Genomic DNA, 103,491 nt, shown 5'->3' on the forward strand with positions numbered 1-103,491 from the left:
ATGTCAAATCATCTTCTGTAAACCTCCCCTGCCTCACACAGTGGGCAGTCTTTCCCAAGAGCCCTGCTCTTCCCCAGGTGTCTCTTCTCTTACTCAGGTGGACTTTCCCAGGAAAACCCTGCCACCAGCCAAACACAGACAGCTCTGTGAGGGCACCGTGCAGCCAGGCAGGTGGCTCTTCATCTTCAGCATGTGTCTGTTCTGTTTATGCTTCAGGTCAGGAGAACCTAGTTCCTCATGCTTACTCACCCAGCCTTGAAGTCAGACCCTCCCGGTTTGGCCAGAGGGGTTCAATCACCACAGGTCAGTAGGTGGTGAAGTTAGAGGTTGTGCTTGTGTGTCTTTGAGGGTGTAGGAAGCTTGGGCTGCTTCTGGCAGAGTCAGCCCTCAGGACTGGGGGCCTTCCAGGGTGTCGTGCCCCTGAAAGATAGCGGGAGGTAGACTTAGAGGCAGCAGGGCTACACTCAGCTCCAGGCCAGCCAGCAGAAGCACATGGCTGGAGCCACAGTCAAGTCACACAGGGTAAGCTTGGAGACACCATAGAAACCATCTTGTCACCCACTGTCATTTCGTGACAGAAGAAACCAGAGCTTGGGAAGGTCAATTGAACGTCTTGTCCAAGGTTGGAAACAAAAGCCTGACTAAAGCCAGGTCCCTTGACTCTCACCGGGGACCATCCCCACCTACCCAACCCAACCCAACCACACCTTGCCATCTCTGGCTACTGGCTCTCTCTACCTACCCAACCCCAACTAAAACCCAGAAGGCCAGTGGTGTCTCTCTGAAGCATCTCATGTTATGGCGAAGCTTAAAGCCACATTGGTGGAGTTGACCACCATCATCAGACTAATTCCAAGGACCCCAAATAGAACTTGGTTAATCTGGTGTCTCACGGATTCAAGTCTAGATTCTCTCATCGTGGACCTCAGGAAGACGGGATCAGATACGGCCCCGTTGGGTCAACTAGCGTCTACTGAAGCAAAAGAGAACAGTGTGCATGTGACTGACATAAAAAATACACCTCAAAAGAGAAGAGATTATTGACCCTGGTGTCTTCAGGAGGCTCCAGTCCCAAACTGGGTGCCACCCTACACTTGATCTGCTTCCATCCTTAAAGTACTTGGCCTTTTGTCTTTGCAATGGCAACAGATTGAGTCTTTGAGAGACGAAACAAATAGTAAGGCGCTCTCCAGGTTGTGTGCAGCTGTGTCTCGCCTTTGACAACCCCGCGCCGATCTGACAGCCTGCTGTCACTAATCCATATGCATAGAAGGTGTGTGTTACCCCCGTGCGTACCGGAGTCTCACTTAGCCCACGACATCTGTCTTTGAACTGTCATGAAATGCTGGAATAATTATTTTTTCTTTTGTGGTGTCAATTCCTCTTTCTGTCATCATTAACCTTGTTAAATACCCTCTTCCCTCCCCGTATGAAAGGCAGGAACTGAGTGCTAAGTTTCAAACGCACCCTTTACACATGCAGATGGGGAGAGAAACCTCATCCAGCTCCCCGCTCCATCAGACACCTCCCTTTACCCCCCAACGGGGAGTAGACCCTTTTCTACACTTAACGAATTCGAGCAATTTAGCAACTCCGTTAAAGTCTATGTAAAGTGCTTCAACAGCAAGGAGAATGAGACACTGGCCCTCTGTCTCAGAGTTGGTTAATGGAAGACATGAAGTCTCAAATCGCGCATCACGGCGGGTTCGCACCGAGCTCCTAATGCACTGCTGGGAAAACCTTGAGAAGTTTTCCATCACAGTGGGGGGCGGGGGGCTGACAGGTGCTGCTGGCGCTGACAGTTGCACTGTGGGAGGCTCCTAAATTTACAATACCTTGGAAACGATTCCCGAGCAAACCTGTCCTGGAAGAAGCCAAGGAGCACGGCGGGGTGGTCTTCCACGTGCGTCTTCCATGGTTCCTCCAAGGCCACGAGGCTGAGTCTTGGCAGCTCCCCGTGGACAAGTTTCTGTCTGACCCGATCAGGGGGTCAGAGTAAGGAGTGGGTCCTGTTGACCTGTCGATATCCATCAGCTTGCCAAGCCTTAGCTAAACAAACAAACGAACAAGTAAACGAATACATTCGGAGAGCAAAGTAGAATCCCCATGGCTGAGTGGCACCATTGCCCAAGGTGGGAGGGTCTCCATGGAACCCCTCACAGCTGAGTGAACAGACACTGAATATCAGCAGTTAGAAGGCCAGATGGCAAACAAAACTTGAGGGCATTAAGAAGCAGCTTTCTTTCTTTCTGTTCCATTTGCTCACACTTCCCTCAGTTTCCTCATCCAAAAAAAAAAAAAAAACCAACCCATAGCGTGATCCAACTTCCTGGGGAGGGGAAGACGGATGAGCGCTTTTTGCTGACCAACTCAACTGCTGCCCAAACAGTCACGGAGCCCCGAGCGCCGCCGCACCCTTTCGCCAGGTGCCCAGAGCCCCACCGAGGCCCACGGCAGCTGGCCTGGGAATGTCCAAGAAAGGCGTGCTGGGGGAGCTGGGCCAGCAGGTCTTGGGCTGCTGGCTGGCACCCCACTGAGTGGTTGACTATCGACTGCTGCATCCGGGCTGGCGCTGAGAGCTCTGCTGGGCCCAGAGTCCAGCTCCCAGGGCATCCATCACTGCCTGCGTGCTCACTGTCTTACCGGCTTAATGGCCTTGGCCTCCCCACAGCCAAATGCTGCCCGGGGAAGTGCACGCGGGGCTCTTCTCTGGCTGGAGGAGCTCAGGGCACTGACTGTCGCTTCACAGGTAATGACCCCATCCTGAAGGGTCACTAAACCCGCAGCCAGGTTTGGTGACCTACACATAATACTGGTGAGGTACCCTCCAAACACACCCACACTCTACAGCTCCGCCCACCAAGCCCACCCCTCTGTTCTGCCCCGAAGTTAGCACCTTGGCCTGTGGTCCTTTGATGGCTGTGGGGCAGGGCCGTGCTGTAGCCAAAATGTGAGCAAACCCCCCACCTCCACTCCCTCCCAGGGGTGGGAAATGCATTCTGTACACCCTCCTTTGCTCTCGGCTATAAATCACGATGGCATTATCCCCTCCCCCAAGAAGCAGGCCCATTCGATGCAGCGCCCTCGAAACATGGCGTCCGGCAGAAAATGTTGATGAGACATAATCATAGAAAATAAAGGGACATTATAATGAGAAGACAACCCTCCAGTTTAATTGCAGAACACTGTCGAAGCTAAAGGAAATTGTGTATTTGAGCTCTGAAGTGGAAATAAAGTTGCTATTTCCTGAGATGCATAGCATAGAAAATTAGTTATTTTTCTTCCTTAGAAAAAGATACCTGCAAGGACGAAGAATATTATGAGTAAATATTAAAAGAATGCATAGTCACTGGCCTGTGAGCAGTTACAGAATATGTTATATCTTTAAATAGTCTCTAACTCACCAATTTAGAGAAGAACTGACTCCTGGCCTCACTAAATCGTAGCCTGTTTCTCATCCGACAGAAATAGAGAGGTATCAGCTCACTTAGCATAATTGCCCTGAACAACCAGAGCAGGGTTAGCAGGTTCCTTATGATTCTGAAGTGCTGCATTTGTAAATTCTTCTCTGCTTTCCTTCTTGGAAAATAGCTTGAAAATGGGAATAATGAGTTCACCCCTATGGGTAGGGGTGAACTCAGCTGCCAACTTCTCTGCGTCCCCAAGAAGGAGAGAAATGTGGAACATTCTGGACTGAAGCCCTCCTTGCTGAGAGAGCAGTAACAGGGGAGGGGGGAACATAGTGACCCCCACGGTCTCACAGGTGCCGGGGGATGGAAGGATGGAGAGGAAGGGGCCTCCTTCTGATGCAGAGCTCTGGAAAACCTTGTCATCCAGCTGCAGTGTTAGAAAAGTCAGACACAACCCAACACAGGGAAACGCCTGTGCTCCAGGCACCAAGGACAGAGAGCGCGCGCACACACATACAACCTGCATCTTCCTAGACGCTAACAAAATAATGCCCATTATACACCCAAGAGACGGTGAGCACTGTGGGGAAATGTTAAAGACGTGAGGAGTGGAGAGGACGCTGGGGTTGGGGGAAGGCTTGCTGCACTTTATGGAGGACGGGTAGCGACCAACGCAGAGCCCAGAGGACTGTTGAGCAGACTGGAAGCAGGCAGGGGGCAGGCAGGTGACAGTGCACTGTGAGCTGTCCTGGGTGCTTGGAAACCAGTGAGGCAGAGCATACTGGCTGGACACCCTGAGCAAAGGCATGGGCGCTGGGCGGGGTCCTGGGGGAGAGAGGTGGGGACTTGGGCTGCTGCTGGCTGAGCCAGCCCACCCTCCAGCAGAGAGGTGCATGGTCCCTCCCAACCTTTTCTCAGACTCTCCAGTGCTTTGAAGGGCAGGGGCAGAAGTTTGGCAGATGAAAGGGGCCTGTTGTTGGGAACAGAGGAGGCAGAGCCACGGGAGGACGTCTGGGCAGACTGGACAGTACAACGTGGAGAGTCATGAAGACCACCCTCAGGGGCTTTGGTCTCAGAGACCCACCCCGCTTGCTTGCGCAGGAGACCAGGGAGGCCACAGTGAAGCAGGACAGAGGGAAAGCTCTGGGCTTCAGTTTGGGGGCTGCGGCAAACAGGAAATGCCAGCTAGACCCTCAGGGAGAGGCGTTGGGGGCCTGTGAGATGCATGGACTTCAGACAGAGGTCCAGACAGAGGTTCTTGTCAGGACATAGGGAGGACATGGAAAGCTGTCCAGGGCCTCATCGGGGCACACCCAGTGTTTTGGGAAGGACACTGAGAAGGGGCAGTCAGGGCCACTGAGGGAAAAACCAGGCCACGGAGGTCTCTGGAACATCTACCTACTGGCATCCTCTGATTTGAATGCATGTTTGTGGATGTTTTTGTAAACTTGAAAGCCCTAGAGAAATGTTCCTGTGACCACAGGGCCTTTGCACCCACCACCCGGAGGTTATTCTTCCCAGCTCTCCACAGGCAAAGAAGCAATCTGCATAGGACCCTTGCACAGCGTGGGTTGGAACTGCACAGGTCCCCCCTCACACCAATTTTTTTCATCTTATAAACAAATGGGATAGATTTGTGACAGCACTATAAATTGCTCTCTTCTTTCCAGTCTTCTAAATAACACTTTCTCCCCTCTGGCTTACTTTATTATACGAGTACAGCCTATGATACACATGACATGAAACATGTGTTCATTCACTGTGATGTCCTCATCAACTGCAGCCTGTTTGTGGTTAAGTTGTGGGGAGTCAAAGGTTTACATGCAAGTTTTCAACTGCAAGCTGGTCGGTGCCTCTGACCCCTGCACCGTTCAAGGGTCAACTGTACTTGCAACTAGGTCTAGGTTCGCCCCAGCCTGGCATGCACTCTGCCATCTTCCTCACCTGCCTGCTGCTGGGTGTTGCCTTCTAATAATCTTTGTGGGGAAGGAAGGGTCCAACCCTGATCCAGCACCAGGTATTCCCAGCGAGGGTGGACATCCATGCTCTCATGTAATCTTTCCACCGGCACCACCCAGCTGGGCACACAGCAAGACCCACTTCCCCTCCACCTGCAGTAGTAGGTGCAGAGGAGAATGTGAGGCTTAGAGAGGGGAAGTGACTCAGCCAAGTTCCTTCAGGGAGCCCGTGTGGGGCTGGGACAGATGCCCAGTGGTCGGGACACTTCCCACTGCAGAGCCCCAGGGCTCAGATGTGCCCTGGAGCCACCCACTCCCTTCCAGCCTGGACAGGTGGGAGGGTCATGACGGGTGCCACAGACAAGGGAGAGGTGCTGTAACAGCACAAAACTGCCTGGGCTGGTGGTCTCTGTGCTTCCCCAAAGGCAAGCCCCTCCCCTACCCCGATCCTCCCCAACATACTGTGTGAGGACCCTCCCTCTGTGGAGACCAGAGTATGCTTCGGGCATTGGCTGCCAGCTGGAGAAAGATATGTTTGGGAAGGGACCCCCCCGGGGCCAGGCTTAGTTCTCTGCAGGATAAAGGGCATAGGCAGCGGACATCCCACCCACCTGGAAACTGAGTGCCTCCAAATACCCATCACCTATTCACAGGGAGTGCCTGCTCCCGGTGCACCTAAGCCGACACTGACTCCTTCAGACAGACTGGGCCAGGGTGATGGGGGGATCACCACTGTTATCATTGTGACTGTAGTGCCAGTGCCATGTGTCAGCTCTGGTTTTCCAGTGGTGAGAACCGGGGTGCAGAGAAACCTAGGAACTGGCCACGCCACCAAACCCAAATTCTTGGTCTCCAGCATGGCGCTTGACCTTTGCCCCAGGCGGGCTGCCCCAGAGTGCTACTGTCCCTGCATGAAGTCGGGCCACAGTGCTGACCCAGCCGCTTCCCCAGACACTGGTCGTGTCTGGAAATACCCCTCACAGAGCCAGCTCCTCGGCGGTGGCCTCAAGAAAATGCTTGGTGGTCTTTGGTCAGTGCTCTCTGTTGAGAAAGAGCTTTTGGCCGCTGCCTCGCCCCACGTGGAAAAGAAAGCCATTTCCTTATTTCCCTTCCCTCCGAGTGTTCCCAAAACCCTCCCCCCGCTCCCAGCGCCCCACCCCCGTGCCTTCCTGCTCTGCACCCCACAGGCTGCGTGTCTGAACTCACCATGCCATGACGCACACTTGTATCATGATGCAATCGTTCCCACTTCAGCAGACTGCATGCCCCTCGAGGGGTAAGTGTCCACCTTGGGACAGCCTGTCTCCCAAACTCCCCTGCCGTGGTGGACACTCACAGACAAGATGAAGGGACGTGGGCCCCCAGGGGTTGTCACACCTCCAGAAGTACTGCTCAGACCTCGTCCCCACACAGTGCACTCAGCTGGACGGGTGGGGACAGCTGACCCCCACTCTTCCGACTCTGGTCCTTTCATGTCGGATCAGTATCTGCCGGTCCTTCACTTGCCCCAAACCCGTTCAAGACCTTCGCATTGGCAACGTCCCCTTCCCAAGTCCAGGTATCCAACTCTGTTTATCAGCCCCTTCCCACCACATGGTATTGACAACACGTCACTGCTCTGAGAATCTAAGTGTATTCCTCTCACACACAGCAAAGGGAAGAAAGCGACAGAATTGTCAGAGATGGCGAAGGGTTTGGTGGTCAGCTGCCACACATTCCTGACTCAACATCCAGAGGCGGAGCAGTGAGTGACGGGTGCTCCACCAGCTTCCCAGGCCGGAGCCAGTGAGGTTCCTCAAGGTGGGGAGGGTCTCCATCAGGGTTCACGCCTTCCCTGCGTCCTGCTCCTTTATTTCCAGAGCAGGTGGGAGCTCGTGGTCCGTGCTCAGAGCCAAACCCACGGAGCAGGGTCCCGGGAAAAGGGTTACCGACCCTGCCTGGACTGGAAACTATTAGGTTTTGAAAGCAGAAGCAGCTGGGAACTGTGAAAACTGGGAAAAGAAACCAAAGAAGCAGAGTACTTGTTGCAAAGGTTTCCTCAAAGTCCTGGGCTTTTTCCCAAGGGCCCTGTTCCTGTTCAGACGAAACTAATAAGCTCTGTATTAGTTTAACACTGGAGGAAGAAAATAGCACTTTTTAAACCAAAACTCCCAAGTTTCTTGTTATTTAAAAATATATTTGCTGTTTTCCAACTCCTGGGGAAGAAAACGGATGCTCATTTTCTTGCTGTTTTACGGATTTTTTTAATTGGAAAAAATACAACGCTAATGACGATAACTACTTACACACATCACCTCATTTACTTTCCCCAGTCCTGTCTTCGCTGGAGCAGGGAGGCCCCGCAGGTGGCAAACCAAAGCTCAGAGACCTGAACCTACCAGGGCTCAACACTGTGAGTGACAAACAAACCAGGGATCATATCACACCCTACCCGCTCAAGCCTCGTTGTCCTCTATGAAACTCCCTTTTCCCCTTTTCCTTAGACACCACCGCCCCACCTGCCCCAGTCTCCTCCAGAACAGAAGTGCCAGCAGCTCATCCAGAAAGCTCTGAGGTGATGATGTGACCAATCTTTATTCTTTTGGTCACAGCATCTCAAAAGAAGATGGGAAGTTTAACAATTATTGCATCGATAAACTTAGCTACACTTCTTCAACTCTCTAACAGTGTGAAAGTAGCAACATATAATATATACATGTTCCTAAGGGAACAAAATTACTTTAGACCTATAGTCTTTTTAAAGTAGCACTTATGTTTCAATTTCTGCTTCCCCTACAATGTGCCTTTACTGTTGTCTTTTACTGTAGGCCCTCTCTGGTCCCTCTGTGTCCACGCACAAACCCCAGGCTGCAACCTGAGTCCTTCTGTTCCACCTGTCTGCAGGTGGAGGGAGCAGGCTGCCCATCTCAGCGGGACACTGGCCATTGGCAGGTTGGTAACCAATAGCAGTTACTACTCACAGAGTCCTCCATGTATGGCCTCCCTAACCCACACACAGTAATGTGAGGCAGCTGATACCAGTGCCACCACTTTATAGATGGGAAACTGAGGCTCAGAGAGGTGAAGGGCCTCGCTGAGGATCACACAGCCCAAGCTGAGCTCTCATCTCATGCTCTTCTGCTTCAGGGGGATTTGTCTTGGCCAGACCGCAAGGCCTGAGTCCTGGATTCCCACTCCTGGCCTGGGGACACACACACATTTAAAGAGACACTCCAGGTGGAAGGTGCTTTGACATCCAAGACCAGAGAAGCCCCAAACCCCTTAGGGCCTTGCACCTTATGCTTACTGCCTCATTTAATCCTAACAAGAACTCTTACGATAAGGTGGCGTTTATTTATTTTGCAGGTAAGAGTGGTGAACCTCAGGGCGTTCAATAACTTGCCCAAGGTCATACAGGAGCAGGGAGGCCCAGGAATGAAAGTTCTGGGCCTGTCTCTAGCCCTGCCTTCTCTGGGCCCTGGACAGTGTGCTGGCTGGCTGCACCAGGCCCAACAAAACATCTGTCAGGGGGAGTAAGCAGTGGGTGATGGGCAGGTGGTCCAGGAACAATTGGGCCAGACACTGTTCACAGTCATGGAGGGTGGAAGAGACTGCTAGGTGGCCCCAGGCAAAGCTGGTGAGTGGGGTGCCTGAGCCCTGCCACCAGCAGCCTCCTGGGCCAGGCACAGCCTTCCCTGACCACAGGCGTTCTGCCACACTCAGATGCCCAGAAGGGACCTTTTTGGCATGGTACCCTCAATTGCTGTTCTCTCCAAGTGGAAGACCTGAAGGGCTGGCCTGCGACCCTGGGGGTCTGGGTGCCCTGCCTCACTCTCCAAGGGGAAGTCTGTCTGCCATGCTACATCTACCCCGAGGACCAGGTCTCTCCTGGCCACAGGTGCTCTCCAGCTGCTTCTTGACCACCGCAGGTCCTGAAGGACATTCATCTCAGGATTATTCCTCTTCCCCTCCTGCCCAGGCTGCGCTGGCTCCTCACACTGATGGGCTCCTCGCACTGCGAGGAAGCGCGTTGTCAGAGCGCATCCCTGCTCTGAGACCCACCGCGCCCTGCGCGCGCTAGGCTCAGGGAGGGGAGTCTGCAGGGCACAGAGCCGCGCGGCGGGATCGCCTTCGCTGCCACCGCCTCCGCTACAGCCCTTTCACACCTGCGTGTGCACACGGGCCAAGATGGAAGGCGCGATCCTAACTTCTGCCGCGAGCAGGTGGGAGGGAAGAGAGCCAAGAGGTATTCCATTGGTTGTCTGGGAAAATGAACTGCACCTTCCCTCGCTTGCGGAGGATCAACTTTTCCCTCCCCCTTGGGTGGGCACTCATAACTTAGGGTCGCAACCAGAACCTGGGAGCCAAGCGCCCCTATTCCCAGGGAAGTGGAGCTGGGCGGGCAGGGGACGCCTCAGACACTGGGGAAAGTGCTTCCTGGGGTTCCGAGTCCCGCGAGTCCCCTGAGCTTGGCGAGCATGCGGGGCCTGAGACAAGCGGTGCTGGGCAAGAAGTGGCGAGGCCCGAAGGCGTGGGTTGCCTCCTCCTGCGGGCCCGCCAGCATCGTCCGCGCCGGGTCCCCAAGGGTTAAGTGCAGGTCCTTTCGCGCTGCGGCCGATCCCGCCGCCTGGTCCTGGGCTCACAGCACCGGCCACTGCCAGCCGCGCGGGCCGCGGGACGATGCGGCGCTGGAACGAGGAAGCGCCGAGGCGAGGGGCGGGCCGGGGCGCGCTGCGCGCGGGGGTGGCGGAGGCGCGCCGGGCGAGGCGGGCAAGACGGGCGAGCGGGCTGCAGCCGGCGGCGGCGCTAGCAGGTACGGCCCGCGCCGCCGCCGCCCGGGGCCCTGTGGGGCTGTGGACAGCCCCGCGCCGCGACAAAGTTTCTGCGCGCGGCCCCGGAGTTGCGGTCGGGACGGTGCCGCGCTCGCCCGCGACCGGGCGGCAGGGTGGGAGCAGTGCACTGGGCTCTGTGCGGCGCTGAGAGTCTGGGTCCGCACCACGCTCCGCACCCGAAGCCATGTCCCGCTGCTCGTTCCGATCCTTGTTCCGCTCCTTGTCCGGCTCCTCGCACCGCTTTGTGCCTCCCGCGGGATACGCTCCGTGCTCCCGAGCGGCGAGCCAGGAGAGCGCCGGGGCGTGCGCGCGGGGCGGACGGGGGCGGCTGCAGGGCAGGTCCAGCCTGGACCCCAGTGCGCGCAGCCCCGAAGTTTGCGGGGTACAGGCCTTCGGCCGCAGGTGGCGAAGCGCTGCCCGCAAGGGCGCGGCCCGTGGGCGGCGCTGTGAGCGCGGGGCAGCTGCGGGCGGGCAAAGAGAGAGCCCGGTCGGGCCCAGAGGGGGGTGGGGAGTGCGGCAGAGAAATGGGGAACAGTGCGAGTGAGCAACTCCAGGAAGTCGTTGTGAAAGAAAGCCGGGAAGAGCGAGGCTGCCGATTTGGCCCGGCGCTCTAACAAGTGCCTTCGGGGCCCCGTGCCGGGCGGCGACTGCCGGACGGTCCCTGGGTCTCGGCGGAGCGCAGCCGAGCCGAAGGGACGCTCGGCCGCTCCGAGGCGGCTGACCCAGGAGAGCCCGGCGGGGCGGACGGCGCCCTGGCTCCGAGGTCGCTCTTCGAGCCCGAGGATCAGTCTTGGCCCCCAAAGTGCGACGCTCAGATCCACGTGAGTGTTTTCAGTTGCATTTCAGAAGGAAAACCGGGGATAGCCGCTGGGTTTGAGAAACAGAGAGGGAGGGAGAGACCCCCAGCCCCTGGTCCGCCTGGTCTTTCTGGGCACAGCCAGAGCGCAGGTGCGGGGCCTGGCCCTCGGTGGGGCAGCTCTGAATCGCCGCTGTCGCCAGGAGGAACGCCTAGCGCCGGTCACGTCTAAATTGATACCTACTCACACAGCGAGATCAGGAGGCCAGCCTTGATGAAATCACTCACAAAGGCCTTTTTTCTTATTTTGGGGTGAGGGGGGTTGCGTTTACTGCACAGTAAATCATACCAGACTCGAAACTGGCTTTCTGCAAAGTAGGGTTCTCCCTGCTTGAAAAGTTCGTGGTGCTTTTGCTGAGGGCAATGTTGGCTCTCAGGTTAGAAAACACCTGGGTCATCAGGCGTCGGGTTACTTGTGACTACATTTGAAGAGTTTTAAAACCTTGTCAGGGACCCCTGGTGTTCTTAGGGAATCTCCCAAGGGTGTGATTTGTTCGATGTTCTCACTCAGAGGAGCAGAGCATGGTGTGCAGAGGGGGTCTCTTTAGGGTCTGACAGGCACAGCTTTCCAGCACAAGCCCCATCCTCTCCAGGTGCAGCCAGCCCAGGGTGAGCCCTAGGCAGCCCACGCTCCCCGGGCGCCATCCAGTCCCCCAGCTCGCTCCCGGTGGGAGTGTCTCAGCTCCCCGTGGGGTGTCTCAGCTTCCAGGTGCCTTGTTTTGGACTTGAAGAGAGAAAACTGCTGTTGAAGAAATATCTCCTTTCAAAGAGAAAAAAAAGTATAAAAGTTGAAAATATTTAATATTTATGATATTGAAACATAGGTGAAAATGGAAGTGGTTGTAAGGAGCTGGGAGGAGAGAGGGACCTGCGGGAATGGTTGGAGCCTCTTGAATTTATGTCTTTGTTTCAAAACGTTTCGTGTGATGAGGTTAATGGGACTGCTCTTTGACCAGGGATTTTGAAAGTAACAATTTAACTATTATTTATATTGAATGTGTCAGAATTGTTTCCATGACAAATCAGATTATTTGGTTTGTGGCTTAAAATTTAGACAGTGACAAATATCCATGACGGGAGGATTACCTGCCTATGATGTTGAATATGCAGAACGTGTTAAAAAAATAACTTGTAGACACAAATAGAAATAATGATGTCACAGTTTAAAATCCTGTGCTATTCTGGCTTGATATAATGTATCTGATTTCAAAATCTCTCACAAACATATAAGTTTATCCCCTTTTTATATGGCGGGCGGGGAGTGCTTCCTGGTCTAAAAGTCTACCAGCGCTGGTGCCTAAAATGCCTTATTGAGTTAAAGTGGTCGTGTTTTCTTCCATTTCTGTTTTCTGGGCACGCGGTGGGAGGCAGGCGTTTCAGCAACTCTGCCTGGTCATGTGTGGTGAGGTTCGTCTGCGTTTCAATGAAAGCACTGCACGCTGAAAAACTACACACCCCGCAGAATGCCGGGGGGGCCCCGCAAATCCCAGCCCCCCCTAGGGCTGAGCCTGGGAGGTCTGTAAGTAAGTGTCATGGGGCACGTCTGGTCCTTTGTGAAAGGTGCTCCCCCCCGCCATCTCTGAGAAGGTAAACTGGAGCCATCCTTGCAGCCATTTCTCTGGTTGAAAAATCAAGATCACAGTGACTTGCTGGGCCGGAGGCCTGATGCCCACACGTGTGGGGCCCGCCGCCTTGTCCTCACTTCACTGGCACTTCACTGGAGACGTAGAATTTCAAAACAGTGGCTCTCTGGTTCGGAGTTGTTTTGTTTTGCTTTTTTTTTTTTTCTCTTTCCACACTTGACTTGGATTTGTGTATTTTGTGTTTGGCTGGTGTAGTAGCCTGTTGTCAATCCAAACGAGAGACTTTTGAAATTTAGGAGAGCACTACGTATATGCTGTCTACTGTGTACCAGAACCCCCCAACCCCCACGCACATGTATTATGTGTGTCCTTCAAGGCTGTGCGTGCGTGAATGGGTGCAGGAAATAGACACACACGTGCAGTGCACACGCAGCATGTGGAGAGAGACACCAGACCACCTGGCCTGAGCAATGCAGCCCTGTCTCTTTGGGTTTTGTTTGGTTGGTAGTTTTTTACCTGTTACTAGGACAGGGTGGGTTTTTGTGTGTGTGGTGGTGAGTTTAGGCATGAACAAGGTGAGTACCTTGGGTGTCTGCCTACCACTGCATGCTCACATAGGCTAGTGTGGCCAGCCCAGGGTCTGTCGAGCTGGCACCGGTCAGTGGCCTCTTTGGTTCTCCTCTCCTGTAGTCTTGCAACAATGAGACAAGCATGGGCTTTGCAGCCTCTTTCTAAGGCAGGGGCATGGCCGTGAGTGCAGCTTACAGAGCACAAGCCCTGTGCTGTTTCTCAGACTGATGGGAATTCGGGGGCCTGTGTCTCCTGCTTCCCACCCCCCACCCCGCCCTGGCCCTTAGCATCGCTCCCTGTCTGCTGTCCCTCCACTTCTGTTCCCAGAGCCCCCAGGCATGTGTGCAGTGGTCCATTCTTTGGGGGGAAACACAAAATGTAGAAGCCACAAGTGACCCATGCTTACAGACCCAGAGCCACTGGTCCAGGTCCCACCTGGAGTCAGCATGTCCTGCTTTGCTCCAAACAGGTGCCTGACCCATGGGATGCAGGCCTCCATGGGGCTGAGTCCCAGGTATCAGCTCTGTGCACACTTCCAAAACTCGGGCGAGGAGGGAGATAGCGCCTGCACCGGCCAGGGACGCTGGGCTGCCCGCACCAGCGGTTTTTATCATGGTGTCAGCTTGCCGCGCCCACGGCTCCTTCCTGGGGACCCATGGTGTGACTGCCGCTTCTTGCAGCTTAATAAATGACTTCCCACCTGAGCTTAGTCTCCTGTAACATGGGTTCACGTCCTTCACGTTCCCGTGCTGTGCCTTTAATGGCTTATGTTTGCCGTAGTGTTTAAATGTTTGATGATATCCTGACAAATATTTTTAAGATATTATGAATTTTTGAGAGTGAAGGGAAGCAGCAAACAGAAGAAACTCTACAGACATTTCTGAGTGGAGAGCTGGGCTGGCCCTCCCTGTGGTGGGGTGGAGTCCCTGCCCCTGTCCCTGCCCCTGTCCCTGCCCCTGTCCCTGTCCCTGTCCCCCATGCCTGAAGGGAGCAGCCAAGGCCTGGTCTGTCAGCACAGCCCGAGGTGTTCAGCTGCCTCCTTCCCTTCTCACATTTGACTGTAAGGAATGGCTGCGCCCTCAGTGAGCCGGCTGGTGGGAAGCTGTTAAACCCAGTGAAAACCTGGAGTCCTAGGTGTGGGGGCCACTTGTCTTCCTGCTAAAGGCCTGGCCCCATGTCTCTTCTCCTGTGGCCATTTATGTCTTTGGGGAACTCGCGATTCCTGTTGACTGAAAGAGGCCCTCACTCCACCGCAACCTGTCACATCGGAGCAGCCAATAATCTCTGAACCCACTTTGGTCAGAGCAGGAAGCTCAGGCTCCCTTCCTGCCTCTGTTTTCCTGACAGAAAACTTTCTTCCCTCCTTTTTTGCATATTTGGCAAATGGTTCCACCTTTCTCTCCGCCCCAGTGGAGTGTGAGGGTGGCAGAGAGGAGCAGGCGGCTGGCAGGACACAGGGTCCCTCCCAGGAGGCCGAGTTGAGGGGCCTGCGCAGTCCAAGGACCCAAATTGTCCGCATCGGGACTTGTGTGGGAGGCACAGGCTCACTGGTGAGTGCCCCCCGCCCTGGGTTCTATGCTGCACCCCCCTGGACAGGGGGCCCTGCACCCCGAATCTGTTGCATGGACAGCCGGGAGGGGATGGAGAGAGTCAGGAAGGCCCACCACTCTCTCTGCTTCTGGGTGGCCCCAGGAGCCACCTCCTGACAGCCTTCCGAGTGGGGCCACCACTTAACGGGTAGTTTAAAAAGGTCTCTGATTAGCAGGAAAGTGCCTTCTCCGTCCTCTCTTCTCTTACTCACATGGGCTGGGGACCCCTCTCCCCGCAGCAATCACTCAGTGCTGAAGGAAATCTGACTTTCTTCCTGCCATGTTCGCGCCAAAAATGCGCTGTGACGGACAGGCAGTGGGCGCCGAGCTTCTGGGGGGGGTGATGGAGGGCACCAGGGGGGCCACGCCACCCCTCAGTTCTTTCCTTTTCTTCCTCCCCCCCCCACCCCGGCTTCCTTTTGCGTGTGATGTTTTGCAGAGACCATTAAAAAAACTGAAAAGGGCACAAAGTATTTCTAAATGGCCTTATACATATTGAAATAGATTTTTATGCTTCATTTCTGAGATCGCATACTAAACTCGACACTCTAAAGCACTCTGGGTTAGTCTGAAACTGCTTAAAAATGACCAGCATCGCGTGGGTGAGAGCCCCTGCCTGAAGCCAGGAGCTCCACACTGAGTATTGATTCATCGGTTTTGGGTCAATTTGTGTGGTTAAATCAGATTTTTACTGGCAACCTTGGAGCAAGTAAAACAGCACATGAGATCCCTCCCTAGAACTGATGGGAAAATGTTTAATATAGGATCTTTAGGAGAAATGAAAATGAGGGATTGATCTTTCCTGAGTTTACTTGGAAGCCTTCTAAAACCCTCTCTGGAGCGTCTGATGGAACCAGAGAGAGGCAGTGACCCCCAGGCCAGCCCGAGAAGGTGACCTCCTCCACTCCCCTCACACTGAGTTCTGTACGGGCAGAAAATTAAAGTGCTGTTCAAAGAGATCCACAGTGAAACATATTGATACACTGTGTATCCCACTCCATTAAATTAAAATCATACGGCTAATTATCTCAGGTTGTTAGAGATAAGGCAACTAATTAACATTTTAAAAAGATTAGGATATGTCTAGCGCTTCTCTGTGAGTGTTTTCCTGCTCCTGCCTGGGGTTGTATATGTTTCCCTGAATTTAAAGAATTTTCAGATTAATTCAGAGCAGACAAGGCTTTTGTAAAAGAATGTAATTTGCTAAAAAAAAGAAATCTTAAAGTAAAACATTGAAAACAAATAATTTAAATGTATCTAAGGGCTGTGAGAAAATCAGACTGTAATGTCTAACCTGAGCTTTCCTATATTTTGCTCTCTGAAGGCCATGAGCATTTTCTGCCAGATTATAAAGACCTGCCGGCGGATATTTGTAGCTGACGAATGAGGAAGTTGTAGCTGCTGTGAGGTTCTGCTGATGCCCCCCGCCCCCCGCCCCGGGTGTGCATGGGAACACTGTAGGCTAAAGGCTGCGGATTAGGGACTGGGCTCCCCGCAGTCCTGGTGGGGCTGGGACCCCCTGGGGCCCATGTTCTCCCAAGGCTTGGAGGTTTGGCCTAGAGCTGAGTTGTCCTCTCAGAGTAAGATGGGACTCAGGAACTTCTCTCGCTGATTTAATACAATAAAAGGACCAATCAGAACATCAACAGGTATTCTCTTCTGTAATTATTGGGTGTCTTGCCCATAGCAACTCTTGTTGCCAAATAATTGATCAGTGTATCAATTGACAATACATTGAATCAATTGAGATAACATTGACTCTTCCCATTACCCTCTTGGAAACAGTGATGTGACTTTCACTAAACCTGTTTGAAACTGGGAGAAGGAGAAGGACCACACTGCAAAAGCTACCAAAAGGCTGAGCTAGACTTAAGGAATCTAATTTTTGGATTTTCATTCTGTCTGCTGTGAACATAATTTAAAGTGTGAACACAGACCCTTCCTTAAATAACTTTTATGAAAATGTACTGCGTTTTAATTGATTACAGGTGATAATTTTGTGGGTGGATGCTGTCAAAGAACTGAGCCCCGAAAGAAAGTTCTTCAAGAAGAACTTTCCATTGGTTTGGACACAATGTGGCCTTAGCAGTTTGGAGAGGGCCCCGGGGAGGCTGCACCCACCCCTCTCTGGAGCCTCCCCACATCAGAGGCTGGGCCAGACAGGCTTTCCCACAGCAAGGGGTGACAGTGAACACTGAGATGTGTAAGTTCTGGGGCACACACTCTTGCCGAGTTTGTCTCTAGTCACATAGGTCTTGTGCCACCACCCGCCTGGCAGTAGAGACTTATCACAATGCAGTGAGGACAGGCTCGCAGTTCCTCAGGCAGTGTTCTGGGCACACAAAACGTACTGGCTTCCCAGTGGCTGTCAATAAACACATGGTTATGGATTTGTAAGCAACCGAACATTCCCATGAGGATTTGCATAATTTTACTTCCTTGGGTCTAAATAAAATGGCGCTTTCGCCAAAGAAACTTCTGCACACACGTCTTTGGACAGCAGTCAGACGGTCTGGGGGAGCTCGAGCGCACAGGTGGTGCATCTTGGGAACCTCACGGCCAGGCTAGCAGAGCTCCCCGACACCTTCGGTTTCCATTTCGAGTTTTAACTTGCCCACGTGAGCTGACCCACTGGCGGGGTAAGAGAACTTCCCGGTGAAGAGGGCCCATGAGGTACTGTGCCCTCTGTGACAGCATATTGCCTCCTGAGGAAAAAACAGGGTTAAATATGGAGACTCGGTGTTTATCCATTTTTAAAGTGGGAGAGAAAAAACACTTGGAAAATAATGGAACAGAAAGTTGCTCCGAAGCCACTCTGCCTGTTCACTTTGTAACAACCATGAGTGAAAAGGTGTCAGCCCTTCGGGGTGTGTTGTGTCAGTCATTATCCGGGGCAGCGTTTGTATGTTTTTAGGATGTAGGTCTCCTTTTGTTGCGCTGTTGCTGGCCATGCATGAAGGTCCTCTAAAATCAGGAAGAAGCTAGAAGAAAATGAGTCTAAACTTAGATTTTTTTTTTACTTCAGTGATGAAGTGTAAATGCCATTTATATTTGAGGAAGCTACTTAGGAAGTGGCCTTACTATGGGGGTCAGACTCAGGCAAGGCCCTGTAACAGTAGCTTATGTAAATTCGGAGCATGGTTGCTGAGTAAACAGCAGGGGCTGGGAGCAGTGTGAGAGCCCAGGACACGCAGGTCCTCACCAGGAACCGCTTCCTCCTCAGAAGGGGCGCAGCCGGGACAGGGGACAGACACAGAGCTGTGCCAGGCCCAGCCAGGGCACCCCTGGGCCAGTGGCTCCCAGCTCCTGGCGGCTGCAACTCAACTTTCTCTTTCTGAAATTCTGACACGATAGCTTGTATCTTTCCTCCGACAGCCCTTTGAGACAAGCAGCTCCATGGCAGCATTTAAAAATATCCTCGTGGTTCCTTTTCTTCTGTCTGAAGGGCCTCTAGCTAAGAGCATTTCCAAACAGCTGGTCGCTGGTTTGAAAAGACTCCCTGGTCCCCGCTCCCCCACCCCGACCCTTCCTGGTCTGTGTACCAGCCCTACCCTTGGGAAAACGGGCGCAGCCTGGCTGGCCTGGGCTCACGCGCCTCTAATCGCACATCCCCTGTCCCCCGCACTTTCTGTGGCTCAGTTAAACACGGGGGCGGGGACGCCCAATTGGATCCCCTGCTGTCCTGTTTGAATCTTGTTTTCCATTGTCATTTGAGCCAGCCATCCTCTGGGGAATAATCATGAACGTGTGTGATTGGCAGCTAATTTTTGAAAAATGAATCCGGAATGAAGTGAGTGCGCGGAAGTTTTTGTGTCCCCGACCTGTTTTGTCGGGTTGTCAGCATAGCCTATCAGGTCCCGGGGACGCGGCACAAAGGCCCTCGGATTGCCTCGGCTTTCTCTTGGAAATGCTCTTTTTCTCCGATACAGTGTAATTCGCAGTGATATGATAGACGGGCGAAAATAAAATCTGCTGGTGGGAAATGAAAGGCCGTTCTCCGGGGCTGGAGTAATGGCTTTTCTTAAAGGGCGCCGTGACCCGAGGCATTTGAAATGGATTACAGGCTTGGCCCGGTTCCTCCCCTGGCAAACCCGCCCCCTTCAAAACCCGAGTCATGCGAGCATCAGGAAGTCACCCCAAATGCTAGTGCAACGTCACTTGTCACAGAGGAATGTCAGTAGGGTACAAAGGACCGAGTAACCAGGATTTAAACGAGTTGTAGAGGTTTGTGGGGGGAGTTTGTGTTAATTGCAGAATATTGCGAAGTATGTGTCTGTTCTCTGTTAAGGGCCAGGGGATGTTATACATTTGGGCTCTGGGATGTGTGTGCCGGGCTCGGAAGGTCTGACCCTCAGGAGCAGGACAGTGAAAAGGTGTCACCTTCACGTGGTCGTGGGTTCAAATCTCAGCTCTGCTGTCTACTGGGTGCATGCCCTCGGGCTGGCTACTTATGTCTGAGCCTCACTTTTCTAGTCTGAAAAATGGAAATGATAATGTGGACCATGTGCAATAACAATAATACTACGGTTTTAGATTAAACACACACACTGAACGAATGGGTGGTGGATAATGGACCTACGTCGGCCACCATGTCAGACGCTCAGAGAAAACAGTGGGTGAGGAGGACAATGTTCTAGGCTCGGGGCCTCAGCAGTTTCCCTGGGAGATGCCAGGCATGTAGTAGGTAGTTTAAATAAAACTACCTACGACCAGTATCCTTTCCTTTACCAGGTTTTCTGGCACGTAGAAGGTACCCAAGAAATGTTGTCAGACATCATTGGGCAGTGCTGGGGAGGGGAAGCACCTATAAGTGTGTGTGCATGTTCATGCATGTATGTGTACATGTGTGTGTGCACACATGCCTTTTTTGTCTTTTATGGGGTATAGTTGACATGCAGTATTGTATGTACTAGTGTCAGGGCTACAACGTAATCATTTGATATTTACATGTTTTTTACGTGTTGCAAAGTGATCACTGCAATCAGTCTACTTACCACCTGTCACCCGGCAAACCAACAAAAACCATTTTTCCTGTGACGAGACTGTTCAGTTCACTCTTGCAGGGACCTCTCCATGAGCTGTACATGGCTGTTGGCTGTGGTCACCGTGCTGTACATGACATTTGTTTTTTTGGGGAAAAGTGTAGTTGTTCGAACCTCTGGGAACTGAGGTCACAGGGCCGGCAGCCGGACCGCGTGCCCATAGATGGGCGGGCTTCCGTGCCCGCCGGCCGTCCACGCCCCGTGCCCAGTGCTCGAGCGGCGTGGATCAGGGTGGCTTTGAAAGGACTCGGGTTGTGGCTTTTGACAGACGTCTTTTACTTCGGCTTCACGGCTGCAGACTCACGGTTTCAGAGTCCTGGAAGGGCCCATGTGTCAGAGCTGTTTGTCATGGGGACTAGAGGGGCACAGAGGGCACTCGGGGTGTCTGAGGGGCACCCCCGGCTCTGCCCCTGACTGTGGCCTCTGGGCTCCCTGGCTCTTGGGCTGTTCCTGGGGCCACTTGGTCACTTGTAGGCAGCAAGGAGGACGCTCCTCCTAGAGGCTTTCGTGACAGGCAAGGTCAGGGAGGGTGTTTGCAAAACGTCTCCCTGTCCCCAAAGGAAGCTCCTCAGAAGGGTCAACCTGGGCCCAGGTCCAAGTGTCCCTGGTCTGGCCACTGGGGGGCCAGAGGGGCTGGGAGCCTGTTGGCTCCTGTCTTTCAGGCCTTTGCTTTGCCCTCCACTTTCCCTGTTCCCTGGAGTCACCCAGATGCCAGCTCTGTGGGACAGAAGCTAGGGAAGTCCCACTGGGTCCCCTTCGGGCAGAAGGACCAAACAGAGACGCTGAGATGGGAAGACAGAGAGGGAGAGAGACGGGCAGACACCAAGAGAGACATCCAGATCAGCGACCGCCCTGGGTGTGGAGGAGAGGGGTGGGCAGTGGCAGCAGGCGGTGCCTCCTTGGGGGACGGCCACTCAGGGCCTCCGCCCACTCACCTCCGCCCCTCGGCCCCACTAGCCCCGCAGAAGCAGTGGCGCAGACATGGCGCTAGCGCAGCTCAGCAGATCACCCGCCCTGCGGAGCTGGCCCTCCGGCCTGCCATGGTTCCGGTTTCCATGCGGAGGACAAAACCGCAGCGTGATTCCCTCTGGCACCCCCTTCACAGGCCTGCTCGTCCTGGTTTTCGTTCAGGGGAAGGTTGGCGGACATAAGGTGTCGACTCGTTTTGGGGGGTGGGCTCCCCTTTTGGAGTGTGCCCTCCTTCACAGCCGAGAGCATAAGGAGCGGGGGCCCTGATGTCTCTGTGAGGCCGGCCCTGCCTCCATGCGGAGCAGGGACTCAGGAAGTGCAGAGGGGGGCGGTGCCCGAGTTCTCGGGGGTGCTGGGGTCTCACTGCTCCCCCTCTGAGAGCACAGGGACTCCCCTCGGTCACAGAGGGGGTGAATGCCCTCTCCCTCAAACAGCTCCCCACTCTGGGATCAGCCCTTTGCTCTTTGCCTGTAAGCAAAGTCAATGTCACCAAAAGCCACTCTTTGCCTCTTCCCAAGAGATGCAATCAGGAGTCTGGGGAAGTCTGAGGGGTCTGTCCAGTCACCCACCGTGTGACATCAGACGGGACAGACCCTGGGCCCCGCAGGGCCCAGTGCAGATGGGACCCTGTGCGCTGTCTTCTGGTCACTCCAGACATTTGGGCCATGGGTGAGGCCAGCATGAGTCCAAGCAAGGAGGTTGTCTCTTTGAGGCCCCAGGCCCACCTGGCCACTTACCTGGGGGCCGCAGGGTACCAGAGTAGGGCTGGCGGAGAGCAGGCGGACACGTGTGTGAGTCCTGTGTGTGTGTGCGTGTTCAGTGAACATGGGAATGGCCTGCTGCATGTGGTCCACTCATGACACCCCCAAGTCCCGGTGCACAGACAGTGATGAAGCGGGGCCCTTCCAGGAGGGTACCCTGGGTGCACTTGGGACACCAGAGCAGAGGACAGCCTGGCGGTAGGGCTCCTGCAAAGCAGAGCCTGGCCGGACGTTGGCCACGGGCACAGGGCTTCAGTTTTCTCTCTCAGGGTGCACTCTCCCGTCCATCCGCCTGGAGGGATGGGCTTGCGAGGGGGACCTCAGTGTGGAACTCAGTATGGGTGGGTTCCGCCCCTGCCAGCAAACTCAGAGGGACCCCCAAAGACAGGCAGGCTGGGCGCATGCTCTGGCCACAGGCGTAGGTGGGGAGCTGCCTGCCAGGCCTTAGGAAACGTTTTTTCTCTTAATTGGAAATAAGGAGCCTACAGTGGGGTATTGGTCACATCACTTCTGACACCTGAGCAGCGCAGGGCCACAAGGGTGAAGGTGCTGATGTGCATTTGCAAGCAGAGTGGACAGTTCGGATGCCAGTGTTCTGGCCAGGCTGTGTGCCAGCTCTGGCCAGGCTGTTGTACCGAGACTGGGCCCACCGTGCATCCCACCTGGCGGTTCAGGGACATTCAGAGCTGGGCTGTGATGCACTGCACTGGTCCCAGAAAGCCGAACCCCGTGTCTGTGCTGCACAGTAACAACCAAGCCTTTTCCTTCTTCAAGTCTTGTCTGGTTTCTTTATAATTGTTTTGGCAGTTTCGAAAGAAGCACCGAGTTTTGCTCTTTCACAGCCAGTGTGTGTGACTTTGGAAGGCTGCTCTGGTAGCTCCGGGGCTGCTTCCTGTTTGCGCCTGGGGCTGGTGGGTCTGCTCGTGGTTGCTCCCGGCCCCTCCACCCTGGGCTGCAGTGCTTGGGAGCCATGGGGCCTTTGCACTTTGTGGTCTCCAGCTGTGCCCCCAGCCAGCCAGCAGCCTTGGAAACTGGTGCAGTACCTCAGACACCCTTGGGGGTGCTCATAATTAGGTGAAACCCCCCCCCATCCTGGAAAACTGACGGGCATTCTTGGCTTCATGACTGGTGTTGGCATGTCTGCAGCCAAATATGTATTCCATGTGCTCCATAAATACATGTACGTGACCTCAGTCTGCCAGTCTTCAGCCCAGCTGGAGAGGGTGAGGCGCTCTGAACCCTCTACCTATGTCCAGGTCTCTCCTGGGAAAGGCCACACAGCACAGACCACAGATCTGACCAAAGACACAGAGCCCCACCACACCCCCAGAAAACAGTGACATGATGTAGATTCAGCAGACAGCCCTGGCGGGCTGGGTAGAGAGAGGCCTCTCCCATCGGTTGTCCAGTGGAGCAGAAAGGAGCAGTGTTGCTGAGGTTCCCTTCAGCCACCGTCGACCGGGGAGGGCCACCTGAGACCTGACAGGGGCAGGCCGAGACCCTGAGCGTGGAACACAGCAAGCACTGCCCTTCGGCCCACAGACGCCAGCCCCTGCCTGGTGTGCCCCAGTGCCGGGGTGGCTGGCAGGGCAAGGGCAGCTCTTCCTAGTCGCTTTTCTCTTTTTAAACCAGCCAGATGTCAGCAAAACAGGAAGGCTCAGGCCCTCTCCCAGCCTTGTTTTGCTGCTGTGCTGGCTTCACTTCTCCCTGCGTCAGAGCGTGGCGGGGTCTGAGGCGAGGGCCCAGCGAGCGTGGGGACAGAGACAGAAGTGTCCGCGTGGCCCATCTGCCAGGCGGGAGGTGCATTCATTATTGACGGGCAGAGTGTGCCGGCTGCTCAGATATGCCTGGGCAAATGAGACATTCTTCAGCAAATTGCTTCGTTTTTTCTGATTGCTGATTGTGCGCGTGTCACCAAGCTGACTCAAGGTTCATCGATGCGTGCTCAGTAAATCAGAAAGAACATAACTACGGATCAGCCGAGAGAATGAGTTCTGTGCCTACAATGACCCAGGGCCATTTAATTTTCTGCTTAATTTTGTTGCAGTCAGTTTGCATTTTGGGTTATTATGCAGTAGGAAATTAACAATAAATAACAAATTTGGTCTTCCTGAGCCGGTAATGATATTTTTATAAATCTTTGTAATGCCGTTTTCGCGGGGATCGGGGTCTGTGCCAGTCAGATACCCCAGCGCGTGCGTGAAGGAGAAAACGCATTCTTCTGGGTAGATAATCTTGTTGTTAAATACACTGTGCTCCTTCATCTGGAGCTCGCACTCTGGTATCTCACTAGAACTCAGCTCTGAACTAAAGTGTCTTCCTCTCTTTCTCAGATAACCTGAGGACCATGGACGGTGATGAGAGCCAAGACATGTCCCAAGTCTCAGGTGAGACCCTTGTGAGATCCTGTCCACGGCTCCGTGAGGACCGCCCCCCCTGCGACCCTGCACTGGGTGCCACAGGTCATGGTCATGTTCCGGGGGAGGGAGAGGGGCCGCTGTGCAAAAGGAAATGCCCAGGTGGCATTTGTGTCGATGTTTAATGTCAACTCTTAGAGGCTGCCTCAGCTGGAGAAGCAGGAACATGCCGGAGTCACACTTAGTTTTACTGTGACGTCTGAGGCAGCTTGGGAAGGACTTACTGTATTCTGGGGGCAGGGTGGTTGCTGATCAATCTTCTCTAGACCCTTACCACGTGCCAATGACCTTGTTTAGGAGAGAGGAAATGGGAGATGGGAGAGGGAGGGAAGGAGAGAGAGAAAGGGAGGGGGAGGAGTGAGTAGCTTGGAAACCAGTTTGAGGGCACAACCCGGAGTCTTTGTTGAGTGTGGACACATCCCGGCCCCCTCCCCTTCCCCGTGTGCGTGTTTCAAGCCATAGTGGACCTAGTCCTCTCATCACCGGGGCCCAGGAAGCAGGGCAGTAAGCCCTGGGAAGTGAGGCCTGAGGGTGGGTCGCAGACTCTGCTACCCACTGGGTGACGCCCGCCCAACCCTCGTTCCTAGGTAAAAAAACCCACCTCTGTCTGCGCCAGACCAGGGGGCCGCAGCAAAGGCAGCCTCTGCAGTTTTCAGTATTTCGTGTGTTATAGCCCCTCGGACTCACGGTCCACCCAGGTCAGGTTCTACGGGACAGCGGCCTGTCATTGTCCTCTGGGCTTCACTGGCCTGCCCCCACTGGTTTCCAAGTTTCCATGGAATTCTACCTCTCAGTCTAAGTCAGCCTCATGATGGAGCCCATGCCCGAGGGGGGCCGCTGCTGCCCGCCTGGTGGCCGCGCTCAGACATGCAGGCCAGGAGACTCAAGTCCCGCCCACCTGCTACGGACCACAGAGGGCCCCTCCTCCTCCACGTGGCTGTTCCTGCCACACACAGCGTTTAGGTGTCAACTCTCTGTGCTGCAAAGCACGAGACAAAAGCTGCCTTTGCCACCGTGGCCTTTAGGCCCCAGAAATGCGGCTGGTGGGAGTGAAAACTGGTCGGCATGTGTGGCCCGATCGTGGCAAACAAGAGCTGGTGAAGGGCTTCACCGAAGAGGTACACTTCCCCGAGGGCACAGAGTGTTTGCACAGACACGCATCACTGTGACTGGCGTGAGGGTGACCGGAAAGCGTCCCCAGGGAAAGGCTGCCGGGCACGTGCAGACGTGAAAGAGCGTGCCTACCTGACCCCCTTCCTTGACAGGAAAACAAGTCATGCACACACGCATACCTGTATGTGTGAACATGACCAATTGTACACGCACACAACATGCACACACTTAGGAAAATGCTGAGGATGTTCATTGGTTTTGGGCTTCCTCTTGGAAGTCTGGTGACAGAAGGCAGGACTGGGTAGTGGAGGAAACGTGGGGGACTTCTCATCTTCCCCTGTTCAGCGCCATTCAAATGTATTTCTCTAAAGCTCGAACTTAGTTTTGGGAACAGAACCAGAACCACTATAGCCAGCTCTCCTCGATGAAGACCAAAGTTTTGGCTGGGAAGCCTCGGGGAAGGCTTGGGGGCCCTTCCCCCAGCAGGGTCCCTCCTTCAGCATGGGCTGGGGCAGGGGCGATGAGAATGCCAAAGAAACAGCGTGTTAGAAAAAAAAAATCCCAGGGAGAAAGAGACTCTTCCTTTGTGCTGCTCCCCTGCTTCCAGTGCTCCCCTAACCTCCAACTGTCTCTGCACCGGAGGGTGGGACCGGTGATGCTTCTGAAGAGCAGGAGACCCCACTTCCCGCAGGGCCCCCCGAGTGCAGGCTGGAGCCCCATGCATTCTGATCTCATCTTGGTAACAAAAACAGCAAAAGCCTTGTTTTCTTCTTGCCCTGAATGTTATGCTTACACTCCATTTGTCCCGGGCTCTCACTGCTTAAAGGGGAGGGTCTCCAGGAGGGGAGACCTCCTGACATGAGACCGACCCGGAAGGGGAGGAAAGGGTTTCTTGGGGGAAAGGGTTAGAGGTGGGTCCTGGAATCTAGCTGGTGTACACTCAGCAGAGGAAACACTTCTCACCAAACACTCACAGCACTTTTGGCTTTTGTTACCTTGGAGCATTCTGGATGGCACTTGCCAAGTGGTAGCCTTTTTACTAAGGATCTGAAGGGTGATTCTTCTACTTCTTGCTGCTTCTCCAATTAAACCTGACAACATCCCTTTTTCTTTATTTCTGAAGTCGAGGGAAGTGGAAGGTAGTTAGGGAACAAGGATGTGCATTTGGCCAAATAGGAGCAGACATCTTGATATGAAATCTGAGGAATATGTTACAGGACTATCATCTCTTCCCATAAAATTATTTCATGTTATGTTCTGTCCACAGGAGAAAAAAACATAGATTTTTCTAAGTTGCACTGTATAAAACTTCCACTTTCATAGGTGACACGATATTCTGATATCAGCAGTTTCTTAGGCAGCAACCTAGTATTTGTAAAATACTCACATGAAAAATGGAGAAAGACTTAGTATCTGAGTCTTTTCAAACCACCTGGCTCTTTCTTCCTCGGGGTGCACCCTGGCTGTGGACAGTGCGTGCTCAGTTTGCGTCCCCACCTCACCCCCAAGTCTGAAGCAAGGCTGTTGAACACACCCGGAGGAAAGCCCACCCGATGCACAGCCCCTTCTTTGGGGAACACCTCATTCGCTCCCTCTGGAAGGCCCATCTTCCTCTCCTCTGCGGCTGCCCTACCGCTGGACTGTTTGAGGCACATCATTTTGTTTTGGTTTCTGGGGGTAGGCATCCACAGACCTCTCTGAGCCTCTCCTCTCTGCCCCCGACTTCGGGGCCTGAAACAGTCGTCCCTGCCTCTTGGGGCACTGTCCTGTCTTCACAAACTGGGAGACGTGAGCCAGGCCCTCTGTCCTGCCCCCTCTGGCTCCTGCAGCCCTGGAGGGAGGTGTACTGGGTGTTTTCTTGGCGGCATTTGTAACGTTTGCCGGGACGTGGAGGCAAGAAGTCGGCTCCGTGCACATAGACAACCTGCTCTGGGAAACGAGGCTCGGCCCTCCTGAGGCGACAACAGGAATGTCAGTCTCAGGGAGTCATGCCAACTGGGTGTTAACCAGATGCGGCCCAGAGGCTATTCCCGATTCACCCCCACAAGAGCCCAGCTAGGGGGGCCAGGCTTCATGGTCAGCGTGTGGGAGCAGAGGCTCGGAGATCTCGGGGCGTACCTAAGGACGCCCCGCCAGGAGCCAGCCCCACACCAGGTGTGAGCAGAATTCTCCCTGCTCCTGTAGACCTGAGAGTCCCTTTTCTGAGTTTCTCTGACTCCCGGGAACTCTGTGCAGCAGGGCAGTGGCACACAATAAAAACTCATGCATTTGGTAGACCAGGAGTCATAAAACTCTGTGGGGTGAAGCATGGTCCGCTTGAGAAATTATCTGCTTGCTGCTGATGCACTAATTATACAGTGTTCTCGTTTAATTTGCCCCCAAACACTTCTTACAGGTAATGCTTTATCTGAAACCTGGCAGCAGGTAAATGAAATATAAACTGGTAAGAAGTGTTTCTCATTTTTCTAAATAAGTGAAATTACACCGCACCTCCTCCATCCTGCCCCTTCAAGGCTTGACTCCCGGCTGCCCACAGGTGTGTGTGAGTGTCTGCATGTCACACATCAGTCAGAGGACGTGTGGGGCTTGGTGCCACACATGTCTCATGTTTCCATGGTTACAGTTTAGGAAACAACCCCCCATGCTTAGTTGGCACCTTAGCATTCACTGACATGATTGTTATTTTATCCCCACAACAATCCTGTGAGCTAAGCCAAAATCGTGGAGGCTTCTTTTTTCTGCCTCATTTCACTCTTGGTAGAGTGTTGGAAACATGACTTGTTCCAGGTTGCCATCAGTCTCAGAACTAATCAGACCCGAATGAACTCTATCCGGGTCGGGTCACGTCCGGTTGCACTGTGCCAGTACCTGGGATGTGTGGACTCGATTTAATGACTTCATCTCTGTGTCTTTTATATTGCTTTTGTTGTTTCTGATTTTACTTGGTAAACTGGGCATGTGTGTTGGGAACCCACCATGCACCATCACGAAGGTTTGCAGGATGGGACCCCAGGCCCTGGCTGCCGGGCGTGACCCAAGTCTCAGCAGCCGCCACTCAAACTCTAGGGGCCTGGAGGCAGATCAGCTGAGCCCTTAACAGCGGTCACAGAGTGAAGGCGAGGCCAGGCTGACCCCCAACAGAGGTCGGCCTGCGCAGGAAGCTCTCCAGTGTTGCTCCCCTTGGTCTTGCCGGGTGGAGGAGGCCCCTGGGCCCGCAAAGGCTCAGGTTTCCTTCCCCTGCTCTGGGTGGGTGCTCCCACGCTCGGGGGGCCTCCTATTGACCTGCCCAGCCATGGTGTTTTAGAGTTGCCATCCCCACTGTATTTGTTCGTCCTTTCCTCCCCGACGCTGATCACGAGCGAGTGGTGCTGGCCAGGTCTTCCCTGCCGGAGCCAACCCAGCCTCCTCAGTGAGTTGGGGCTGGCCTTGTTCCCTCATAAACTGGTCGGCTACGTTTTTTTAAAGCAATCGGGAGTTACTTGGACATATATTAGTCAGCACGCGTTGAGCAGAGGCAAAGTGCCTTCCCTGGGTTAATCCCAATTCCTTGTAGTCCTCCCCTGACCCAGGCCCTGGGGTCGAACGGGTCTCGGGGCTTCACAAGATGCTCCCCAATTACCACGGTGAAGACCATACTGAGAAAATGGGGTCCTCAAGTTTAGTTTCTCAACCCCCCCACCCCGGCCCCATGATCTGAGAACGACAGCTGGTCAGTCACAGCTGACCGTGCACAGCCTGTGCATAGCCCCAAAGATGCCCGTGCACAGCCCCTATTCGGCGACCCGTGTTTGACCACCGGGCAGTTTGCTGGACCAGGGGCCTCTACTCCCAGCTCTGTTGGGGGTGGGGAGTCCACAGGGTGTCTTTGAGGAAGCAGGTAGCCTGGGGCTCTGGTCTTCCAGCCTCCCCGCCCTCCGGGGTCCCCACTTGCCATGAAAGACTGGCTTTACCTCCTGCCATTCTGTGAAAGATTACTTTTTATTTTTTCCAAACTATCAGAGAAAGTTTACATGTGTAAGGTTATTCTTACCAATTAAGTACAATACAGTATTTCTCTGAGCAGCTCAATAAAGCCCTCAGCGTTTCAAAACCATGACTCTGGAGGGTCTTAGGAAAAGTGGTCGGATGGTTTGTCCACCATCTGCGTTCTCACATGCGGAGTTGGTCCCCATTGTGAAGTGAGTGAAAACAGCACAGGCATTTAGCACTTGATACTCTTAACGTCTGCTGTTCCGGGCAGGGAAGACCTCAGTGCGGCGACGCACATCCACGCGGCTGGAGTGTTCCGCCAGCCCTTTGGGTCCCTGGCCCTGGCCCTCTGTCTCTTCTGGGGCAATCCTTGTTACCTGTGCCCACTTTACCCATTCCACTCGTCCTGGGTCTCCATATGTACCTGTGATGCCCCATTGGAAAACAGGCCCGTCCCGGAAACCCAGCCAAGCTGGGCACGAAACGCCATGCCTGCTTCCTGGAAAGTGCACCACGCGGTGCCGGGCGGCCTTCTCACTGCTGGGCACTTGTTCCAGTCTTGCCCAACCTCTGAAGTATCGGACAAACAAAAAAACTGCACACTTTCTGTAGCTGAGTGTCCTGGGCGTGTTGGCACGTCCCTCCTGCCCTGCCCTGCCCGGGGAGCCACATCGTCACCCCCATCTGCCGCTTTTCCATGTACCTTCAGGGCAAAGGGCAACCCCGTTCTCCCCTGACCTTCTCCCTGGAGGTCATTTCGAGTCAGCTCAGGGCCTTACACTGTCACTGGCCTGTGGTGTGCATCTCCTGACTCAGTGTTCAGTTATTTTTGGACAGCGAGAGGACCCAGGGGTTTGCATTTCGAAGGAGGAAGAGCGTTTCCTACCAGCCAGGGTCTCCCCTGGCTGGGCCTGGGAGTGGGTGAGCCCCAGGCCGGAGCCTCTGGGAGAACCTCACTGTAATTCGGAGTCCATGTGGGCACCTAGCCAAGCCTCCTCCTCTGGTGCACCCTGCTGTGTGTGGACCGCACTGAGCACTCGGTTTCAAAGGTGAGGATTCCACCCGCAGAGTCCTGTGCCCACCACCAGCAGGGACTCCCAGATGCCACGTGGGGCCCCTCCCTCTTCTCTTCCCCGACTTCCCTCCCCCACCAGGTTGAGTCAGATCAGGGAGCCCAGGAAACATTCCCCAACCAGAAAGCGGACAGACCCAGGGTCTGTAGCTCTGAGCCGGGAGCCCTGTCTGGCGACCTTGGAACCAAACCCAGGTGAGCAACGACGGTGACGCCAGCTTGCAGGCGGGTCCGCCAGAAGAGCCTGAGGCTTCAAGGGCCGCACAGGCTGCTGCCACTGGACCTGGCCTCGGGCTCCGGCGGGGTCAGGCTCCGATTTCTGGAGTCGTGTGAAGAGGATGTTCACTCTGGTGTCGTGTTATAAAAAAGTCAAAAACAGCCTTCTAAGTTCACAAACAGGAGAAGGATGTAGATCGGCCCTTCTGCACCGTTTGGTGCAGACGTCGAGCTCGAGTTGTGGGCGCGTGGGGCTGGCCCCGAAAGTCTGGGAAACATGTGTCACCCCATGTCATCTGTAATATATAAACATGTGGGTGTGTGCACACGCATGCACACACACGCACACACACTGCACCGCTACAACAGTGGCCATCTCTGGCACTGCCGGTGATTTATATATTTTTGCTCCGCATCCTCCTCTGAAGACAAGGTGAGGCCCAGGCTCACCCCGGTGGGGACCACGCCCCCCAGAAACTCATGCTCCCGCCTTTCTCCCCAGGGAAGGAAAGCCCTCCCGTAAGTGATGCTCCAGATGATGGTGACGAGCCCATGCCTGTCCCCGAAGACCTGTCTACCACGTCTGGAGGCCAGCAGAGCACTCGGACTGAGAGAGGAGTGGGTGAGTAGGCCGCCCGCTGGCCGGCACTCCATGGTTCCCGAGAACCCTGTGTCTCTCCGACCTTTCGAAAGCAGTGAAGTGGGGACGGGAGGCGTTCTCTCTGCCGTGTGCCCTCGGCCACCACACTAAAGAAACAGAATGGAGCTGGGTGGGCCCTCTTGTCCGAGGGAGGAGAGAAGCTCAGAGTCACCATGGCCATGAGAGTTGGGAGCAGCCCACGTGGTGAAGGGCACGTCACCGGCAGTGTCTTCTGTCCCCCATGCACTGTTCAAATGTCCAGTTTCCTGTGCGTGCAGTGCGGGTGATGTGTCCCCTGTGCCTGGCACCAGGGCTATTTATTTTCGGGGCTCTGGGTTCTAAAAAAACCAAACTGGCCATTTTCATGCTGTCCCTCTCATCTCTGTTTCTTCAAAGTTCAGTTTGACTGGAAAAAGAAAATTTGGTGCATAGAGATTTTTGAATGATAAAAATAAACCTAGCCGATCGTGGTTGGCATGGATTCACATAGCCCCCATACAGGGCGGGACCCCCGGTCTTTCCCTGGTGAGCTGGCATGCCGTGCGGCTCAGGTTCAGAAAGCCCTGTCCACCCTCTTGATTATAGGAAAAGCAACCCGGCGGTCCAGTGAACTCACTGACCCCGAGCCCCAAGTAGCAGCCTCAAATTGGGTTCGGTTTCTAAGTCAAAATCTGTTTTTTGCTCATGAGCTGCGTTTTCATGAGCGCGTGAGTCCACAGTTCTTGGAATGCCTGTGTTTTACCTTTTTAAAGGAAAAAACTGTGATATGGGGGGCCACTCATTTGCACAAAAGAAGGTCATGAAGGGTCCCCAGGGAACGCCGAGGCAGAATGGACCTGTGGGCACGTGGGCAGGTCTGAGGCCTGAGCCCCGCAGCAGCCAGGGTGGCAACCTCCGTCCGTCATCTGGTTTATGGAGACAGCACAGCGATCTTCTTGCGGGGGGTCCTGACTGAAGAGCTAGTAACGGGGCGCACATCTTCCTGTGTCATAGAAACTGAGAGTACTCGGGCCACAGTCGTCCTTTCTTTACCCCGTCGAACAACTAATAAGGGCAGTGAGTGAAGTCACTGGGTGTAGATGCACTGAGAAGTTTTTCTGTGCACCCCCTGTCCCTGTTAGTAAGGCCTGCCTGGGGTGCGAGAGAAGCAGCGTTTGGGGACCTTCTGCTCGGGGCCACATGCCCCATTTCAGGGTGTCCAAAGTGGGGAGGCCGAGGAGCGTGCTGTGTTATGAGGGACACATTTATTTTTAAGAGCATCAGCTGTGAATTCCAATCTGATGCTGGTTGATCATACACAGTATTGCTGCAAAGGTTCCTTTCAAGACACAAATTTAAGTAACGATACGCCGTAGATACGGTGCAGACTTGCACAGGTGATGTGTGAGTAGCTGGTGTTGGGGCGGCCTGTCCTTGTCTCGTCTGTTGGGAGTCTGGAGCGAGCCAGGGGGTGGGTCCGGCTCCCTGCCCTCTTCACGTCGGCAAACATAACGTGCTCACAACCCACCCAGGCTGTGGAAAGAGGGATGCCAGGGCCTAGGGCAGGAGGAACTGTGTGGATACATGTCCACTAACCATCGCAAGGAGCTGCGCACCCAGATATCAGAGTTGGGACTCTGGGGGTCCGTACAGAGAAACCAGGGAGCTGTCCCTGAAGTCCCCTGTAGCCAGGAAATCGGAGTCGCTGTGATACCCCCAAGGGAGCTGAAGGCCAGGCTGACTCCCAGGAGTGGAGAACAGCGCCCAGCTGTCCTGGTACAGGTGACCAAGCCTGTTAGAAGTGCCTCTATGGTACTCTGAATGACTCGCATGTGTGGGCATCCAAAGGCGGGTGATTTGCCCCTGGCAGGAGGCCACCAAGCCCCGGGTGAGTGCTCCTGCTGGCTCCCAGACTGCGTCCTCTGGGTGGGGGTTTGAGCGGCAGGGGCCCATGCCCCCGAGTGGTTGTGGCTGTGGGGTGGGAGCTGGTCTGTGATTGCCCACAGTCTCCTCCCAGGCACCTGGGCCACGGGCAATGTGATGCTCTTCTTTCTCCTTCTTTCACCATAAGTTTGGAAAAAGGGAACCTCAGACTGTAAAACTCAAAGTGCCTAGAAAACCTCTGTTGGCTCCTGTCACATGGATGCTGGAGCACTGCTCCTGGGCAGAGGCCTGGATGGGGGTCGGGGGACGGCCACACACAGAAGCACAGGCAGCACCTGGCCACTCGCAAGGGGACAGGTTTCAGGACAGGCGTCAGTGAGTGCAAGGCCCTGCCAACCAGATCGAGACTTTCCAACCACTGAGTTTTAGAAACCATCACTCAGGAGTTTGGATGGGAGTCGGCCTGGGTGTGTGTCTGTTCACTGTGCATTTAGTGTGTGCTTTAGAGTGAGAAGGAAACTGAGTGTGTAAGGAGCATTCGAGACAGTTCAAAACGATGGGGGCTGTTGGCACGGGAAAGGAGGAAGCTGCACGTTGGAAGCCGCCTTTCCTCAGCTCCTGGGAAGAAGGCGGAGGGCCCAGGAGCATCAGGGGACAGGCCCCAGGAAGTGAGGGCGCCCCGTCCTGCACTCTCAGGAGCCATGGGGCTCAGAGAGGATGTGCACGGGGCCTGGCAAAGCCTGGGGGCCAAGCCCCAGCCCCTCTCTGGCTGTTCTTCTCTGAGCCTCGGTTTCCTCACTTTAAAGTGGCAAAGCAACAAGACATGCCCTGTAGCATGGCTTCAGGGTTAAAGAGAAGAAAAGACCAGCTCCAGTGAGGGCAGGGTAACACAGACACAGCCCAAGAAGGGCAGAGACAGGGCAGGAGAGGGAGCAGCTCATGAAAAGCAGACCGTGGAGGGGAAGGGTGAGGAACCGGAGTGGCCTGGAGGGACAGAGGTGAGAGGCCAGGCCATGTGGGCAGCACCAAGGGTGGAGTGGGGTTGCATGAATTTTTTAAAAGCGATCCATAGAATCAGCAAACTGAAAACACAAGGAAGGAGTTCCTTAGATCAAGGCCAGAATGAGAGAGAGCCAAGGAGCTGGCTCCACCGACCCATGTGGAAGTCCAGGGGGCCCTCCCGTTCTGCTGAAACACCAGGAGAAATGGTGCCGGGCCAGCAGGTGGGGAAAGGATAGAATCGACCACCGGGCATCCGTTTGAGAAAGAGACCGGGCTGCTTTTGAAAGGCTCCAGGCGAGAGATGAAGCTAATCTCCACCAGAACAGCCTGTGGTTAGGAACGAATCGGTGGGAAAGGGTGGAAATCAGCCCAGTTAGAAGGGGGAGGTGGCAGTCACACTGGAGGGCGGGCACCCATCCTCAGGAGGGGAAAATACTGGTTTCTCACCGCCTTGCTTCAACCAGTGTTGAAGGCCCACCGATAGGACTGCAAAATAGGGTCACCTGTATTAAGGGGACAAAAAGAAAATCACATGGGGACACGAGTGTGGAGACATAAGGCCCGGTCCCGCCTGCAGCCCTTCTCTCGCTCCCTTTCCTCCCAGGTCGGAATAGGAGGAAGCGAAGCCCTGCGGGGCAGGGCCAGCCCCTGGGGCCAGCCTTGGGGATGGTCTGGGTTTGAGATGGAAGCTTGCTCTTCTGAAGTGGTCTCTTTAAAAATGAGAGAATCTCACCTCTCAGAAGTGGTTGTGTACGAAACTGCCTGGAGCCGGGGGTGTACTCGGTGACCTCTCAGACAGGCAACCCCACACCGGCGCAGCCCTCGCCAACGCAGCCCTGCCCGCCTGTGCGCTGAGGGGACGTGGCTGGGATCTGCCCAGGACACTCTTGGGCTCTGACTGGCGGCCTGTGGAGGGATGATGTCGGGATGGGCATGTGAAAAACTGATGAGCGTGATGTTCTGCCTTTATTCGCTAATCCGTACACTTCTCCTTCTGGACAAAGTGAAGTTTGCCCGTTTCCACCTTGCCAGCCCTTGGCTGTGAGGGTTCGAGTCCTGACACTGAGTGAGGACCCTGGAGCTCTCGAATACTACGGGGGACACCCAGGCCTGGGGGAGCGTGTCCCAATTCGAGAGGAGGGGCTGTGGCTATAGCTGGAGGTGGCCCCTGCCAGTGGGTCCTGAGGGCTGAAGCTGAGGCAGGCACGGGTATAGCAGAGAAAAGGAGGAACAGAAGCAGGATGCCAAGCTGGCCGCCCTGAGAACTGTGAGTGAACAACAGGCATTTAGAGCAGACGCGAAGGGAGGACCCAGGGCTGAAGCCCAGCGAGGCTTCAGGATTGAGCTGGGAGGATGCACCTGAGCAAAGACCTGAGACCCAAGTGGGCTTGACCAAGGCTCACCGAACAGTGTGGTTACCTGAGCGGGCGGCCTGGACCCGGCACAGTGGTTGTTCTTATGCACAGGCCAGCGTGAGAGTGGGTGTGGGTGTAGATGGGGGGTGATGACGTATTTGTACACACCCAGTGCTTCTAGAATGTGCTTCTTTGCCTCTGCTCACTCAGGCGGCCTCCTCCCCGGGTTGGTCACTGCAGGTCATGTGAGGACTGCGTCACCGCAGCTGCAGCCCACAGCTGAGTTAGCTCTTTGGGGGTCCTTCCCTTTGAGTGGTTTGACCAGGGTTTGAGTGGCAAAGATGGAAAAAGGAAAAGAAAAATAGGAGAAAAAAAAACAAAAACTTTTCCCCCTCCTTGGAATTCAGAAAACTGATAAAGTGTGGAAAAACAAATTTTCTTTTTTGGTCCATTCCCTAGAAGTAAACATTCCTTCACTTAGTCTGAGTTCAAGGACTGACATGGGAATTTTAAGAGGATTCTTGTACTTTTAATTGCTTTGTGGCTTTTTTCTTTTTGGTGTCAAATCTCACCTTGGTTGTAAAGTTTCCGACAGGATACATTCACCTCGCAGCGGCGAGTGGAGGCAGGGCTGTGGGCCCCTCCCCAGTCTGGGAGGGGTGCGGGCACACGTTTCCTGGTGGAAGGAGAAACTACTGGGCTCTGGTCGGCTGGGAGTCAGGGCAGTAACCTGCTTATCTCATCAGCAGTTAGAGGAAGTCGCTTTTATCTGTGCCGTGCATCACTGCTGAACGATAACCCTGCAAGCTCCGGAGCACATTATCTAGCAACATCTGAGCTGGAGCTGCAGCCAGCTGCGCGTGCAGACAGGTTGGCTGAAAGCCGCCTGGGCGCAGAGCGGTCTGCTGGACCCTGGGGTGCAAGTCCCGCCACCTTGCTTCCCTGTGAGGAGCGGCCGCCGACTTGCCCCCCTCTCTGCTGCAGCCCTGTCCTCCTGGTGGCGGACGGATGCTGTGATGGCTGAGGTTGGGCACAATCTAAAAAGATTGTCCTCAGTCGTCCCCTTGCCATGAGCAGTCTGTCCCCAGGAAAGCCTGGTGAGGACAGCAGAAGCCGTCAAACCAGCTCACGTTGGCCGGAGAGACTCATTTTCCTGAGTGTCTAAACACCCGAAACATGGCGTTCAACATTTGAAAACAGAGGCTGTGATGTAACGGGGTTGTCGCTTCCCCTGCAGAAGGATGAGTTGAGTTTTTTGATGCCTCTCCTTTGTCAGTCCGTGCAGGATCTTTGGAAGTCACAACCTTCACGGGACATCGTGATTTGTTGGTCCACTAACATCACACAAGTGGTTGTATGTGTGTCAGGGACCTTGCGGGATGAGTGTGCGGAATGCTGCAGAAGAGAAAGAAAGGGAGGAGGTGGGGGACGAGGTGTCAGACTCGGGGGGAAATGTCTGGAGAGGAGCCTGGCGGGGAAGCCACTGGGTGCGAGGGGGAGGCAAGTGCCCGATGATGAGCCGGCTGGTGCTGGTGCTGGAGACAGGCCCTCAGAGCTCCGTGGGGGTTCCCTGGAGCCTCTTCCTGGGGTGGAGATGCAGGTCAAAGGTAGAGGTGATGGCACAGATCACAGATGGCAGCAAGCGCTGGGGCTTGCTAGAGAAGTCGGGTGGAGGAAGGGGACAAGGGGCCATTGTCAGGGAGAATGCCCAGTTTATCTTTGTAAAAGGAAACTGTTTAAGTGCCCCTGAAGGCCAACAAAAGGCTGCTGGCACAGACAACAGATTCAAATATAACATCCCAAGTGGAGTCCCTGGGGAGGCAGGACCTGCCCTCCAGGAGCCAGGCTGGGGCTCTGCCTGGCCGTGTCCTGCCCCAGAACATGTCCCCCTGGTGTCCTCATGGCCCTGTCCCTCCCTGCACTCAGTGTCCACTGAGAAGTCCCACAGACAGCAGGCAGAGGTGGTCCTTGACCCCTGTGGCCTCATTCCTCACCCTGTGTCTTTCTCCTCACTGCAGCGCCTGTCACCATGAACCGGGGGAGCACTCCTCTGGGGTGGCTTCCCAGCATCCAGAGATGCCCAAGGTGTGCAGGCCACATGAGTGAGTACGTGAGTGAGTGAATGAGTGAGTGAATGTGTGAGTGAGTAAATAAGTGAGTGAATGAACAAATGAGTGAGTGAATGAATGAGCAAATGAGTGAGCAAACGAGTGAGTCAGTGAGTGAATGAATGAGCAAATGAGTGAGTGAATGAGTGAATGAGTGAGTGCATAAATGAATGAGTACATGAGTGATGGAATGAGTCAATGAGTGAGTGAATAATGAATAAGTGAATGAATGATGAGACACTGAGTAAATGAATGAGCGAATGAAAATGAGTGAGAGGTGGATGAATGAATAAGTGCATTACTGAGCCAATGAGTGAGTGAATGAATGACATGTGAATGAATGAATGAAGGAATGAATGAGTGAGTGAGTGAGCAGCCTCCTTTCTTGGGTGAAGAGCTGTAGGACAGCGGGGACAACCTCAGGTTCAGGGACAGGGACTTAGGGCTCAACATGCAGGTACCTTAGGTCACTGCTTCTCGGTGGGCACAGGTGGGGTTTGGGGCTGCGCCTAGCCCTCCCTTGGCAAGATATCTTAGCCACCACATCCCACCTCACCCTGGTCATCCTGCACCCCAAGTGTCCCCATATTTCCCAGTGAGAACCCAACGAAGGCCCCACCATTGAACCCCAGCAGCGCCGTTGGTCACATGGGCCTCACGCATGAACACTCTGCACACGCAAGGGCAACCTGGAGCTGCTCATGCAAGATGTCTTAGCACAGACAGTGCTTTCCAACACCTGGCCTATGAATTTTCTAAAAACAGGAGTTTCTGTAGAAACACTGGACCAGAAAAAGTTTGTCAAAACTTGGATCCTAGCATGTCTAACCCTACTTCCAGTCTTAACTTCCTGCCTCTGCTGTTAACTGAAAAGCTGTTTATTTTTACAAACAGAAACCAATGTTCATCCTCTCTGCATTCTGTGCTGACGACTTCCACGCAGGTCCACCTTGCCCCCCATTGATTTACAAAGGGAAGCACAGATTCCCACCCACCGAAGGAGGCAGAGAGGCGGTCTGGCCCCGATTTTCTTTGTTGCCTCGGTGTTGAAAGACTGTTCCACGGCTGCATGTACAGAGCAACCAACCGACATTTCGTCGTTAACTTTCCTTCTACATGGGGTTTCAGAAAGGAATGGAAAAAAAAAGTTCTGAGCTGTGGTTGCCAGTTGCCACCTGTCCTATCTGGTTAGGACATTTTCTGATTTGGGAAGTGTAAATATAACCCAGGAAAAAAAAAGCTTCCCCTCCTTTTATGCAAAAGCAGAAAGGTGGAGGCCGGGCAGAACCCCAGCAGGAACTGCAGCTCCTACCAACCCAGCTCTGTGGGGTGGGGACTCCGGTCCCGGGGAGCCTCCCCAGGGAGCAGCCTGCTGGCCCCGCACCCTGTGCCCTGCGTGCCTGGGGCCAGGACTGTGTCCTCCAGATAAGCCCTGCAGAAACTGCTGCTCACATGTTACTGCAGCTCTGACCCAAACTGTAGGATTTGGAGGGTAACAGGAGCTTGCAGTGGGCTCCACGAGGACACCCACGGTGGCGTGCAGGAGCCAGGGGAGCGCGGGGGCCCAAGACTGATCCAGGAAAGCTGTGAGGCTCTGGTTCGGCTGTCGGCAGCTCCGGGGCGCCTGTGGCTCGAAGAACTCACACCACAGAAATCAGCAAATGCTACAAATTAGGGCTTTTCCTTTTGCTTCGTGAACACTGGTTTCCCTGCCCAGTGCTGGCTTCCTGGGGGTCGCAGCGTCTGGACAGCTGGTGTGGGGAGCAGGGGTGACTGGGGGATGGGGGCACTGTCCTGGGGGAGGGAGCCTGGCGGGACACCTGCGGGAAGTAAGGGTGGAATGCAGGCTGTCCAGCCAGAGTGGATACTAATGCCCCTGGGCTGCCAACGTCGTGGAGACCAGCCGGCCTGAGTGTGTCCACAGAAGCGCTTCTGCAGCAAGCTAGTCTCGCCGCTGGGAGACTGTGGCAGCCGCAGGGTCTGTGTCCTGGTGTGACCATCGCTGTTCCTGGGGTTCGAAGAACTTGCAAATGCAAATCGAGACTTGTCCATGTTCTACTCACGTGTGACTGAATTAGGGTGACTTCCCCGAAAAAGCATTAGGCTCAGGGTCCCCTTCCAAACTTGGGGTTGCACTGGGTGTCCTCAGACCAGTTTGGGACCCTCAGACTAAACACAGCCCAGGGATGTGTGTTTAGATCTGGGGGGGCGGCCTCTTCACTCGCCCCCACACTTGCGGTGGCTTCATGAGGGCACAGTACAGGCAGGGGCTGAGCCACCTGCACGCGGCCAGGGCACTGTCACAGCTAGTGATGACTGAAGGGTGGCGTTCCCCTCCCCGGCCTGCTGCAGGCACCTGACATTCGGGGCAACTGGAGTAACCGAACTGCCGTCTCTGCCCTACTTTCAGGACCCAGTTCAGCTGCAGGGACCTTTGGGGGGGCCCCTCTCAGTGTGTCTGTGCAAGGCCTGCTGTGAGGAGACACTGTCCCCCACAGGGGCCATGGCTGCAGGCTGCTGATTTCCCCCAGAGTCACCAGGGTGTGAGCTCCACGCAGCCTTGACCATCCGGTGGCTTTCCCCACCAGGCGCGGTGCAGGAGGGGCCTCAAACCCAGTCCGGGCTGCAGTTTCAGGGGCCGGCAGAGGCCACTGTTCTCTTTTTCAGAATGAAGGACTGTCCCATTAATGGTGAAACCCTGCTAAAATGAGAAAAGGACTTTTATTAGAGCCCTGCAGGCACCTATGTGATTATTTTTATTATCATTCCTGGAACCCAGCAGAATTACCTGCTTTTGCAATATCTCCCTGATCTCCTGTTGCACAGGAGAGCAATAAAAATGGAGCTCTGGCAGCACCCCAGAGCACTCTGTGGGCCCCCCTCCCCATCCCAATGGTGCGTAATGACAATTAGTTATCATCTATGTAGCTACTGCTTACTGCACCTTGGCCTTGCAGCCTGAGCAGTCTTTGGCAGGACTCCTGCTGGATGCAGAACGCTGTGGTTTTAGGTGAAGTGGTTTAATCCTGAGAGTTAGTTTGTCATTCTAAATGTTGCATCGACTCACAACTTTAAAGGAGGGCTGGCACTAGTACACGGCCTTAGTACTGACATTATTTTGACTTGGTAGCTGAGGGTGTTACAAATTCTGTGTTTGGGGTGCGTTTGCTCATTGGTTGGATTTTCCCCCTTTAACAACTACTTTTTCTTACTGACGAGGCATCTCCTGAGACTTAGCTAACAGACCGCCTGCTCAGTGGGGCATGTGCGCACCTTCTCAGTGCTGGCTCGGGGGCTGGCCCCCGCAGCCCCGGGGAAGGCAGCCTTCGCGAGACGCCACCACAGCCAGTCCTTGTGTGGGACAGAGGCTTCACAGATGAATGACGGCCAGCATTCCTGGGACGTATTTGTGAAATATGGGGACCAAATGTTCTGGGGTGGCTCAGTCCTGTGACAATGAAATGCCCCGCCCGGCATAGGGAAGTCTCAGTGTTCAAGGAGTCACATTAAAAAAATGGCACAAGAGGGATGAATTTTAATAGATTTTGTTTAACTCATTTTAGTATGCATTCGCAGTCAACAATCATTGAGTATTTTAGTCTTTTTCTGCCCTGAGCTTTGAAACCCAGCAAGTATTTTATGCTCACAGAACACCCCAGCTGGGACTGGCTGCTTTCCCAGTGCCTAGAGCCACCTGGGGCAGGGGCGCACGGGGCTTGCGTAGGAGAGTGTGTCATTACGATACAGGAAACACTTTACCCTCACCCTAGTTGAAATGTAGCCCAGAGATAGTCATTTACCAACTCCCTCAAGTAGTTTTTAAACCGGTTTCCCCTTCAAAACATTTTCTCTGTTGTCACCACAAATGAATGTGAAAATTTGCTTTTAGTTCTTCCATTTTGGGGGCCACACTTGATTTAGAGAAAGTCTAGGCCCAGTCCCACTTGTACATCCTTGGGGTTTGTTTTCGGCAGCTGTCTTAACTGTAGGTCTTGTAGGCATTTGATTAAGTACAAAGCAGTGAGAACAAGCAAGACATAAACACAGCAAACCAGTTTTCCAAAGTGCAGTAGCCAAAATAAGTACAGAAAGATACCGTGCGTCTGTTTCCAGCCACTCACTGGATGCCCACGCTCTACCCAGGGTAATGTTGGGGGGTGGGGAGTTCTAAAGATTTTTGGAACAAGGCAATTGTTTTCTAGACTCATTGCAGTGGGATGCGTTGGAGACGGGTCTCAGTGAGCCCACCACATGTGTGAAGTTGTTTGCACGTCGTGGAGAAAGGAGCTTCTTGCTCTTTCCCGAGAGCCCTGTGGCAGCCTGCTGGAGCCACGCAGCAGGTGGCCAGGATGGGCTGTTTTCATCTTTTAGGGGGAAAAGGAAGCAACCCAGGGAGCAGAGCCCAGTCTGGCAGGGCCCCCTGGCCCCACCAGGCTGAGCCGTGTGCAGCCGCACCCCAGGCTTCCTGGGCGCCATGCCTCACCCACTGACTGTGCCCTGGCGTCTCGGGAGACAGCGCGTGCTCACCCGTGTGGTGGCTGGGTTTCCTGAGCACACTGTGATCCTGTCACACGGGCGGCCCTGTGGCTTTGATGGTGCTGCTGCTGCCTTACAGTCTTCTTTCTTCTTCCTGTCTTCCTGTCTTCCCTCCCTCCCTCCCTCCCTCCCTGTCCCCCTCTTCTTCCTTTACTTTATTTCCTTCCTACTTTCCTTTTTTGCTTCCTTGCTTTCTCTCTTCCTCCCTTCCTTCCTCCTCCCTCTCTCCTTTCCTTCCTTCCTTCCTTCCTTCCTTCCTTCCCTCTGTGCCTGTGTTTCTTCCTTCCTTTCTTTTACAACTGATCTCAGATACAGCTTCATCAAGACTCTATTACGTAGCCCAGGGATGAACCCAGTCAGAAGGCTAACAGAGAGGCTGCCCGGCCCCCTGAGGTTCTACACACCTTGTGACAGGTAACCAAAAGGGGCAGGACAGGTGGCCACGATGAAAAGAGGCGACAGACTCAAGCAGGGATGGCCTGGGGCAGGAGTTGTGGACGAAAGCTACTTTTTTGAAGGGAAGGCCGTACCAGGAAAAACCCCCTGTGGCAGTGAGGCCAAGGGCTGTGGCCGTGCGGCAAGCAGGTCCCTCCGGCGATTGTCCATGGCAGGGGACACCATCTGCAGGACTGGCCGCAGGGTCCATGCACCTGAGCGACTGTGCCAGACTGTCCCACGGGTGCAGACTAGTCCTGTCACCTGCTTGCTCCGCACTGCCCCCCCTGCTGTTCCCTGCAGAGCCCCAAGCACGTGCCCTAGAACATCAAACAGGTTTTCTTTTTCTTTTAGAAAAGTCCATTGGGAACCCAGACCTTGGAACACATTATTGAATTACCCCGGGGAAATACTGTCCTTTTGTTCACAAACGAGTTTTAATTGTAAGGTAGTGAGAATTATCTTCTGGGACAAGTTACAAATGCACCCTGAAAAACTACCTCTGCAGAGGCAGGCAGCTGGTGGGAAGGGTAGAAGCCGTCCTGGGTGTGCAGCCTGGGTCCAGGCCTCATTGTACCAGAGGGGAAGGAGTGCCTCAGAGTCCTGCTGCCCAACTACCGAGGACTGTGCAGGGACCCTACATTTTTCCGAAACGCACACCAGTGAAGTGCTCTTTCATTACAAAAGTTTGCTCATTCGCTCGACTCCACTGGAAAGAGGAGTACCTTATCCTGTGTTCATTGCACACACTTTCTTATGTCGGGACAGATGGAGGAATAGATGGATGGCAGGCCATGTCCCTTGCTGACTTCTGTGTCCCTTTCTTTGTCCCATTAACCCTGGTTGAAGTCATTCGGCCTGTTCATGAGTTTTTTCTCTCTTCTAATTGGCAGCCTACCAGGGCCAGTCATCCGCAGGTCACCTGGGCATTCTTGGTGACCTAGGAAAGGTATTGTGCAGCTTCCAAACTATTTACCTGAGTGCACCTGCATACACCTGGCCTGCTGTCCCTCCTGGGAGCCAGCAGTGACCGAGTGGAAACAGCGTAGGTCTCTGGGATGCACAGGCTAGCTTTTGGACGCAGCTTCTGCTGGGCTGCGCCTGCATCTCGCGCCTGTCCCTGTTGCCAGATGGCGGTGTCCCAGCAGGTGGGGCCCCTTCTCTTTCCTGTGTCTTCACATGGGGCCGGCGGCCCCTGAAGGGAGTTAGAGCCCAGAAGCAGCACTTTACCCATCAGAAGAAAGTAACTAAAGCAGGAGCACTGGGAACCACCCGACTCAATTGAGGGAGAACGAAATGTAGTATCTAAACATTAAGCCAGATGCAGATGGAAGAGAAGGGAAACCAGCACTTTCAGTCTTGTCCCATGAGTAGAATTGGCTTTGCAGTCTCAAGTCTGTGAAGGTCGCCCCCTCTGGCCTTCCCCCAGCCCTTGAGGGGGCAATGGGTCTGAATGAACAACTGCTTGGGGTCTCAGAAATGATTCTTGTGCCTTCCATCAAATTACCTTTGTATTAAAATGGTCACTGGTATGCATTTTTAATTTGTTTTATCCCATTCAGCCTGGAAAATAAGAAAAATCCGAATGCTTATGGACATGGAATTCAAACCATGTTGTTCTCTAAGTGTGATCGCTGAGTCCGTGACCAGGTGCTGGACCAGATGTCCTGGGGTCACAGCTGACAGAGCTGCTTCCCTCCAGGAGTTAAATGACCTGCAGTTTTGGACAGGGGGCCCCTCCGACTCTCTGAGTAGGTCCCAGGGGTGTCTGTGGTCCAGAAGGTAGGGAGCACCTCACGGGAGCCCTGAGCTGACTCTAGAGGGTCGTTAGTGCGGCAGATGCTAGTGAAGGACAGGCCCAGGGTGACCAAGAAGGATAAGATTCAGGGGCTCAAAGAGTGTACCTTCTGGTGCAGGAACTGAGCAGAGAGATAAAAACTGGGAAAAGAGAGAAAACAGAAGTGAACTACAGAACAAACCCTCTTCCTGTACCACTGGCAGTTCTGCCTGGTTCTGAACTTTTGCTGGTTGGTTTTAACTGAATTTGTAACTTGATGCAATGACGTTCACAGCTTCTTTTCTTGAGTGTGGACGGCAGTGCGACCACCCCGCTGGTGGAAATGTGAAGCACAGCTTCTGTCTGTGGCGGAATGAAGCAGCGAACGTGTGTGCACGAGCGAGCTTCTAGTGCCGACGCTCCTTCCACCCCCACTGCCCTTGGAGGCAGCCAGGCACAAGGCTCATTCACTCAACACTGGGTTACTGGGCAAAGAATTCCTGCTCCTGTAAAACATTCCAGAGGCAAGCTGGGCATTCGCCCTTGAGCCTCCGGGGCAGGGGGTGGGCAGCCTGTGTGGACCCCTCAGGAGACAGCCTGTGCCAGTTTGTAAGAGACACGGATCATTAGGAAAGCCTTGGACAAAGTGTGCTCTTTCTAGAGCCAGCCCTGCAGCCGCCTGCGCATCGGGGCTTTCTCCCGAGAGTGAGGGCTCTTCCCGTCATGGACTCAGCCACGCCAGGTCCTCGGGACAGCCCTTCTCAGGGCCAGCATCCACCACCCACCCCACAGCACAGTGGAATAAACATGACCCTACATTGGCTTGCTCCTCCTCTCCATTCTCACTCTACCTGGGCTGCGTTCAGGGTGCTGGGGGCCTTCCATTCTGTAATCCCGCCTGACTCACCTGTCACTCACAGAGCATGGACATCAAATGCATGTTTTATGCTTTTGAACTTAATGTGCGATTCCAGTTCTGAAGGGCAGAGAGCCACGTGGGCCCTGAGCTGCAAGGGCTTAGAAGCAGAGCCCCCCTCACACACCCCGAGGCCTGTGCAGCGGAGACTGTGCTCACTGTCCCAGAGAAAGCGGTCAGGCACGGCCCTTGGGGCAGGTCCCCTCATCTTGCGTCAATACCCACTATCTGGGTCTCAGAGGAGCCTGGTCTGTCACACTTGGTGGGGGCCGAATTTCCTGGTAGCTTGTTAAGACCTGTTTGGGACAACTGTGCAGCCAGGCGCAGCCTCGGGGGACGAAGGAGAGACCTTCCCCCCTGGAGGGGCTGCCCTAACAGCACCTCCACAAGGTGCCGGGCTGACCCTAGTGTGCCAGAGAACCAGGCCTGACATCAAAGCCAGGCTTTGGAAACCCTTGAAAACTGTTCTGCAAGTTCCTTCAACTGAGCGAAGCTCACCCCACGCATCAGAGCAAAAGCCAAAAACGGTGCCGTTGTCCAAGCTCCTATAGGAGCATTTCTTCCGGCCACCGAGTTCCAGGAGACGTCGGGTGGGCAGGCAGCCTCGTCTGACACGTTCTCCGCTCTCAGCAGAGCTTGCTGTTTCCTTCCGCGAGTGACAATGTCTCCCCTAACAAACGGGTCCTTCCTTAGATCCAGAGTGTCTGGAGCTCACTTCGAACATCCAGTGTTGTGTCACCTCATGTCATGGCTCCTTCCTGGCCCGGTGGCACACCCGAGCAACTTTAGGTGAACAGGGTCTCAGGAGACAGTGTGCAGCCCAGCCAGAGGTGTGTGGTGGCCCCGTGTGCGACTGTCTGCACGCACAGTCACATGGATGGCTGGTCGGACCACAGAGGCTGCATCTGCGTTTCCAAGTCCTTCGTCCCCACCCCACCCCACCTCCAGGAGGCACAGAGTGACGGGTGCACCTGGCCCAGAGAAAGAGGTATTTTACTCTTAACTGACATGTGAAGCAGGTTCTTCCCGTTACTTTGGACGAACAAAGACCCCCTCTTGGCTGTGGTGGGGGGGCACCCCCTGGAGAATTCCAGTTTCAGAGAGACAGATCTGCTGACCCCCCTCCATGGGCTGTGCTTTCTGAATTGTTAATTCAGAACCCGGGAAGGAAATTCATTCTGAGTCTGTCCCAGAAGCCAGTTCTCCAGCTGCCCCCAGTGACACTCCTGGGCCTTCAGAGGCCGTGGGGAGGGCCTGTGCATCCCAGCCAGAGAGAAAAACGTTGCCAGGACGTGCTCTCCCACGGTGGCTGCGAGCACAGTCCCCTCCCAAGCACAGGAGAAGAGTGGTGGGTCTACACCTTGAGAAGCAGCTATTTTGGGCAGGTTCTCGGAGGTAAAGCACCTCTGTCGGGTGCTACTTCCTGGTGATGGACGATGGCACCAGGAGCAGAACCAGAGCACAGCAGCTCCGAAACCATGGACGTCACCATCACCCTTGCGGAGGCTCTGCCCACGGAGCCCAGGCCCGTTTGGTGTCAGGAGGGAGCCCGCTGAACCCCCAGGCAGGCATGGGGGCAGACAGGTGCGGTTTCTGGAGCCCAGCCTGAAGGAAAGTCAGCAGGCCAGAGCGCCATCCGCGGGTTGTGCTGCAGGCGGTGGCGGCCTGCGTGCTGAGACTCCACCCTGCAGGGACCACCACTGATGGGCAGGCGACAGCAGGTGCTGGTCCCGGGGATCGTGGCTGACATTATCGTCACCAAAGCGGCGCTCTCTGTCCCTGTCAGAGAGGAGGACACCCCAGGCCCGGGTCCACGCCATCCCACTTCGAAGAGACAGCAGCAGGATTCAGGGTGGCCAGGCCTCCTACTGGGCTCTGTGGTTGGTGACAGCATGAATGAGGTTAATGAACCAATCAAATCATGCCCCCACTGGGTGAACCCAACTTTTCCGATTCTAAATCATTCGTTCTCTGGGTTCTTCGCCATTCTCTCCTTCTGTGTGAGACCTGGCCTACGCTCTCTGGCACCCCCCAGAGAGCCGGCGGGGGCTCAACGACTGCTGGGTGGCGCTAGGAGTCGCTGGGACCTGGCTTGAGGCCTCTGCTGTGCACTCTGGCCCCCCTCAGGCAGTGTCATTGGGCGCAAAGTGAGCTGAGAGGGTGAGCAAGCCACACGCAGGCCGCCTGAAGGGGACGGGGCATGCAGATGCGCCAGTGGAGTGCAGAATCCCCAGAGCAGAGTCGGGGCAGAGTCGGGGCTGATGAAGTCAGTGTAGGCTGGTCAGCAGATGTGACATATATTCCGTCCCCTGAAGAATGAGTAGGACTTCAAGAGATTGACAGGAGAAAGGATCAGGTTTCAGGGACAAGATCGTGGGCCCAGGGAGCCCTGTGGCGGCTCTGGTTTCTGCGTGGGCTGTGGGGAAGGCCCGCCTGACCTCGGAGAAGCCCTCCCGTAAGCAGTCTCCCAGGCAGCCACGTGTGGGCGTGAGGGGCCCCTACTGGGAGTCATCGCAGGGTCCAGCCCCCAGAGAGACTGCTCTTTGGAACCATTTGTTCTGTTGACTTCTATCAGGAGGTTTGGTAGATGTGTGACCCGAACTGAAACCTTGAAAACACAGGGGTAATTTCTGCATTTTAAGTAATATTATAGGACCTGTGAGAAGTAAGTCTGGGGCAGAGGGCCCCTCCAGGCAAGGTCTGAGCGAAGGCTCCGGGAAGAAGAGAGCTTGTCTTGCGTCTGTGTGTTCTCCCAGGTCTGAGCACCCAGGAGCCATATGAGAAATGCAAGAAATGCTCCCCAAGTCAGATGGCATGTCTGAGCGGAGATGTGGGGGTTGGCCCTCAGCAGGCCTGGGTTTGGGTCACTGTGGGTGACTGCGTGCTGGGAGCCAACTGTACTTCCTCCCAAGCAGCCACATGCTGTGCCGATGCCCCCACACCCCCAGGAACGTGGCGGAGAAGGCTGGGATCCACGCTGAGCCTGCTTCTCAAGGGGGCAGTACCAAACCCCGTCCTCCGGCGTGTTATCGCTAGCTCTGTTGGTGCTCACAGTGCCTGTGCCGGGTGTGAGTTTCAGGTCCTTCTGGGAAGTGAGCATGCTGAACACGTGAGGCAGGTAAAGTTTCTGAGTCCATCAGCACCTTTTCCCCCAACGGTGAGCGTGTGGGCCCGCCAGCACCTCTGCAGCGGGCCGGAGCTCCCAGGCCGGGTTTGGAGATAGGTGGGTGGGAGGGAGACGCACCGGGCTGCAACAGCGCGTTGCAGCAGCAGGCTGGGCGCCTTGCTTATATCACATGCCGAAACCACCTCCTCCCGAACCGTTATACATACGTGGCTGACGTGCGGAAATACTAGTGCTGGGACAGTTCCATCATCTTCTGTGCTTTCTCCCCCTCTGTTTGCATCAGTTACTCACTAAGTAATGCAGGTTTTGGTGTGATTTCTACACCGCTGAGTGTGTCCATCTATGAACAGAAATCTGCAGTCAGGTAGACTACCACTGTAGCTCTGTCCTTGTGTGCTGGGGGTCAGCCAAGACCTCCACAGGGGTGTCACTCGGACCCCTGGCTGAGCCACTGAGCATCAGTGAGCAGAGGACAGCGTGGGCCCCTGGTTTGCACACTTAGGGGTGAAACCTGCTTTACAGGCCCTCACTGTGCTTTCCAGTCTGAGGGGCTGGTGTGCAACAAACACGTGGTTCTGGCTGTGCAATTCCTGCATGTGTTAACTCTCTGGACAAAACCAGCCAGTAACGAAAAACCTTAGAAGTTCTGATGTGAGGCCCCTGAAACACTCGCCACCTGACCAGTGTCCACGCGCTGCGTTCTCCTTGTTTTACTGCCTGCTCATGGAACACACCCCAACATCCAGTGCCTTGCAGTTTTGTGGCACGGGAGGGGAGTGGATTCAACCATTTTACTAGATGGGGTTTTTTTTTTCACTTTAAAAAGTCATTTATCGTGAGGAGAAATCATATGTCTCAAGAAGCTTGATAAACTCGGCTTTGCATGATTACACCTTTGGGTTGAAACACATTTCATTTCATCATTTCCCAGAAGGGGCACCGAATCCACCCATTTCCTGTTTTTAATCTCAGAATGTTCTGCGTTTCCTCCATGTTCGCTTTCCTGGCAGCAGGACCCGGGAAGCCACCAACACCGAGCGCTGTAGACGCGACCCAAGGCTCGTACGCTTTGCATGTAGTTGTGATCAAACCGGCAGGGTCTCTGCGCAGAAATGGGAGTGTGGGGGACGTGCCTGTTGGCCCCGCTGCATGCAGAATCGTTCAGCTGACTGGTCAGCTGAACACGTGTGTCAGCTGAACACGCGCCCGTGTTGTGTGGGACCAGCACCGGGTCTAAAGCTCTTGGTCACAGTCACCGCCCACTCAGCTACTCCTCATGTAGCACTGGGCATGGGGTCTGAGGGCCGCATCTCCTCACAATGGAACTGTCTAACCTGCTCAAGCCTGCCTCGTTCTATCTGGGGTATATTTTAACCCTTCTGGGGAAAGAATCTTTTTAGCACCTACTGGACCCCCTGGGATTCTTTGAAGAACAGTCTGAAAAGACCTTAACCTTTTCTTCTAAACTCAAGTGCAATCTTGGGAATACACTTCTGGCCTTAAGAAGAGACCACACGTCTGACAGGCCGTAAACCCTGCAGGCAGGGGCCTCACCATTGCTTCCGTCCCTTGCTCATCCACTCACTCCTTCACAGAGATGTGTCGTGCCCCCCGGGGGGGCTGGGTTTTGGTTCCAGATTTTCCATAACGGCGTAGAGTGCAACCGTGCAGCTAGAAACTACCACGTGCACTTGTCTGACCAGATGGAGACATGTCACTTCCCTTCAGAAAAAGTCGCTACGCAGGGAGAGCACCTCCCTGTCCCTGAAGGGCCCTGACTTTGAAGTTGCCTGTCTGTTGGGATAGTGTTTTCAGTCTCTCTCTCTCTCTCTCTCTCTCTCTCTCTCTCTCCCTCTCTCCTTCTCTCCTTTCTCCTTTGCTGCTTCAAGTCTGCTGGGTCTTAGACAAGAAAGAGCCCCTGAATCATCTTCGCAGCCACGGGAAGATGAGGGACCGGAGCTCCGAGAGAGAGGAGGGACTCGCCCATGAGTAAATGTGCTGTAGTTCAGAGACTTTTTACTTCTCTTTTACTTGGAGGCCTCAGAGGTCAGTTTTACTTTCTCATTCTTGACCTATTGCCACCGCTGGCTGCAGAGGGAGCGTCACTTTGCCACTTCAGAGTCTGTGTCATGTCACCGGGAGGGGACCAGCCACGCAACTTGGAAGAACCTTCTTTTTCCCAAGTTTGCATGTTTAAGTGTGGCGGTTCAGAGTGAGACAGGAGGGTGGTTTCTTCACCCTCTCTGAGCCCCACCACTCCATCGGGAGGAGCCTGGTGTCTGGCCCCCCGCCGTCCACTGGCCTTTCCGCTCCCCTCACATTTGAACTTGAGGCTTAATGTCTGCAGTGTCTGTGCAGATGCTTGTGAGGGGAATGGGATAGAAGGTAGCCCCCCCCCTTTCCTCTCACTTCCAGCCACAAAGCCAGGGCTTCTCTGACATCACCAAGTGGAGCACCCAGCTGTGGGACAGTCCTCTCGTGGGGACAATGAAGTGGGAGCTTTGACGTGAGGCCAGGCCTTCTGGCCCCCAAGGCTGTGGGAAGCCCGATGGCCAGGGTCCCTGGGGACCTTCAACTTGTTAGGAAATGTCTCCATCTACCAGCAAGTTACCAAAACCTTCATTTATTGAAAAGCACAACGACCCTTTTCCGAGTTTCTCCTGGCACCTCAGTTTCAAGGTGGGAGATGGCCTGGGGCCGGGGGCCTAGGGCGGGGGGCGGGGATTATAGTAAAAGTCAGTGGCCCTCACATGTCTCCTTGGGAGAGGTGTGTGTTCGGGAGCCCCGCCCATTTTTCAGGTGGAATGTTTGTTTGGTGTTGAGTTGCATGAGTTCTTTAAATATTGTGGATATTAACTCCTTGTTGGCGCTGCTGTCTGCAAATATCTCCTTCCATTCGGGTGGTGGCCTTTTGGGTAAGGGGGTCAAATGCATGGGGACAGGAGGAGATTTGACTTTGGGTGGTGGGTGCACAGTGTGATATACAGATGATGTGTCACAGAAAGGTCCACTTGAGACCACAGTGATCATATTAACCAGTGTCACCCCAATAAATTTAGTTTAAAAAATTAACAGTGGCAGAGAACCCAGAGAAGGCAGAATCCCCCACCTCACCCCACCCCACCCTGAGTTGTCTGTAACTTGGTCCCCTCACCCAGAAGCCAATGATTCTGCCGCCTGCACAGCAGCCTGGGAGGAGTGTGGTTCATCATTTCCCCAAACGGTGACCCCAGGGGGCCAGAACTCAGACAGAGGTGGGGCCTGGGCTTCCATCACACAGCTGAGCTGCCTGCCTGCCAGGCTGCACAGGGCCCCCCTTCGGCTGCAGCTGTCCCAGCGAGGGTGCCGAGGGTACTCACCCCGAGTGAGCACAGCCTCTCCTGCAGCCTGAGCACCCAGGACTGAGGACAGAAAACACGTGGAGAGCAAGGAGGGGCTCTGGGTTCCCCCACCTGTGGGGGTGGGGGCGGTTCAAGAGGCTCACTGAGAGGACCCAGGCAGCCACAGGGCACTCGGTGCTGGGGGTGGGGAGGAGGGCTTTGCCACCACATGCTTTTTTTAGATGCTGAGAAAGAAAAACAACAACCAGGGGAGGACAAGGCTCAGAGATGAGAAACCGAAGTGCCAAAACCAAAGGGGAGAAAAGCGCTCGGAGGTTTGGGAGTCGCAGGCCGGCTGCCCCTCCTGAGTTTCTGCTCTTTTCCTCAGGGGAGAGCGTTTCAGAAGTGAAGCCCGGGCACCCTCGGTTCCGGGCCTGTGGCCACAGGGTGGATGTGACATTCTCAGCAGCACAGAGGTTCCCCCCATCCCCTCTACCACCCAGAGGCTTGATGCGTGTCCAGTAGCCCGAAGTTTGTCCGTAGAGGAACCGTCAAGAATCTTGGTTCAGACAGCTGAGGGGCACCCTGCAGCGCCCCACATGGCCCAATGAGGTGGGAGCAGAAGGGACTCGGCCATGCCACTGTCCTATCCGGAACACCATCCCAGGAAGCTGGCAGGGGGGCTCGCCAGGGTGGAGGAGGCTGCCAGGGTCTGGGAGAAGGATGGGCCTCCATCCAGAGATACCTGCCCACCCTAGGAGCTCTCAGGGCAGTGGGGATGCGGAAAGCTGCCCCTCCCCACAGACAGACACACACGGGCACCAAAGCTGATGATCCGGTGGTGTCCGCGCCGTCACCCGGCAAAGGGCTGAAGGTGCCAGGAGGGGTCAGAGCACCAAGTCACTGCCACTGGGGAGGCCAGACAGCAGGACGAATGGGCGGAGGGGAGGACAGTGCTCAGCAGGCCCACAGCCCCTCCCAAGAGGGTTCAAAAATGTCAGCTTGCAGAGAACAATGGAAAGAAAGGATTCTGTGAAAGGGCTTCCATGGTGTCATTTCAGCAGACAATCAGTAGCATCCCTGGGGTGGGCAAGGTGTCTCTTGGGATGTAAGGAAGAGAGAAACAGGTGCACCTGGGGGAACTTCCCATCTGAATTGGGAGGCCTGGGAGGCTGTGGGGAGGTCCTCCTGGGTGGATCCCCTCTTGCCCTGGCCTGTGGAAATGCAAGATAAGGGCTTCTCTACCAGCCTGCCAACTGCTCCGGAGGGAATGCCCAGCTCCGCGTCCTGTGTGGGCTGCCTCCACAAGCAGAGACGGGGCACGGGGGGTGACCCCCAGGGCCTGTCTCGCTGTCCCCTTCAGGGGACTCTAGGCCTTTCCCACTTTGCCTGGTCTCCTTGTGAAACTCAGTGAGCAGCAGTCTCAGGGGGTCTGCCTGCATCAGCTTTCTGTCCCATTCCTCCACTTTTTGGTCTTGGCCCCAAAGTGAAGTTCTCGATGATGGTGCAACAAAATGTGCCTCTTTTCACTCTGACTTTTCCAACATGGGAGGAAAATGACAAAGTGGCCCCCTGGCATTGTTGGGAGTTTCTGCATCTCATGCTGTGGGGTGGGGGGAGGGAAGGCAGACAGGTCTCGGACACCGGGCCACAGGCCCTGCACCAGCTGACGCAAAGCCCTGGCCACTGTTTCTCAGTGGCACAGAGCTGGGCCTCGGGCGCCAGGAGGTGACAGATTCAGATGTGAGAAGGGTTGTGGGAGTGTGTGTGTCAGTGTAAGTGTGCATCTGTGTGCCTGAGAGCGGGTGTGTCTGTAAGTGTGGGTGTGTCCGTGGGAGCCCGGGTGTCTGGGAGGGACCCTTCTCACACTGGCCGAGCCACCTGAAGCCATTCCTTGCTCCTGCTTCCCTTTCTGTCACTTCTCCATAGCTCTCGCCTTTCGGTTGGGCCGGCAGCTTCCCCTTTCCCTGCATCCCTGCATTTCACTGCTCGCCTTGTTCCTCTTCTGGGCCAGGAGGATGTGGAAACCCGGTTACAATATGACAGGGGGCTGCCGTGTCACAATCGCGCTCGTGGGCCTGCCTCCGGGAGGCCTCTGGAGGGGCGCGGCGGGGGTGGGGGGTGAATGGCTGGAGAGGGAAGAGGACAGAATGCAGAAGTTGGGGCTTCTGGAAGCCAGGCCTGGCGCGAGCCGGGACGGCGCCCCGCTGAAGCCAAGCCTTTCCGTGAGCGGAGACTCCAGCCGGGAGGTGGCAGGTGGTTTGTGCCTGGGGAGCCCAGCGCCTCAGCTGCTCCCGTCCCAGACCCAGGCCAGCCCCAGCTTCCCTCTTTCTGTCTGTGGGGTGCGGGGTCGCCTCCTCCATTTCCTCCCTCCTCCAGCCCTCACTATCCTGACACCTGGTCCCGCCCCCTCCCATGAGGCCCCCAGGGCAGGACCACCCTCTCAGCTTCCTCCCTGAGTCCCCTCCCCGCCCACCAGGCCCCTCTGCCCCCACATCCCCTGTGAGCTCTCTCCTCCCGTTTCCCATTTGGCTGTTGCCCTTCGAGGAGCCTGGGCTCTGGGGTCACTTCTCCTGCCAAGCTCCCCTGCGGGGGATTCCTGTCTCCGGAGGATGAGGACCCCCTGGGATGCGGGCCTCACCTCGGAGGGGTGGGGTTGGCCAGGCCTATCCCCCCAGGCCTTTCCCCTCAGACTCCTGCACTCAGAGATTGGATTTCTCTGGTACCATGTCCTGTCGACATGCTTGGGCCTCACACCCACACTTGGCAGGAGCCAGTGACCTTGGGTAGGCTCGGGGGCCTCCCAGGTAAAGCGGGGTCACCTTCCCCTCCAGGGCCACTTCCAGAATGAAGGGAGCTGGGGCACAGAAGCGTGTCACACCTGGCCCCAGCTCACAGATGCAGGGAAAGCTGACCTTGACAGGATTTGAAAGGGGACCCGCCATGCCCTGGTTCTTTTCACATGCGTTCCCAGGAAATGATGTTGAATCATAAAACCCCAGGGGGTGGGGAGAGGAGCAGGCCCTGCCCTGATTTCAGAGAAAAGTGGTCCAGCGAAGGGCAGGCTTTTGAAAGGCTCCAACCCTCAGAAAGCACAGATGGAGGGACAGGCAGCAGCCACAGGGAAAGCACTCTGGGGCGCGGAGGCTCTCCCCGGCAAGCGCGAGCTGCTGATGAGCGTGGGGACCCGGGGGCTGAGCAGTGGGCGACCCCAGGGAGGCAGTGTGAGTGGCCCGGTGACCTTGCTCCAGGACTGACCCCTTTCCTCTCCCAGGCGTAAGGAGACGTGAGCCGGACCAGACAGCCTCCTGGGATCCCCCTGAGGAGAGGGGGCCCTGGCGTGGCCCAGGGCCGGGGGTACTTTCCTCTCCCACCCGCAGGTGGTCAGAGCCCTGCCCCAGAACAGGTGCCCAGCATGACAGCCCAGAACCCCTGTGAGGTGCTCAGAACGGGGTGCCCCACCTCCAGCCGCCTGTGAGAAAAGTGGGGAAACAATGAGATGGGGACGGGGTGGGGGGGCAGGACAGGACAAGGAGCCTGAAGGAGCTCTTTAACGGTGGACCTGGAAAGTGCAAAGCACTTCGAGTCTGACCCCAGGTTTAGCAGCACCCTGACCCTGTCATTGGGTGCCTCGTTATCAAGATGGAATGTTCCGGCGGGCTCCTTTCCTGGGAGCCTCTGCGAGAGCGTTCGCAGAGGGGAAAGGCAGGGATGAGGTTGCAGGCGACTGCTCAGGGCCCCGGGGGCTGCTGTCCGTCTACCTGTCCGTCCTCTGAGTGCTCCAGTCCCCACCAGTGACAGGCTCCCAAGCCTTCAAGTCCAGTACTGAGCTGCCTTTGTAAATACGTGAGCAGGAAGAATGACCTTTGTGTGCCCTTTACACGTGCACACACCTGTGCACACGTGTGTGCCCTAGGGCACAACCGACTTGGCTGCAGACAGACCCAGTGTCTTGGACACTCTGCTCTTTCCTACCCCCGACCCCCTGCTGGCCGCTTGAGAAACGTGCTTTTGGGGAGGAAAAGAGGAAGAATCGGGGACAGGGATGAAGGCTTCATCTCCACAGACCATGGCAACATCACTGGGGCTGCTGACAGCCCCTGAGACTCCAGCATGAGGGTCCCATGAACATGTCCCTTAAAGCCCAGAGCCTGTCTGAAGACAGAAGCTAGGGACAGCGGCTGTGTGGCCTCAGGGATGTGACAGAGTGAGCAGGGGACTCAGGGCTGGGGACATGAACTATTTCTCTTCCTTTGCTGAGTCACCATTTGCTTGGAATTCTGGCAAGGACAGCCCCACAAGCCTCTGGAAGGGAGGGACAGCGGGGACCCACCCTCCGTGTGTCCTGGGGAAGATTACTTTATCTCTGGCCCCCCTGAAACAGCGCTTGGGCTCCTGGAATCTCTGGGCCTTGACCCAGTGCCAGCCACAGGGACCGGAGGGAAAGGCCAGGCACAGCCGCAGAGCCTGGAGAAGGCCTGGAGCACTGGCGCCCACAGGAAGGGGGCAGGGTAGGGGTCCGGCCCCTCTGTGCCTCCCCTGTGGGGGCAGCTGTACAGCCCCGCTAGGAGGTGGGGCTGGGGCAAGTTCCCCGTCGGGTTTCCTTTCGTCTTCAGCACCTCCTTCATCCAACTCCCTTCTCAGGGTCCCTGGCAGCTGCCCTGCTGCTCCAGGGAGAACGTGCCACCAGGAAAACCACACCTGAGCCCGGGTGCAGGCACCTCAGCTGGGCACACGCCCTGCAGGCGACCCTCGCCCGCTCGAGGGCCCATGCTGCCGACACCCAGAGGACAGGTGGGAGAGTCACCCCGTGTCCCTTTACAGCCTTTCTTGCCCTCACTCTGGTGCTGCAGGTGAACAGGCACTGTCACAGGGGTGCACCCAGTGGCCCCTGTGCCCACAGGGCCTGCCCAGGGCAGGTGGCGTCCACATGCCGGGGCCCCAACTTGTTGGCTGGTGTCCCCTCTTCCCCCTGTGACCAGTGTAGCTTCCCCTGGTTGGAGTCGGATTCGGAGCAGAGAACAAAATGAGATTCAGGAGCTGTATGGCAGGGCCTCCCACCCCAGCACCAGCTCCCCCACCCCCGAGTCCGGCTGGGGACCAGACCCCCCTCTCATCCTGAGCTCTCCAGCCCTCACTTACCTCCCAGAGCGTCGTTCTCCTTCCCTGTCTTCAAAGCTTGAATTAAGCCCCCTCACTGTTTTTATCATCATTTTCTCATTTTCTCCTCTTCATGATCTTCTTTAGATTTTAGGGGCTGGAGGCAAGTTTTACAAATTTTATCTTGATTCTTCTGTGCACTTGCTGCCTGTAGAATAGCCAACTATTATTTTTACCAAAAAAATCATTTTTCTTCCAAAGAACAGAAAAAGTAAGAAGGACATAATATTCCAAAAGAATCCCTAAGCCTGTTCTTTAAACTTTGAACCTTCTACCCCAGCACTGGGGCAACCTACTTCTCAGAGGGTGGGTTAGTGGAGAATGGTGGCCAATGGACAGTCACCCCTACACAGGGTCGGCATCACAGAGCTGCTGCTTCCCGAGAAGGAAACCCCATTTGCGAGGTGCTGCTGAGGCAGGGGCCCCATGTTATGTGCCCTGCCTGCCCCTGCTGAGCAGTGAAGGGGAGACAGGCCCCGGGAGCCCCTTTATCTGAGCCCTCAGTGGGCTCATGGCCACATCAAGTCCAGAACGGGGCCTATCCCCGAGGATGCTGGGAAGGAGACAGCAAGGGCCATCACCGCTGGGAGAGCGGGTGTCACAGGACAAAGACTCCCCCGACCTGACAATGCACAGCCCTGCGGAGGTGGATGGGCATGGCTAGCTGAGCAGGCGGAGACCCGGCTGGAGGAGGGGACTCCCTGGGCAGGGAGGGACCTGGAGCGTGCATCGTCCTGTTGTGGAGGCCGTGTGAGGGAATGACGGGGCGCGCCCTGGGTGGAAGCTGCGGGGTGCTCACAGACGCTGCATGTGGGGCTGTCTGGGTTCTTGGACTCTCTTACTAGGGCCCGCCCCTTTGATTCCTGATTGCAGTGCCTACTGAGAGAATCATGGTCACTGGGACTGGCCTGAAGGGCCTGGGAAGGACTTGGGGCTGAGTCTCCTTGCCACAGTGCGGCCCATGGGGACTGTGGAAGCATGTGCAGCCCCACGAGGGCCTTCTTGAGGGCAATGATTGCAGGAGGGTGGGCGCAGCCAGGGGCCCCAGGGCCACCCGCCTACCCTGTGCTGGACGCTGGGCAGCAGCACTGTGGGAGGGCACTTGCTGAAGTGCCCTGTGAGCAGGCAATAGTCATGGAGACACTGCAAGAGAGCGCAAGAGAAGTTGGCGGTGGAGGCCGGCGCGAAGCTGAGACCACATGGGTCAGAACACATGGGACCTGAGGGCAGCGCCGTCGGCACGTGTGGGATGGGCGGAGGGACCCCATTTAGATTTGGAGTGCTCATCTGTGTGGGGTGCAGGAGGACGGACAGCTCAGAGACACCGAGGCCAGGTGAAGGAAGTCCCAGCCAGGAGGCCCTGGTGCATCGCTCCCTGCCTTCCATAAATACAGGGCGTGTGGCATTCTGTGTGGCCAGGCTGGACCCCGGCTGGCCGAGGTGCCGTGGCCGCAGACTGGGGACCTGGTGTGCGAGGAGCAAGGCATTACACCAGCAGCAGCTGAACAAGGCATTACACCATCAGCAGCTCTGTTTGGGGGCGATGCTCACAGGGCAGCCCCCGGCGCAGTGTCTGACTGTCCCCTTGCCTGTGCTGCGGCTTCCCTCACCATCTGTCCAGAGGCACGGAGCCCCTGGAGAAAGCGGTCAGGACCTGCTGGCCCGTCCCCTCCCAGGTCAGACCCTGGGCCCTCACTGAGGACATGCTGTGAGAACACGAAGCTGCTCCAGAAACCCCAGGGCAGAAGGGCCCCAGGACACAGCTGGGGGCCTGGCCTCGGTGTCCAGCTCCATGCGGGGCCCCTGACCCTCCCCTCTGCCCCACCCCAACTGTAGTCAGGTGCCCTTGCTCCTGAACAGTGGCAGATGGCTGTGACATGTAGAGGTCACTGCCAGCCCCGCTCACACAAGTTAATGGGACACAAGTGGTCTGAGGTCCCAGAAGGCTGATGCGATTTAAAGAATATGTATTAAAGGCAGGCGCCGGCACACTTTCAAATTCTCCCAAATGCACAGTGAAGCAGGTGTACTGCCAGAAAATGGCTGCATGGTTTTCAATCACCCAAAAGTCTCAGGTCGGTTTCCATGCGTCCCTGAGGCAGCAACTGCAGGCATTTACATGTGCAACCAAAGGCAGACTCCCAGGGGTGAGCGATGGGCAGTCTTTCTTCCAGAATGTTCTTCAGTTGGGCAGCCTGAGCAGGACTCGGAATCTGAGGCATCAGCAGCATTTCGTATGGAAACATTAGGGACCATTTAGGGAATGGAAATCTCTCCCCAGTGGACTCGGTTCACTCTTCATAAAAGGAGCAGAAAGTCTAGTGAGTGAGAGGTTGAGCCTTTTACTCTCTGCACCTTTTACAAACGTCCGCCCGAAACTCGGGGTGGGGTCTACAGGAGACAGGAAGGCAAGGCTGGGAGCGGGCCCTGGAGCGGCCTACCCCATGGCCTCAGGGTGGCTGCCAGGACCGACAGCGGGGGCTGCACGGGGGCTGCAGTGCAGGGGACTCTGAGGGTGAAGGCACTACGATGCCCGTATGTGTGGGGGCGACTCTCCTCACAAGTCCCCCCAGGTGCCACAGATGAGAGTAATTATGACTGAGACATGATGTGATCTGCTTGGGGAGAAGTGAGCAGTGGCCAGTTTCTCCGAGGAGAAAAAGGCCTCGAGCCCCCTCTTCCAGGGCCTTTTATTGGGTTGTAATACACAGGAATACAGGGCAGCAAGGATCGAACATCAGATAACATTTCAAAGAAATCTGAGGGCTTACTATGAGTCAGAGTCTGTCAGGAATGGAGTTTTAGGGTTTCTTGCTTGAACCCTTAACATATGAATGAAAGCACTCTTAGCAGAGCAGATTTCACAGGTTTATCAGGAAGTCTTTGTGATGCCAGATTTTCCCCCCAGGACACCCTCTAGCAAGGCAAGGAGCTGCACCCCTCCCCATCAGGTATTCAGGCTTAAGGGGATTAGAGCCAGGAAGCACTTCTTCCGGAAGACATGGGGACTTGGGCTTTCTCAAAGCCAGTGGGGAGAGAGTCCATTGCTCTTTGTTGCAGCCCCTGAGTCCTTCCATGATGGCCTCCCAAGTGATCCAGTCTGGCTTAGGTTGCCCCCCACTGTGAGGGGTCTTACCCGTCATTGACTTCCGACCCAGCTTTGGGGGCAGGGAGAGGAACTGAGGCAGCGTTTGCTACCAGAGACAAGCTTTGTCTCCTGCGGCTCGCATTCCAGAGGTCATCCCTCACCCTTAACCACAAGGGGTCAAGATACAATTCCTAGAACCAGGGAGAGCAGTCTACACCATGTATGTGTGTGTGCGTGCACACCCACGTGTGTGCTGCTACAGGGACCTGCACACTTCCTGGTGTGGAGAGAGAGAAAACACATTTTCCGGATGCCCTCCCTGCATGGGAGAACTTGTGTTCCATAGATACGGATTTCCGAGGTTAAGGATTCAGATTTGCATATTCACTCGCAAACCACCAAGTGGACCAATCCCAGGCTCCTCCCTGATAAGAGGTGACAGTCCCTGTCTCCTGGGACCCAGGTGAAGATGACAGGCAGCTTATGAAAAGGGCTTGGTACATACTCAGCATGTACAAATGCTCAGGCGGTCTCAGGGACCGCCTTCCACAGGTGCTGGACCGACCAGGGGACAGGATGGTCAGGCAGGACAGGGCCAGACCAGCTGTCTCGTGATCCTGCCGAGACAGTGCCTGCTCGTCCCTGGGAACACAGGAGCTGCTGTGCCAGAGTGTGCGTGCTGTGCGCAGCTAGAGTGGGTTCCTGGGGCCTGGCTTTCTGGGGGAGCGGGTGGGCTCCGGAGAGACAGCTGTGTTTGGTTTCCCAGATTTTTGAAATTTTCAGGAAATTAAACACTCAGGGCAAAACTTTCAATGTTAGTTGGAATTTTACTAGAAAACAAATAGTCCTCTTGAAACGGTTAGTGTGTGATGGTGAGTGAAGTGCTCGGCCTCAGTCACGTTAAACGGTTGTGGGTGGCCTGGAAGGCTCGATGGAATCACGTTTCCAGGCTCACCCTGGACGGCCCAAGGCTGGTCTAGGCTACAGTGTCTGATGGTGGGAAGGGGTTGGATGCATTGTATCAGGTCTCAGCCTGGCTCGCTCGCAGTGAACATGAACTCCAACTGCTGTGCTCTGGGTCACACACCAGCACGGGCCTTGGAGCGGTCCACCTGTGTCAGAAACTGGCTTTCACACCCCGGCACAGTCCGGCCCCTTCTCGGCTGTGTCTCAGGGAACTGTGCGGCTACCCCAGCAGGGAGTTTTGTGTCACCGCACGTATCAGTCAGAATGACCCCATTTTAAAAGGCGATACTTACCCGGAGACATCCTTGCCTTTCCTCGATGATCTGAGGCGGCCACGGCTCCAGGTCGCAGAACCCCTGAGGCTCAGCAACTTGATGTAATAGGTCAGAGCTCAGTAAAGATGGCCTGTGGCAGAGGCCACTGGTGGTCAGCCTCACACCGTGACCACCAGTGGGCCGTCGAGCCTGGGTGCGTCCGGGCAGACCAGACCGCTGCTTGACCAACATGTGACAGCGACTCCCTTTGCCGGGTCTGGATGAGTGGAAGCAGGGTTAGGAGAGGAAGGCCGGTGTTCGTTAGGAAATGCGTGAGCTGGTAGGGTTGAGCAGCAACTTTGCACGTGACTCCCGAACTGTTTTTGCCCAGGATCCTGATATTTTAACGTGTTTTTCGTGGAGAGAAAAGAGAGGGCCTGGGGCCAGAGGCACTTGGGAAATGTGGGCATCAGCAGTGTGTGCTGGTCTGCTTCCTGCTACACAGCACGGCCTGGGTCTGCTGACTCGGGAGTCCACCCGAGAGGTTCGCTCAGCAGCCACTCTGCTGGTGCCCCGTACCCACCGGGGGGCACTCTGGAGAGACCCTGTGTGTGCATGTGTGTGCGTGTATGTGCATGTGTGTGCACGTGGACAGCTACTCAGTCTTAAGACACAGCCCCCTCCCGGGAAGCTCGGACCCATAAAACAGAACAGGAACTTGCAGGTGCGAGTGGTGGTAACACTTAGTGGGGCAGCCAGCGAGGAAGACCCACCAACATGGGATGGCTCCTCGTGAACAAGGCATTACACCAACTTTTCCCCACTCAGTGTGTTGTGCAAACACTTTCTACTTTTTCTGTGAACGTTTTCTAAGAAAAAGCGGAGGGGAGAACATGCACCCTGGGGGCAGCCCGCCAGGGAACAGCGGCCTCGGTGGAGGTGCAGGGTCTGCAGAGGGCGCCAGCGGAAGGGCGCACACTTCCTGCCTGTCTGTGCAGTTCAGCGTTCCCGTCAACCCGGATGGTGTGGGGCAGAAACCTCAGGACGTCACACACCAGAGGCTGCTCCTAAAGGCCCTGTGACGTCATGCCGTGAGCTCGGACCTCTGGGAACGGTGGTCCGGTCTCTGGGGGATCACTGGTGCCTTTTCCAGCTCTAAGGGCTAAACAATGGCTTTGAGCAACAATGCTTGCTCTTTTTAAAGTGCTGCCTCCTGCATTCCTCACATGGTATCACAACCCAGCTTTCTCTCTTTGTGCTTCTTTATTGCAGTTTCATATGGGACTGACGGCTTTAGGGATTTTCATGCAATAATTCCCAATTCTTTCTCTCGTAAGTATATGCTCCGCTTCTAAAGAACAGAACTGTGTGTGTGCATTTCATACTCAGTGTCCTCTGTGTGAGCACGGTGCATGCTTCCCACCGCCCCCGCCCCGCATGCCGGACAAAATGAGGAGCATCCGTGCCGACCCTTCTGATTACTAAACGACCACCACCAGGAGCATGGCCCACACCATAAAGTCCATGTGTGCCCTTTTTGGTGTCAGAAATACATGAGGGAGCATCTCTCTGTCATGGCGGTGGAGTGACAAAGCAGAAGTCACAGGACTGAGGGGGTCATTGCTGCACTCGTGCCCGAACAGTTTTGTTATGAGCCTGTGGTTTTCTCCTTTTAATTGAGAAGAGGGAGAAACAGCCAAATTTGCTGTCACCACGAAACAACCCAGCATGTTCTGCAGACCGTGCTCCCAACCCCGCAGGGCGGGAGAAAGCCACTGTTAATTTCAGAACCGAGAGAAGGCTCAGGCCCTGGCGGGTGAGCAGGGCGCTCAGTGCTGGGCAACACTCCCAAGCTGCGCTGTGAAACCCAAAGCAGGTGTTCATTTCATCTTTCTTTTTTAGGCGTGGAGAGATGGTAGATGGTACATAGCTTTGAGCCACATCCTTGAAGGTGTATTTTAAAGAATGAAAGGGTGCTTTTTTTTAAATGTACAGATAGCTGAATACTCAAAATGATACAAGTTGGTTGCCCTCTGAGGACTTAGGTCTTCAGAACCTGCGTCAGTAAGTCCCCTTGATTTGCAACAACAGGAATCAGGGCTTGCCTGTTAATACCATAACGAATATTAAAGAGGCTTCTCTGATTGAGAAGCTGCCAGGCACAGGTTCTGACACCTGGCCGTCCACAGCATTTCGGTGTCTGCAGGCTTTGTCTGTGTCAGCCCCAGTGAGGCCCCTTGGCTCACAGCCTACGTCGGCTCCTCTCCTGTTGGCAAGGTCCACAGAGACCCTTCCCTTGCCAAAGTTCCTTTGTTTCAACCTTTAAACACTAGCTTGCCTTTCATGCCCATGGGACATGTATGTAAGTGTTCTAAGTGTTCATGCATGTGTACACATGTGTGCATGTGCTTGCATGACTATATGAAGCACTAAGGCCCTAGGACAGAGGACTGGTGTCACTTGAGATGAACCGTCCCACCGCAGACACATCAGGGAGTCGAAGCACTTCAGGGTACGGTGATCCCATCTCAGACGTGTCTCATCACGTCTGGGCACAGGGAGGCTCAACACAGTGCCGTGTTGGAGCAGGTGCTTTGTTGGGGATGCCAGTGAGTAAGAAATATCTGCCCCAAAATAGAAGGTGTGACCCTGGAGCTTCTGGAAAGTGGATGCTGTATGTATCCATGCACGGCCTGTTTGTAGACTCAAACAAGTGGGGTCACAGGTGTCTGTGGTTCTCTCTCTTCCTCCCCTCCCCCATGGACCAAAATTGAGAAAGTCACAGGCACAGCGACTAGTGACTGAGGTGGCTCCCAGTAAACAGCAACCAAACTGTTCTGGGCCAACATCGCCACCTAATGGTCATAGTAGAGAATTGTCGTCACCACCTCTTTTTTTTTTTTTTTTTTCCTCAAAATTAAAAATGTGACCTGTTTGTCCCTGTGTCCCTCCTCTGTCTCAGTGTGTGTTCCTAGTTCCCTGGGAACATGTCAACATGCTTGTGACTTGTTCTCTTCTCACACACTTCCTCTTTTCTCTCTCCCTTCATCCCATTTAAAAGCCTAAAACATCACGTAAGAATTAAAATATTCCCAATCAGTCATCTTGACAAGAAAAAGGGGGGGGGGGAGAAACTACATTTAAAATGGTGTTGGTTCTCATACCTGGTTTTATTAACCTTCAAAATGTTTAAAAAATTTGATAAACCTCTTTCAGAGGCAGCGTGAAAACACCTACCTCTCTCCTCACCCTGAACTTTCACTTAATGGCCCTCCTTCCAGATCAACCTTAAATATTTTCGTTCCATTTGATTTTAACTGCCTGGTCACCTCGGTTGCAGGAATATTTCTGTCTTCCATTTTCTCATTTGAAATAGTGGGCATTTCAAGCTCCCGTGGCCTAAACTCCCATTATAGTGACAATTTTGAAACAGTGTCTCAATAGAAAAGTGGTCTGAATGCCAACCATGCACCTGGCCAGTGAATATAAAGACATGTGCTCACAGAGAAGAGGGAGCATAACCCATTTTCGGGGGGGGGGGTCGGGGGGTCACTTCATGAAGATTCTTGGACCATTTGGGACAGTTTATGATACTGGCCAGCAGACCAGTCTGGCTTTGGCCCTGCTGACCCCAAGTCCTGTGGATTCTCCAGACCCGGGACTGTGACTTATGTCCAAGCTGAAGTCCCCCTCCCACTCAGGGGCCCAGGGTCGCTCTTACCACTGCTGTGTTGCCAACAATACAGACAAATAGTAACAAAAGAATTTCAGTTTTTTCTAAATTCACATAGGCTCTGGGAAGCAGAGCAGGCATTGACTCAGGCAGAGACATCTTCTCTGGAGGGAAGCCAGGCTTGCTTAGTGACCGAATTGGGCCCCAGGCTGAACCAGGCTGGGCCAGGGTCAGGGTAGAGACTGAACAGGTCCCGGCTGGTGGTCTGTGTTTATCAGCCCAGTGCAGCACCGCATGGAGGCCAACGTGTGTCTACCAGCTGGGGAACGGAGTTACAAACATCCGTGAAGTATGACCCCTGTATTCGAGGAGAGGCTAACATTTCCCACAGCCGACAGCAGAACCAGGCATTTCGCGTCCAGGGAAATGGCGTAGGGGCGCTGGTCAAGGGATTTGGAGCAAAGCCTGGCCGGTCAGTGGGAGCCCTAGTCAGCCTTCCAGACTGACTGCATCCATGGGGTGGACTGAAGCACAGCGCCCCATAGGAATTGGCTTCCATCCCCCACCCACCTCCCTGTGCCCACTGTAGGCTGCACTTGCCCTTCGGAAGGAGGCAGGCGGCCTGCCCAGTGCAGGGCCCCAGGAAGGCATCTTGGGTTTTCTTTGCTCCCGGCCACACTGCTAATCGAGCTTGCCATCAGCCAGAACCCCAAAACCCTTTCTCAGACTTACATAAGGGAAGCCGAGATGCCCCCATCCCAAGCTTGTGTTGAAAAGGTGTATTTTAACTGAAGTGGACCTTGCATGTCTGTCTGTTAGAGATCCGGCCCGAGGTGGCCACTTACGCAGGTAGCTTCAGGCCCTGGCTTCTGTCATCTGCAAAAATAAGCATGCCACCTGTGCTCCCCTCCCAGCCGAGTGGGAGGCGGTTCCACAGCTACCCCCCCGGTGGGCAGAAAGTGCCTGGTCTTCTGGCGGCCAGCGGCGGTCCACATGCGTCCACATGAGAGGAGGCCTCCCCTGTTTCAGGGAGCGTTCACCTGCTCTTGAACGCGATGCCCTCGGCGGACAGTGCAGCTGGCTTTGCTGTCATTGACACCCTCGTCTCAGCAGCCAGCCTCTCCTTCTCTGGGCGCCCCCGGCCCTTTCCTGATATAAAAAGGCCTGGAATTGGTCCCCAGAGTGTGGCAGCTGGCAACTCTCACATGCTCAGCCTCCTGCTGCGAAATGGGTGTGGGGTTTCCCCCATCCATTCAGGTCCCTCATCTACGGCCCCTTGTCTTCACCACGGCGGTCAGGGGTTTGCCTGCGTTTTTCCAGGGACCTAGAACAGGACAGGATCCTGGGTTCCGTTCTTCGGGCTTTGCCTCCTGTGGCTCAGAACAGACCTCCCCGAAACTGTGCCTGGTGGGCCGCAAGCCCTCACGCCTGCTAGCTTTCCTGCTTACCCGCACCCTGTCTGCGCTCTCAGACGCCGTGCCCCATGGTATCGTCGCCAGAAAGTCCCTCCTTTATGAACCTCTAGCCTCCCGGCTGGAGGACTTCTGTGGTCAGAAGGTGACATGCAGGCTCACTTTCCTTCATGCTGTCCTTGTCCCATCCCACCCCCGACACAGTGTCACCTGCTCCTCAGCAGCCTCCCTCTGGGAATGCGTGTTCCTGGCATCAGAAACCCAAGCATCACCCTCTGCTCTTCTAGGCCTCACACTGTCACCGACAACACAGCCCCGGGCAAACCGCGGGGTCACAGACACACCTGTCGTTCTTAAGGACCCAGGACAAGTGGGCAGCACAAGCCCTCTGCTGACGGGCGCCTTTGGGAAGCGAGAGTTGGCACTTTCGGAGAGAGCCTCTAAAAGCATGACATAGGGCCAGGCGGACATGGGAGGGGTGCTCCCCGATGTCTGTCCCTGGGCCTTCTTCACCACCCGCCTGCTTAGGGCCCTCACCCCCTCCTCACATTGCAGCCGGAGTGTCAGCTCCGCTTTGGGGGACAGGCCACACCTGCTCATTTGCGGCACTGTGCTCTGGCCTCCGGTTGCAAACCACGAGGTGATGATTGGACATAGTTCCGGGTCTGGAAGTTTGTGAGTCTCTGAGCTGTGACGTCGCTGCTCCTGGGGTGGACACTAGTGGGCAGGGAGGCCCCAGGGAAAGACCTTGCTTCCTCCCAGGAAGGTGCGTGGCACACACCCGAGGACAGGGACCCCAGGGAGCGTGGCAGCGACAAAGCGCCCGCGCCTCTGGCACACCGCCTTCCTGCCTGTCTCGTCTCCTACCTCGCTGAGCTGGTGCCGGCTGCACAAGGTCAGCAGGAGCTGGGAACATGGGGTCCTTCTGGGCTCAGGGGTCTGGAGTGCCATTCCGGGACATCTGCCTGCAGAGACCCCTGTGGAATGCTGGGGTCTAATAGGAAGAGCAGCCCCTCCCTCCAGGGTCTCAAAGTCCACGGGGCCCATTCACTGCGGCCCTTGCCCCTGCTAATTGGTCCCCTGCTTATCTAAGTCTCCTCTTTAAAGAGCTGATGGGAAAACCTGGGTGGGACAACACCATTAACTAAGTTGACTAAGACAGCGGGTGAGCATACACCTGAGTCCCCTGTGGGGCTTGTGACAGCGTGGAGCACTGAGCCCCACCCAGAGAGGCTGACTCGGGGCATCTGGGGTGGACCCCAGACCTTGCTGTTCTCACCAGTGCTCAGGTGATATGGGTGCAGCTGGTCCAGGGATCGCACCTGGAGACCCACCGACTCAAAACGCCCATCAGAGCCTGGGTACTCGTCACCACTGTGGTTTACTGTCCTGCTCCAACGTGTAGCCACTGAGGCAGGTGATGGTTTCCATGGTGACGTCAGAAGAGGGCTGGGCTCATCCATGCACCACCAGGCCCTATCTCAGAAGAGCACAAACAAAATGCCTCTTGTTTCCTTTGCCGAGAAAAATACATGAATGACGTAGACCTTGACCCTGAACATGATGTAAAGGGAAGGAGAGTGCGGGGTGAACAGTGGTCACTGTGTTTGTCAGCAGCAGACCCTCACCCCCACATGCGTGGCTTTGCCTTTGAAAAACGAGTCTCAGTCTCCCAAATTCACAACCACCCCCACGGAGCCCCCAGAGCAAAGCCGAGCTCATGGCTGTGACTCAGCTTCCATGACCCTCGTGAGATAAAAGGGGGTTGGATCGACCTTGTACCAAAGAAACAAAGTCTTCCAGAAATCTGTGGTCAGGAATCTATGCCCACATTTGCTGGGCTTGGTCCCCACGTTCATCACTTCATGACACAGGGGAGGGACAGCAGTTTCTCACGCTCCATAATCACTCACGAGGGACTCTGCCAGACAAGGTCACAGCCCCGGAGGAACTGACGCTGTGGTCCATCCTCACCTTCCCATGTGAGGGGCTCACCTGGGGGAGGGGGTGCAGGATCTGCCTCCCATGACTGCTGGGTGCCCCAGGCTGTCCCTGCAGAGCCGGGGACCCTATCGTGCCCAGATCGAGGGCCCCACTGCACAGGAGATGCTGGGGGCCCTGCCATTCTGACCTGCAGAGGGGCAGGCAGGTGGTCTCCTGTCACAATCCCTAAGGGGCCAGGGCTGCTGTCCCCACAGAGAACCTCTTTCGAGGAGCCCTGGGCTCCTGCGGGCTGTGTGCTGCTATGCTCTGTTTCTGCGATGACACTGAGTGGCCGCTGTATTGTGTCTTTCAGCCAGTAATGTTAAAATAGAGACTCAGAGTGACGAAGAGAATGGGCGTGCCTGTGAGGTGAATGGGGAAGCTTGTGCCCAGGACTTGCGCGTGCTCGGTGCGGCGGGCGAGGACCTGGCTGGCTCCCACGGTGGCCCCGGCGGCAGAGCCGTGTCAGGAGCTGGAGGCATCCGACTGCCTAACGGCAAACTGAAGTGTGATGTCTGTGGGATCGTGTGCATCGGCCCCAATGTGCTCATGGTCCACAAGAGGAGCCACACGGGTAAGGCCTGGCGGAGGGGCAGGCGGACGCGGCGAGGGGCCGAGCCAAGGGCGCGACAGACAGGCGGGCGGAGCCGCGGGGGTTCCGGGGCATGTGGGGCGTGCGTCCTTCTCCCGGGGCTTCCAATGGGACCGGTTCGACCCTGGACATCGGAGCAATAAGCAGAACACTTAACAGCCTCAGATGCCAGTGCTGGGAAGGGGGGTGGCAGGGGTCGTTCCCTCTAAGCCTGGAGGTGGGCGTGGTCAGGGTGCACAGGGCACATGGTTCAAAACTAAACAAAAAAAATGAACACAGCAAAATGCATGCCTCACGTTGTCCACTGAGAAACCTAGAGTCCATGAACCTGTTTTATATTTGGATGAGAAAGGCCGGGCCCTCGGAAACACTAGCGAACACCAGAGAAAGGCGTCTTTTAAAAAGAGTCTGGGTCAGGGTTCAGGCACTGTGGGCAAGACTGGAGTCATGGGTTTGGAAATCCAAAATTGGTGACAACTTTAAGGCCTGAGTCCCATCAGAAGCGTTAGGAGGATAAGAAAGTACAGTACCCCGTGTACAAAACCGGAGGGATGAGGAGAGTCTGGTGCCTAATCGTTGTGCCCACACTCACATCGGGGCAGAGGCAGGAGAGGCCCCACTCTGCCCCCTCCGTGTGCCCAGTGCGAGGTCCAGGGATTGGCCAGGTACAGATTTTTCACGAGAACTGCCCGGTCACCTCTCACAGCCCTGGAGAGTCTTCGGAAAACAGCGTTACTGGGCTGCATCTACGTGCAACTGTGTGCACACCCCATGTTCTGAACAGAAACAGTGCTCTCCTGCCATAGAGGGAGCGAGACAGTGCACCCGCTGTAGCAGCCACTGGACCTTGGGACGCAACATGTAGAAGCCCCGAGTCCCTGTGGCCCAGGAGTGGCATCAGTGGTCATCCTGAGGCCAGCATCTCTCAGCACCACCCACGGGAGGAGGGACAGTCACACGGGTGGAAACAAACCATAGGGACGCAGCAGATTCCCACAGGCCTCCCAGGAGGGAGGGAGCCTCCTGCAAGTCCAGCAAACTCAGGGACACTAGGAACGGAGCCGGAATTCGGAAAAGTCGTGAGGCAGCAAAGCCAGCGAGTCGGGAAAGCAGATTGCTCTGGCATTGCGGTGTTTCTACTCGAATCGGGGCAGTTTCTGACAGGAGGACTCCCATTTGTCGTACCTCTGGGGAAAACGGAGAGTGCGTTTCCTTTCAATGAGCATTCCTTTTCTGTGAAAACTCGTTTTCTGGAGTAGGGAAAACTGCTGCAGAAATCCCAGGAGTTGGGGTTACCGGCCAGCAGCGTTAGTGTTCCTACCTCGCCCTCTTGGTTGTTTTGTTTTGTTTTGTTTTAAAGCTGAAACAGTGAACTTGCACCTGTGCCCAGAATGCACTGCTGCTTGTGTGATGGACGGAGAGGGCTGCAGGCGGCGGTGGGGTCGCCTGGGCAAAGCTGGTGTGACCACATAGACATGCTAGAGAGAGTGTCCGCATTCCTGGGGCCTGAGCAGAATGTGCTAGAAAAGGCATCACCGGTCCTGCCCTGAATTCTGCAAGTTCAAACCTTGCTAGAATAGCGCTTTTCCAGCGTAAAGACCATGGGAGACCCACAGGGGGTCCCGTGAAAAGACAGAGTCTGGCTCACCCCAGAGAGGGCCTGCATGCTGGGCAGGGACCCTGAGCATCTGCAGATGGCAGCTGAGGACCAGACAGTGAATGTGACATTTCAGGGGCCCTTCCTCTGGGAGCCTAGGCGGGGTCAGCCAAGGGGACTTTCTTTCTTCCCCAGTTGAGTGACGAAAGGCTCAAACATTCTCACAGAGCTGCTGGGACTGAAAACCAGATTAGGAATGAAGGCTATTGAAGTCCTCATCACAGTTAAATGAGAGGAACTACAACCTCGGAGAAACCTGAATTTACTTAGCGACCCTGAGCAAGACCCTCAGGAGGTCGAGTACCGGACCTTGGCCGACAGAGGGGCTCATGGACACATGGTCCATGCCCTGTGCTGGCTCCAGAGCCTGGCCCCTTCCCCTCTGGCCCCTGGGGGGGACGGGAGGTGAGTCCAGCTCCCAGAGTCATCCCTTCAGGGATCGCTCTGCCTGAGGTCCGCGCCTGTGTTGGGTGTTCACGCCCGCCCAGGCCACTGGGACAAGGAGACTCCCAGGAAAGCTGCGGGCGGGAGGGAGGCCCCAGGCACAGCGGGGTTCCTGGAACCGGTGACTCAAACTGGAAGCCAGATTTCACTCTTGAAGAAACGGCTGCCTTTCCTTCTCTCCTTCCTGTCCTGTTCTGCGGAAGCAGGGCACAGCCCCCAGGTCTGCTCTTGCTATCCCTTTGAGACTCTGGCTCACCCACAGGGTCCCGCCTGTGGACCCCAGAGCCCCCGCACCTTGTCCATGGGGAGGGGCTCTAGCTTTGGCTCATACACACACACCACACACACACACACACACACACACACACACCCCGCAGGTGGGTCCCACATTTCTGTCACAGCATTGTGTGGCATGAGGCCTCCCAACTGGCTGTCTTTCCACACCCCCCAGCCTGGTTTCCCCGCACGCAGAGCCCCTTCCCCTCCTTAGGGCCTGACGCACACCTTCCTGCACAGGCACGTGGGCAGGGCTTCTACCAGCAGCTTCCGGTAGAAGACGAAAGGACCCCTCTGTTGGGTGCTCCCCAGGGCCTGGACAGCGCAGGACTTGGGAGTAGAGGTTCAGCTCCAGTCAGACGACAATCAGCTCCCACCGGCAGGCCGCTCACCCTTCCTCGGCCAGGCCGCATGGAGATCTGGGCAGGCAGGCAGTGCGGCCGGACTAGTGCCAGGCCCCTCCGTCGGGTCTGCATCTGAGGACCGTGGTCAGTCAGCTCCTGTGTCCAGAGTGGCACCTCTCTCTTGCCCCCTTAACGACAAAGGGGATGAGGACGATGCCACACAGGTGCAGATTTGAGAGGACCAGAGGGACTGCCACTGAGTCATTCCTGATAGTGAGGTCTCATTTGCCAAAGTTGTGGGAAGCCACTGGGGAGACAGTGAAATAGGCATTTTCACATGTTCTAGTTTTCTAAGGAAAACAGTGTTTCTAGGAAGTGTATTCGTACGGTGTCTCAGCAGCAGTGGCTGTGGTCCCATGGTGCAGTTCTGCAAAAAAGAAGGCATTTGTGAGAGAGCCGTCATAGCTACCTAAAGGTGACAAATGCCTCACTCTTGAAAGTGAGTGGCACACATCATGGCCTCGGGGCTGCTCCGGAGCAGCTCACACAGGTGGCCCGTGTGGTCCTCGGTGGAAAGGGTCACCGGCGGGGCGGCCGCTCCCCCAGCACCGCCCGGGGGGAGCTCCTAGGGACAGCCAAACCGCATCTCAGACCCTCTGTAGGGACACCGCCGCTTGTCTCCCGTGGACAGGCTCCTCAGGTCCCAGGGTTTGTGAGGGAGGCGGGGAGGTCGGGGGCTCTCGGGACGACGTGGGGTGTCCAGCTTCCTCACTTCTCGCTGCGCTGGCCGCTCTCCTCCTTGCTGCCCTCGCACTCTCTCCGTCTGTCTCCCTCCAGATTCGCCTGTGTAGGGACAGACAGGTAATGGAGGAGAAATTGAAAAGGAAATACAGGGAGATGTAAATGAAAAGAAGTTATTATAACTGTTATAATGAACTGCCTTTCATTTAAATATAAGAATGTAACGCTGAAATGAACTTGTGATCCTGAAATGCATTTTTAATGAGTTTCCTTTTTATTTTGCTGCTTCAGTGGCATATTTTAAAGACCCTTTGAAAAAAGCCACATTAAAACCCCCACCAAATGCCACAACACGCAGAATTGGATATTGGTTTATTCCAAAACTGCTGATCAGGAAGAGTGGCTCTTCATCACAAAATGTTGCAGTCACTTTATTTAAATGAGTTTGAATTTGCATTGTGATGTGCCGCTCTGATTTAGGGGAAAAAATTAGATTTTCAGATCAAATTGACCCAGGCAGTGAAGCGTTAAGAAGCTGGCAGGTTTCGTCTGAAAGCCTCATGTTCGATCAAAGCTGCCGCCGGTGGAAGTCGCCGGCCCCGTGGGAGAGCACCGTGCGCCCCTGGGGTCCCCGGCCGCTGTCCACACTCACGACCCCCCGTTTCCCCGCAGGAGAGCGGCCCTTCCAGTGCAACCAGTGCGGGGCCTCCTTCACGCAGAAGGGCAACCTGCTGAGGCACATCAAGCTGCACTCGGGGGAGAAGCCCTTCAAGTGCCACCTCTGCAACTACGCCTGCCGCCGGCGGGACGCCCTCACCGGGCACCTGCGGACGCACTCCGGTAGGTCCCCGGGGCACGGCGGGCCGCCGGGGTGGTGCACGAGTCCTCCTCGCTGGGTGGCCCGGTCCCTGGGGCAGCCCTGGGGCCGCCCAGAGGACGGTGGCAGCAGCAGGGTCCCTGACTGGCTGAGAGGCAGGGGCCAGGGGGGCGGGGCGGGAACCTCACACACCAAGCCCCACTTTAGCAGGCCCGATCCCGTCTGGTCAGGTAAGTGGTCTGCAGAGAGGACTTCCCCGCTGTGCTGTGGCCAGGCCTCCCGCGAACACACAGAGAGCTCCCAGATCCGCATCTTTAGGCTGCGAGGGGAGCCACACGCACAACTGAGTTAGGCAGAGGATTTCAGGAGCCGTCATTGCAGAGGTGACCAGGGTCCCTGTCCTGAGTGGATGGACACTGTCACCAAGGGCACACTGCCTCCCCAACTGAGCCCTGGTAGAATTCTTTCCCCCCTGGAACCAGGCCTGCCTCTTCAGGAGGCAAGACGCACCCCAAATAATCTGAGCTCTCCCTCTCCCACCCCTGACTGGATCAGACTGTCTGCCTCCTCAGGAGTCTTTCTTTTTCATTACCCAGCAGCCCCGTGACCTCACAGGCCAGAGCAGGAGGGCCGTGGCCAGATGGGGGCCCTGGGTGGGAGGTGGCAGTCCTGCTCCCATGGAGCTGTCCATCTAAATCATCCAGTGAGCGCTGGGGACAGGAAGGCACTTCAGACCAGCTTCCCCCGTGCAAGGGCGCTGTGTTTGCATGGGGGGTTTCTGCGTTCTGGCCATGTCCGTCCTAAACGCAATGAGTGTAACGAGGGTCTGGTGTCAGAGGTCACTTGCTGTGTTCATTTCTTGGTCACCTGTGTCCTGAGCCCCTCAGGGACCTCATTCTCCAGCAGAGGAGACAAGTGCAAAGTGCCGAAGCACCAGTGTCTCCCCAGGGCTGTGACACAGTATCCAAGGGGGTGGCAGGAACTCCAAGAGGGGACAGTCCATCTTCAGGATGAGAGGTGTCAGGAGAGACTCCTGCAGGAAAGGGCTTGGGTCCAGGCTGACAGGTGCGTTTCTGAGGTTTCCCTTCAAAGATGCCCAGGCGGAATGCGAGGTTCTGTGAGTGACCCCAGAAAGCGGCACTGGGCCCATTTTAGCAAGTATGGGAACTGCCGTTCTCCTGTAGGAGCCAAGGCATGGCAGTGGCCGGGGGATGGAGCCCCAGTGTCCAGCCAGGCCATCGCTGCTCTGCCCTGGCCCCCGTCCTGGTGGTCAATACAGAGGAGGCTCCCAAAGCCATGATGAGCCATGATATGAGGGTCGGGGTCTTTGTGAGCCATGATGATTGGGGTCGGGGTCTTCACACCTGAGGAGGGGGCCATGCAGAACCGAGGAGTCACTCCTTCCTGCAGAGCAGGCCAGTCGGAGGGGGCGACAGTGAGGCCAAGGCCACCACCCCCCATCTGGGACAGGGCACACGCTGAAGCCCGGGGAGGCCATTGCGACAGGTGGCAGGGAGAACAGGGGTGTATCCCCGCAGAGTGAGATGGTGACAACGTGACAGTGAGCATTTTTAAACATTTCCACGTGTCGATGATGAGAGGCATGCGTGGTCCCGTGCAGAGGTGAAGGTGCGTGAGGAGCTGGACACAGGCTTCAGGGGTGACGATTACTCGGTCTGCGTGCTGTGCCCAGCAGGGGCTGCGGGCGGAGGCACTTGGCAGACGTCACTTCTAAGGTGCCAAGTGGACGTCAGCGCCTGTGACGGTGGCAGGGCTGGCAGAAAGCACAGCTGCCCACGTGGGCTGGCCCTCAACTGAGCACCAGCCTCACGGTCCCCCATGTGCCCAGGGCTCAGGGACTCGCCCCAGAAACTGCTCCTGCCAGTCCACCTGAGAATTTACAACAAAGCCACTCTCTGCTTCCCCACTGTGATGTCAGGACTGTCTGCCTCAGCGTGTCAGGTCACTGCGGCTGCATGCCTGCTGGCTCCGAGGGGGACCTGGCGCTGTCCTGCTTGGACCTGGGGAGTTCTCTGTCACACTGGCAGAGAACGCCCTGGACACTGTGTTCCTCTCCATGGGCCCACTGCTGAGCGAGCTGGTCATCCTGCTGGGGAGAGGCCATCTCGGGCCCAGGGCTGCCGGTGGTTCTGACTCCTGGAGGTGCCACGGATGCAGCTCTCGGCAGAAACGACTCAGGCATTACCTGAAGACCGAAGTGCAACGAGACGAAGGCTGCAGCCTGTGCCAACTGAAGCATGGCCACTTGCCATTCTGCTGTGACAGGGCCATGCCCCTGACCCCCCAAAATCACAGTGCAGCTCACAGCTTTCCCGACAACTGGAGCAGACTGAGGAGGCTGCAAAGGCCGGGCCATCAGTGGTGATGTAACAGGAATCATAACAAGAGAGGCAAGGCGGGGGCGTGTGGCAGGTGGGGAAGGGACGACGCCTCCTGTCTTCACTGCTGTCTCTGGGCGCAGCGCGCTGAGCCAAAGACCTTCACCCTGAAGAATGTGGGGCGACACCCTAAGATAGGCTTCACTTCTGTCTTCCCATGAACGTATTTCTCGGGTCCCAGAGTTAATTAACACCGACCACAGGCTTGGAGACATGGACACTCAGACACCAGGCCATGCACACAGGAAGCTGCCAATGTTCCAGCTTTTTCCAGGAAGGAGGTTGTCTACGTTCTTTTAATTTTTCAAGGCAGCCCTCAAGAGAACACACCATTTTAGGCGACATCGTATGTGTTGATGTTTCCCTGACGTTAGGGATGCAACATCTTCTACAAATAAAGATCCTATTATTCCTTCATTATGATAAATGTTCCAGAACTTAAATTTGAGGGGGTTTTATTTTTGGTCTGAGTCTTCTTAAATGATAGCTTCTATTCACCTAAGGAAAAAATCTACCCAATATAAGCTTTGGTTAAACCGTTTAACCCAACATTCCTATTTGGATGGTGTTGATTTTTATGTAATAATTTCAAGTATGTAAAACCCAACATTCTGAGAAGGAAGATGATTCTGGTCTTAGAATGGAAATTTATATTCCTTATGTAACTAGTTGGAGATCCTTTCCCACCTCACCCCTATTACCACTGCGCGTGGAAGTCTGGGGACCGAGCCACCCCGTGAAGGTGTCCCGTTCTTCCCGTGCCATGACACTCGCTGACCTGCAGGAAGAACCAAGGTCGCCGTGCAGAAGTGGACTGCTCCACACACCAGCCGCCAGCCACGCCCACGTTTGGATCTGAATCGGAGTCGATGAAACAAAGTGATCACTCAGTGAATGCTCTGCAGCCCCAGGTGGCCGGTGGCTGCCCTAGGTCCATCGGCCCACAGGAAGCCCCGCTGGACAGGGGCTGTTCTAGAAAAAGTGTGCGTTTGGGAAAACGAAGGCTCGTTTCATGGAAGACATTCATCTTTATGGGTGTCTTAGAGACTCAGATTACCCAGTGTGCACCCTGGAAGGGAACTGACTTTGGCTGCATGAGGCTCTGGCCCCCGCAGAGACCAGGCAAGAGTCCAACAGCGCAGGTGAATCTAACTGTTATCCAGCCGACACACGCCCTTCCTCCTGCCTCTGCCCAGGTGACCCTTTTTACAGGTAGTGATTTCGACCAAGTGCCCGGTGCTTTGAGCTCTCTAGAGCAGAGTGTCTTTTGGCTTTTCGGTGATGTCTGTGTTGCAACCCCCCACCTGTAAGGCCGGCGTCTAACTGGGGACTTGAACTCCATTCTGTTTTCTGCAGTTGGTAAACCTCACAAATGTGGATATTGTGGCCGAAGCTATAAACAGCGAAGCTCTTTAGAGGAACATAAAGAGCGTTGCCACAACTACTTGCAAACCATGGGCCTCCCAGGCACGCTGTACCCAGGTAAGCGCCGCAGCAGCTTGAGGGGGGCCAGACCCCACCCCAGGCTTGCCCGCCCGCCTGCCGGGACCCAGTGACCCCGCACACGCACGCCCACTTGGAGTGCATGCCTCGTCCACTGAAGGGAGCTTGACCTTAAACCCCTCCCTCTCCTGAGATTCTAGGGACCTTTGACATCTTTGTTTGTTTTGGTTTGGGTTTTTTTTTTTTTTAAACCCAGAGTACTGATTGCTTCTTTGTGCCCAGTAACCAAGACAAGATGTGAAATCTTATTGGAAAACACTATTTTCATGAAGTTTTTCTGATAAGAGCTTCCAGGCTGTTTTCAGTCATGGCTGGTGGCACCAGCCTGGAGGGAGAGAGCAAGCCCTGACAGTCGACAGCAGGACCACTGTCCCCGGACTCGGGGCCTGGTGCCCCTTCCTCACGAGCTCGATGCTTTGCACTGGGCGGCGTCTCGAGAGCGTACTTGGCTCCTGTCTTAGACGGTCTGAAGTAAAAGATGGGGGAGACACCGGCCCAGGAGCTGCGTCAGCTCAGGGGGGCAGTGGTGCTAGCAAAGGCATCTTCCCGTCTTGTTAAGGCAGAAGGAATTTCTGCGTAGACCACCGGCAGGTGCCGCTTCCCAAACACGACTGATTTAGCACGGCCGTTGGAAGCACAATCCCCAGACCGAGTGGGAGCCGCTAAATTAATGGCTGAGAATTGAGGAGGCCTCATGCAGCAATCTGACATCAGGAGATGTCTCGTCAAGGAAACCCACTAGGGGACAGATATTTTTTAAGCTTAGATTTTATTTGATTATCGTATCTTTTTTGTCATGGTAAAACAAATGTAAAACTGGAATCTGTGACCATTGTTCTGTGTGCAGCTCAGTGGCACTAGCATTCTCGGGGACACGAAAGTCGTTGGGGGCAAAGGAGAGAAGATGTCAGAGGAGGGGAGAGTCACACGTCCTGGCCTGGACCAGCCACACGTGACAGGATTCCAGAGGTCTCTGGCCAGCTGGGACGTGGTGGCTGCTGCCTCCCTGCCTTAGTCTTCTCACCTGTAGAATGGGGAGGTTCCGTGAAATAATCGTGTGGCTCCCTTTAGGGTCCGAGGTGGATCTCCTGAATGGAAAGGCACTGTGGGGCCGTGGAAGAAGCAAACCAGATATTAAAAGCAGTAATGATCACATAACAGTTACTGATTTCCAGCCAGACCCCGAGGTGGGAGGCAAAGGAATGAGAAGACAGTTTAGGCTCCTTTCCAATAAAATATAAACACTCTGATATTACATTTTCGGTAAAAAGTAAGTTAACGGGTCTTAGATGTAAGTACTGCTGATTCGCCTTTAAACAGCCTCACAAACACTTACCAGGGACTTAGGGGCTGCAACACCCACCCCATCACATACAACAGCACGTGTTCCCCCAAGACATTCCGCACACAGGGTGGACAGACAGAGCAGATGAGGCACGCGCAGAGTCCACTGGTCTTCCCCCCGTCCCCGTGACTGAAGGAAGGTGACAGCTTCCCACTCAGGACCTTTTCTCCAGTGCACCCCCGAGCTCCCCTCTTCAGCAGGGGTGGTGCTTCCTGTCTGACCACCCGCCAGGAAGAGCGTGAGAGAAGGAAGGGGTGTGAGCGAGGGGTGTGCACCACACACTCACCTGGACACCCGAGGTCTCTCGTCTCTCAGCGATGTCACGGAGCTCCCGTGTCAGCCGCACGTATGCTCACAGTCCCCCTGGGCCCAGTCAGTTCAGCCCTGCCGTGTTCATTATGACCTTCAGTGCTCACACTGCCTGGGATCCCCCAGTGGGGCTTCTCCCCAGGTCGGCGCAGGTTGTAGGGACTGGAAGCCACAGAGGCACACAAATGCAAGTCCGTCCAGAGGACACCTGGGATGGGAGGGCAGGCGGGGGGCTGCGGTGGGGACTCCTGGCTGCTTGGCTTTGCTGTGCCCCCTCCTGTTCCTCCCACGCCCCAGACACCAGCCCTCCACCCCAGCGCCCATGTGGACCCCCGTCCCCCTTAGCTGGGGGCCATTCTTTCAGATTAGTTAGGAACAGAACCTAGCTTACAGGATGTAGAAGAGAATAACTCTCCTAACTACAGTGCCGCTAAGTAAAGAGCATTTTGGTCATCTGTAATAGTTTCTGAATGTCGCTACAAAACACGTGAGCTTCACTTGGGCCTTAGGTGAGCACATGGTATCACGACTTCCTAGCAGGAAATCCAGTGAAGGACGGAGTAGCCAGGGGCTGGGAGCTGGGGGTCATTTGTCCTCACTCTGAACTCTGAGGATCAGGCTTGCAGGAGCCCGCAGCCTGACAGAGAGGGCACCCTGCCGGGCCACAGCACCCCACTGTCAGGGAAGGGTGGACACCAAGGGAAGCCTGTTCACTCCACAGGTCCAAGTGTGGCTGGCGACACTGAACCTCACAGATTTTATGTGCGCTCCTTGTAGAAATCAGGGTGTTGGGTTTGCCCATGTAGTAAGGAACCTATTTCTAATGCTCAAAATGACATACCGGTGATATCGGCCAATTTGAAATACATTTTTTCAAAATGGCATTCACTGAGGATGCCCTGGAGACAGAAAATAATTAGAAATCACCTTAGCGGGTGATGCGCAGGACATGTGCAGAACGCTGCCACAGCAGATGAGGAAGGAAGACACCCTTGCAGACGGGTAGGGACAGAGGGCTGGACGCTGCCTGTGCGTGACCCTGAACCCAGGCGTGGCTTCATGTCAGATGGCTTTGGGCGTCTTAGTGGAATCTGGGAACCACGTATTATGAAGTGTGTCCAGAAAAGTTGAGAGGGGTTGGCAGTTGTTCGAAGGGAGAGTACTGCCTGGTGCTATGTTCAAGTGTAGCTGCCGCAGGGGCCTCCCACAGAACAGATGGGTCTGTGGTAGAAATGGATACACTTCGCAAAGCCCCAGAGGTAGACACATCTGCGGTGGGATTTATGAGGACTGTGCAGGCACTGTGCTGGCAGGGCTGGTGATCTGTTTAGAGGGCAGTCAATTCACATGTTCAGCTCCGTATACATGGGGACAAATTTCAGGGAGATGGAAGAGTTAGTTCCATTTCCAAAACTCCAGCCGTCAAACTAGGTAAGGCTATGCAGGATGCAAAGCTGGGTCCTCGGTTATGGAAAGAAAGAGACAGCCTGAGAAAACCAAAGGTGGGCTGGGACGCCTCCCTCCACCCACAGCCGCCCCCGGCCCCTCCTTCCCTGAAGTCCATGGGCACTTTTGGCTGAGCCAAGGGTGCATGTGCATCTGGGCTGGAGCTCTGGGCTCTCTCCCCACGAGGCCGTCCCCGCGAGGCCGGCATTTGCTGGAGCGTCCCAAGTGTTCCTTCTGCGGTTCTCTGAGGCCGGAGTGGGAGTCGGACCCTCAGGTCAGCTCTGGCTCTGACAGTTCTCTGGTGCTCAGCAGACTGACCGAGCGAGTGGATTTGGGCATCTGTGAATAGTTAAGGCCCCTCATCAGACATGATTCATTGCAGCCCGCTCTCCGGTGACAGCGAGGAGGCTTGGGCCCCGGGTCCTGGGGTCTGATGTGCAGCCGGCACGCACCTGCAGCAAGTGGGAGTCCGAGGCTCTATCTGCCTGGCAGGGTCGCTGGGAAGATTAGAAATAATCGCTGCCGAGGGCCAGGCTTTTGTAGGCACATCAGAAATGTCAGATTAACGCTGGATGCTGCTGGGTCATCTCCCTGTCAGAGTCTCTAAACTGGCCTCTCCGAATGTCTTTGACTTTAGTCATTAAAGAAGAAGCCAATCACAGCGACATGGCGGAAGACCTGTGCAAGACGGCGTCCGAGCGGTCCCTCGTGCTGGACAGACTCGCGAGTAACGTCGCCAAACGTAAGAGCTCTATGCCTCAGAAATTTGTTGGTAAGAGTTCAACGTTTGCTGTCTCTTAAAAACACCCGGGGGGGGTGGGGGGGTCTAGGCTCAGGTGGTGATTACATGAGGGTAGGAGAAAGAAAAAGCACCCTGTTTTTTCAGAAAAAGCAAAATCAGGCAAGCTTAACATTTCTCAAATACCTTGAAATTCCTTCCAAAGGCCTCATAAACATGGCAAATTTTCTGCCAATAGCTTGTCCTAGACGTGACATTGGGGTGGCCGGACACTTGGTGAGCACTGGTGGGGGCAAGTCAGTGTGCTCAGTGTCACTCGAGTAAGCCCAGCTCCGCCGTGGGCTCCCCGCACAGCCCAGGCGCCCTCTGCCTGAGGTGGACATGGTCATTTTCCACTTGAACCTCACACTGCTGCCCATGTGGACGATCTTGAAGGGTTAATGGGCAGAATTGCCCAGCACCTGGCCCAGGAGCAGTGACCAGGGGAAAGGAACACTGCCAGGTCTGCTGCTGTTGCAGATAACTCTCAACCTGGGCAGGTGCTTGGAGAAGTGCACAGTGGAGCAAGACAGCTCGTTTCCGGGGAACGCACTGTCCAGTGTAGGTGACAGACAGGGTACCCCAGGGCCATCGCCTGGGCCAGCCCCTGAAGGACAGAAGGGAGGGCGGAGGCAGGCACAAGAGTGCAGGTGGCCCTGGTTGGAGCCACCTAGGTGTCCGTCACAGCCACGCACTAACACTGTCACCTTGGTGAAGCTGTGGGACCTCTCCCAGTATGGGTCTCACTCTTGAGTTCTATCACAAAGTAGCAGCGAGGATGTGAGAACATCTAGCAGCTGTCAATGTGAAGGTCAACTATCATCTCTGGGGTGAGATAGACGGAGGGCCATGGGGGAGGGTCCCCTCGAGGGAAGGGGGCCACAGGGGAGGGCCGTGTCCAGGAAGGGGGGTCAGTAGAAGCTGCTGAGGCTGACAGTGAGCTGGGCGGAAGGGCAAGGCTGGGCTAAGGGCTGGTAGTGGGAGAAGAGGAGTGGATTCCCAGACATTGAAATACAGAGAAGAGCTGGTGCTGGTGTGGAGGCGAGTGGGGTGCAGGAGTGATCTGGGGAACTTAGGTCTCTTGGGGGAGCAAAGAAAATAAGGTCGCAGTGCACGCCAGCCAGGGGGTTGTGGCCTGGAGTGCCGGGGTGAGCACAGATTCTGTTCACGCACCAGGCTGGGCAGAGCACGGGCGTGCTCCCACGGGACAGCAGTCAGTCCTGGCAGATGGGGACTGCACCGTTGGAAGGGGAAAGGGAGGGGTACGTGGCCCCAGAGGGTGCTGCCATCCCTCAGGACAGACAGAACAGCAGGAAGGGGGCCCAGGGCAGAGGTTCTAGCCTTCCCGTTGCACTGAAAATAGGCTTCCTTTGATCAGGCTTTAAAGAGAGGTTTGCCGCAGGTTGGGGGCTGGGGGCGTAGATAAGGAAGTCAGAGACACTTTCGCAAACCGCTGGCTAGAGACACTACGGGGGAGGTGCCCACGCACGTGAGCTTTCAGACTGCTGTGGGGGAGGCCTTGAACTTCCTAAGCAGAGCGGGGGGTCAAGTCGCAGTGCAGAGGAGGCTGCTGTAGTGGGGCTTCACGTCTCCCAGGGCCGAGGGGGATGCGGGGCTCACTCCCTGTACAGTAGGGACAATGGCTGGTGGCGACCAGGGAGAGGCAGTGAGGTGACTGCAGGGAGCAGGGGGCCACACAAGACACTGCCCAGGGCTTTGTTGGTGAAGATGGGCAGTCACCATGGGCTTTTGGAGACTTCTCTCCCAATGAGACTGTGAGACCCTGCAGAGGCCACCCCAATGGGCCTGCCCCTGGGTGTTGTCTTGAGAGTCAGAAGCTTCCATGTTTAGAAAAAAAAGCCTCGACTCTCCATCAATCAAAGCTGCGCAGGTGGCCAGCTCTCAGGTGGCTGTGCACCCTGCCTGGTGTCCCCCCCCCCACCAGAGGCTGGTGACTGGCAACTTATGTCTAAAACAAGGGCTGTCCCAGCCCCCAAAGGGCTAGGTGGAAGCAATGGGAGCTCAGTGACCCACTGCTGACCTGTCGCAGCATCTTCTGTACAGTCGAAGAGGAGACCGGTCTCTAAGTTTCCCATTAACTTCTGGATGCCAAGTGCATCCTCCGTGTGAACTCAGAAAGAGTGTGTAGGAACAAGCTATCCCTGGGGCGGCGGGGAGGGGTAGTCAGAGCTCCCCAGCTCAACCTGGAGCACATCCCTGGGCTCAGCGTCCCCCCATCTGTGAAATGGGCCTGAGGCCCCTGCCCCCCTCCAGCTGTTCCGAGGACCCCAGGGCGCGGCTGCCAGTACCCCTGACATTAGCAGGCACCTGAGATGCAGGAGCTAACACTGTTTTCGTGTTGAATGTTGCTCCAAATGGCGTATATTGTTGCTTAGTGGGTATGTGACCTGTAGTTTGAATTTTTAAATTGAACTCCGGTGTGAGTGTTTTTACTTTGCTGGCCACACTGCCCACCTTGCAGTGCCATGGAAGACCCCATCCTCTGGGACAGCCAGACACTGGGCCGCGGGGCGGATGAGCCGGGCTGCAAAGGGGTGACAAGGCTCGGCTGCCTGGCCGTGCCGGTCACTGCTCTTAGTCGGTTTGGTGGCTGTGGTGAGAGAGCGTTTAAAGTACAGAAGAGGAAATAGGAGGAGAAAAGAACAGTGATCGATATCCATGCTACCCATTGAAAGTGTCTTGGTAAACTGAAGTTTACATCATTTTTAATTAAAAAATTCCCTATTATATTATTAAAATGACATATAGTTAATGACTTATAATGTGAAGATGAATATTTTAAAATCGCCACAAAACCCAACATTCAGAAATGACCACCACTAAGAGTAGCTGAGATCAATTCTAAATATCTTTTTATTTTGATAAATAATATAAATCTGTGAGCAGAGAGGATGATGAGTCAGTGAACTGATAAAATACACACTGTAAAGATTCTGTCGGATGGCAGATGCTATTTCAAATGCAAGTGTCTTTCTTACACGCATCTTAACTTCAGGAGGTGAGCGAGAGCCAAACTGGTTTGTCCTCAGATAGATATCCCCCTCCCCCAACACACACACAAGATATTCCTAGAGCCTTTCTCTAAGACTACGAAGATACATTTGGAGAAACGTCAAAGCCTTCACATCATGTTTCATTTACCTGCATCAGGGCGGTCAGTCGCTGTCCCCCTTCCCAGGTGCAGCCACCTCGTTGCTCTGACCTCATCCTTTTACACTCTGCTCCGCGATCCGAGTTCTCTCTCTCTCGGATGAGCTGTGCGTTGTTAACTCTGGGTTAGAGGAAGCTCTGTCCCGGTCCTTTTCCTGCCGTTTCATTTTTCACTGTTTGTTGTCATTGTTGTTTTTCAGTAACAGTTGCCATTCACTGTCACCTTGGTGTCAGGTGTCCCCGTTTCTGTCTGTTTCAGTAATCTCTTCATTGGTTGGACTGCACAGTCACACAACCTTTTTCGAGAAGGTTCCAGGGATGTTCTACGCCCACACTCCTTTTGTGTCTGAGGGTGGCTGCCGGCTGCCTTTCTGTCAATACTTGGGGGGCCTGTTGGCTGAACGTGTGGTGTCGGTCACCCTGATTGTCCCCCTGAGAACTCCTCAGATCTCCCCATGATTCAGGATGATGGTGAAATTTTCACTGCCCCCCTCAGTGCCTGAAGAGTCCTTTTTTTAACCTTAAAGTTAGATATGCTCACTGGGTGTTTTACATTCTAAATAAAAATGTCCTGCCATTTAAAAATGGGAATTCCCTTTTTTTCTTTACTTCTGGAAAATTCTCTCTTATAGAAATGCATTTTTTGGGGGGTCCTATCTATGGTGTCCTCTGTTCAGGGGCACCAGGGGCCCTATGCTGGATAATAATTTGTCTTCCACATCCCTTAACATTTTGTGTTTTTTTTTCTCTTTAAGATGTAGTCCCTGTCACTGTGCTGTGTTTTTCCTCTGTGTCAGTGATTCCAGTTCTAGTCATTTCTGCTCTCCTACGGGCTGCTTCTCACCAGGCATCAGTTCCGTGGGAAGGCCACGCAGACCTTCTGGGTCCTGAGACCCGCAGTCTCCTTTTCCTTCTCACTCTGTTGTTTTCACGCTCCATCTCTCAGTATTTTTTTTTACTGGGCCCGTGTCACAAAGCAATTATGAGCCATTTCCTCTCTTCTTTGAATTGAGCTTTTCTCCTAGGATGGCTCCGTGGTTTGTCACTTCCTTTCTCCCTTTGCACGGTGAGAAAATATTTTCACTGTAACCAACGCATTGCTTTTCATCTTCTTATTCTCCTCAGGCCGACATAGATTGATTGATGTCTCAACATCCTTCCCACTGTATCTGAGACTTTTTTTTCCCGTGAGAGCTATCAACTTTTCTAAACCTTGAGAAAAGGTCAGGAGGGGCGAGGGAGGGAGGCGAGATGGGCGTCGCCTTTGTGAAGAGGCGGCTCTGTCTCCCTCCTACTGCGATGGGGTTCAGTGTCCTCAACTCGCTGTGGCAGTACCAGGTGGCAGAGTGTTTTCTGCCCCCGAGGGGACACCCTGGCACTTTGGGCTGTGGCCCTGCATGGAGGACGTCATTTCTGTCACAGGGCCAACCTCAAGCTCTTTGGTCCAGTGTCACCTGATTCTGACTGGCAGGGGTTTCCACTGTGTATTTGGTCGGACATGGAAAACCATCTCTCTCATTAAGGCCATACAGAAATGCAGGCATTGGGGAAAACGCTAAGGATTGCACTGATTCAGACTTTAGGATTTGGAGAGTGAGAATGGTAGCCACCAAGCTTTGCCATGCACTTTGTGCCAAAGTTGTCTCTCCTTGGTCGTTGACTTCTTAAAATACGCATGTCATTGGAACGTGCACTTTTCCTTACCTGACTGCCAAAGTGAGTTTGGGGGTTTCCTTTTCTGACTTTGAGGAGTGCCGGGCCAGGGAGCGCTGCAGGCTGTTTCAGTGCACGTTTCTGCCCTATGTTCACTTGTTGCTGCTACTGAAGCTTCAAAACCATGGCTTTTCTTTGGTTGCTCGGGAACCCACAGTGCGTAGCTTCGGGGAGGAGCAGGGTGATTAGCGGGAAAAGCATGGCTTCTGGTGGAGTTGAGGTTCTCTCATGTTTACTAGAATTGTCCACAAAGTCCCTCTGCCTTCTCTCCTAGCCAGGGTTTGCCGGAGGGACAGGCTGGGGCATAGGACAGACTGGGACATGACCAGAGCCGCTGAATCCTGTTCTGGGGTTAGCGTGACAGGCTGTCAGAACCACCCCCCCCACACATGAAAACAGAAAAGAAAGCTGTAGTTTCCATCCTGCTTTCCAGCTGCTCCTCTGACCCCAACGGAGAAAGCAGCCCTCCCCAGGGCCCAGCTGCCCACCTGGCACCAAGGGTCCCCGCTTGTCAGGGCCTGCAGAGGGTGGGACGGGCCACTGACAGGTGCTCTGCTGGTCACCCACAGACCCCATGGAACATCAGAGCAGGGCCTGTGCCCCTCTGAGCACCAGGAGGTTGAAACAAGGGGCAGCCAGGCCATCGTGCATGGATGTGCACCAGGAGGCGAGAGGAGACAGAAAGCTACTTGGAAGAGTGACAGGATGTGCCCCTGCCCGTTACCAGTGGTCACAGATTTTTTACAGAGAGTCATTAATGAGCCTGCACACTGTGGAGGAGACTGTCCTTCTGCAGCCAAGGCCGAACAGGAGACCTTGACGTCAGTGTCACAGTGGGGTGCGTCCTCCTCTGCCACCGCCCCTACCAGCCACCACCAGTTACAACCTGGGCTCTTGGGACAGCCTGCAAGTGCTCCCCTTTCCTTTGTCCCTCCCCAGCCCAGGCTCCCTTCCCTCAAACCCTCCAGGGGCTTCTTCCCATTTCCTCTGGACAAAGCCCCCGCAGGGGCCCGCAGGGGTGCAGGCCACTGCCCCCCTCGCCCGCCCTGTACCCTGGCCCTGGCCACACCACCTTCACCACACCCGGTAGAGCTCCAGGTTCCCAGGGACCCGTTCCCTCCTGCCTCGGCCACTGTGGGACACAAAAGCCCTCCCCCTAGCTGACGGTCCTCTATCTACAGCCAGTGACACTGTCCCAGGGAGCCTTCGCTGTCCTCACAGGACTTGGGTGGGCTGCGGGCCGGAGCTTTAGGGCTTCAGGGTCTGTCCTGCTGTTCGCTCTGTGCCGCTGAGGCCGGGGGCTGTTTTCACCTGCCCCTTCTCTGTCCCCGCTGCCGGTCCACAGCAGACGTTCCAGGAGTGTGTGTTGGAGGGAGAAGGAAAACCGAGTAAGGGGTAAAGGGAAAACGTATCCCCCACTTCCTTGGTCACCTGCCCCCCCACCCATGCATCAGCTCAGGAACGAGCCTCCCCGAACAGGAACAAGCCTGCAGCCCTTAGAGCTGTGGCTTTCACACTGAGCTTACTTATGGCCAGTGAGGGGAAGGCACAGCTTCAAACCGAAGCATTTGATTTCTTTAGGAAAATGTGCACTCAGGAGCTCAACAAGAAGCCAGAGCTAGACTCAGATTTCAGCTTCCGCAGGGAGGCGAGCTCTCCTGCAGACTGCGAGGCCAGGCCGTGTCTGGCCGTCACTGGGCAGTGGCACTGTGGACCTCGCTCCTGCTTGGTCATGATTTGAAAGGACATGTGAAGGACACACCCTCTTCCCTGTGGCTCGGTTCACTCGGCTTCCCACCCCTGTCTCTGTGGGCAGGGCCTGGGAGCTACTGAGAGGGGCAGGCAGAGGGGGGTCGGGGGGCAGGGAGGGGCGGAGGGGCGGCTGTTAAGTCTGAACATCCTCTTGAACCCAAGTTGGAGCCCATTCAGCTCTGTGCTCTGGCTAAGACTGTTATCAGTTCTCATATATTTTGATTCCATTTTATTCCAGAATATGAACACTCCAAATTTAGAATACATTATATAATATTATTTTAAATAAATGCTTTGCACATTATTATGAATAATTACATAATTATTTATTAAATTAACTAAATATAGTAAATTATAAATTAGAACGCCATATTGAACGTACATCATTTAAATGCGAAGGTTAACTATAGTCCTGTTTAATTATATATAAACTTATGTGGAGAAAGGACGCAACCCTCTGTTTAGCCCGTTTGAGTCCATGCTTTTAAACAGACAGGCACCATCCCTGTCGCTGGTTCCCGTGCTCACTTGTCCACCCGAGTTTTGTTACATGCCAGCTGCTGGCCACCTACAGGGCCAGGTGCCACCGACAGGAGTACCTCACCCCCCCAGGTTGGGAGTGTTCAGACACCCCGGGTTGGGGGCTCCCCTTGGTGCAGATTTTAGCTGTTGCTGCCACCCACCAAGGTAACCTGGCCTTGCTGACGTCCCCTGCCTCCCACAGGGGACAAGTGCCTGTCGGACGTGCCCTACGATGGCAGCGCCAGCTACGAGAAGGAGAATGAGATGATGCAGACCCACGTGATGGACCAGGCCATCAACAACGCCATCAGCTACCTGGGGGCCGAGTCCCTGCGCCCGCTGGTGCAGACGCCCCCAGGTGGCTCCGAGGTGGTTCCGGTCCTCAGCCCGCTGTACCAGCTGCACAAGCCCCACGGGGAGGGCCCCCCGCGGCCCAACCACTCCGCCCAGGACAGCGCCGTGGAGAACCTGCTGCTGCTGTCCAAGGCCAAGTCCCTGTCCTCCGAGAGGGAGGCGTCTCCCAGCAACAGCTGCCAAGACTCCACGGACACGGAGAGCAACACCGAGGAGCACCGGGGAGGCCTCATCTACCTGACCAACCACATCACGCACGCCCGCAACGGCCTGCCCATCAAGGAGGAGGGGCTGCCGGCCTACGATGCACTGCGGGCCGCCTCCGACGGCTCCCAGGACGCCCTGCGGGTGGTCGGCATGGGTGGCGAGCCCATGAAGGTGTACAAGTGTGAACACTGCAGGGTGCTCTTCCTGGACCACGTCATGTACACCATCCACATGGGCTGCCACGGCTTCCGCGACCCCTTCGAGTGCAACATGTGCGGCTACCACAGCCAGGACAGGTACGAGTTCTCGTCCCACATCACTCGGGGGGAGCACCGTTTCCACATGAGCTAAGCCTCCACTGCGGCGGGGGCACGAGGAGCAGCACCAGCTCCATTGCCTCCAATGCCCGCCATGTGCACAGAACAGGGACCGTGTGCTTTTCTGTTCTGTTTCTGGTTTTTTTAAGTGGATTAGCTGCAAATTTGATTTCCTTTTGAATGAAAGATTTTTATTGTTAGCTGCAAGGTTACGATGGCACTCACCCCAGACTGTATATTGGAGCCCCTACCTGTGGTTTCTAGAATGCCCTCCTCCAAACAATGAGTCATTTTCACAGAGCATCTTGTTTAAAAAGAGAGAGACAGAAAGGAAAGAAAAGAAAAGAGGCCAAAACCTGGGACAGAAAGAGCTGGTCCCAGGGGGAAGCCCAGGAAGCACACACCAGGTGTGCTTTCCCAGACCCCAGAAGCAGTGAACTGCACCTCCGAGGTATGGCTGGGCAGGTGAGCCACTGCAGGTGAGCACACCTGGAGGCGCCCCCAACCCCTCAGGGCCTGTGCTGCAGATTCTCCCATGCGCTGTGGGGTGTTCTCGAGCATCTACAGTAGTCACTGCCCAGTGGATGACGGCAGCACACTGCCCATCGGCAGCAAAGCATCCCTCCAGACATCGCCCGGCGTGTCCTAGTGAAGCACTTCCACTCCAGACGATCCTAGACCCGCCGAGGATCCGCACTGCCCTCCCAGGGTAGCAGCGTGCGGGAGGCGTGTGCTGGTCAGTGGTCTGGAGCCCACCCCGTGCCCCTCCTCAGTCACTGTAAATGCCACAGAGGACCTTCTCCCCTTCAGAATCACCATCTCGAGTGCACTTGAGTCCTGTTGAAGGGAAGGAGCCCACACAGATGGTGCCTTTGAGCCAGGGGTTTCTTTGCTTACAGAACACTGTAGCATTTTGAAACTGGAAAGAAACCAGGGGTCAGGGACCCTGAACAATGGGACAGAGAGGAGCTGGACTCTTGACAGCTTCAATTCAATGTCCTCTGACAGAGAGAGACATGCCAAGCCAAACAAATACACTGCCAACAGCCCTCTGACTCCCACCCGCTGGCCCGCCGGCCCGCCGGCCCATTCCCTGCCTCTCTTCCCCTCCAGCCCTCAAAGCCACTCGGTTCACGGAGCTTCCTTGTGCCTGAGACTTCAGGATAGAGCTGAACACAGACTGTGTACATAGGGCTTCAGCGCTCTGCTCGGCCGCTTCCCCATTCTTCTCGTCGCCTCTCACAGCCAGGGCTATTTGTATTTACATCTCTTCTGTTGGAGATTTATATTGTTACACTGCTTTTCCTTGAAACATTGTATTTAAGTGAGGGTGCCTTAAGGGCCCCAGGTAATTAAGTTATGTTTGAAAGGTCACACACTCTCTGTGCCAAAAGCTGTTCCCGTTTTCTTCTAGAGGTAAAAGCAGGACCTGGCCTGACATCTCCCTTTCGGTCCCTGGGTGTGTCCTGTTGTGGAATGGTGCATGTGCTCAGGGCTGACGCACTGAGGACTGAGCCGCACCTGGGTCTCACACGCCTGCACTGTGTTTAAGATACATGTCAGAGCGAGGGGGGGGTGCAAGTAGAAGGCCAACCCGCCAATGACGACACGCATCTGCCCATCTGCCTGCTCCTGTCGTTTGTGCTGTCGGTTTTGTTTCCCTCTGTCCGTGCTTTTTTCTGGTTTTGTTTCAATCCCGTGGTGGCTCTGACAGTCTCAGCCGCCTGCTGAAACAAAAGTGAGACAAAGTGGACAGATGCAGACCAGCAAAGGCCACCCTCTGTCCTTCGCATGATGTCTTCGGTTCCAGCAACACAGAAGCACCATCTCTCCTTAAAAATATGTATCGCTTTCATGCACCTCAATGCGTGTTTGTGTTTTTTGTTTTGTTTTTGACCTTAAAAGGAACCCAAATCAGTCCTGGCTGGGGCAACTCGTTTGGAGCATCTCCCCAAAGACCAAAAGGTTGCAGGTTCAATCCCTGATCGGTGAGCATATAGGAGGCCACCGACAGATGTTTCCCCGCCCCACAACCACTCTCTCAGCCGTGTGTCTCAATGGTCAGGGTCTAATACACCTTTTTATAGTCGGTGTGCTCTGCCGGTCAGGGCCAGATGTGCCTGTATCTGACACAGCTGCAAGTCTCCACCTGGCCCTGCCAGACACACAGACAGGTGTGTAAATGAGAAAATGCCGTGGTGTTTCTGACCTGCTTCTGTGATGATGTTAAGTTATTTCTAGTTCGCTATAAACCAGAAGGAACACTTGGAGGAATGCCATACCTCTCTGTACACTTTTTGAGATGCTTCTTCTGCAGTCATAGAACAAATACATGCAAAAATATTTTGTCTTCCTGTAACAGAGGAAGATTGGAACTGTGGGGTATTGGAACCCACCCCACCATTCTTTTGACACTGTTTCTGTGAGCGCTGACTCTGACTAACGTGTGCGTGGTTGATGCACGAGCACCATGTTTGTGCAAGAATCCCAGGAACCAACCTCAAAAGAGACAGACCTGGCCCTTCAGGCCTCCCAGCTCCGGGAGAGTTGCTGACTTTCAACCGTGGGGCCCAGATGATGTGAAGCCAGGTGACTGAACCAGGGCGACGCGCACCTCACCATCACTTGCCTTACCGGAATGGACTGTGCTCATCTGCACGTAGAGAACTTTTTAATCCCCTCCCCTGATCACTCTGTTCTGTTCCCCGCCCCCTCCTTATGAAAACGTCGACCGTAGTAAGGGGGGGAGACGGGCTTTGTGACATGAGTCCCCCATCTTCCAGGTGGCAAGCACCTGCAAATAAACCACGTTCCTTTCCATCAGCACCTGCCTCTCCAGTTCTGGCTTTTGCGGCAGTGGGCAGGTGGCCCTGAGTGTGGTCCCATTTCCCCTCCTGTGAGTCTGATCTAAGAGAAGGTGCTGTAGAGTCATGGCCCCTGCAGACTCCATCGCCGGTGGGGGCCAGCCATGCAGTCTTGGTTGGGCAAAGCTTCCGGCACAGTGAGCGCCTGGGTCCACAGTGCTGGGCACGGGGCCTCCAGGTGTGCATCAGGGGTAGGCATGGGTGGCGGACAGCAAGCAAACTCCCAGCTCTGCTCAGCCTGCCTCATGGTGCCGGCATAGCTCCCCCTCTACCAGCGGCGGGGAGGATGGGGACCGATGCAGCTCCCACCCCCACCCTGGGGTCCTCACATTCAAGCGCACACTCAGGCAGGGGAAGGGGTGCAGGGGGCTGGTCTCCATTCTGCCGCACAAATGTGTGACTGCCAACATGCCATGGGTACAACATCCTCCGTCCCTTTTGGAAAAATAGCCAGGCATCACGGGGACTCAGATCTGGTAAATGAGGGGAGGTGAGTAAGTCCTCATGGTACAACATACAACCCAAACGACATTATGCTTTCATGAGACCCCCAGAAGCCATGAAGAGGCCTGCAAAGGCTGACAAAATGGGGAGGAGGCTGAAAAGAAGCTGCTGGTTGAGCCCCTTTGGGGAACAACTCCAGGGAGGGGTGGCTGGGTGCTGTCAGAGGCAAGGGTGGGCAGAGGCAGCCAGCCCTGGGGGAGAAGTCGACGGGATAGAAAAAAATGAGGAAGTCACTGCACCAGGGGCCCGGCCTCTGCTGGGACCTGCAACTTCAGAAATGCCAACTTCCGGGTGGTGTTTTCCTGGAGAGGAAGGTAAAACCTCACTGTGAAGTCCCCTTGCTTTTTCCACTTTGGGGCCAAGGACAGGAACAAAGTGGCATGCTGAGCTCTGCCCCCCGCTGCTGCCCTCATCTGGGGACAGTGCGTGCCCTGGGGGAGCAGGCTGCCTGTCCCCTCCCGGCTCTGGGGACCGGCCTGCTGGAACGGTCCTCCTGGGCAGCAGGGCCTCACCCGGCCAAGCAAATGGGCTGTAGCCACCCAGAGAGCAGGCAGGACGGAAGCAGATGTACCCACCACGGTCCCCATGCAGAGCGGGGAACCAGCCACAGATTTGCATAATAAGGATAATTTGGTACCAAAGCCGTCCCCTGAAGGGACGGCGTGGATGTCAGCGCAGCTGACAGATTTCACTTCTGCTTTCCCACATGCCGTCGGGGTGACGCCAAGCGTGTGAACTGCCCCAGGAGCCTCTGTCTCTCCCTTCCAGAGTGACCCCCGCCCCTGGCTCCTGGTCCTGAGGCTCTCCTCCCGCTGGTCCTCGCTCTCGGGGATGCCCAAAGGCCTGCTCGCTGTGCCTCCTGGGCTGTATCCCCCGCCACTGGGGATGTGACATGCCAGGCTTCTGCTCCCGCACCTATGCGGCTTCCTCCTGGTCACCATCCCTTCGGCTTCCTGGCCCCTTGCCCACACCCAGACCCTACCCCTTGAAGCCTCCGAATTCCTGTTAAAAATGAACTCCACCACCCCCAGGGGAAATAACTGTCTGTGGATTCCCACAGACACCAGGACAAAACAGGCTTGTCCGTGAGCCCAGTGTCGTCTCTGGGGCTCCCACGGGCCACAGACCCGGCCCAGGGTGGAAGTCCTCAGACCCCAGAAGGGCATCTGGCCTAGTTGAGTCCTGACCCCAAGCCCAAGCTAGCTGCCCAGCCTCTTCCCAACCTTCCGGTTGGGCCTGATGCCCTCACCGCGTGTCACAGCCCACTCTCCCGGAAAGCCCCCTGGCCTCGCCGGCTTCTGGACGTGCCACAAGGCAAGGCTGAGCTCGGGCCCACTTACTCGGCCTCTCCAGCCCAGCTCCCTGCACTCCCACAGCCTGTGCAAGTCTGTGCCAGGCCCTCCTGTGGCAGCCAAATGCCACTGCCCCCATTGGGCTGTGAAGGCACAAGTCACGCCTCAGTCACCCCCGCACCCCTGCAGCAAGCATGGCGGCCAGAGCCCTGCAGCTGGGAACGGAGCGTGCATTAGAAGGGCAACCCTGCGTCCCGGGTCCCTGCCCCTGAGGTCTGTCTTCCCCCTTCCTAGGTGAGGACTTGGACCTCTAGCCATGGCTCGTTCATCTGAAGGCCCCTCCCCCACCCTCCCACCTGCTCAGGGCCTGGGCACACTCCCCTGGATAAAGGTAGGCAGCCACAGGGCACAGGCACTGATGCCTGACCTCTCCTGCCTCCTCCCAGCTCCTGGTCCTCGGGCCCTCTCACGGGTTTGTCCTCCAGGAGACAGGCCAAGCCATCCCCAGAGAGCTGCTGAGCCAGGGCAGAAGGGGCCATGAGGTGGGGAAGGTAGGCCAGCCAGGCTCCCCCAGCCCACAGGTGTCTCAGCTGAACCTTGAGAGACAGAGGCCGGCAGGAGAAGCAACAGAAACGCTGTCGTCCCAAATCACACCGAAGGAGGCAGAAAGAGTGGGAGACAAAAAGGAGGGAGGAAGAGAGAGTGGAGGAAAGGAAAGAAGGACAGACCAGAGCAAAGAACAGATCCCAGGAGCAATGAATGCAGTTGATGAGCCCCCAACCACACCGAGATCCATGGACACTACTGGTCTAAGCGCGCCGGGGCAGACACAGCTGTCAGCCCGGCCCAGACGAGGCCAGCTCTCTGTGGTCCGCCAGGAAGACGCTGTGAATACTGGACATGCACCAAGTAAAGGCAGAGGGACGGGGAAGTGCCACGCCGGCCAGCACCCATCACAGGAAAGCAGGGGGGCTGATTTCAGACAGCAGAGCTCAGGTGAGGGGGGCTACCAGAGCTAAAGAGGGGCATATGCAACCGGAAAGGGGTCACATCTCCAAGGAGACACGGCACCCCTCCCGTGGACGGGCCTAACAACCCAGTGTGGACGTTCGTGGGCACAGACCCAATAGGACTGTGAGGAGAGATGGCGGACCGGCTGTCACAACTGCACCCATCAGGACCCTGTCAGGAACGAGCAGAGTCGGCAAGGAAATGGCTGAACTGTGTGGTGGCAGCAAGTGGCAAGAACATGTCAGGCAGAGGGACAGTGGGAGGATGGTCCCACGCCTGAGACTCGGGGCCGGGAAGGGCTGGCTCTCCAAGTGCCCACTCGGCAGGGGAAAGGGGCAGAGGTGGAGCTGCGTCCTGGTCCTGGAGCCTCCGGGCCGGGAGATGACAGCGTAGCCCTTGGAGGAAGGGCGGGAATGGGCGTGAGCCTCGGTTTCAGGTAGTGAAACTCAGGCCTGGGAAGCACAGGGATGTTCTCAAGGTCACCAAGGGTCACCCTTGAGCTACATTCCCTGAAGCCCTCACCAGAGTGCAGAAGGGGACACAGGGCAGACCGGTGGCCACCCACTGCCCCCTGGACTGTCGCCGCACACCTCAGCTGCAGTGCATGCAGGCCAGCTTCCCACCAACAGAGTCCAGCCTGGGTCCTGCCGCCCCTCTTCCCTGCCACCAACACAGTGTCACTGTGGGAGGGACAGCCTCTGGGCAGGGCCCACAGCAGCCAAACTGTCCCCACTCCAGAAAAAGTACCCTGTACGTCCCCAGGTGCCGGGGTCCCTGTGTGTTTGTTGTGTGGTCCCCTCACCCCACTGGTCTCAGCATGGAGACATGGTCTCAGCATGGAGACTTGAGAGATGCCCCATGTCCTGAGGGCGAAGCCCAGAGTAGAACACGGGACCCTGGCCCAAAGCCCAGGCCCCAGGGACCCCATCACTGGCTCTGCTGCAGAAGGGTTCTCCAGAGTCGGCCTTTCCATAGGAGTGGAACTGCCTGGAGGTCAAGGCCATCTCTGTCAGCAGACCTTGTAGCCAGGTGGTTGTCAGAGCCAAGGCTGGGGCATGAGTCTCATCCCACTACCGCTGGGGAGAAGAGAGGCGCCTCTCCCGCCGAAACCCTGCCCCGCCTCCACTCCACACCCGGCCTCGGTCCCGAGGGTCAGTGTGGACCAGGAAACACAGGCCTCGAACCCTTCCCAGACAGGTTCTGGCTCGGGCCTCTGCAGACACGGCCGTCAGACCAGCCGGGACACGCTGGGAGGCCTGAAAGAAGAAAGAGCATCCGCACTTGCTGAGCCGACACCGTGTGCCAGGCCCCGTGCCGGGAGGCCTCGCGAGCAGGCTCCTTATTCTTCCAGGTGTCATCACGTCTGGCAACCAGCGTGGAACCCTCGGCTCGGACAAGACAGGTGATGTCCCCAAAGCCACGCAATCTTCACAGATCCGACACCCAGGGAAATACCATTTACTGCAACGAAATGAAGGCAATTAGCCCATCCATGCCTAGCCCGTGGAACACCCTAGTAACACGGAGAAGACGTAGTTTCTAACCTGGAAGAAAATGCACGAACTGAACTAATAAGCGGCCTCTGTGTTCCCGTCAGGTCCTTGGGGCTGCGTGCCGTCAGGGACTGCTCGCATCTGACAGGAGGGCAGACTTTTTGGTTGGATTCAAGCATCTGGTGCCGCGGGAAGGGCCCATCGTCTGTCCACGTGGGCAGCGCGAACCTGCTGACAGCATTGCATGCTGGGAACTGGGGAAGCACAGCACAGTTTTGGGGAAGAAACAGCAGGATAAAGAGATCTGCAGATTCCAAGGTGGGTGCCTGGGCGTTAATGATGGAAGGCTGCTGATTCGGAAGGAGGAGCAGAGAATCAGGTGGGGAAGTATGGCACACAAAAGGGGCTCGGTCACACTGAGCCCATCGCTCTGCAGGGATTCTTTTCTAAGTGTTGCCCCACGTGTCTGTGACGGACAAAGCACGGGAGGTCAAGTCCATGTTCTTGGACAAAGTGGTTCAGAAAGAATTTCCCTCGCAGACCCTGTTTTACGTTACACAAAATCCATACCCCACCTGAAGATGAAGTGACGTGTCCCTGGTGGTGACAGTCCCTGTGTGTCACAAAGCACATTTATGAAGCTGCACAGGCCACAGGGCCTCCGAAACACTGACACGCACCCTGTGGGCCAAACACGTAAGAGCACATAGCAGGTGTTCAGTAAACCTCTGCAGAATCATCACAATCTCTCACCGTGCAGTCTAGCATCAGTTTCTCTGTGCATCTCGACTTTTCCTCATGCAAAGAGTTGACAAGAAGGGAAACTTCCATCCTGCCCTGGTCTCCACAGGGCAGGGAAGTGGAGCCCCCGCCTCCTCCAGTGCTTTCTTCCGAGGGGGGCCGAAGAGAGTGCGCGTCTCACACCGGCTTCCTCGTGCCCAACCCCCACCCCTGCGACCGGGGGCAGGAGCCTTCCCCTTTGCAGTCACATTCAGCCTCCCTCCCAGTGGAATTGGACATGCCATCCCTGAATGAGGATTTCTGTGAGTCAGACACTCGGAACAGAGAAGCCCGCCACCAGCAATCCCACCACCAATCCTGCCCCTAAGCTGTCCTTATGCACCTCTCACAGACAATGAAAGGCGAAGAGGCTTCACAAGTCACCGACCTCGCCCGGGGTCCCCCAGCTGGTGGGGCCACACCTACCCCCACTCTGTGGGGCTGGGGGCAGCTCAGACTCCCGAGGCCTTGGCTGGAGCTTGTGTAGAATGGGATCAGGTGAAGCCACCGAAAAGGGAAACCACCTTGTGATTAACCTTAGGACCACGTGGTCACCGGCAGGCATGCACACACCCCACTTAGGGAGCGGGCAGGGAGCAGCTGCAAAGACACAAGCTGGGAAGGTGGAGAGCAGCTCGAGGTCTGTGCGGTGCACACCTGCAGCCTGGGGCTGCCAGACCTGCTCAGACCCGCTCCCCGAGCAGAGGTCTTCGCAGAACTATGCTATTTCATTTAGCAGCCAAGAGCCACAGGGGGCTACTTATAATTAAATTCATTAACATGAAACAAAACAGACAATCCCACCCCTCTGTGCCACACAGCCACGTCCCATGTGCCCACTGAGCCACATGTGGCTGTGGCTGCTGTGTTGGACAGCACGGATGTGACACCTCTCCATCGTCGTGGTCAGCTCTGTGGCAGTGTGCCAACAAACTGCCCCCTCCTACCTGCCTTGCTCCCCAGCCCTGAGGTCCAGCATGGCACCCAGAACAAGGCGGTGCCCTGCACTCCCGAGTCCCCTCCCCCAGTGAAGTGTGGGTTCCCAGCTTCTTCCCCACAGCCTGCCCTGGGGACTGGATCCTAAAGGCTGCCTTCAATATTCAAATTATGCAGCAACTTTCACTTCCCCGCTGGGGACGGGGCCTTTCACTGTGCCAGCAGGGAAAGCACATATGCCTGAGGACATGTGCTTTCAGTCAAGCAGGCTTGTGGTCCTTGCAAGGTGTTGGCAACTGTGGGAACTGGTTCTCCCCAAGCCTGCAGGGCCAGCGAAGCTCCTCAATTCTCTCCCTGTCTTCTGGGGCTGGTCCTCCCGTGACCTCTAGTCCCCTCCTGGGAACAGCAACCTGCAAAACTGAAAGCTTGATGGGCAGGAGCAGAGTGTGGGATTTCCGGCAAATAGGGAAGGGCCAGCTCTGCCCTGCTGGTAGATTCTTGCAGGATCATCCTCCTCTCAGGAGAAAAAGAGGAAAAAAAGGCAAATCACTTTCCTCTTGCTTCTGCTTCTCCTAAATAAACTGCTTGCCTAATTTCCTTTGCAGTTAGAGAAATGTTCCTTGTGAAAGCTGCTATTTCCACACATTCTCACCATGTGTGGATTCAGGGGTCCAGGAGACACGTTTGCGTTTCAGGACCCAGCCCTGGCCGGGCCCCACGGCCAGGAGTTGGGGCGGGCTCGTGTCTCCGCTGGAAGGCAAAGACCAGCTCAGACGCCTGGTTCTTCCGCCAGGGGAGCATTCTGATTGCCACCGGACCCCAGGGCCAGTGGGGATGAGCTCTGGCAGGTTCCACTGGAGGGCTGGAGATAGCCCAGCACGACCCGTGACCACGCCAGCTAGCAGCAGCCACCACACGTCCAGGCTTCCATGTGCCCTTGTAGCACTCACAGGACTAGAAACGCCAGGGCAGGCACTCGGGCACATGCAGGGAGTCGAGGCCACTCCCTGACCCTGAGGTCCATGTGAGCGGGGTCATTGCGGCTGCGGGGCTCACTCCTCAGCCCCACCTGCCTCCTCTGTAAACACCGAGGCTAAAAACGTAGGCATGTTTGTCTCTGTGGTGCAGACTCAACCACAGGAGTCTCAGGTAGATAAGGAGATTGCTCAGGCGAAAGGGGCGGCCCCTCCCTCTCCAGCACCCGCCCTCTGTCCCTGTCCGGTGGGCCCAGGGGAGAAGTTCACTTTCCATACAAACGGAGCTCCCCCAGGAATAAAGACAGGCCTGAGTACAGCATTGGGCACCCAGAGCGCCCCTTTTTCATTTAAAAATCTTGCACTACAAACTCATAAGCGTGTAATTCTGTAACATAACAAGATTGCACTCAAGCACATCATGTGACATTTTAGGTGAAATGTTCAAATTAGAACTATAAATTGTTACATCCGTATTGTTACCCGACCAACCACACTCAGCAGGTCTTACTTCTGCAGGACCCTGTATTTTGGAACATCTGATTAATTAAGCATAAATGTTTTCTTAAATTTAAGTGATGTACACTAATATAGACAAAAGTGAAGGACGCGTGAGCTTTCAGCAAGTTAACTGCACATTTCCTAGACTCTGGGTTGGAATTCTTTAAAATGGCAAGAAGACGGGTTGACAGGGATGAGGAGCTCTGCCTCCCTTGCTCAGAAGCTGAGAGACGCTCTCCACCTAGTGGTGAGAAGGATGCAGCCCAGACCAGCCAGTGCGGCTGGGCCCGCGGCAGGGGGGAGGAGGAGGTCCTCCAGCACCTCCTCCAGCACCACACAAGGAGAATCCCTTCTTCTTGGTTCCACCGAGCTCAGGCGGAGCCCTGGGGCAGTGAACACTTAACCCGGTCATGTCACTTAAATCGGTCTCCCAGCTGCTTTGCCTCTGGAGATCAGGCCTGGTGTGAACTTCTTCAACACCAACATGTGGAGTCTCCCCGCCCCACGGGGCTGCAGGAGGCCCTGGCTCTGGCCCAGACTCTTCCCCTTGAGGGACGAGAGATCCCTGTTCCAGATTCACCGGGAATCCCAAGCTGGCTTCTGTTGTGCTTCGCCCAACCTGGGCAAGGAGCCAAGGAGCTCACCTGCCTCTTCCTCCGCCCCTTTGCCCTTGGCCTCCAGGTTCCTGGAGCCCAGGTCTCTGATGTCTTGCCAGGAGAGTAAAGAGTTCCCGCTGCCCTCTTAGGGTTAGGGGCTGGGTCTGCGAAATAAACTGCCATGAGTCAGGGGTGTCAAGCTCATTCTCACCCTCGAGGCTGCCTTCAAAGGAACGAATGTAGTTTTAGGACTGTGTAAATGTAACTACTCCTTAACAGTTAAGGGAGAGCATGGCACTGCCACCGGGTAGAGACAAGGTGCGGGGCTGCATAAAACAAGGTGCAGGGCCGGATTCGGCTACGGGCCTTGTGTTTGCCACCTGTGGAATAGATCCACAGGAGAAGAGGCATGCAATTTTATTTGAGGCTAAGTGATGTATTAGGTGGAATGGGGGGACTTCTTAGAAAGAGGAGAAAATCCTCAAGGAAATAGCCAGGCTTGGGGCCTGCTGAGCCATTTGGACAGCAGAGGTCAGGGTCATTAACACCGGTCTCCCCGAGTGACTCGTACACTCCCCCGAGGCCTAGCTCTGAGGCCCAGCAACCCCCAGCTGGCACACACAGACCCACAGCCACAGTTGGGGCAGGCTCCCGTGCAGGAAAGATTTTGCAGGTGGGTAGAAGCCCGCTGATGCGTCTGTCAGACAGATTCATGTTTTCCTGGGAACAGCGGGGGGGGCCGGCACTGGTGAGAGTGCGTGGTGGTGATGGCCAATGTTGTCGTGGAGGAAGCTGGGCAAGGGGGCCAAAGCTTTCCATCTCAAGTTTTTGCAATTTCTTGTGGTCTGAAGTTTTTACATAGAAGATATTTTTAAATGAATAAACATGTTTTAATCAGACAAAAAAAAACTGTGGGTGGGCTGGTGAGTGCCAAGTCGGGAGTGGGATCCTGGCTTTTCTAGACAAGGAACAGCTGCTGGAAAGGCACTTCAGAATCTTTGGAAGCAAACCATAAATCCTGCTTTGACAACAGACTTCTTAGGGGCAAAGCAGCGCATTCAGCAGGGAAGTAGCGCCTAGTACAGTATGTCTAAATCTGGGGCCACGAATTCCAGTGTGCCAGAAATGTCATTTCAGTCATCTACTGCTGGGTCAAATTTGCCCCTGGACGGGATGGCCTCCTACAGGAAACACCTGTCTTCCTCGGGCCCGGGGACCCAGGTGTGGCTTTGCAGGAAGTCTGGCTCCAGGAGCCCCACAGGCTGCCGTCCAGGTGTTGTTTGGGCGGAGGTCTTGCCCAAAGGCTCAGCTGGGGGGGCGGGTCCTTGTGAAGATCACGAGCACAATTGGCAGGGTGCACTTCCTGAGGGCCAGGAGGCCCAGTTCCTTGCTGACCACTGGCACTGGCCTCCCTGCATCCTGGGGCCCTCCGGGGGGGGGGGGGCTCGTGTGGCAGCCGCCACCCAACCACGTGAGCGGGAGGAGGCCAGAGAAGGCAAGTACACCAAGAACAAACACAGACAGGACACCACTCCTGCTGTATTCTTAGGGTCACACACAAGGGGGGCAGATGACGGACGTCAGAATGATGAGGGCTTCCCCAGGGTCTGTCCACCAGAGTTCGCCCTTTGGTGCCCAGGAATCCCGCCCTGACACTGGAAAGACACAGTCACCCCTGCAAAGGTCGTACCCCATTCGGGCATCGACTCCAAGTCCCAAATCTGCCTGAGCCATCCCTCCTTTTCCCTGGAAAGTGTTTGCAGGTGAGAAGTTCTATCGGCCTGTTTCCTGCCAGAGGACTCAGGCAGGTCTGATGGCCTCTTGCATTTCCACTCTCCCCACTCGTCCCAGGCCGACTGAGCCCACAGTTGCTGCCGTGTCAGTTTTCCAAAATACTGACATGGGCTTGCTGTGGATGGCCACCAGAGGCCACCAGACAAGCGTCGCCCACAGGCCTTCAGAGACCACCCTGGCCCCTGAGGTGTGGCTGATTAGTGCCCTTGAGCTTCCTAGAGGCACCGTTTCAGCGACTCTGAAATTTTCAACCTTTGATGGTTTGCCAAAAGGATGTCTAGTCACACCCCCTGCTTTCTGGCAAGACAGTGTCCTGACGATAAATCTCTTACTTTTAGTAGACATTAAAAGCACCTTATCTCTCCAATTACTATCCAGGAAACCTCATCTACTGCTTGAAGAAAAATACAGAGATGAAGACAGGGATGAGGGGGAGGAGGAAGAGGGGAAGGGGAAAAAAGCGCTTTAACGTATGTGCGCGTGTCCCAGGTGTTTCCACATACACGTTTCTCACACACTCTTGTGATCTTCAGAAAGCACTGTCCTTAAGGAAAATAAAACACGGGGTATTAGGAGACCAGAGCACAAAGACTCTGGCTTCCAGGACCCAGAATGTCATGCGGGGCGGGGCAGACAGATCACACAGCTGTGCTCGTGGAAAATGACAGCTGTTAGGCGTGCTCGTCCCACCCTGCGTTTTACACCGAAACGCTCGCTCGGCGGCTCTTCCGGCCCTGGGCCTGTGCGGACATTCCTGGCCACCGCCATCTGAGTGCTGGGCTTTCCCCATGCAGAACACAGCTCTGTGCCTTCAGAGCACTGCCTCCCAACTCAAGTTGATAGCTGACCTCAGAGGAGCTCATGAGGTTAATAGTGTGACTTATTGAGTTAGCATGGAATTGGTTTCCTTGCTTTTTTAGTTTTATTTTCTCTACAGTATTATAAAGTGTGTACTACGCTTTATGTTAACACATGTGTACTACGTTGTAAGTTAACACATTTAATGCTATAAAGGAAATTGTACACCAAATTCTTGTTTTTAGAGTAGGCATTTATGACTCGATCCCTCACCTTGGGTGAGATGTTAGAAGCATGTGAAGTGATAGGAGTGTACCTTGAGCTCCCCTCGCCAACCCACCTACTGCATGCGTGCGTAGGCTGCAAGACACAAGCCCTGCTCATTACTTAACAATGTTGCTCAGTCCCCTGAGTTACTGGGGTGGACGGTGTCACAGCCCCTTGAGGTGCACAGGTGGGGCTCGTGGGCAGTCACCCATCTGTCTGGCAGCGATGCCCAGTCTCACTAATGTACTCGTCATTAAATGAAAACACGGTCCCAGTGACCCACTGAAGGAGACTCACTCAGTCCAAAGGGAGTGTGTGTGCTCCACTTGGGGGCGAGCAACTTGGCAGCTTGGGGTGGTGTCTGGCACAGAAGGCGCCCCACAGGCCCCACAGCAGAACCAAGAGCACCTTTGGCCTTAACTGGAGCAGAGTTCGGTTTTTCCAACGTGCTAAAGCAACTTGTGAAAAACAACTTTCGTCATTTCTGTGTAGTTTCTGTGTAGTTGCTGTGTGCATTTTCCACTCTAATTTACAAGTTGACTGGTTGAAAGGAATAATGAAATACATTTATTTTACACCTACTAAGCTTATCCATTAAAATATTTATCTGCACCACTTCCCTTCAGTTGCAATTGTGCCCTAGTTTTACAGTGATTTTCTGTGTTTTGTGAAATTACGTGCCCAGATTATCCCTCATTCATATCACTGCATCCCACTGGGTCAGAAGCATGTGCTCAGCGAGGCCACTTCCCCGGGTGGGAGAGGTCAGCCCCACCTGCACCCCCAGCCTCCGGGAAAACGGGGGTCGTCGTCCTGTGGGGGCTGCGGGTGGAGCGCCACAGGGCACGCCGCCTGCCCAGTTCCCTTGTGAAATGGGCCTCTGACCACGCAGTTTCCTAAAATGAAGGGGGAGTGTGTGTGCCCCCCAGCACCTGTTAAAGCAATCCAGAGGGCCTAGACCCGTTTGGAGCTGGATGAACGACTTTGCCAAGGATTCTGATTCTGAGAGGGTTACTTCTACATACAACCTCATAGATGTGCAA

The 103,491-nt window shown here is 55.4% G+C and overlaps 1 protein-coding gene across 14 annotated transcripts; it reads left to right on the forward strand.

Annotated features, from left to right (window-relative positions):
- Positions 1 to 9,213: 9,213 nt before the first annotated feature.
- Positions 9,214 to 91,462, forward strand: IKZF1 (IKAROS family zinc finger 1). Of its 14 annotated transcripts, none has more exons than XM_037041079.1 (9): positions 9,215 to 9,372; positions 23,883 to 23,936; positions 30,839 to 30,958; positions 62,156 to 62,215; positions 68,265 to 68,525; positions 72,678 to 72,845; positions 76,578 to 76,703; positions 80,462 to 80,566; positions 87,963 to 91,462. In XM_037041079.1, exons 2-9 carry the CDS (start codon positions 23,897 to 23,899, stop codon positions 88,670 to 88,672), a joined length of 1,590 nt encoding a protein of 529 aa, XP_036896974.1. In that variant the 5' UTR covers positions 9,215 to 9,372; positions 23,883 to 23,896; the 3' UTR covers positions 88,673 to 91,462. The 14 variants fall into 14 exon arrangements, with proteins under 14 accessions (XP_036896980.1, XP_036896978.1, XP_036896987.1 ...); XM_037041078.1 differs by having other exon boundaries at positions 9,216 to 9,372; positions 80,462 to 80,596; XM_037041082.1 differs by lacking the exon at positions 9,215 to 9,372 and adding an exon at positions 9,477 to 9,593 and having other exon boundaries at positions 80,462 to 80,596.
- The last annotated feature ends 12,029 nt before the right edge of the window (positions 91,463 to 103,491 follow it).

This window comes from Sturnira hondurensis, unplaced genomic scaffold, assembly GCF_014824575.4.
Source record: "Sturnira hondurensis isolate 20B ecotype Veracruz unplaced genomic scaffold, ASM1482457v3 Scaffold0002840, whole genome shotgun sequence".
NCBI classification, from domain to species: domain Eukaryota; kingdom Metazoa; phylum Chordata; class Mammalia; order Chiroptera; family Phyllostomidae; genus Sturnira; species Sturnira hondurensis.

What these genes read in the sequence shown, in the direction of transcription:
- IKZF1 (XM_037041082.1), top strand. Translation starts at nt 9,536, where the DNA reads ATGGAAGGCGCGATCCTAACTTCTGCCGCGAGCAGGTGGGAGGGAAGA. An exon ending in AGACATGTCCCAAGTCTCAG is followed by an intron (nt 23,937 to 30,838) that starts GTGAGACCCTTG and finishes CTTTCTCCCCAG; the next exon opens with GGAAGGAAAGCCCTCCCGTA. An exon ending in TCGGACTGAGAGAGGAGTGG is followed by an intron (nt 30,959 to 62,155) that starts GTGAGTAGGCCG and finishes TCTTTATTGCAG; the next exon opens with TTTCATATGGGACTGACGGC.